Genomic DNA, 144,179 nt, shown 5'->3' with positions numbered 1-144,179 from the left:
CATTCAGCACTACAGGAGACGCATTTGAGTGATTAATTTTGTACTTAAACCATTTATTTTTCAAGATTTTTGAATTACAATGAAAGTTTTCCGTGATACATTTCATTCCATTTCTGTAATCTGTAACACCTGAGGGTATAATTACATTAATCCTCAGGGGGGTACACGCTTACTTTGTGTACCATGTGTTTGGCAAGCACAAGGAGCCCTAGCTAATTTGGTATTTGCTTATACAACTTTACACATCGGTACCATATTTCTCTAACACACAAATTACACAGCTATCCGATCATTTAACTGAGAGATAAACATTTTTTTTACTACATCAGTGACACATGTTTACGCAATTACACAGTTGGGTAACTTCACATTTATGAAATTGTATTTTGTATGTACTTTGTGAACTCTTCATATTTTTTCAGAATCATTTTGATACTATGAGAGCTTTGAATGATGTATTTGGTATGGGTCATGATATTTAAAGTACGTTTGAGGTGGATGACACTATTTAAATGAGCAGAGAATTTTTTTTAGGTTTTGAAATTATTGCAGAAAGCTACGACGTTTTTGAGATCTGACTGAGGTTTTATGATATTGTTACGACGACGATGTGTATTATGTTGTTGAGGTATGTTTATTATCAATGAGATAATGCTATATGAGGAATCTGATTGTGCTATGTATTTATTATGAATAAATATTGAAGACGTGTTGATGAATATGTATATGTGTAATAAGGTAAGGAATAATGAGTAGTGGTTAGGGACTCTGACTTGTGAAAAAGGATGTTGGAAACCAAGAATCGTACTTTAAGAGTTATGAAATGTGTGTAAATGTGTGAATGTATCACAATGCCGGCGAAAATGTTTTGGACACTGTTATATTTATAGGATTTTGTTTCTACAGATTTGGAACGCAAATATTTCGACCTGTGAAATCTTATTTCTATCAAACTGTCACTGTAGCAGAAACTGATGTCGTAAATATTTCGGTAGGGAAGGTAGGTCACTGTAAGCACCCAGCCGCGCGACAGTTGCCTGGAAAAAAAGCCATTAGTGTGTGTCTTTCAGAGGCACAGATGGAGAAAAAAGGAGGCCATTAACCTCGCTATTGACATTCCTTTGTAGAAAGCACCGCAAATACGACACGCTCATAACTTGGAAACATTCGTACATCTGCACACCTGATTAGGACAAGTGTCTATCTACGAGAATTCAGAGAATTTCTACTAACTTATGAAATGCCTCATGACTACTGAATGATTATTTTATGCTTTACTTTGTACATAGTTGCTTATTTCATTTGATATCTGGTTTCCAGCTGTCTTGCAGCATTGGTTTCATAAAATAAAATTAAATGCATTTGCTAATGTGAACACTTTCTGTCAACAGATCTATTAAATAATTACTTTATGAGCCACATTCTTCGAGAAAGGAGCTCTTGGAATGGAAAGAACAATAAGAAGGGACTAATAACAGTAACTGCATGTATAATTTTCTTTTCAAGTACTTGGTAATTTTTTGTAGAATTAGTTTTTGTGGTGCACCACTTTAATTACATAGACATTAAGATATGAACAGACATTTCCCTTAACTGCATTGTTGTCTTTAGTGTAATATTTTTCTGCTTGAGCTTTGTCATGTTTAGATATAAGTTATTGCATTTGCTGCTGCTGTTTGCCACGCATAATGTTACTGAATTTGACTTTGTATTACTCTGTTAAGCCAGTTTTACTACGGATTTATTTTTATTGTTTGCTGCACATTGCCTTATATTAGTTGTAATATTGCAATTGCTCTGCTAATTTATTTTAGTGCTGCTTGCTTTGCCTTTTGTATTTTTTATCATTGCTGTTTGTGTTAATTGTTTTGTGCTGCTGCATTGCCTCGTTCCTTAGTATATATATCTGAGCTCAGTAGATTTAAGTTAGCTTAAAATGGGGTAGGCTATATAAGAGAACGAGTTGTGATGAATTGGAAGAAATGCATTGAGAAGCTATAAGAATATGGTTTGGCCAAAAAAAGTATTTTGCAATAGGATATGAACAAAAAAGTAGGGTTTAGAGACAACAAGTTTAGGTAGGATTTTCTTGGAAATAAATGATGTAAGATAATGGAAAATAAATAATGAGTAAGAAATATGTGAACATATAAATACAGAAAGCATGCTTGGATAGGATGTTTTGGTGAAAACAAATGTTGAAATAAGACGAAAGATCTATGGAATGAAGTTTTAGGTTGGACTGCAGTACCAAATGTTACACTGAAAACGAACCCTGTCCTTTCCATTGTGTTATCCCCCTATGTGTTTGTGTACTCTTGTATATTTGCGTTTTTCCTGTCTTTATGTGTTTAGCTAATAAGAGTTTTGTTGTAGAATTTTTCTAATAATATGTTATTTTCTTTGTAAAGATGTTTAGACATTATTTATTCTGTTTTGTTTTAATGCTCCTGTGTAAAGTTGATGTTTCAAAAGTTATTCTGATCTTTTATGTATTTGCTTATGTCATAATTCCTGTAACACTGTTGTATATGTTATTTCGATTCTTTTGTAAAGCCTGTATTACTACAAATGTTATCTGTATTGTTATGTTCTTTAATGATGTATTTTGTACCTTTGTAATTGTATTCTTATGTTATAAAATTGTAATTGACACCAGTTCATCAAATTACGTGACTTGTAACTTACATTTCACTGCACACGTTTCTGTTGGTCATAGTATATGGACAATATGTGAGAAGTAGGGACTGATAGTGTTTGCACGTGTGTTAATAATTCAGCAAGGGACTGGTTAACAGTATTGCTGGTTCTAAGGACAATTAGGTAAAAAAAAAACTTTGTGAGTGCACAAGTGGTGGTTTATGGACTTGCTATATTCTCCGCAAGACTCTTCGATGGTGATTGTGCACCTGCACAGTCACAACAGATGGCTGCTGGCCATCTCTACAAGGATTACAGTGGGTCTGCTCTGTGATGACCTACCTACCAATATTCTTCAAAACGTCGAATGACTCTGCTGTGGGTTTGCTCTGTTGTGGCCCATTACCTGTCAGCATGTCAAGAGTCAGTACTATCTTTCCGTTGGAAGGACAACACTACTTCTTCAAGACTGCATGGAAATCCACTACTTCTGTGTGCATTGTCTTTTACTGCTCAGACTTTGAGAAAAGAAACTGCAGTTTTACTGTGATGAATGATCAGGACTGTCTTTATGGACTGTGAGAAAATTTTAGCTTTTGACCGACATTGTATTAATAAGTGTGTGCAGTTGATATCTTTCTTACTGTAATTATGAAAAAAATTTTAACAAATATGTATTGGCCAGTGCCCAAAACAATTTGTAAAATTTTTTGTGGGGAGCATGGGGGCTATGTAAGTAGGCTGTTTCTGTTTTCTTATTGGCAACGTTACGTAGCGCTCTGTATGAAAATCACTGGCTGTGCTGTGTGCAGTCTGTGGCTGCTTTGCATTGTTGTAATACTCGCCATTGTAGCGTTGGGCAGTTAACAGCGTGTAGCGTTGCGCAGTTGGAGGTGAGCCGCCAGCAGTGGTGGATGTGGGGAGAGAGATGGCGGAGTTTTGAAATTTGTAAGACTGGATGTCATGAACTGCTATATATATTATGACTATTAAGGTAAATACATTGTTTGTTCTCTATTAAAATCTTTCATTTGCTAACTATGCCTATCAGTAGTTAGTGCCTTCCGTAGTTTGAATCTTTTATTTAGCTGGCAGTAGTGGCGCTCGCTGTATTGCAGTAGTTCGAGTAATGAAGATTTTTGTGAGGTCAGTGATTTGTGAAAGGTATAGGTTAATGTTAGTCAGGGCCATTCTTTTGTAGGGATTATTGAAAGTCAGATTGCGTTGCGCTAAAAAATATTGTGTGTCAGTAATTTTTTCAAAGGGGACGTTTCATCTTGTAACCCTAGAGTCTGGAGATTGGTGTAGAAAACAAGCAAGCAAGTAGGTAGCGACCAGAAACAGTAACGCCTTTGTGCCAAAGGGAAAAGAACCAAATTTTGTGCAACAGTGACTTCAGTCCCCTGAGTGCTCTCTGGTCACGTGTCGGGAGTTGATCACTTGTGACTGTCAGCTGTGGCGGATGACTGCCCGACCTCGCAGGAAATATCTAGTGCAGCGAGGAGTATACCTACAGTGCATGTGCTTATGCTGTCTGTATATGTACCAGTGTCTGGTGCTCGATAGCTATTATGCATGATACAGAAGGGACAATTTTGTATGGCGAAGAATACGAATTGTATGTTTACTACATCCTCATGGTATTTGGTGAGATATTTCCGGGCTGGAAATCAGTTTCACGCTCTAATATTCATGCTTCTAATCTCAGTAGCAGAGCAGCGTAATTGAGCAAGTGTCTTTCCGTATTTAGCTATGTGTAGGCTACTTTTGATAGGGTTTAACTGTCAGTGCAATATGGCGATCTGTACAAAATAATTTTGCCACTGAAAGTCTTGCTACAGAAAGAAAGAAAAAGGCGCACAGTGCATCCACATTGGCAGCATCAGTAATTTGGCAGGTAAATTCAGTAAGAGCCTATCAGAATGCTCCATTCATTCACAAGGCATCCTTTGTTCTGGGATGTAGGAGCCTCTACATAGCGACTGGAACGTTTACGATTTCTGAGATGTTGAAAGCAGGACATCGCAATTTCCAGGAAGGGTAACACATGACAGAGGGTGTCCCTCGTTGGGACCATCAGGAAAAATGCAATCGGTGTTATTCTGGGGTATTTTCGTAAACAGTTCCTTTTAGGACAAGTAGTTTCATGCAGACAAGCTGAGACATCACAAAAGCTCATACAAAAGTGACTGTTAACTATTTCTGCAGCACTTTACTATTTCTGAGAGGTAGACTTGGCTTTTATTTACATAGATATGTGACATCAGTATAACATTGAGAACCTTTTAGCTGCGTCTGTGATGGTGAACTCTGGACCGGCAGGTACGCCTCACCCATGGTGGTTAGGCGAACACGTGCAAGTCCACAGGGTGACTTGGCTCTTATTTACATAGACATGTGACGTCAGTATAACACTTGAAGAATTCTAACTGTATAACCGAAAATGGACGCGACTTTCACCTGCTTGCTGCAGGCGGCAGCAGCGTGAGAGCGATGGCTTGCGCTCTGGTGCTGGCTTGCGTCCGGCTGGCTCTGCAAAGCGCCCACCTGTGCGATCTCGGCTCGCGGGCGCTTTTTATGTGCCATGAGTGTTTGTGCACTGCACTAATTTCTGCTGTTTAAGCGTTGTGAGCGTGTTTTCGGAGCCTTTTAGATGCATTATTTTCTGACAATATTCGGGTTGTTTGTGAATCAGTGCACTGCATTATTTCGGTAAATTACGAGTAGTTTGCAGGTCTGTATGCTGTGGACTGCGTTGTTTCGACATTTTAGAATTAGTGAGCATGTCTGCAGAGCGTTTTACATGCGCTATTTTGATAATTTACGAGTTCAAATGGTACAAATGGCTCTGAGTACTATGGGACTCAACTGCTGAGGTCATTAGACCCCTAGAACTTAGAACTACTTAAACCTAACTAACCTAAGGACATGACACACATCCATGCCCGAGGCAGGATTCGAACCTGCGACCGTAGCGGTCGCGCGGTTCCAGACTGTAGCGCCTAGAACCGCTCGGCCACTCCGGCCGGCCCTATTTACGAGTTGCTTTTGTATTTGCACATCAGTATACTGCATTATTTCTGTGATTTACGAGTAGTTTATAAGTGTGTATGGTGTGTAATGCATTATTACGGTAATTTACGAGTTGTTTTCGTATCTGCACATCAGTGTTCTGCATTATTTCGGTGATTTACGAGTTGTTTGGGTGACTGTACAGCAGGGTACAGCATTATTTCGGTTATTTACGAGTTGTTTGCAGGTCTGCAAGCTGTGTATCGTGACCCCAAACATATCAGAGCAAGTGTTTTGTATCAGGGTAATAAATCTACTATGTCAAATCTGTCCCTAAATAAATTGTTCCAAAAGAAATAAACTACATTACTTCCTCTCTCCAGCAGCCCAGCACAGGCTGAGTCCTTTTCCCGCCATTGCCCCCTCCCAGACCGCCATCTTGAATTACGTCACAGAAGGAACGACAGCGCCCTCTGGTGGTGGTGCAGTGCACTAGGTCAGTTGGACTCCAGACCTCACGCCGACCACACTGGATGGAGCTACTGCCTCAATCTGTTTAAATAAGACTGCCTGCAAAATAAAGACTTACGTCCATCCTATCCAGCAGCCCAGCATAGGCTGAGTCCTTTTCTGCTAATTCCAAGGAAAAGGTGGTGGTTGGATGACTCAGGTTAGTGGAGGTAGACCAAGTGATCTTTTTTTCCCACCATTTTCTTAATTAGTGGAGGTAGCCCAAGTGACCTTTTTTCTGCCCAAATTTGATCTTCCCGCCATTTTCTGGGGGAGTGGAAGGGGAGGCGAGGGGAGGGGGTAAGGTTAGTGGAGGTTGCCCAATTGACCTATTTTGCCGACAAAATCTGAACTGCCGCCATGATGTCATTGCAACATTGCCTTATCTATCGCCGCCATCTTCGATCCACCAACTTGAATAAATCTGGCAACAGTGCAGAGTAGGGTGACACATAGGTTGCCCTACTACTGATACCCACTACTAACAAAGTCTATCCTTGCATTACCTGTCGCAGGCAGCAAGAAAACTACTACTGCTCTTACAACCCATCCCAACAATCGCAGAGGTTTTTTTCTCTTGGCTCTTTCCTTGGCCCTCTGCCCTTTAAACCGCTACTCTTCGTCCAACTTTCGACCCAATCTATCTCCAGACATGCGAAAACGTCGCAGTACCCACATCCTGCGAGACCTCATTCTAGTGGAAACTAACTCTTTTGCAGAGACGCCAGTAGACCTTTTGTGTTGGCCATAATGCCAGTGTGGACGTGGAGGGGCTCCACGTCTATGCGAAAAAATAGTCTTCTCTTGTCATAGGCGACCCTAGTTCAGCGCCTGCTATACAATGTTTCCTAGTGCTGTCAAAGGTGTACACCAGCACACTATTACAATGGCATAAATCTTAATATGTGTTCCATTTCCCCCAAAGCTCCGTTTTGAGCTTTTTATTATATGCTCTGCCTGAGGGCACTCTCTATGTAGAAGTCCGCTATCACTGAGACATCCCTTCAGCCCTGCTACCTCCGTTCCATTATTTGTATGTCTTACTGGAACCTTTCTCCTTGTTCCTCACACACAGCATCTAGGTTTTCTGGAAAGTAGCTGACGTGGGGGTCTAGGAAGTGCAGCTTCAGCTTCTTCAAAGCACCCAGAACTTTGAATTTATCCTCAGTGTATCTTACTGGATTGTCGTAATCAGGGTCTTTGTAGGTGCCGAGAAACTTCTTAACAATTTTTTTGAAGGATATCCAAGCTCGGGTTTCAATTTCTTTCATTTTGTCTTCAAATGTGCAGTCTTTCTTGAGTTTCCGAATGGCAGAACTGATGAAAACTCCTTCTTTCAGCTTATCTTCTGACAACCATGGAACTTTATTTGCCACTTACTTGATTGTTTCGTAATGTCAAGTTTTAAGTAACGTGGGGGGAGGAGTATTTCTCGAAGGTCCACCAAAGAATCGGATAGCACGTTCTTCCCTCCAGCTTCTACTTGACCAGATTTTCTGAGATCGGTGTTTGTGTTGTGCGCGACTGTCCTATTCAAACAGGAAGGAGGGGAATTTCTATTGCCGCCCTTTTGACCAAGGTTGAATGAGATCACTTTCAAATCCCAGGAATTAGTCCATTCGTATTTTTTCTTTTTTTCTTTTTTGGATTCAAGGTAACCTGCAGGGCTCAAGTCACTGTAGTTTGCGGTAGCTGTATTACAGACTATAAAATAAAACAACGTTTTACAGCAGATTGCATCACGAAACACCACAAAACAGTATTGGCGTTATTAGGATGATTAAAGAGCTACAATTTGAATGTCTCAGAGAAATTTTCAATTTGTATCAAAACTGCATATGATTGGACATTTTAAGTACTTCACCTGAAACTCACACCCACTATACCACCTACAAACACCCTTTGCCATTAAGAAAAAAATTTCATTGAACAGTCAAAAGGAACCGTGTAGTATCCGAGTATAAGATCAGTAGTGAATGTCCTGAGCATGTGACATTCTGTAAATATTTCGGAGTAATACTAAGGACTCGCATTCGGGAGGACGACGGTTCAATCCCGCGTCCGGCCATCCTGATTTAGGTTTTCCGTGATTTCCCTAAATCTCTCCAGGCAAATGCCGGGATGGTTCCTTTGAAAGGGCACGGCCGACTTCCTTCCCCATCCTTCCCTAATCCGATGAGACCGATGACCTCGCTGTCTGGTCTCCTTCCCCAAACAACCCAACCCAATACTAAGGAGCCACACCAGTAGTAAATGTCCTGAGCATGTGACATTCAGTAAATATTTCGGAGTAATACTAAGAAGCCTCACGAAATGAGGCTATCGAGTAAATTTAGTATTTGGGGTCTGCCTTCTTCGCCCAGTGGCCAATGGCTAGCATTGCTGCCTCTGGATTACGGGGTCCCAGATTCGATTCCCGGCTGGGTTGGGGATTTTCTCTGCCCCAGGAGTAGGTATTTGTGTTGTCCTCATTATTTCATCATCATCGTTCGTGACAGTGCTTCGATTGGAATATGGAAAGAATTGGACTGTGTGAAAATTGGGACTTTATACGGACCCTGATGATTGTGCAGTTGAGCGCCCCACAAATCAAACATCATCATCATTATCGCCGAGTGGTCAGCGCGTCTTGCTGTCAATTGATGATATACTACAACCCCCTACTTATCAGTCACATGGAGATCCTGAGAACAAGTTTGGATTAATTACAGCACGCACAGAGGCATTTGAACAATCGTTCTTCCTGCACTCCATAGTGAATGGAATGGGAAAAAGCAATAATAACTGGAACAGTGGGCAGTATCCTCTGCCATTCGCTTCGCATTGGTTTCCCGAATACACACGTAATGTAGAGCATTGACATACATTTGCTAGTGAAAATATGTACGTAAGAACGCAGCAGTCAATATTTATAAGGGAATACATAGAGACTCTTTACCTTATGTGTTAGGGTATTCTCGCTACATAGCAAATGATGTCATAAACAACTGTATTTTCTCTTTCTCCTTCAAGAAAGATGATTTTCTCGCTTAATAAAAAGTTATTTAATGAAAATTATTTCATCAACATATATTGGTATTTACATACAGCATAGGTCTTAGCTCTGTTCTCTTACTGTAAAACATAAATCAGTTTTCACTTTCAGACATCCGGCGTCTCTTATTCTCCTCAGTCCCGAGCTTAGATCGTGCGAAGGAAAAGTTTATATTGGTGCTCAATGTGTTGTCCTGGAACAAAATAAGACTAATATACTAAATTTAAAAGAATTTTCGATTAGTTTTCAGAGGTTCTTTCAATGGATTTTATTCATAAACTGTCAATGGAAATACATAATTGTATGTACTGAAGTACCGTGTAATGTTATTTTACTATTACTTCTGAAAATACAATTTGAAAATATTCCATATGAGTGGGCTTCTAGAAGAAGTTAACACGTTATTATGGTAGGCCAAGTAACTTTTTCTGAATTCTGCACTACACTTCCAAGTGACATACATACATACATAGCGCTACTTTTCAAGATAATCACCAAGTCTCTGTAAACAACAGTCAGAATGTGTTACCAATCGTTCAGTCCTCGACGATAGAAATCTACTGTTTGGTCATGGAGCCACTGCAGTACATTTGTGTGAATGTCTTCATCTCAGAAAGTCTGTGATTGCTGCGACTCAGTTCCTCGATTGCCTGGACACTGTCGTATCTGGTCATTGTCCATGTCGATGGGCTTCCATCCCGATCAGTGTCATGCACATTTGTGCAGCCTTGCTGAAATGGATATTCTAGGTTTTTTTAAATAGGTATTTCATGGTCTTTTACTATTTCTGGATTAATTGTTGTGCAGATGTCACCTGAGTATGTGGTTTTCAGTACCACAAAACTGGTTGTTTTCGGATAATAAACAGAGTCTTTTTAATCGCCATGATGCTAGTAGTAGGGAGATGGGGCTACGGGTGCAATTCTGATACCAATCTGATAAGCAAATTAATTAAATTGATCAATTAATCACCCCTGCCCCTGACCACCCTCGCCCCATACCATGCCCAGCCCCTGCTCCCAACAACACCAACTCCCAGATGACCTCACGTGTTTTTCTCAGCCTGATTGTGAGCCCGAGCCCCTTCACACCCCTTCCCCCTCCACCTCCCCCAACCTACCCTATTGGCGGAAATGTCGAATTTTTGCGGTAATTTCGAATTTTGGTGGGAATTTCATTCTTCCAGGCTGTGCTGGCATCCCACCCAACCCTCCACCCAGGGATCGGCGGGAAATTAAATTTGGTAGTACGCTTTCCAGCACTCGAACCCTGGTATTCTTCGATGGAAAGCCCAAGTGCAACCTCCCTCCCCCCCCCCCCCCCCCCCCAACACATTTATACCATCAGAGGCGCTTGGAATTGACGGGAAATTAAAATTGGTGGTGCTGTTTCTGGGACTTGAGCCCCGATTCTACTGGATGGAAGGTCCAAGTGCACCCTCCAACACATGGAAACCGTCCAGATGCAGGAGAGGAAGGTTTGGTTGTAAGATGGCAAGAATTATGCCCCTTACATGAAGTCATTAAAGATCACCTAACTCACGTTGAGCGAACAGTAGGGCTGAACAAATTGACTGACAAGGCACAATGCAGCTTGTAGAGGGTATAGTATGGACGTATAGGAATAATTAATGTCGGGTGATGGTTTTAAAGTAATTCACACGACATGAAAACTTTGTGGAAACGAGTCGATTTACTGGACGCTAGTTTACCCCAGGGAAGCATTTAGAGTTGACCGTGGCTGACTGGGGAACGGCGAAGGGAAGCGACAATAGGCAGCTTAGGACGGCTCAAGCTCTGAGAAAGCGGTAATGCGGCGCAGCCTCCAGCCGATTTAAGATGAGTGACAGTGAGTGGGTGGTTGACCCCGACTCCATGCTGGTGTACCGGGAAGCAGACGGAGAACTTGTACGCTTGCTGATAAATGTCCGTCGTCCCATCTTCTGTGAAACATGCGAGAAAGCCGCGCAAAGCTACGGTAGAGCGGTCAACAGAGGTCAAAATATACGTGTTCGTGACTATAGCAACTTCACGCTGAATTCACGGTCCGCAGAGTCTGAAGCAAATCAGGTGAAGAGTGACAGAATGAAATACGCTGGCCTCCGATGGGAACGTAGGAACAAGGAATTGCCGGCCGCTGGTGGCCGAGCGGTTCTGGCGCTACAGTCTGGAACCGCGCGACCGCTACGGTCGCAGGTTCGAATCCTGCCTCGGGCATGGATGTGTGTGTTGTCCTTAGGTTAGTTAGGTTTAAGTAGTTCTAAGTTCTAGGGGACTTATGACCTCAGCAGTTGAGTCCCATAGTGCTCAGAGCCATTTTTTTTTGAACAAGGAATTTGAAGTACTCTACTGGTAGTCAGAATTCCGGAAAACTTGGTGTTTGTGCAGACGCTAACCTTGATGGGTGGCCTGGGAGGAGCTATATAGCAGAAGTTGAGAGGAAGGGAAATTTTGTGGGAATTTGTTCACTTCCCAGAGCAGGCATTGGTCGGTGCTGGGAAGCGACACATAATTAACGCGACTTGCGCTGCAATTGGTGTAAGTGATTTTGCTGGAGGGGAAACCGAGGCGAAGAGCGGACTGTGAGAAGTCTCCGTAGAGGTCCTCTGTTCCCAGCTTGCCTAGAGTGCGGACGTGGCGTTCTTGACTCAGCTTGCCTGAGAAAGAGTGAGCATCTCTGGAGTTTAGGACTTAGCAAAGGGAACGATTGAGCTTGGAGATAGGAAGTTTTGGTTCAGCTATGTACTGAGCAAGATAGCTAGGAGTGAATAGACGAGCGCAGCCTTGCAGCACCACGAGGTCGGCAGACGTCCACACAACAACGCCGCTCCTCCACGCTGAATTCGGTGATATTGCGCCCGCTCCGGCCACTGATTAATTTGTTGGATCACGTCGGCAAAATTTCCACGAGGGTTTCATGGGCCGTGTATTGTAGAATTCTTCTCGCACTTCGCATTACGCCTGGGTCAGTCGATAGGAATTACTTTTGATTTATCGCGCTTAATTCCACGCAAACGCTATTTATTACCACTGCCTGTTAGGAGAGTTATGTAATGTGATGATTGAAGGTCGTGTGTTAAAATAAATCTGTGCTAATCGACTGCATCTGTTTTCAGTCAAGTAGCTGAAATCCCAAGTCACTTTCTTAATTAATTTTATGTTCAACATTTGCATCTGGTGTTCAATAGCTGAATATAACATCAATTTCCACCCCTTTTTAATTAAAAGGGATCAATTCTGAATCAATTCATGTCAACACTGCCACCACAGTTCAACCAGGAGTCACAGGGCCTTATTACTTTCTGTGCGTTATCCGACATTGCGGCAGTTTTGCACTCTCTGTTGATTTGTTAGTCAATTACCTGGGGTGAACACACACCAAAACCAGATAAGTGATGGGTGGGGTGTTACAAGGTTAGTGTACTTTAATTATTTTGTTTGGGGAACTGACGCAAAGATTGATCCTAATTACGTAATTAATCATAAAGATCAGGCCTAATTACACAACCATATGCATAGCGCTACACAAGGACGGCATAAACTCGCAATACAACTCAAAAACTGACAATGCCATACAACTGGTATTATCCTGCTGGGAAAAAAATTCGCAATACCACTGGAAACTACACCTACAAGCTAGCGGGAAAAAGGCAATGGTGTAAAGCACTATCTTTATTCCTTTTGGCGGGAAATATGTTCACCTGACAAGATGCTGGTGTTGGACAGAGAGGAGTTTGATAAGTGTATTACCTGTAAGCATACAGTATCTGTCGTTGTTTGATGTCAGAATACGCTACAGACGCCTACTCAAAAACAACCCTACGGCCCAGCTAACCGAAGCCAATACACGATACCACAACTGATGGAAAAAATGCGCCACAGTTCTAATTACACTTCGAAATTGTCCTGAAATACCAGCACTCGTAATGAATGGATTATAATGCAGCTCATCTACTGGGGAAAATCGTCGTCCTTAAAGACTGCTAAGATAGCGGTAGTTGCACGTACACTCACAAACTGCCTAAAATCGAGGCCCTCTCTCCTCCCTCCCTCCCTCGCTCCATCCATCCACCTATGGGCAGAACACAGGTTTTATTAAACGGCCAGCTAGTCCGCTAACTGCCTCTCGCCACGTGCTCACAGCTGTCCGACTTTCCGTCATCTGGCCGCCGCCTTAAGGCGACGCTTCTATGCAAACGCAATAGCGTGTATAGTCAACTAAACAATAGAAGATAAAAGGACAGTTGTATCAAGTGCAACTTGTTCATCTAAAATATAGCGACAGAGCCCCCGCACCCCGCCCCCCTGGACAGAAAGCGGCTGTGTTCAGCGACACCAACAACAGACACGCCCCCCCCCCCCCCCCCACACCCCACGCCTGCAGTAGCCCGCCGTTCTGTGCTGGAGAACAATTGTATTTGACGTCAATGCATCTATAATCAAACGTCTATTAAAAAAGGAAAACAAATGCGACGATGATAAATGTTCTCTTTCAACGAAAAGAGACGAAGTCCATTTTCTTTTATTTTTGTGAGCAAAACCGCTATAGTTTTTACTTTTAACTGCAAGATAGAATTCGCATCTGTTTATTTTGTGACGTCCAACGAAGTGCACTGCCGCCAATCACAAATGATCAGCAGAGACATGAGACGGGAGTCGGAGAGCGCTATATCTAAGATCTTCTGCATCTAGTGGAGAAACAGAAAGAGATGAGTTAGTGCGACAGGAGCGTGTTTTGACCACTCGGTGGAAATGGGAACATTTTGTAGCACCTCCAACTGTATGCAATGTGTAAAGCAGGCGCCAAACGAAGCTTTCCCCTGCAATATGAGGTAGTAGAAGAGATAGTACGAGCAGTTATGGCGGTATTTCTTGTGGGGAAAATTAGGAAGACTCCACACCATACATGGCATGGAGGAAGGATGAGGATTTTGCTACTGCATTGCCACACATCTCCAAACTACATACAGGTACTGCAGTCTGAAGGAGATCTGTGTCTCTCAGGATGCATTCATGTCTATTACCCACACATTCTCCCCCACCTCGGTATTTATATCATTCACCCAAGAAAACCTAAGAAGTATAAAAACTCTGGTAAGGTCATCTGTTAGAAAACTCGATAAGATATTACCATGTCCCTATCTTCTGATATATCTGAAACAAATACAGTCTGCTTTCCGGCATCGGCCATATGTGGTGACCCTATTAAATATACATGTATTGGTTCATTGGATCTGTTGGTTCATGATCAAAGTCACTTTCAGAGACCGGTGTAAAGTTTCATCACTTGTACTGTAGGATGACCACCATACATTTTGTTTTTTTCTACCATGACTTAGAGATCGGTGTCAGCTGCTGCTAAACCCACATTAACATTTCGATCCTCTGGCTGTCACAGAAAGCTGAACATCGCATGGCATAAACTATACAGCTACCGAAACACAGGCTGGTAGAAATAAAACACAGAGGCGATGTTTTTCATTGACAAAAATGTGAAAGACATCGCAGCATATGGAAACTGGAAGAGTTTGCGGTATTGTAGAGTGCTTCCAACAGCTATTTGAAGGTGATGACATGTACAGTTAATCTCATCTTCCCCATCGACAGGGTATCGGATGTCTCCGTGTTCCATTTCAAAAAGCATTATTCCTCCATTTTGCAGTCTTGTAAATGATTATAGTTTCGGTGTTGACCATCGATAGAAAGAGCTGTTCACAACACTCATGGGGCAGTACAAATAAAAAGAGGTACTCTCACCTGATTGGTGAAAAAAAAAAAAACGTGTGAAGAGCATCGCAGTATATGGAAATAGGACCAGTCTGAAGCATTGAGGAACGCTACCAAACAACTTTATGGATGTGATGACCTCTGGATTTAATGCACTACTCTACAGCGACAAGTAGCAGATTTTCGGTGTTGCGCCAAGGCTCCCACTACCTCAACCGAGTGGTGTCACTCATTCCTACTGTACCATCTTAGGTATGACCGCGAAATTTCTGTGTGGTGGTGTGTGTGTGGCAGTTGTTCAGTTGGGATAGAGCAGTGAGGAAGTCTCCATGGTTCGTGGTCTGGCCGGGACCGCTGGCGGCGTGCACGCGCTGTCGGATTGTGAGGCGCTAGCTGCGACAGCTACAAGGTTCATTGTCCACCGAACCTGGACACTGAAGGTGAGTGATCAGTTAACCTTTTATGAAACCTCAGCTGCATCTGTTCGTTCATTGCCGGTTGTTGCTTCCTGGGCTGTTCCAGCTAGCAGCAACATGTGGTGTGTTGGAGTCAGCGAAAGCTTGCAGCTGTCATCCTGTATGGTCTTTAACTATTAAATTGCTTGTTACTTATCAGTGAAGTGCACCAACGGTATTTTCTGCCTTGTGGTCGTTAACGCCCCAGTTACCAGCCCTGGTCATTAGCATAGTTTTCTGACAGTGTATTTTTCCTTGCCGTGTTGATGCTGTCCGGCACGGTGTGTAGTTTGGCAGACTTGTAGTTGTTTGTTCATTTTTTTTCCTAAGAGTGGTTATTTTGCCTTGGCTGTTTTTTGGCGCCAATTTTGGAGACATAGTGCGGGTAATGTTATCCGTTCTCGTACCATTGGTTGGGCGGAAGGCAATTGATTAAGTGTTTTTTCGGTCCTTCAGCCATCCCTGGGTCGGGTTGCACCCAATTATTTAACCTTACTCTTGGCTGCCTGTCTCACCTCACCTTACGTTAGAGCTACCTCCTCAAGCCGACCCATGGAACACTTCTGAGCACTACTGTTCTGTTGGTTTCAGATTGTGATTTTCATTTTAGTCTGATGTACTGTGCGAAATCTTCAACCGTCTATTAATTTAGTTTGTTTTACTTTTAAAATAAGGCTTTCAGCAAACTTAAATTAAAATTTGAAGATTGGTTTGTTTAAAAACTAAATTTTGAAAGTTTATTCTATCTGAAATTCTTGTTATCCAGGTCTTAAGCCCTGAGTTGTTCAATTCCAGTGTGTGGCCTTCAGTTGACTATTTATGGGAAATATTTTTTTTTCAGTAAGGCCTTCAGCCGCTTGTATTCTTTAAAGTAATTTTTATAATTGGTGTTCACACCTTCAGCCATTCTTGTTTTTGGTGTGGTTTTGGGCCTTCAGCCCAGGAGGTATTGCAGGTTTTCTTAACTAGGCCTTCAGCCATATTGTTTTAATTTGATCCTTTTAAGGCAATGTGTAATTAAGTGGTTCTTAGGAAAATAAAAGTTTGTGTGTTTTGTGCAACTAACAATATCTAATTATGGCCCCCTCCACAACATATACCTGATCCACTCTATCCTGCAAAACCAGATTTCACACCATATTGAAAATTTTGCTTCACCAGAATCTCATCTGCCTCGACAAAATATGACTTAAAATTATTTGCTGTCTGCCTGGGATCAGATATTACAGATGAGTTTTCTTTCAGTTTGATATTATGGTATTTTATCTGTTTTACTCTTGTTTCTTGTTTTATAATGTGCCATGTGGCTTTAATTTTATACAGTTCATTTGCTATAAGGGAAGTATTTGCCATTCTTTTTGCTTCTTTTATGACTAAAGTTAAAATCTTTTTGTAATTCTTAAAATATGAATCAAATTCTGGAGATGTGGTGTGCTGTCCAGATGTTTCATGAAGTAAGCTCTTTTTCTTCAAAGTTATGTGAATCCCTGTTGTGATCCATTTTAGTTTCTAATCCCATTTTAGGATTGTACTTTTATGGAATGGAAAGCAAAGTTCAAAATAATAGCTAAAACTGTTTAAGGATTTGTTGAACTTATCATTTGTATTTTTACATTCCCATGTTTCTTTGCTCAGACAGTGAAGAAATGTTGCATGATCTGCTCATTAAGGCTGATTCACACTGTCTGTCACCTCATGCCGTTTCACATCAAAACATTCTGTAATGCATTTCAAATGGCGACATCCACATTGGCCGTCACATCATGTCATGGTATCATCAAAGCTTGTGAGGAAGAAAGTTTAGATGGTGGGCTTTGTCTGTCTACTTTTGATCACATGACCCTCACGTTCATTTCCTTTCTTCCCAATACATGGCCATGTGCAGACGCCATATTTCGTTTTGTGGTGGTCTTCATGGTTGAAATCAGTTGCTTGTTATTTAATAAAGTGCTTTTCTCGTTATTTATTTTTTTTAAATGTATAGTAAATGAGGAAAATTAATTGATGCAGTTACATAGCAATCTGAATTGTATGATGTGAGCTTACTAAACTACTTGCTCTGTACTACATTTATACAGTGGATTTTGATACATACTGGTGCCACATTTAATATTTTACAATGAAATGGATTGCAGTATGGGTTGAACTTGAAGTGAAAAAAGCTCTGTGGGTAGAAACATGTTGATTAGTAGGTGGAATTTATTTTGTCAGGCATTTGTAGTGTTTCATAAAGAAGTGGACTGCAACCACCAGATACTGAAAGTTGTTTGTTCAAATATATGTTCATGGCAGGCTTATTTATTGTTAAGTAGTCCTCTGGATTGTGCATAGACAGTTTGCAAGCTTCAGTGTCCCAAATTTATGTGGTTTCATGAGTGAACTACAGTATAAATAAGGCACTTGAACAATTAAAACCCAAATGTAAGAGAAAATTATAGATCTGGAAGAAAAGGGGTTGAGGGATATATTATTATTGTTCAGAAATTTGCACAGGACTAGCAACTAAACTTAACCTTAAATAAACCAATTTTTTGTGGGATGTGATGGCAGCTCGTAATACTGTGGCACAATTTGACATCACAAATTAAAAAAAACTGATGCTTTGGCTTTGTAAAATATAAAATGCAGATTCCTCTTCCTCGAGCTCCTTATGTAGTGTGTGACACTTCCCTTTTGTACCACTTAATGACATTTCTCGGACCTATACCCTTTTTTGCGTTGTTTTGCACTTCTGTCTTTCTTCTCTAATACAAAAGCTATCCCTGCAAGCTGCAGACCATTTGAGTTCAATAAATGTCATTTGCATACAAATATACACTCCAGCATCCACTGCATTGTGGATGTGCACTTCATGCGTAAAATATAGTTGAAAATCATCTTGCAAAGATCACAATTCGTTGGAAAAACAGTTGAGGACAGCTATGTGAGTTGAGATCACGTGACTTGAATTGGCTTGACGTGCTGTGATGTGACAAATGGCGTGAATACACCTTGACATGATGGTTCCATGATGTCACGGTGCTGTGACATTGCCATGATGGTGCCGTGACAGTGCCATGATGGCCAGTATGAATTGGCCTTCATACTTCCTAGAGGTGGTTGTCAGGCATTCGTCCGAACCAAGCTGTTTTCCTATTTTATATTAATTTCTTGCACTGTGTTGTCCCCAAAACCTGTATTGAAGGTTTCTTTCTGAGAAACCTTGATGTTGACGTCCGTTTTCGAGCCGTGCCTGTGTGAATACTGCCATTTGAAATGAAGTGTGAAATATTCTGACGTGATGTTCTGTTCAGTTCTGTTACATTCTGACAAGTGTGAATCGCTCTTAAATTGGCCACAAGAGAAGACCAAAGGCCAGTTGACACTGCCCATCATGACACCATCACCTCACAGAACAGTCGCTTCAAGGTGCATTCACACTGTCCATCACGTCATGCCTGTCAAGTAAATTTAAGTCATGTGATTTCAACTCACATGATTGTCCTCAACTGCTTTTTTCGCGGAAATTGCAATAGTCTCTGTACAATTTTCAGCTGTTTTTATGTGTGAAGTGCACGTACACAACCTGTTAGCTTGTATCCATGGATGGCTGGAGTCCACATTTGTACGAATATCACCTTTATTTGACTCAAATAGTTTGTACATTGCAGGGATAACTTATATATTAGAGAAGGAAGACAGAAGTGCCCAACAACACAAGAATGAGTGTGGTTCTGAAACGTCTCAGCACGTTGTACAGAAGGAGAATTTCACACACTATACAAGGAGCTTGAGGAAAAGGAATCTTCTGTAAGGATCTACGGATTGCGCGCAAATTACGGTGCGTTAACACGCGCTCGCCGGCCGAACTGTCTCGAATGCTGACAATTTGCTTGGTCAGTAGACGCGCGTCCGGCCGTACTGCGACGGGGACTGGGCGCCGTCTGCAGTGGGCAGTATTAACTAGCGCGGCCCCAGCCCCGAATAAGTCTCTTTTCTTAGCTCACCATGGAGCCTTTCGATACGACCGTAATTAGCCGGTGTTAGGAAGTCAGCCACAGTGATTATGGGTGCGCGTAGCGTGCGTGCTTTATAATCCGCCTTTGTTAATAAAACTGTTTAAACTTACTTCTCGTGTTCGCCTACTGCCGTACCTCAAGAGCCCACCGCTTACAAATCCTGACAAAATATTCGTGTGAACATGATCCGGGGCAACAACACAAATTACCCCTTTATAGAAGTGGTGTCAGAAGTGGGATAATTATGGAAAATCTACAGTCCTGAATAGGCGCAGTACAACGAGAACTTCGAGCAGCAGCACCGTGAACATCTTCCGGCTACGCGGGGACATCCAGTGCTGGAATTCAGGTTGGTCCACTCCAGTTTGGCTAGAATACGAAAGGCAGTGATGGATTTTTATTTTACATTGGTGTGACTCATTGGCGTTAAATTAGACGAAATGTCGCAATCCAGTCAGAGTAACGTTGTCGATCTACAAACTGTTATTAATGAACTGCAAGAAGAGATTCGGCAGTTAAAAGCAGAAAAAGAGAGCGTGACATTCCGAGAGACTTGTCAAATGATAGTTCATGCAGTACAAGTACAACCACAATAAATAATTTTTCATTATTGCCATCAGTACCAGTGTTTAGCGGGAAACCCGAAGATGATGTGAAAGTGTTTTTTCGTAAACTTGAAGGTGCCGCCCTGTTAGGATCATGGACAGATTCCGATAAGCTAGTGGTTGCCAAATAAATAATTCAGGGAGCAGCACAAGATTTCATTAGCGAGGAGCCTACTTGCGTGAAAACAGAAGATTACAATGAGTTTAGAACGATTGTTGTTCAGAGATTTAAACGTAAAAACGCGATCAGATTTTACAGAGAACAGCTTCACAGTTTTCGAATGCGACGAGACGAATCTATCGAACAGTTTGCCGACCGAATTCGAAACATCAACGCTCAAACGTACGAGTTAGTAGAAGATGAAAATGAAAATTGCTTTCAGTTGTTCGAAGCCGACCAGAGAGCCTTGGACACATTCATTCATAGGTTGCACGGAGAGGAAGTAAGCAAAGCTGTTAGATTGGCGCCATGTAAAACATTTCAGGAAGCAGCAGAATCAGCTGTTGGTTTCGTTGAAGCACTAAGAGGACCGAATGAGATACAGAAACAAGAACGCAGAGTTTTCAACACAACAGAACAGTGCTACAGAAGCAATAAGCTGGGTCACAAGCGTAAGGATTGTAAAGAGAATCGAATCTACTATCATTGCGGGATGCAGGGTCATGTTTCGGGAGATTGTCGCAAACAAGACAAAGGTAATGCGAATAACAGACAATCTGCCAGCTCTTTAAACAAGTACGGGGACGTACGGGCCACCACTCCGTCCGCTCTTTGCCAGAGACAGTGATTCCTGTTAGTTCCAGCGAAAATCAGACCGAAAATGACTTCGTGATAGGTGGTGTATATCGTGAGAGAAACATCAAGTTACTTATTGACACAGGAGCACAGACCTCATTAATGTGGTGTTGCATAGATAAACGGGATAAATTGAAACCGCAGCTATTAAAAGTTCGAGGGTTAAACGGAGGAAAGCTACGTAACAATGGAGAAGTTGACGTAGAATTAATTCTTGGCCAAGGCCAAGATGAAGGTAAAAATAAAGATAAATACACAGCAAGGGTGCAAGTAGTTTCAAATAACGAAACGCGTTATGACGGTGTACTTGGATCTGATTTCTTGTCTACTAACAATGCAGAGATATTTGTCGCAGAAAGAAAGATCAGACTAGGCCATAGTAACTACAACCTAGGAAATCGTTCTTCAGATCGTACTCAAAGAAGCAGCAATAATGACGTCGTGGGAATGGACCGCCAAACGACGCATCAGTTCAAACCGTCCGAGTCGATGTTCAAACTGATCAGCCTCAGAAGATTCCCAAGGGAGCAGGAAAGAAAATCTATGTTGAAGTTAAGTCACCCCGATGCAAGGAAGGAACTTTGTTATTAATTGAGCGATTCGAGAAAAGTGAGTTATTGGATACAATGCATTGTTATGATGCTAGAAGTGTAGGTGTCGCTACAATGGTGAGACAGAATGTCGCAAAAGTCTCGGTTACAATATCGAATATGAGCAATGAGGATGTTGTTTTGCCACGAGGAACGAAAGTTGCTGAAGTGTCGAGCATAAGTAAAAATGACGTAATACAAATTCCAGATGAGGTAACAAATGCTGCAGTTATAAACACCGATTTTTGTAACAGTACCGCAAAATTGCAAAGAGAAGACGAAGTTAATAATGAACTGAAGAGCAAGATTTGGGAAAAGATAGAACATTTGACAGTTGATGAACAGAAGATTTTAGCGCCTGCTTTGCTGGAGTATGCAGATTTATTCCGAGAACGTGCAAATTTACCTGTAACTCATTTAGTTCAGCATCGTTTTCATACAGGGAATGCTGCCTCAATCACACAGAAACGTTACCGAACACCATTTAGTCAAAGAGAGTTGGTAGAAGACGTGGCTAAAGAACAATTAGAAGCCGGAATTATAAAACCATGAGATCCTTCAGACCCACCATGGTGTTCGCCTGTTGTAACTGTAAAGAAGAAATCAATTTCAGGAGAACCACAGTTCCATTTTTGTGTTGACTACTGATCTTTGAATGCTGTGACCACACCCGACATTTACCACTTACCAAATTTAGTGGAAACTTTGGATTACTTGGGCAGATGTCGAATTTTTTCTGTATGTGATTTAACAAGTGGTTATCACCAGTTAACAGTGCATCCAGATGATCAAGCAAAAACTTCATTTCTAACAGGAACAGCAGTATACAAGTATCTTCGTATGCCGTTTGGACTTCGTAATGCTCCAGCTACATTTCAACACCTGATGGATTCAGTTTTACGAGGGCTCACCCCAACACAAGCACTTGTTTACCATGATGATGTAGTAATTTTTGGTGAAAACATGAAGCAGCATACTGAGAGACTACAAGCTGTTTTTGAGAAAACCTGTCTTTATCAATAGATATAGGTCATTTTGCACAAAGTAAAGTTAACTACCTTGGTCATGTTATAAGCAGGGAAGGTGTTCGACCTCATCCAAAATTAATTGAAGATGTAAAGAATTTTCCTGTACCACAGAACTTGAAAGAACTACAATCATTCTTGGAATAGTCAAATTTCTACAGATGATTCATAGCCAGTTATGCAAATATAGCATGTCCAATGACACAGCTACTGAAGAAAGGAGCCACATTTAATTGGTGAACAGAATGTAAAAAGGCAATGGAAGAGCTTAAAACTGCTCTAACCACAGCCCCAGTGTTAGCCTATCTGGATTTCAGTAAACCTTTTATTCTTTCAACCGATGCATCCAATTTTGACATACGTGCAATCTTGTCTCAAGAAGTTGATGGTCATGAACATCCAATCTCATTTGTTTCCAGATAATTAAACAAAGCAGAATGTAATTATACTACTACTGAGAAGGAGCTTTGTGCTTTGGTTTTTGGTATAACAAGTAAGAGATGTTTCTTAACAGGAAGAGAATTTACAGTTATTACAGATCGTGCCGCACTTAAATCGTTATTGAGCTTTAAGGATCCAAGTTCCAGATTAACAAGATGGGCATTAAGACCGAGTGAGTACCAATTTAAGTTTATTCACTGACCTGGTAAACAACATGTGAATGCTGATGCAATGAGTCGAAAAGTCAATGTTTGTGTTACAATAAGTCGAGAAGAAGAGTTAAAGGCAGCTCAAGAAGAAGATCCACAATGCAAATTACGGAAAAATGATTAACATTTTGTCAAAATAGATGGATTATTGTACAAAACCACTAGTAAAGGAAACTGGCTAGTTATTCCACAAAGCATGAAAGAGCAAATCATGACAGAGCATCACGATTCCTTATTATCAGGACACTGCCGCAAAAAAGCAACAAACATTAAAATAGTTCAAATATTTTGGTGGCCGAGTCGCAAAGCTGACGTTTTGGAGTTTGTTTCACAATGTGATTCCTGTAACAGATGGAACAATGTAGGAAAAAGTAGAGCGCCATTGCAAGAACTGCCAGAAGCAAGTGAACCACTTGAACGAGTAGGACTAGATGTCGTAGGACCATTGCCTAAGACTAAAGATGGAAACAAATACATATTGACAATGTTAGATCATTTCTCTAGATACCTTCTCATGATACCAGTACCTGATCAGAGCGCTGAGACTATAGCTAAAGTTTTTATAAAAGAATGGATTCCTAAGTTCGGGTCGCCATTAGGTATAATTAGTGATCAAGGAAAAAATGTTGTAAAAGAATGGATTCTTAAGTTCAGATCACCATTAAGTATAATTAGTGATCAAGGAACGAATTTTACGAGTGAATTACTTAAACAGACTTGTACGCTCATGCAAATAACTCAATTAAGGACTACATCAGCACATCCTGAAGGAAATGGAAGAGTCGAGCGAGTCCACAGGAGAATTATTAAAATGGATAGCCATTATGTAAGCAGCAAAGACAGCGATTGGGATGTCTGTTTACCATACTTGGTAAGTTGTTACAATACCAAAATGCACAGCTCAACTGGCCTAAGTCTATATGAGATCGTCTACGGAAGAAGAATGCATTCACCCTTGGACTTTGCATGACCGACTGCTGGAATCAGCAATGAACGTGTAAGGGATCTAGCACGCAAGCTAAAGGAAGCATGGAAGGGAGTGAAACAGCGGAATCATCAATCCTTTCTTCAGGAAGCAAGACAACACAACCGCCAAGCAGCAGTGCCACAGTATCGAGTTGGAGATCTTGTGTATCTGAGCAATGTGGTGTTAGAGAAGAGTCAAGTCAAAAAGTTTAAGAAGTTTTGGAAAGGACCATATCCAATTTTGGAAGTGTTGTCGCCAGTCACTCTTAAGCTTCAACTGCGCTTTCGATCAATTGTCGTTCATGTCAATCATATAAAGCAGGTGAAGTTTACATTTGATAATTATGAACAAGAGATTAACTGTTTTTTAAATCTTTTGCCACATAAAACTTTAATTAGGCATAAACGAGCCTGGTTTGATTTTGGAGGGAATATCCTTCGTACTGTATTTGTTACTTTAACTAGTCGAGATCTACTGGAAGTTAAAGGCAAAATATTAGCTCTTGAACAACAGTCCTGTACAGATTCAATTAACCTCTCTAATGATGTCGTATTAAAGAATATGCAAAGAACCATTACTAACCACACAGTTATCATTGACCAGATTGTAAAGCAATTTATCTCACATTTCCACATACTTCATACTGGAACGAACGCAAATATCCAGGAACTATACCAAGGATTAAATGCTGTGAGTGCACACTTAGATTGAAACACTGTTTTGTTAAGGATTACTGATAGTTTATCAAATGCTAGAATTGATGCCCTTAACTTAAGGACAGCCTTAGAAAGTAGTTCAAATGATTGTTTGAGCAGTGTACTACTACATCAGAATAATTTTTACAGATCCTACTATCAATTGAATGAAAGGTAGATGCAACATACACTATGATTTACCCTGTTAATTCTTACAATTTATATGCTTACTGTAAGATAACCACCACACACTCCTTAATGATTGAAGGTTAATTAACTGTTATTGTTTCTATTACCATTGCTAGATCAAAGCATAATTTTGAAATGTGTAAGATTTATACTTACCCTGTGAAGTGGAGACAGGCTGGTATTCATGTAAAGTATGTACTGAATGATAACCTACTGATAAGCAAGGATCGAAGATATTTTGTGTCCCTAAATGAAAAGATTTGCATATGTGTATACGTAGTCCTAAGTTAATTTGCCCTGAATTGACAGTATTCTTTGACAGCAGAGTGTACAGGTGTGAGAAAGAATTGTTTATGAATCATCCCCAAAGAGATGATTACCCTAGAATTTTAACGCATCTTTATCATCCATTTCTTAAATGGTGTTCTGAAGGTATAATTTTCTCATTTAACTCCACTCTTGATGTTACATTTACATGTAAAAACTATGATACACCTGAGCTACACTTTACACTAAAATTGAACAATAGTGGATTAATCTTGAATGCTACATATTGTGATTTATCATGTGAACTATTTGATATGCCTAGTGTGTTGCCAACTACATTTCATGCAGCTGGACATTTGCCATTAACTAGAATGTTATCTGTTTATTACAATGATTCATTCATATTAACATGTGGAAAACATTCCTTATCAGGTTTTTCTGAAGACAATAATTTGATTAAGGACATCCATGAAAATGTAATCTCTTCAAATAATCAGTTAAATTTCATTGAAGCAGAAAATAGAATTAAGTCCTTCGATTCCTCCAGTAATGTTAATGCTTACTTGATTGCCATTTTTGTGTTTTTATTGCTTTTATTAATTTGTCTTTTGTCAACAGCATTTGTCGTGTATGAAATTGTCATCCTGAAGGCACGCTTCTCTATACCGAACGTTACTGTGTCTGCAAATGAAATACATGTTGCAATGCCTTCTGATGCCACAAATGGCGAAATAGATTCATTACGCACAGGAAGTCGTTTTCAGCCACCTATGGTAGCTCTTTTTCTCTGGGGAGAGTGATGTGAGGGTCTACGGATTGCGCGCAGATTACGGTGCGTTAACACGCGCTCGCCAGCCGACCGGTGTGGAATGATGACAATTTGCTTGATCAGTAGACGTGTGTCCAGCCGCACTGCGATGGGGAGTAATCGACTGGCCGCCGTCCGCAGCGGGCAGTATTAGCTAGCGCGGCATGGGGCGCGAATATGTCTCTTTTCTTAGCTCACCATGGAGCCTTTCGATACTACCGTAATTAGCCGTTGTTAGATGTCAGACAAAGAGATGATGGGTTGCGTAGCGTGCGTGTTTTATAATCCGACTTTGTTAACAAAACTGTTTAAACTTACTTCTCGTGTTCGCGTAATGCCATACCTCAAGAACCCACCGCTTACAAATCCTGACAAAATATTCGTGTAATCATCATCCGGGGCAACAACACAGACTACCCTCTTATAATTCGTTTTATTTGTTATGTCAAACTGTAACCAGAATTACTAAAACGAAAACAGTGTTACGAGCTGCCATCACATCCTGTGAAAAATTGGTTTGCTTAACGTTACATTTCGTTGCTAGTCCAGTGCAATTTGTTTGGCATGTCTCCCTCAATACCCCCTTCAAGATTTATAGGTTTCCTTTGTGTCTAGTGTTTGGCTTTTAATAGTTCAAGTGCCTTATTTGTACTGGGTTATCTCGTGAAACCACATAAATATGAACCACTGATGACTGTTAAACCACAAAGACACATTTAAACAAACAACGAGTAGTGTTTGCAGATTTTGGTCAATAAAGACGAAACGCTACAAATGCCTGACAACATACAAATAAATTCTACTTACTAATCAATCTGTTTCTATCCATAGTACTTTTTTCTCTTCAAGTTGCGCCCATATTGCAATCTGTTTCGTTGTAAAATATTAAATACCTTACCGCTATGTATAAAAATCCACTTTATAAGTGTAGTAGAGGGCAAGTAATTCAGTACGCTCATGGCTCATTTTCGTATAATTCAGACTGCTGCCTCGCTGCTTCAATTAATTTTTCGCTATTTATTATGTATCAACAATAGAAAAAATGAAACGAAACAATTTATAACGAATAATGAACAAAAAACAACTAATATCGACCAAGAAAAACCACAAGAAACGAAATATGTAGATCAGCGCACGATCGAGCGCAAATGAGCTTGCAAATCACTTGATCAACAACGGACGTATGGCGTCAGCTTTCAAAACTTTCTTCCCGAGAAACATGAAGGTGCCGTGACGTGACGGCCAGTGTGGATGCCGCCATTTGAAATGCATTGCACAATGTCCTGACCTGACGTGACCTGACCTGACGTGACGTGACGTGATGTGACTGTGAGTGGTGTCATAAAAACAGAATGACAAAAATATGGGCATAGATGAAAGCCAATCGATGTGTCAAAGTACTTTGGTCATTTATAAATGGACTCGTTCACTTAAGTGAAAATAATATAATAATTCTTAAATTGGCGACAAACTTTGTTTTGCTTTAGTAATCTCTGCCACAGACGCGGATGTTTTATACTAATATCTTTCTTAAATTATCTACGAACTTTGTTTTGCTTTAGTAATCTCTGCTACAGACCCCGAAGTTTGATAATAATATCTCTGGCAACTTTCAACTGTGGAATGGTGTCCCTCCATTTGTGTTTCGTATGTGATGGAAATATTCTACTAGAAACTAAGTGAAATGGCTTCTAGTGGGCCGAGGTTGAACGCTGCTCCTGGCGGCGACGGTTTGGGAATCCACAAAGAAGTAGCTTTTAATGAATTTTATACTGAGGTACGTAGTTGTTGTGTGATATGATAACTGTTTACGTTGTTGGTTGTGAAAGAAGAGTGCATAGGGGCAAGTATCCGTAATGTGCTAGTATATGTATAAGTTTAGAAAAAAAAAAGTTATGTGGAATTTTGCTATATACACATAGTATTGAGGCAATGAGAGACAACAACAGGACTTAGTGAGGACATATTTTGTTATATGATGTGTTTCTAGGGTGTCAAATTTTAGTTTTAGTGGACCATTGTTACTGAATGACGTTCGCATTGGTTGTAAACGGATCTTGGTCACGTAGTGTATAACACACGGATTTCGGGCACAAACAGAAAAAACTAAAAACTTAGTAACTAAAATAGTTTTGTTTTAATTATCAAGTGAGTGACAAATTATGTTTGTGGAGAAAATGTGAAATTGACCAAAGTTGCTGAATCTCGGTCCAGGGACTAGTATATGTGGTATTGTCGGCAGGACAACGTATGGTGTTCTGTCTGGAAGTGTTCATGGCTTGGGAAATCTATGCATGATTTTCGGGATTGTGTTGACACATTTTTTTTGTATTGCTAAATTTGTCAGCTGGTTGGTTGGTAAGTATATTTTTGTGAGGTATTTTATAGTAATGTGTATGGTGTGTGCTTGTGTACATATTTGTGTGGTCCTTGTATATTGAAAATTGTGGGGGTGTAAATTTTTATGAACGTTTTGCTTGTGTTGTTGGTAATTGCATTGGATTGAGTATAGGTATGATGGAGGTTAATTTATTTTCATTGGTGGGGTTATGTTATTGATGCTCATTATGTGAGCAAGTTTCTTTGTTCTACTGTGGTCGGCTCATTTGATGTTGATACTGCCTTTAGTTAGTATTTGCTTGTTGATAATTTGTAGGAGTTTTAGAATTTTTTTTGGTGGAGATATTGGTCTCTTGAGTTGAGCCACATAGCACATTTGTGGTTGCTGGTACCCTGTTCTGTTACTTTGCATGATTTCCCCCCCCCCCCCCCCCCCCCCATCTAGATGCGTTGTGGAATTTCTTTTGGGATTTGTGTGTCAATTTTTCGTGATTTCTGTTGTTTCAGTTTGCCGGTCTTCCTATTCATATTGTTTGTTAGATTTTAGTTTGTTCCCGACCAGTACCTTCATTTTCGTGCAGTAGTCCTGTTAGCTTCAGTATTTTATTATAAAGAATTTGTACAATTTTTTATTTTATTTATGCACCTTGATATTTTTTAAGGTTGCGGGATACCATTATGAAATCATGTTTGTGTTGTATATTTGGGCTCAGGTTATCAGGGCTCAGAACTGAGAATCGGCATCTGTAGTGTCGGTTTATCCTTAATATGTACTTAAAGACCAGGCGAAGGACTGTTACATTGACAGCAGTAATTGTATGGATCTTGCACTACATAAGATTTCGAGAAGCTGTGATGCCCTATGGTGGGAATGGAGTATGGAGTTCATGGAAGGGACACAGCAGCATCTTCACTGCCCAGAAGTCTTCAGCAGGTGTCTGTAGTATGTGTAATGAAGAATGAAACTGTTTAATGTAAAAAGTTATCTGGAACAAATAGTTATTTAAGGAACATTGTACGGGAGGGACATACTGAATGAAGTAGTGCAGCTGTTAAGATACTGATGCTCCTCTGTCTGGCCATTCTGATTTGTGTTTTCCACAGTTTTGCTAGATCATGAGGTCAATGCCAAGATGGTTCCTTAAGCTCATGGGTGGCCAGCTGTACTATCTTCATAATGCATGTTATTTTTTGTTAGATAATCCCATGATGAATAAAGATAAACAACAGTAAATAAATGTGGTGTGGAAATATGGAAGCGACCGATCCCGCCCGTCTGCTTTGACCCATGACGTCACAAATATGGCAGAAACGACCATAAACCACAATTCCAATATGGCACATATAAAGTCGGTACGTACACATTATGAGGACGAAAATACATCGAAAAACAAAATCATACACTTTCCTCAAAAAGCCTAATGACACTAACATGACAAGCGCAGGAAATGGGGTGTTTTTGGGTGGGGGCAAAGTAAATATAAACAAATTTAGACACCCGCCCCCATACAAAACCACACAAAACGACGAAAAAAACTGACATCACAAAACTCCCCAAATACCACTAAACACAATATCATCTGGAATCTGACACTTCCCTTGACCTATATAGCTCAACAGCAGCTCCCAATCCCATAAATTAGGAACAAACATTCCTCTTGGCCTAGATAGCTCAAAAACATCTCCCGATACCAATATCAACATACACAGCCACACATTGGGATTGAACACTTCCCTTGACCTGTGCACTGTTAATTTTATCCGTCATATCCATTTCTGAACAAAAACAACAACCAATTAATTTTACTAAAATTACCACTCGGTGTACAGCGAACAACACTAAATTAACCGTCACACAAAATCGTTAACTCACTGAAACGAATTCCACTACAAACACAGGCGACACTCGAACAATTCTGGATAATGAGCAAAAGCAAACTGAGCCCATTACACCACACAAACGAAAACCCTGAACATACCACCAGAGAGCACAACAAACCACATCACGACGACATCTACAAACACGCCACACTCACAAACCAAACTCCGCGTCGTCATGTCATCACACACGACAACACCCTTGCGTTGCGGGTCAGAGCCGACGCGTGGGGTCGGACGCTTCTGTCGGCCCTGTGGTGTTTTGGTAACTTGAAAGATCTCTCATATGATTGTGGAAGCTTCAAAAAGGAAGTGTATACATATCATTTGTTATGATCTGGTGTTGATATAAACCAAATCTGACTGTTCAGTAGCGGATACCAGGGTGGCTGACTTTATGGGTTTTTAGGACAAAATCTTTGAATTTTGTGGAAAGACTTCGATTGGATTGTGACTCAAGTTTTGAATACATAGAGCTCAGAGTTGAGACAATCAGTCATTTGAGACTATATCAAGTGGCTCATTATTGAAGTGTTTGGACTATGCAAAAAATCGGCCAGATCTCTACACTGAATCCAGGTTTTAATTCAGCTGGAGTGAAACATAGGGTATCATTTTAAATGCAGGTCTTTTGAATCTTAAGACTGCAGCTGCATTTGATATCCCATTGGAGAAAGCCAGTGTGTGTTTGAAGAATTTAAATTTGAAAGGCCCAAATATCTCACAGCCAAGAAAAATACCTATGAGAATGAAACGTCATCTTTTGCTAAGAATTGTCTCATGAATGAAGATTTATGAAAGATATGTTTGAAATTCTTGTTCTTCTGAATCAGACTGATCCATGGTCTAGCAAAGAGAACCTAAGGCAACTATTCCATCTTGAATATACTAATTACATCCTCCCAGACATTTAGAATAGTTCCTTGGAGTACAAACAGCATACTTTAACCTTGACAGGCTTTGAGCACAAACCAAAATGCTCAAACCATTATGAACAGGGCACCACCATGTAGGGTAGCCTCAATCATACAACTTATTGCTGAATGTGGTAGGGTTAAAGAACATTTCTTGGAAGCTATTTGACTACCCAGTCTGTCACTTCCAGTATTGTCAGCATCTCTAAGAGATTACTTGGTGCTTTACGTCTACTTAAAACTACTTCAAATCAACAATGACAGTCAAGACTCATCCATCCACTCTCTTATGTTAAGCGAGACAAGGCTGGGAAAATCATTTTTGTGGATGTCATTAAAGAATTGTTTTCAAAATATTGGAAAGAGAGACTGTTGGTCTACCAAATGTAAATGAAATGAAGCTCACGGATCAAAAACACTCCTAGCTGCACCATGGTTCCTTGTGGTTTCACGTACTGAAGATGGTCAGACATTTGCTACAGTAAATCTGTTTGTTATCCAGAAAGGTGTTGATGCAGTTGCTGGCCCTGTGAAATCCTGCTCTAGTTCACACAATGGCACTTTTCTTTTGGACAGTACTTTTGATTCCCAAGCACAGCTGCTTGCAGCTTTGCTCCTCCACAGCTATTCTGTCCATGTCGTGGCTCAGAATGCTGAATTCTTCATATGGTGTTATTTACACTATGCTGCTCGATGGTCTGACTGAGGCAGAAATCCAAACATACCTCTCTGATCAGCTTTCATTGCAGTCCATCAGGTTGTGAAAAAGGTAGATGCAGCCTTAGTGCCACAAGCACTCTTTTTCTCATTTTTTGATAGTGATGTTTCCATCAAAGATCAGAGCAGGTTATGAAGTTATCACAATCACACCGTACATTCCAAACCTGATTCACTGCTACCAGTGTCTTCTTTTCAACGACATTGGAATGTTCTATTGACACTCTGCCAAATGTGTAACCTGTAGTAGGGACGCTCAAGAGGGAGATTGTTCGCCACCTCCTCTCCGCTGTATCAACTGCAATGCTGACCATGCTGGTGTCTCTCAAGATTGTTCCATGTATCTTGGTAAGTAGGCTTTCCAGGCGACCCAGGTGAAGGAAAAAGTGCCTTACCTAATCGCTCGTAAGCTGTTGGCTGGTGGCAACCCAGTGTTCTACCATTTGGCACTTCCTTCATCTCGCCCCATGAAGGACATGGCCACGCAGACCTGCGACCTCAAATTCATCACCACAGTGGCAAAATCATCCAGTGTCACGGTAGCATTCCCGTCTCCTCTTCCAGCTGTGCAACAGCCACCAAACTTTCGCCTCATGGAGTGACGCCACCAGCTACACAACCGACAGGTGGAAAAGACAGAAGAAATACTCCTGCGATGACTTCCTATGTCCCTCCAGCCAACAAACATGAGTCTGGTAAGGCTCCAAAAAGTCAAACAAAGGCAAATGGTCTTCCCCTTTGGCAGCTCGGAGATCCTCTTAGACTGTGACACCCTGGCCCCGACTGACCTCTGTGTCTCTGGTGCACACCACCAGCTGTTTCTCTGCACTGGACTTCGCAGACCGACAGAAGGAGAATGCCGATGCCTTTGTAGATCTTATGGAGCAGGATTCTTCAGCCTCTGTGCCCTGTAGCAGTGAATCTTCAAAAGCAGCACTCGGCAGCCGCCAAGGTGACACCCCGTCATTTTTTCCCTTCTCCCCATTGCTTGTCATGACACTCCTCCAGAGGAACACGGGTGGCTTCAACCCAACAGAGGACTTACGGCTGCTCTTACAATCGCAGCATCTGCTTGTTCTTTGGCTCTAGGAAACAAAATTGTGTTCTCACAACCGCTTTGACCTCTCGCGTTTCTTCCCCGTATGCATTGAATCCCCCACCCCTTCACACCCCTCACCCCCTCACCACCTTCCTCCCAAGGATAGCATTCCATCTCGTGGGGGAGTTATGCTGCTCATCCGGGATGACATTCATAATCAACCCATCTCCCTGACTGCTCGGCTTCAAGCTGTTGGAGTCCGAATTTTCCTTCCTCACTTTACCTTTTCCATCCCTCCGTCGTTCGATGTCATCAGGGCAGACTTCCTCCAGATTATTGGGCAGCTCCCTGACCCCTTTCTGCATCTCGGTGACTTTAATGCACACCATTCCTTATTGTGTTCTCCCAGAACCTGTCTGAGATGGGCCCTCTTGGCTGACCTCAATCACCTTAACCCCATCTGCCTTAACATGGGAGCACCCATGTTCCTTTCACACACACACACACACACACACACACACACACACACACACACACACACACACACACACACACACACACCTATACACCTATTCCCATTTGGACTTATCCTTCTGCAATGCGCAACTTGCCCATTGTCTCGAGTGATCCGTTTTCTCTGACGTGTACTCGAACGATCATTTCGCGTGTGCTATCCATTTGCTGACTCCTACCCAACCTACGTGCATGCCCAAATGGCAGCTTTGTAAGGCCAACTGATGGCTTTACTCCTCCCTGCCGAGCTTCAGCGGACAGAAACTTTCGTGTTCCTCCCACATGTCTTACCTACCCACCCGCTGTACGCAGTCCCTCATTGTCCCACGTGCCCCCCCCCCCCCCCGCCCCCTCCTGCGGGTCTGGGGGTTACAATAGGCCTGCGGTATTCCTGCTTGTCGTACGAGGTGACTAAAAGGAGTTTCACACGTTTCGGCCTTTATGTGACAGTCCCCTGTAGGGTTTGACCTCCATTCTTCAAAATTTTCACAAAGAGCAAGCCAATTGGGCAGGTGCACCTTACAAGGTGCATCGTGTCCATCGTGAATTGAGATCTTCAGCCCACTTGCTTGTTGTCGCATTGCCGTCCTGCCCATTCTCCATCTCTTGGGCGAGGGCACCTTCCTGGCTGCGTTTTCTACCAGGCACTGTGTAGTGTTGATTTCTGTGTCGACAATGACCATGGACTTCCTTGCACATGATATTCAGCACGGTAGCCAGTCCATTGTGATGGGGCCGCCGTGTACCCTGTTGGTTGTAGCCCCCTGACCACACAGGGACTGCTCTGCTGATGCCTGAACCATTAACTCCCCATGTATGCCAAGGGCTAGATGCCCATCCCCCTGGGGCATCAGGGCTCCCAGCAATGGCCATCCTGCCAGCTGGCCTTTGCTGCGGCTGGGTGGCGCCCGTGGGGAGGTCCCCTGGTCGGAGTGGGTGGCATCAGAGTGGTTGTCACGCGGAGAAGTGTAGTCCATCTCTTGCGGGGGGTGAAACACCAGCAGTCTCTTAGCGATCACGAGTTCAATTCAACACACAGACGTACGACCCCAAATCATTCCCCCTCCCTGGCCACACCATGGGAGGAACATCAGGCTAAGGATGGTAGCGGATCTTATTTGCCCCGGTACCTTGTATGATTGAGAGCTGATGGGGAATCTTTCATGACGATGAAGCCTCGGTTTTTTGTTGACAATTTAGAGGACAAGTTCGGGGAGGTGGAGGGCTTGTCCAAACTGAGATCTGGCTCAGTCTTGATCAAAACAGCATCCTCTGCCCAGTCACAGGAGTTACTCACTTGTGACAAGCTGGGGTATGTTTCTGTAACCATAACACCCCATAAGAGCTTAAACATGATCCAGGGTATCATATTTCACAGAGACCTTCTTTTGCAGTCAGACGATGCGCTGCGCGCTAATTTAGAGTGGCAAGGTGTACATTTCGTCCGGCAAGTCCACCAGGGTCCGAAGGATAATCAGGTTGCCACCGGTGACTTCATCTTGGCCTTTGAGGGTGATACATTGCCCGAGAAGGTCAAGGTGACGGTCTACCAGTGTGATGTAAAGCCCTGCATCCCTCCCCCAATGCGGTGCTTTAAATGCTGACTGCAGGATTCTCCAGAGAGAAAGGAAAATCATGGAGTACAAGGCCATGGACAGACTGACCTACACTGAGGCTAAGAGGAAATTTGAACGCCTGCAACCTGTGCGCATGTCATTGTTTTACGCCGCCGCTACAACACTTCTGGCACCATCAGCTCCACCAAACCAGGTCACCTCTCAGAGCCGGAAGACTACACCTGCACCCTTGATGATGGGCGCATTTCCCTCCTTGTTGCTCCTGCACCACCTACTTCAGCAGCAACACCCCCCAACCATGGGGACATCCGTCCCCACTTCTAAGGCGGAGAGGCAGTCTTCTTTGGCTTCTCTTGCTAGGAACGGGTCCCTTGGGTCACTCCCTTCCCAGGTTTCTTCTAGTGGGAAAGATGACAGCCGCCAGTGGCTGAAGAGCCCAAAAGCAGCTGGTCGTAGGGCTTCACGGTCCTCCTCAGTCCTGGAGACTGAATCAAAGAAACCCTCCCAGCTAGAGAAACCAAAGGAACAGCACGAGGAATCGAATAAGAAGACCCCCAAGAACAAGGAAATTGCGGTGGCATCCACACCACTGCTACCTACAAGTTCTGTGGCTGAGGATGGGGTGGAGATTTTGGCGTCCACTGAGGACCTAGATCTCGCCAGACCCTCAGACGCAATGGATAGAGACTGCTCAGGCAATAAATCAGTGGCAGCAGGTGTCTCTGAGGTGTAAACTGCCTCATTGAATGTTCCGTGCCTTCCCAGTCTCATGATGTCATCCTCCAGTGGAATTGCGGCGGTTTTTTCTACTGCCTGGCTGAGCTAAGGCAACTGTTAAACTTTACATCTGCTATCTGCATTGTTCTCCAGGAAACCTGGTTCCCAGCAATGCGGACCCCTGCCCTCCGCAGCTATAAGGGATATTACAGCAACCATAGCGACTATAATAGAGTGTCAGGTGGAGTTTGCCTTTGTCCTAAACTCGATCTGTAGTGAACATGTGCCCCTTCAAACTCTTCTTGAAGCTGTGGCTGTCAGAGTAAGGACGACGCAGGAAATATCTGTTTGCAATGTATGTCTTCCTCCAGATGGTGCAATAGCCCTGAATGTGTTAGCTGCACTGATTGATCAACTCCGTAAACCTTTCCTACTTTTGGGAGATTGTAATGCCCATAACTCCTTGTGGCGTGGCACTGTACTTGCTGGCAGGGGCAGAGATGTCGAAACTTTACTGTCGCAATTCGACCTCTGCCTCTTAAATACTGGGGCTGCCACACATTTCAATGTGGCTCATGGTACTTACTCGGCCATTGATTTATCAATTTGCAGCCCAGGACTTCTCCTATCTATCCACTGAAGAGCTCATGATGACCTGTGTGGTAGTGACCACTTCCCCATCTACCTATCACTGCCCCAGCCTCAGGTATACAGATGCCTGCCCAGATGGGCTTTGAACAAGGCGGACTGGGGAACTTTCACCTCTGCTGTCACTGCTGAATCTCCCCCACACGGTAACATTGATGTGATGGTTCAGCAGGTGACTAGCACAATTGTTTCTGTGGCAGAAAACGCTATCCCTTGCTCTTTAGGGTGCCCGAGGCGTAAGGCAGTCCCTTGGTGGTCACCGGAAGTCGCTGAAGCAATTGAGGAGTGTCGGCAAACACTACAGCGGCATAAGCGACACCCTTCCCTGTAGCACTTCATAGCCTTTAAACAGCTCCATGCCCGTGTTTGCTACCTTATCAAACAATGGAAGAAGGACTGTTGGGAGAGATATATCTCCACCTTTGGGTGCCACACGTCACCTTCCCAAGTCTGGGCAAAGATCAAATGTCTTTTCGGGTACCAGGCCCCAACAGCTGTACCCGGTGTTACCATAAATAGTAAGTTATGTACCTTCACAAACGTGATTGCTGAGCACTTTGCTCTGTTCTCTGCGTTGGAGAATTACCCCCAAGCCTTTCGCTCACTCAAACGTCCTCTCATTCACTACCCGCTGCAGTGAATCCTATAATGCCCCATTGGCAGAGTGAGCTCCTTAGAGCCCTTGCACATTGCCCCGACACAGCTCCTGGGCCTGATCGCATCCACAGCCACATGATTAAACATCTCTCATCTCATTACCAGTGACAACTTCTCGTCACCTTCAACCGGATCTGGTGTGATGGTGTCTTTCCATCGCAGTGGCGGGAGAACACCATCATTCAGGTGCTCGAACCCGGTAAAAACCCGCTTGATGTGGATAACTGTCGGCCTATCAGCCTCACCAATGTTCTTTGCAAGCTGCTGGAACGTATGGTATGTCGGTGGTTGGGTTGGGTCCTGGAGTCACGTGGCTTGCTGGATCCATGTCAGGGTAGCTTCCGCCAGGGTAGCTCTACCACTGATAATCTTGTGTCCATTGAGTCCGCTAGCGGAACAGCCTTTTCCAGACAGCAACACCTGATTGCCATCGATTTTGACTTACGTAAAGCATACCACACATCTTAGCGACATCACATCGTATCCTTGCCACATAGTATGAGTGGTGTCTCTGGGGGCCACTCCCAATTTTTATCGAAACTTCCTGTTGCTCTGTGCTTTTGTGTCCAAGTTGGTGACTCCCATAGTTCCATCCATATCCAGGAGAATTGAGTCCTGCAGGGCTCTGTGTTGAGTGCCTCTATTTTCAGTGGCCATTAACGGTCTAGCAGCAGCTGTCGGGCCCTCTGTCTCATCCTTCTCTGTATGCAGACGACTTCTGCATTTCGTACTGCTGCTCCAGTACCGTTGTTGCTGAGCTGTGCCTCCAGGGAGCCATCCACAAGGCACAGTCATGGGCTCTAGCCCACGGCTTCCAGTTTTCATCCGCAAAGTCGTGTCTCATACACTTCTGTCAGTGTCGTGCCGTTCACCTGGAACCCGCACTTTCCCTTAATGATGCTCCACTCACTGTAGTGGAGACATATCAATTCCTAGGACTGGTTTTTGATGCTCGATTGACTTGGCTCCCTCATCTTCATCAGGTTAAGCAGAAATGCTGGCAGCACTTCAATGCCCTCAGTTGCCTGAGCAACACCAATGGGGATGCAGATCGCAGTACGCTGCTACAGTTCTACAGAGCCCTTGTCCAATCCCGAATTGACTATGGGAGAGTGTGGTTTACGGTTCGGCAGCACCTTCAGCATTGCGTTTACTCAACCCTGTGCACCACTGTGGGGTTCAGTTAGCGACAGGAGCTTTTAGGACGAGTCCGATGACCAGCGTACTGATGGAGGCTGGTATCCCTCCACTGCAGATCAGACGTGCGCAACTGCTCGCCAGTTATGCAGCACACATTCATAGTTCCCTGAGCATCCTAATTACCGTCTCCTTTTCCTGCCCGCGGCAGTCCATCTCCCGCATCGGCAGCCCAGATCGGGGCTAACGATTGCAGTTCGCGTGTGGCCCCTTCTCGCTGAACTGTATGCCTTCCTTTTACCACCTCTACTTGGGGTCCATTCACGTACACCTCCATGGTGTACACCTCGGCTGCAGCTTCGTCTGGACCTTTTGCATGGCCCTAAGGACTTCGTTAACTCCACCGCACTCCGCTGTCACTTCCTCTTGATTCTTGACATGTTCTGGGGCTCTGAAGTGGTTTACATCGATGGCTCAATGACTGATGATCATGTAGGCTTCAAATATGTTCATGGAGGACGTATTCAGCAGCACTCCTTGCCAGTTGGCTGCAGTGTTTTCACTGCAGAGCTGGCGGCCATATCTCGTGCTCTTGAGTACATCTGCTCGTGCCCTGGCATTGAGCAACCTACAAGCTATCGACCAGTGCTACCCTCGCCACACTCTGGTAGCTTCCATTCAGGAGTCCATCTATGCCCTGGAACAGTCCTGCCGTTCCGTGGTGTTTGTGTGGACCCCAGGACACTTCGGAATCCCCAACAACAAACTTGCTGACTGGCTGGTCAAACAGGCAATGCGGAAACTGTTTCTGGAGATAGGCATCTCTGAAGCTGACCTGCAGTCTGTCTTACACCACAGGGTTTTCCGGCTTTAGGAGATGGAATAGCATAACAGTACGCACAACAAACTGCATGTCATTAAGGAGACTGTGAATGTGTGGAAGTCTTCCATGCGGGCCTCTCGCAGGAAATCAGTTGTTCTCTACCGGCTCCGCTTTAGCCATACGTGGTTAACGCACGGTTACCTACTCCGTCGCGAGGACCCACCTCAGTGTTGCTGTAGCTCCTCTTGCTGGACTGCCCGCTTTTAGCCGCTCTGCGACAGACTTTTAACTTTCCCAGCACCCTGCCTTCGGTGTTGAGCGACAGTGCCTCCACAGCAGCTTTAGTTTTACGTTTTATCCATGAGAGTGGGTTTTATACTTCTATGTAGGTTTTAGTGCATGTCCTTTGTCCCTCTGTGTCTTCCACCCTAGTGCTTTTAGGGTGGAGGTTTCAATGTGTTGCAGAGTGGCTGGCTTTCCCTTTTTGCTCGTGGTTGGCCAGCCACTGTAATCTGCTTTCATGTTTTACTCTCTTCTGTTTCTAGTTTCTCTCTGTTGTTTTCTTGTCCTCTTTCATTCCTTTTAGTGTTCGTTGCCTTACTTTCGTTCTTGTAGCTTTTCCTTTCTTTCCGTTTTGTGTTATATGTTTCATCCGTTTTATTCTCACACTTGTTGTGGCATTGTTTTATTAGGAACAAGTGACTGATGACCTCGTAGTTTGGTCCCTTCTCCCGCCTTTAAAACAACCAACCAATTGTACGTGTCCTCAGTGGTACTTCCTGGGAAGTGGATCGGGCAACCCTCCTCCATTTGTACCAGTCCCTTGTCTGTTTGAAACTAGACTATGGGTGTTTCATTTATGCAATTGCATGTCCATCTTATGCCGTTCAATACAATCCACACCGTGGCATCCATTTGACCACCGGCACCTTTTACACTATCTGGTTGAGCGTCTGTATGCAGAAGCTGCAGAACTACTGCTGTCATACTGCCGTGACTTCCTCCTCAGTAGATATGAACGCTTCATGTCTGCCATGCCTGGGCACCCTTCCTATGCCTCCTCCTTAGACGACTCCTTTGATCGCCAGTATGGGGCACATGCCTCTTCTCTGTTACCTCGTGGAGCTCGTTTTCGGCTCTTGCTCCTGCAGCTTAACTTCACGCTAACTGCCACTTTCCTAATGTGTTTGAACCCTTCACAACCTTGGCTTCATACAGTGGCCCATCTTCACCTCGTCCTTCATTCACTTCCTAAGGACACTACTCCAACTTCGCTCTATCGCCATAAGTTTAAAGACCTGCGCAATAGTACTTTTGCATACACCAATTGCTCTTAGACTGACCGTGGTGTCTGGTGTGGTTGTGTCATTGGCACTGCTTCCACAACACTGCTCAGTATTTACAGCAGAACTCTTCACCCTGTATCAGGCACACAGTACATCCAGAAACACGGACTTTTCAATTGCGTCATCTGCTCAGACTTTCTGTGCCCCTCAGAGCCTCTGTGTGCTGTACACTGTCCATCCCTTAACACAACGGGTCCAGGAAAGTTGTCACTTGCTCATTCTTGATGGAGTCACTGTGATGTTTAAATGGTTTCTTGGTCATATTGGTCTGACAGGAAAAGAGGCTGTTGATGCTGCTGCCAAGGCTGCAGTCCTGGTACCTCGGCCAACTAGTTCTTCCATTCCCTCTCTGCGTTTCCGTCTGTCAGCAGGTGCTGTCACTTTGGCATCACCACTGGTCTACAGTTCATAGGAACAAGCTCTGGGAAATCAAACCTCTTTCATCGGCTTGGACAACCTCCTCTCGGCCCTCTCACTGTGAGTAAATCATTTTAGGTGCGTTGCATATTGGGCACTGTCTTTTTAGCCATTGCCATTTAAGTGTTGCTCCCCCACCACTTTGTGATTGCCCTCAACCTTTGATGGTTTTGACGGAATGCCCTTTTTTAACTACTTACTTTCCGGTTTATGTTTACCGTCGGAGTTATCGGCCATTTAGCGAATGACGCGCAGGCTGTTGACCGCATTTTACTCCATATCTGTCGTAGCAATATGGCAAGAGACATTTAATCTTTAGTTCAGAACATCTGTGTCTCAGTGACATATTCTATGAACATTTTCCAAGTAACAGTTTTTTGCCGTCTTTCCTTCCATCGATTTTAGTGTGTAGCCACTTTCAACTGCTTTTTTGTCTTTGTTTTCTATGGTTCTGACATGTGCGCATATGACCCTAGTCGGTTCTATACCCTAAAAAAAAAAAAAAAAAACAACCAGACTAATAGAGAACTTTGAATGTTAATAAGTTTATTTCTCAGAGATGTAGTTGGGGAACTTTGACCTGTCTGTGATATCTTGTCAACAACAAAAGATATATGGGAATCAAACTGCATGAAAAAAGTAAAGACCTGCCGATTAATGGTGTTTATTTTTATTACAACCTTTTTTTACAAGCGATTGAAAAAAAGACGCTCAGTGGGGAAGATGCAGCTTTGGCCAATTCAGCCCATATAGCTAACAGAAACGCTTGACTCGGACATCAAAGACCATACTTCTGGGTAAAAAAGTGTTCAAGTCTCTTCCAGTTTGCTTCCAGTTGAACAAATAAGACAAGATTAAAGCATTTTGTGAGAATGTTTTTGACAATGTGAGAACTTTGGTTGAAATCGTGAAAACAAAGAAGTTCTTGGGTGAATCTGATCACTCCTGGTTAACAAAAACTGTTTCTTCACTATTTTTTCTAAAGTTGAATGGCCCACTGCTGACTCATTTTGATATTTCAAAATACATGGAATCTTGGCCGCTTTGTGGACAGCACTCTGCTGTGGACACCAAGCACAAAGTGGGAGGGGGAGAAGAAATATACAACGAGAACCTTTCAGAGCTTTGGGCAATTTTATAAACACTAAGTTACAACAGCTAAGATTTTACCTTTTTGAGTACATTATAGTTCAAATTAACACCTGTTCCTGTTACTGTAATTTCTTTTTCTAAAAAATCATAAACTCAGAAATAATATTGTTCTTAATTAAACATCTAATAAAAGATTGTTGATGTACAGAGGAGCTTCCGTAGCAGTACAAATGTAGTATACAGTTTTAAAATGCTCAGAAAAACATTAAAATGTTCATTAGGACACTAAAGATGTAGCCAAAGATTGTTTCATTAAAACCTGGCTGCATGAACAATGTCTCTAAACTTGGAGGCAATAGTGATTCTGCAATTGAAACCCAGCAAGGATCTTCCTAGATACAGATGTACAAAATGCACAGTTGCTTCTAGTGTGATAATCTGATTATACCACAGGTGGCCATATGAGAATTTTTCCTACATCGAATTCACTATGTTGGTGTACTGTTTGGCCTGGAACAGAATGTACTGTTTGTCTTCACAAATGTGGGTTGACAAGTGCATTGCCTCAATTCTTGTTCAGTCCATCCTGGGGAGCATTACTCCTACAATTCCCCCCTTTGGGTCCGGGGTAAGAATAGGCCCGAGGTATTCCTGCCTGTCGTCAGAGGCGACTAAAAGGAGTTTCAACCGTTTCGACCTTCCATGTGATGGTCCCCCATGGGGTTTGACCTCCATTTTTCAAAATTCTACAGAAGTACGAGCCTTTTGGGGAAGGACGCCTTACGTGGTGTCTCACTGGTCCTCAGTGCACTAAGACCTTGGCTCTCAGCGTTGTAACGGCGTTGTAACCACACCCACTATTCCTCAAATTGGGCCTAAACGCCTGATGGGTTGCACAAGTTACGCCCATAGTGCGTCCCCATCTGCACCTACTATCATGATGGACTTTCCATGGCACCCGAAATCCAGCAAGGTAGCCAGCCCGTTGTGGTGAAGTCGTCATGTACCCTCTAGGTTGTAGCCCCCTGACAACACAGGGATCGTACTGCCGATACCTGAGCTGCACCCTCCCCACGTTGGCCAAGGAGTAGATGCCCGTCTCCTTGGGGCATCAGTACTCCCGGCAACGGTCATCCTGCCAGGTGGCACTTGCTGAGGCTGGGTGGCGCCCGTGGGGAGAGCCCCTGGTCGGAGTGGGTGGTATTGGGGTGGACGTTTTGCAGATGAAACGTCAACATGTATCGGGTCGCTCTGCGGCCGAGTCTTTTAAAAAGAAAGGTACTGTCTCTGGTTCTGGTTCTCCTGCCCTTTCCCCCTTGGCCACTCCCTGGGAGGAAGGACAGGCCCGCCGGCTTGGGGCGAAGTGGCGAAGTACTTCCCCCGCTATTTAGTCTGTTCTCGGACCGATGGGGGGTCGTTCGCCACCTCCAAGCCCTTGTTCTTTGTCCAGCACATCGAGGACATCTTCGGGGAAATCGAGGCTCTCAGTAAAATGCGTTCGGGGTCCGTTCTTATAAAGACCACCTCCGCCACTCAGTTGGCGGCGCTCCAGGCGTGCGACCGACTAGGGGACATCCCAGTGTCCATTGTCCCGCATCTGGCACTGAATAGGACGCAGGGGGTTATTTTTCATCGGGACCTACTGCTGCAATCTGATGAGGAGCTCAGGGCCAACCTGGAGCGCCGAGGCGTGCATTTCGTCCGGCGAGTCCAGCGCGACCCCAAAGACCGTCGCATCGACACCGGGGCCTTTATCCTCACCTTCGAGGGGGACGTTCTCCCGGAGAAGGTAAAGGTGATGTGCTACCTGTGCGACGTGCGACCTTACGTCCCGCCTCCTATGCGCTGCTTTCGGTGTTTGCGCTTTGGGCACATGTCGTCACGGTGTGAGGCTGAGCCCCTTTGTGGCGATTGTGGACGTCCTCTTCGTGAGGAACATACATGCACCCCACCACCTCGGTGCGTCAATTGTCCTGGCATCCACTCGCCTAGATCTTTAGACTGCCCCGCGTATCAGATGGAGAAGAAGATTCAAGAATTAAAAATTTGGATCGCCTCTCTTATTCTGAGGCCAGGAAGAAGTATGACCGCCTCCATCCCGTGACGTTGACAACTTCGTTTGCCTCAGTCGTGTCCACTCCTTCCATAGTATCCTCATATCCTCATCCCTATCCTGTCCTCCCTCCACCTCCTCACCCCATCTGGGGTCTATGCCTCCGCCTCCCAAATCCCTCCCTTCCAAATCCTCCTCCCTCGCGGCCCCTGCCCCCTCTGCCCCAGGGGCTACCCTTCCTCCTCCTCCCCCTCCGCTGCCTGAGAAGCGATCCTCTTCTCAGGCGTCCATCAGGGAAATGTTCCGGACCCCGGCTTCCGAGGTCCGGCATTCCAAAACGGACCCCGCGCGTGAGGACCTTCTTCGGGTCCAGCCCACCATCCCCGTGCCTCATCGGACTTCCAAGAAGGCCTCCAAGAAGAAGTCTTTATCCCCCTCTCCACCCCGGCGCGTTTCGTCTGACGCTCCATCCGTGAGTCGCTGCTCCCGGCCATCCTTAGTTTCGCCGGGACGCTCTGCTGCCAGGCGCTCAGCTGGCCTCTCGTCGGCGAATGATGCTGCCCCTCCTACGCAACCCGGAACAGCGGCCGCAGCTGGTGACGACTCGATGGAACAGGATCCGCCTCCCGCCGGTTGTAGCGTTGTTCCCTCAAAACCTGGCCCTCCGCGGCCGTCGAGGCGACCAGCTCTTCACCCGTTTCGTTCCCCCTATTTTCTGACTAGCGATGGCTTTGTTACATTGGAACATAAGAGGTATTCAATCTAATCGGGAGGAATTACAACTGCTCCTCCGCCTGCACTGTCCGCTCGTCCTTGGTCTCCAGGAAACCAAGTTGCACCTAACTGACCGTATTGCTTTTACCCACTATACCTCGGAGCGGTCTGACCTCAGCCCTGTGGATGGTACTCCAGCTCATGGTGGGGTCATGTTGCTCGTTCGGGACGATGTCTATTACCATCCCATCCCATTGACCACCCCACTCCAAGCAATAGCTGTCCGTATTACTCTTTCTGCCTTTACTTTTTCCGTTTGTACCGTCTACACTCCATCGTCATCCGCAGTTAGTCGGGCTGACATGATGCACTTGATTGTTCAGCTTCCTCCGCCGTTTTTATTGTTTGGCGACTTCAATGCCCATCATCCCCTTTGGGGCTCTCCTGCATCCTGTCAGAGAGGCTCCCTCTTGGCAGATGTCTTCAACCATCTCAATCTTGTCTGCCTCAATACTGGCACCCCGACTTTCCTCTCGGACTCTACTCATACCTACTCCCACTTGGACCTCTCGATCTGTTCTACCACTCTTGTCCGTCGGTTCGAGTGGTATGTCCTTTCTGACACCTATTCGAGTGACCACTTCCCCTGTGTCATTCGTCTCCTGCACCACACCCCATCCCCACGTCCTTCGAGCTGGAATATACCGAAAGCTGACTGGGGACTTTACTCCTCCCTGGCGACCTTTCCGGACCACGATTTTCTCAGTTGTGACAGTCAGGTCGAATACCTCACGGCTGTTATCATCAATGCTGCCAAACGTTCAATTCCTCGTACTACCTCTTCTTCAGGTTGCGTTTCCGTCCCCTGGTGGAATGAGGCTTGTAGAGACGCTATCCGTGCTCGACGATGTGCTTTACGCACCTTTCGCCACCATCCTACGTTGGCGAATTGTATTGGATACAAACGACTCCGAGCGCAATGCCGTAGAGTCATCAAAGACAGCAAAAAAGCTTGTTGGGCCTCTTTCACCAGCTCCTTTAACAGTTTTACTCCCTCTTCTGTTGTCTGGGGTGGCCTGCGCCGGCTGTCGGGCATTAAGGCCCACTCCTCGGTACCTGGCCTGACTTCAGGTAATGAGGTCCTTGTTGATCCTGTGGATGTCTCCAACGCCTTCGGCCGCTTTTTCGCGGAAGTTTCAAGCTCCGCCCATTACCACCCTGCCTCCCTTCCCAGGAAAGAGGCAGAAGAGGCTTGGCGACCTTCCTTCCACTCGCTGAATCTGGAAAATTATAATGCCCCCTTTACTATGCGGGAACTCGAACGTGAACTTGCACTGTCCTGGTCCTCTGCTCCGGGGCCAGATGCCATTCACGTTCAGATGCTGGCCCACCTTTCTCCGGCAGGCAAAAGCTTCCTTCTTCGTACCTACAATCGCGTCTGGACCAAAGGTCAAGTTCCCATGCGTTGGCGTGATGCCGTCGTTGTTCCTATACCCAAACCCGGGAAGGATAGACACCTTCCTTCTAGTTACCGCCCCATTTCTCTTACAAGCTGTCTCTGTAAGGTGATGGAGCGCATGGTTAACGCTCGGTTAGTTTGGATTCTTGAATCTCGACGGCTACTTACCAATGTTCAATGCGGCTTTCGTCGCCGCCGCTCCGCTGTTGACCACCTTGTGACCTTGTCGACATTCATCATGAACAACTTTTTGCGAAGGCGCCAAACGGTCGCCGTGTTCTTCGATTTGGAGAAGGCTTATGATACCTGTTGGAGAGGAGGTATCCTCCGCACTATGCACAGGTGGGGTCTACGCGGTCGCCTGCCCCTTTTTATTGATTCCTTTTTAACAGATCGAAAGTTTAGGGTACGTGTGGGTTCCGTATTGTCCGACATCTTCCTCCAGGAGAACGGAGTGCCTCAGGGCTCCGTCTTGAGCGTAGCCCTTTTTGCCATAGCGATCAATCCAATTATGGATTGCATTCCAGCTAATGTCTCAGGCTCTCTTTTTATCGATGACTTCGCGATCTACTGCAGTGCCCAGAGAACATGCCTCCTGGAGCGCTGCCTTCAGCATTGTCTAGACAGCCTATACTCATGGAGTGTGGCAAATGGCTTCCGGTTCTCTGAAGAGAAGATGGTTTGCATCAACTTTTGGCGATATAAAGCGTTCCTTCCGCCATCCTTACATCTCGGTCCCGTTGTTCTCCCATTCGTGGAAAGAACTAAGTTTCTAGGGCTCACACTGGACAGGAAACTTTGTTGGTCTCCACACGTCTCTTATTTGGCTGCCCGTTGTACACGTTCCCTTAATGTCCTCAGAGTTCTTAGTGGTTCATCTTGGGGAGCGGATCGCACTGTCCTGCTTCGCTTGTATCGGTCCATAGTCCGATCAAAGCTGGATTATGGGAGCTTCGTCTACTAGTCTGCTCGGCCATCCCTCTTAGGCCGTCTCAACTCCATCCACCATGGGGGGTTACGTCTTGCGACCGGAGCATTCTACACTAGTCCCGTCGAGAGTCTTTATGTTGAAGCTGCCGAATTACCATCGACCTACCGGCGCGACTTACTGCTTTGTCGGTATGCCTGCCGGCTGTTGTCAATGCCCGACCACCCCTCTTATCAGTCCCTCTTCGCCGATTCTCTCGACCGTCAGTATGGGTTGTACTTGTCTGCCCTGCTGCCCCCTGGAGTCCGCTTTCGTCGCCTGCTTCGACAATTGGATTTTGCCCTCCCTACCACCTTCAGAGAGGGTGAGAGCCCGACACCACCGTGGCTCCAGGCTCCGGTTAATATTTATCTCGACCTCAGCTCGCTCCCGAAGGAGGGTACTCCGGCTGCAGTGTATTGCTCACGGTTTGTCGAACTTCGTGCGCGACTTGCCAGTCACACCTTCATTTACACTGATGGCTCCAAAACTGATGATGGTGTCGGCTGTGCCTTTGTCGACGGGGCCGGCACCTTTAAATACCGGCTCCTCGACCAGTGTTCCAGCTTTACGGCCGAGCTTTTTGCTCTCCATCAGGCCGTTCAGTATGCCCGCCGCCACCGCCATTCATCGTATGTACTCTGCTCTGATTCGCTCAGCGCTCTTCAGAGCCTTGGAGCTCCATATCCGGTCCATCCCTTGGTGCAACAGATCCAGCAGTCCCTCCATTCTTCTGCTGCTGATGGCTCTCCTGTCAGCTTTCTGTGGGTTCCCGGCCATGTAGGAGTGCCTGGGAATGAGGCTGCTGATGCTGCAGCCAAGGCTGCAGTCCTCCTGCCTCGGCTAGCCTCCCATTGTGTCCCGTCATCTGACATTAGTGGGGTTGTTTGTAAGAGGCTTGTGTCTTTGTGGTGGGATACTTGGTCATCACTTCAAGGAAACAAGCTCCGGGCAGTAAAACCATTCCCAACTGATTGTACAACCTCCTCCCGACCATCTCGGCGAGAAGAGGTCCTTCTGACCAGGTTGCGGATTGGGCATTGCCGGTTTAGCCACTGCTACCTGCTCTCCGGTGACCCAGCCCCGCAGTGCCCTTGTGGTCATGCATTAACAGTGCGCCATGTTTTATTGTCGTGTCCCCGTTTTAGTCAATCTCGTGTTGTCCTGTCTCTGCCATCTACTTTACAGGATATTTTAGCTGATGACGCTCGAGCAGCTGCTCGTGTTCTTCGTTTCATTACTTTGACTGGCTTGTCCAAAGACATCTCACTCCTTCACTTATTTTATCTGCATCTTTGTAAGAACTTTCTGATGTCCCTCCCCCCCTCCACCCCCCTTGAGTTTTACTAGATTCTACGTGCTCTAACAATTGTGACTGGGCGCTAATGACCTCAGTAGTTGAGCGCCCTTAACCCCCCCCCCCCAAAAAAAAAAAAAAAAAAAAAAAAAAAACCCTCCTACAATTAAGTCACTAATGCCCCATCAGACCTATGAGATTTTAGTGTGTTAAGAGTTAGTCAGTCCAAATACATTACCATTATGATTTTACAGTAGTTCCATTATTCGTTGCACAGAAAAACAGGGCGATGACTTGGTGTGTCATTACCCATAACATCTCTTGCCTCTTGGGAGGTAGTGTTGGCATTGGTGTGTGTTTGGAATTGTTGGCTCTCCTTTCAGATTTGGTTTTTGGGGGGAGGGGGTGGCAGTGAGCCTTCCTCACACTCGTAAGAATTGACACTGCCAGGTGGTGCAAAAAATTTGACATGTGAAAACTGTTTCATGTAATCACTCTTTTAATTGTTCATCCTTGCCGTTCATTCTTACCAGCCTTGTGAGGAAAGGTTTCCACATTCAGTTTTAATTGCGCATGCTAATATTCAGTAAGGGCACTTAGGACCATGTTGTTTAGGACCTCATTTTAACTTTATGATAATTCCAAATAAAGAATTGATATTCAAATGTAAAATCTTTTTGGAATGTAATTAATGCAGTGTTCACTTGTCAGTTCCTTCACACCTGCCACTGGCCAGCCTGCTCAAGGTTTTCTCATGTTTCACTTGTAACTTAAATGAGTTTATAATAGGTGTCAGTGTTCGTGGCTCCTATGGTAACATCTGCAGACAGAATTCGTAATTCTGAAATCGTTAATGTTCTAAAGTAGCTGTTGGACAAATTTCCTCCTTGAAACATTTTGCAATGGCAAGCACCATCCTTTCATGTCGATGAAATCACCACAGTTGCACTGCCATACATAAGCATTATGGATCTTGTCTTTGTAAACGTGCGCAATCAAGATCTCTGTGGAAAGACATGAGGATGTCTAGAAGGACGGAAATTCACAGTTGAACGGCTCACATAGATAAAAGCTGTAAAATAATGATGAGTGGTTACATCTTTCACAAGAAATAAGGAATGTGTTCTAAAATAGAAAAAGAATAGAATATTCAAGTTTCAACAGTTAATGCTTTCAGCCTGAAGGTTGGTTTGAGCAGGGCAGTGCTTTTAGACATTGTCCTATGCTGTTGGTTTCTTCTTACCTTTGAACTGACTTATTCAGCCAGTTATCTACATCTGGATACATTTTCTACAAGCTGTCTTATGGTGCTTGGGGATGGATACCTTGAACCACTACTACACATTTCCTTTCGCAGTCCACTAATGAGGGAAAAACACTATCTACACACGTCTGTATGAACCCTACTTTCTCCTATCTTTGTGGTCCTCACGTGAAATCTACGTTGGCAGCAGTAGAAATGCCCTGCAGTCAGCTTAAAATGCCAGTTCTCTAAATTTTCTCAGCAGTGTTTCACAAACAGAATGTAGTCATCACTTCAGAGATTACCTTTTGAGTTCTTGAAACATATCTGTAGTACCCAAGTGTCGGTCAAATCTAATGGTCCAGCTCTGAATAGCTTCAAAGTCTTCCTTTAATCACCTTTGGTATGGATCCCAGACACTAGCATTACTCAAAAATGGGTCACACTGGTGTTCTATATGTGGTCTCCTTTTTCTGTGCAACAAATGCCAAAGATTGCTGCTTACTCTGCTAGTCAGTTCAAGTATGTATATAGAGAATCTATATCTACATCCATACTCCCGCCGGGCTCAAGGTTCTTTCATGAGTTTGTGCGTGGCATACACGGGCCCTGAGCTCTTGCAGCCCATTCTTCCTTCCCAGGCTGCATTTCCTCCCCATGCTCCTCCCTCCCCCCCCCCCCCCCCGTCCCCGTCTCTCCTCTTACCTCCCTCCCTCCTTGTCCTTCCTCGTACCTCTCTTGGTGTTCTTACTTATGTAGACCTGGCTACCTATGTGGTTTCCTGTATTCCAATTCTAAATTTTCTCTATGTAGTGTGAGCCATTTGAGGAAGAACTCCCTCCCTAGTATCTATGGTGTGGATACCTCCCCCCTCTTCCTTTCCTCGCCATAGTCCCCCCCCACCCCCACCCTGCTAGGTTACAAGCACGTATGGCCAGTCTGTCGTGGGGCGTTATGTATCCGTTGGGCTGATTTCCCTGTCAACACGGGGATCACACTTCTGATACCTAAGCTGCTGCATGCTCACGTATGCCTAGGAGCAGTTGCTTGTCATCCTGAAGCTTCAGAGTGGGTTATATCAGTGCGGACGCATTGTATACGAAACATATCCAGCTCTAAAAAACTGGCCATTCTTCTATGGCCGTCCCTTTGGTTGGTAATAGATTATTTAATGCTGCTTCCTACGGCCATGTGGCCCTCCCTCCCACCTCCCCGCTCCTCCTCCAGCACTCCATCCCCCTCCCCCTCACCCTCCCCTGGCAAGACACTGGGAGAGGGAGGAGAGCCAGGCTCGCCAGCTTGGGTGAAACAACTTCACATCTACCTGGTCTGCACTAGGACAGATAGGCACACGTTCACCACCATAACACTGTAATTTTTGTTGGATAATTTTGATGATAAGTTTGGCAATGTGGAGTTTCTCAGTAAGACATGGTCAGGCTCATTTTCGATCAAAACTACTACTGCTGCCCGATCTGCAGCCCTTCTTGCTTGTGATTATCTTGGCTACTACCTGGTGTCTATTAATCCCCACTAGTCTTTGAGTATGGTTCAAGAAGTCATTTTTCATAGGGACCTCACTCTTCAAAACTGATGAGAAACTCAAGGCCAAACTGAAATGATGGAGCATTTGTTTCATTTGGTGTGTTCAGAAAGGTTGTAAGGACAATCAAACTGAAACCAGTGCCTTTATTCTGGCATTTGAGGAAGATAGCCTCCCAGAGAAGGTCAAGATTATGTATTATCGTTGTGAGTGAAGCTGTATGTCCCACGACCCATAAGGTGTTTGTGGTTCTTGCGTTAAAGGCAAATGTTGTCATTTATGTGGTGAATGTGGACACCCATTCCATGAGAGGAGCCCTTGTGTTCCACGTCCCGTGTGTGTTACTTCTCATGGCCGTCACTCTCGACACTCACCAGATGGCCCAGCTTTAAGAAGGAAAGGAAGATACAAGAGGATAAATCCCTTAATCATTTATCTTACACTGAGGCTCATCGGAAATATGACATTTCACCCTGTGCTGATGACTTCTACTATTGCATCTTTTACATCCTTTCTCCCTCGTCCTTACCCCACACCCGATCTCCCCCTCCCACACCTTTCCTTGCGGGGGCCGCTCACCCTCTCCAGTCCTCCTCCAGTGTCCACTAGTGATGGGGCTCCTCCTGGCACCCCTTCTCTGGCACCTCTCATGTCAGAGGCCCCCTACCACAACTTGATCACAGGACACACAGTCTGTGCATCCCAAGGTCACCGGCTCTCTTTCAGTTCTGGATCTTGCAGGAGCGTGCTCTCCCTCTGTGCCCTGTCCTCCTCAACCTACGAAAGAGGAGGGGGACAAGCAACCCCTCACCCGATGCTGCCAGAGGTGCCATCTCCTCTCCCCCTTGCAACCTGCATCTGACCCCTTATTTGTTGAAGTCATCCCATCCTCATTGGTGATGCATGGTGACCCGGCGGCATGATTGGCTCCAGCCCGTTCGTCTCCCATTTGCAGACTGACTCAGTGCTTATTCAGTGGAACTGTAATGGATACTACTGTCTCCTTACAGTTTTGCAGGCTGTTATTACCTTTGCTCAGCAGCTTGTCACTTTTCAGGAATCTCATTTTACTGGTACTCACTTAATGATCCTTCATGGTTTCTGTGCTATCTGTTGGAATGGGGTCAGCCCTCTGAGGGCTTACGAAATATATGGATCCCCTTCGTACCACATTGGAAGCAGTTGCTGTCCGGGTCCACTCGGACTCTGCGGTCAGTGGTCTCCCTCCTGACAGGCCATCTACACCTGCTGCCCTAACTGCCCTCCTTCAGCAATTCTCCCCTCCCTTCCTCCTCATTCAGGATTTTAATGCCTATCGTCTGTCATACGGCAGTGCTTTTTCATGTAGTTGGGGCTTCTCATTGACCAGTTTCTTATGGACCATGACCTGTGCCTTCTTAGTGATGTTTCCTATACTCATTTTAGTGCCACATATGGCACTTTCTCTGCCATTGATCTTTTGCTCTCTTCCCCTCCCCTTCTTCCTTCCTTACACTGGTCATCACATGATGACCTCTGTGATAGTGACCACCTCCTGTTGATTCTCTTATTACCTTCCCGCCTGCCGATGATCAGGTACACTGCTGGGCTTTCCACTGTGCAGATAGAGCCCTATGTACTTTCCGTTTTGTGTTTACACCTTCTTTGTCAGGTTGTATTGATAAAGTCATACACGATCTGTCATATAAAATAATATGCACTGAAAGCATCCAGCTCCTTGGAGAACAGCCATAGCCACTGCCATCCATTATCATCGTCATGCCTTGCAACATTTTAAATGGCACCCGTCCGGTGCTGGTCTTATTATCTTAAAACATCTTCGCGCCAAAGCCTGTTACTTAATCAAATGGAGCAAGCGGATGTGTTTGGAATGCTTTGTCTCCTCTAGGTTCTTCAGTCCCTTTGTTGCGGGTGTGGGTTACACTCCACACCCTCCAAGGTTGTCAGCAGCTGTTTTCCATTCTGGGTCTTGCAGTTCTAGGTGGCCCTTGTACAGATCCATCAGTTCTTATGGAATGCCTCATGACCCATTTTGTGATTGCATCAGCCTCCTATCTAGCCCCTTACTCCTCCGGAAACAGCAAGCTGAAGCTTCTAGCTTATGTTTTACCCGTTGTCAGGCGGAATCCTATGGCCCTCTCTTCTTCCCACCATTCAACCCTTCGCTCTTGATTCCAGCCATAACCAGTGAATGCTTGAACACCTCAGTCCTCCGTAGCACCATCTCCTCCAGGTGTTTAACCATATTTGACTCAAAGGCATTTTCCCCTCTCATGGTTCGTGCCTGTAAACTCGGCAAGTATCCATCATCCCTTGATAGTTAATGCCCAGTCAGATTGACCAATGTCCCCTGCAGGTTTATAGAATGGATGGAGGTTGTTGACTCAGTTGTGTCCTTGAATTTTGGGACGTTTTATTTCCTTACCAGTGTGGCTTTTGGGAGCCTCAGATTGATCATCTGCTTTGATTGGAAACCGCAGTTCGGCATGCCTTTTCTCTGAGCCACCATCTTGTCGTCATTTTCTTCAATCTTCGTAAGGCCTGTGACACAGCTTGGTGCCATCCGTCCTTCTTACACTCCATGAGTGGGGTCCTCAGAGCCCCCTGCCAAATTTTATTCACCAGTTCCTGTCCCACCGGTTGTTCAACTTCGGGTTGGCGCAGTTCTCAGCGCTCTGCAGATGCAGGAGAATGGTTTTCCACAGGGCTCCTTATTAAGTGTCCTTTTTCTCATCACTATTAAAGGACTTGGGGCTTCTGCAGGACTGCTGATCACCCCTGATCTGTAGGTAGATGTTTCTATATTTGGGCTAATTCCCACTTGGTTGCCTCTGCAGAACAGCAAATCTAGGATGCCATCTGGCACACTTCCAGGTGGATACACTCACATGGTTTTCAGTTCTCTCCCCTTAAGTTGAGTGTGGTGCATTTCCGTTCCAGTGTTACGATCCACTCAGATCCAGAGCTCCTTCTTGACTGTAGTCACCCAGTTCTGTTTCTTGATACTTCTTTTTGACAACAAGCTTGCTTGGCCCCCACATCCATCATCTGAAGGTTGGCTGTTTTCGTAATTTGCTTCCTTGACAACATCTCCTGGGGCTCAGATCATTTGATCCTTCTCAACCTTTATCGGGCATTAGTTCTTTCTCGTCTGTACTGTATAACCCGGTTCACTATCGTGATACCCATTCAGCCGCTGCACTAGCCCTGTCAATAGTCTTCTGGTTGATGCTGGGATCCCTCCCGTTTCGGTTCAGCAGTCCCAGCTTGTGGTTTCCTGTGGCATCATTATCTGCTCTTCGCTGTTCACCCCTCCTAGTCTATTCTTTTCGTGGCTTCGGGGCATCACTCACCCGCTGCTTGCCCCGAAGTGGGTTTACCGGTTGAGATCTGTGTCGCTTCTCTCTGCTGTTACTTCCTTCTCCTCTCCTTGTCCTCTTCCCCACGTTCTGTGCCAGCCATGCCCCCTTGGTAGTTCCTTGTCTCTGGATTTGGATGGATCTATTCTAGGGTCTGAAAGCTTCAATTGTTCCAATGGTGTCCCATTGTTTGTTGCAAACTCTCTTATCGGAGTTTCAGGATACCATCGTTTTTTCACCAATGGCTCTGCATCCGTTGATCATGTAGGATATACCTTCATGTCTACTGTTAGCACGGAGTATCATCTCTTGCCTGCCGTGTGTAGGGTGTTGATGGTGGAATTGATGGCCATTTATCAGGCCCTCTCTTTTATTAAATAGTCCTCCCTCAACCATGTTTGTTACACACAGCCTGAATGAGTGGCCTTCAGGCTATTGCTCAGTGTTTTTCCTGCCATCTCTTGGTCTCTGCCATCAATGACCTTCTCGCCAATCTCGGTGATGCTGCTTGTTAGGTTGTCCTTTGGGTTCCCGGCCATGTGGGTATTCCGGATAAAAATGATATTTTGGCTAGGGCATCAGCCACCTAACCTTCATTCTCCGTGACATCTCTGGTGGTGGATTTATGGGTTTATGTCAAATCCCTTTTTTCTCAATAGTGGGCCACATCTCAGGAGGCAACCCCCCCGCCCTGCCCCTCTTAACAAACTCCCACCATGTTCTTCCCTCCATCTGTCCTGGTGGGAACCTATCATCCACTGCCGTGTTTCTATCGGCTGTACTAGGTTGACCCATTGTATTTTAATCTGCAGTTAGCTATCCCCTGTTTGTAATTGTGCTCCCCCTTCTTGGTAGTCCATATTTTGCTGGACTGCTGCTAACTTCTGGCCCTTCACACTAAGTATTCCCTCCCACCTCCCTCTCCTGATTCTCTGTCTTCAGTTTTCTTCATGAAAGTGGTTTGTAATCCCAGGTTTAAGTCCTTGAAATTCCCTCTTGGAATTGGAGTACCTCACTTAGTGCTGGCATTAGTTATAGAGGCATTGGCCTTGCCTCCATGCAGGTCAGATTCTCCATCCTTTTCCTCTGTGTTTTCTGTGGTCTTTTGTGCAGATTAGTTCCCCCTCTCCTGGTGGTGTCCCTGCTGTCATGATCATGTTACGGTGTGGGGATTGTGATGGGTTTTCGCGATGCTGGTGCTCAAATGCGTGTAGCAGTTCTGGTGCAGCCCTGCTCACGCCCCCTCCTCTTCTTTCCTCTTCCTGCTGCCCTGACGTTTCTTATATCTTTGTTTGCCTGATTTCATTTCCTCATGACTGGACTGCTTGCTTATGTTGTTCCTCCTTTGCTTCCTGCCACCTCAGATTACGGTTTGTCGTGGTCTCACGTGCTGAAGACGGTCAGTCCTTGGCCACGCACGGTAAATCCGTTTATTTTTCAGAAAGGTGTTGATGCAGTTGCTGGCCCTGTGAAATCCTGCTCTCACTTACGGAATGGCACTTTGCTTTTGGAGACTGCTTCTGATTCTCAAGCACAACAACTGCTCGGTGCCTTGCTTCTCCACGGCTACCCTGTTCGTGTCGAGGTCCGTAGAACTTTGAATTCTTCCCACAGTGTAATTTACACTGGGCCGCTCGACGGTCTTAACTGAGGCCAAAATCCAATCTTACTTCTCTGATCAGGGTGACATTGCCGTCCATTGTGTAACGAAAATGGTAGATTCCTACTTAGTGCGTACCCGCACTCGTTTCCTCACCTTTGATAGTGGTGCTGCTGTCCAAGATCAAAGCAGGCTATGAAATTAACACAGTCCGGCCATACATTCTGAACCCAATGTGCTGCTACTAGTGTCATCATTTCAACCACACTAGAACGTCATGTCGATACCCAGCCAAATGTCACCTGTGGTAGGGTTGCACACAAGGGCGATTGTCCACCTCCTTCTCCCCACTGTATCATCTGCTACCACCATGCTGCCTCATCTCGGGATCGTCCCGTGTATCTTGATGAGCAAGTTGTCCGAGAGATCCGGGTGAAGGAAAAGTGCCTTACCCAGTAGCTCGCAAGTTACTGGATAGTCACAAACTCTGTGGTCTCCCGTCTGGCGTCTATAGTTCTTACATGCAACATCAAATTCAGCTCTGAGATTGCGAAATCGCCCATTGTCAAGGTAGCATCGTATCCCCCCATCCTGCTGTGCAACAAACCATCAAACTCTCGCCTCAAGGGGCAAAGCCACCAGCTGCGCAACCAGTAGGCAGGAAAGGGCAGAAGGAGTACTCCTGTGTATACTTCTTCCGTCCCTCCAGCCAAACAACAGCGGGTTCTTCCTCTAAAACAGAAAGGCTCGAAGAAGGCCGTCAAAGAGGAACGGTCTTCTCCTTCACTAACTCGATGATCCTGTTTGACGGTGTCGCCACGTGGTACCTTAACCCGGCCGGCCTCTGGTTCGCCAGTGCGCACCACCAACAGTTTTTCAGCGTTGGACTCCACAGACCAACCGCACCAGCAAGCTGATGCTTCTGTGGATCCCAAGGAGCAGGATCCTCGTGCTTCTGTGCCCTTTAGTAGTGACTATACTGGCTGTCTCTCAGCAGCTGCAGAGTTGACACCCCTACATCTTTTCTCATCACGACTGTCCTCCAATGGAACATTTGCGGCCGTCAGTCCCACAAAGAGGCTTTATGGCTGCTTTTAGCATTGCAGCATCCCCTTGTACTCTGCCTTCAGGAAACTAAATTGTGCCCTCACGACCGCTTTGAGCTTTCACATTAGTTACCGCTTTGTTTTGACCTTCCCCCTGAGCTCGGCTTTCCATCCCATGAGGGTGTCATGCTGCTCATATGGGATGACATTCATAGTCAACACGTCTCTCTGACTACCCATCTTCAAGCTGTTGCAGTTCACTTTTTTCTTTCCCGCCTGACTTTTTCCCTCTGTACCAACTATGTACCTCTGTCATTCAATGTTACCAGGGCAGACTTCCTTCAGCTTGTTGAGCAGCTACCTTCCCTGTTTTTGCTACTCGGTGACTTTAATGTGCATCATCCCCTTTGGGGTTCTCCCAGGACCTGTCAGAGAGGTGCTCTCTTGGCTGACCACCTTAACCATGTTAACCTCTTCTTCTTTAACACTGGAGCACCCACCTGCCTTTGCCGACTCCTTACTACTGCAGAACGTTCCATTCCTTGCACTTCCTCTTTACCACATTGTGTCCCAGTCCCTTGGTGGACCGAGGCATGCTGCGACGCAATTCGCACACGGAGACGTGCTCTCTGGGTTTTTAACTGCCACCCTATGAAGGCAAACTGCATACATTATAAACAGATACGTGCAAAGCGTTGTCACGTTCTTTGGGATAGCAAAAGAGCTAGCTGGAGTTCATTCACTTGTTCTTTTAACAGCTCCACCCTTTCCTCGGTCATGTGGGCCAACCTCCGACAGCTCTTTGGTACCAAGATCCATTCCCCAATTTCTGCCCTGACAGTAGCAGACGATGTCATTGTGGACGTTATTGCTCTCTCCAACATTCTGGGCCGCCAGTTCGCGGACGTTTCGAGCTCTTCGCACTGTCACCCTGTCGTCCTCCATTGGAAACGAGCAGAGGAGGCTCATGTGATACCCTTCTCTTCTCCGAATTGTGAGTGCTACAATGCTGCCTTTACTATGAGGGAGTTAGATCATGCTCTCAATTCATCTCAATCCTCCATTCCAGGGCCAGACGCCATCCACATTCAGCTGTTGTGGCACCTTTCTCCTGGGGGGCAAGCACTTTCTGCTTAACATGTACAACCGCATCTGGGCAGAGGGCACGTTTCCTGGATGCTGGCGTGAAGTCACTGTCATATCCATACCTAAGCCCAGTAAGGACAAAACCTTCCTTTTAGCTACTGCCCCATCTCTCTTATCAGGTGTGTTTGCAAGGTGATGGAACAAATGATCTGTGCCTGGTACGGTGGCTTTAGTCTCACAGTTTACTAACGAATGCACAGTGTGGATTTAGAGGGTGGCCTTCTGCAGTTGACCATTGTGTTACTTTGTCCACACATGTCATGAAGGGTTTTCTGCGGAAATCCCAGATTGGCCATATTTTTAGATTCGGAGAAGAACTGCAACACCCGCTGGCGAACTGGTATCATCCATACTCTTTACACGTGGGGCTTCCTTGGCCGCCTGCCCTGTTTCCTTCAGGCATTTTTACAAGAGTGTCATCCTCTTTGCTATCGCCATTAACCCTATAATGGCGTGTCTCCTGCTGGGCATCTCCGGCTCCCTTTTTGTTGACAATTTTGCCATCTTTTGTAGTTCTCTACGGACCTGTCTTACTGAGCGGCGTCTTCAGCACTGTCTTGATTGTCTTAACTCCTGGAGCATTGACAGTGGCTTTCGCTTTTCCACTGCCAAAAACATCTGTATGAATTTCTGGCAGCGCAGATGGTTTCTCTCACCATCTCTACACATTGGTCCTGTTGCCCTTCCATTCATTGAAATTACGAAATTCCTGAGACTCGTGCTCAATAGGAAACTCTTGGTCCTCCCATGTATCTTACCTGGCAGCCCGCAACGCGGTCCCTCAATGTCTTACGTGTCCTCAATGGTACTTCCTTGGGTGCCGATCGAACCACCCTCCTCCATTTGTACCTACCAATCCCTTGTCCATTTGAAATTCGACTATGGGTGCTTTGTTTATGCATCTGCATGCCCATCCCTCTTATGCCGTCTTAACACTATCCACCATCATGGCATCTGTTTGGCCATGGGTGCCTTTTACACCAGCCAGACTGAAGCTGCTGAACTACCACTGCCCTACTGCCGTGTCTTTCTCCTCAGCAGGTATGCATGCCGTTTGTCTGCATGCGTGGCGACCCATCTTACGCCACCTCCTTTGATGATTCCTTTGATAGTCAGTATGGGGCTTGTCCTTCTTCTCTGTTACCTCCTGGAGTCTGCTTTCGGCACTTGCTGCAGCGGATTAACTTCACACTACGTGCACCTTTCCCGGTGGGTGTGAACCCTTCGCCACCTTGGCTTTGTGAAGTGGCCCATGTTAACCTTGGCCTTCATTCACTTTCTAAGGACACTACTCCAGCCTCGGTCTATCACCTTCAGTTCCATGACCTTCGCATGGAACTTCGCGATAGTACCTTTGTCTTCACTGATGGCTCTCAGACTGACTGTGGGGCCGAGTGTGCCTTCGTCATCGGCACCTGTGTCTTTTGATGTCAGCTTCCGTCACACTCCTCAGTATTTACAGCTGAGCTCTTCTCTTTGTACCAGGCCATGGAGTACATCTGGCAACACAGACTTTTCAATTGTGTCCTCTGCTCAAACTCTGTGCCCTACACAGTCTATGTGCGCTGTACATCGCCCATCCCTTAGTGCAGCGGGTCCAGGAAAACTATCAACTGCTCACTCTTGGTGGAGCTAGTGTGATGTTTCTGTGGGTTCCTGGTCATGTTGGTCCGCCAGGAAACGAGGCTGCTGATGCTGCTGCCAAAGCTGTGGTCCTAGTACTGCAGTCTGTGATTACCTATATTCCCTCCAGTGATCTCTGTGTTGCCGTCTGTCAGGAGGTGGTGTCTCTTTGGCATCACCAGTGGTCCCCCCTTCATGGGATAAAGCTGCGGCTTTTAACCCTCTCCCAGCGGCTTGGATGACCACCTCTCGTCCCTCCCACTGGAAGGAAGTTATTTTAACTCAGCTGTGTATTGGGCACTGCCTTTTTAGCCATCATCATTTGCTAAGTGGCGCTACCCCCCACTTTGTACACATTGCGCCCGATTTTTAAGTGTCCGCCACGTCCTGATGGAATGTCTATTTTTTGACCTTTTATGTTCCCGTTTGGGTTTGCCGTCTTGAGTTATCGACCATTTTAGCAAATGATGCGCGGGCTGTTGACCGCATTTTACTTTTTATCCTCCAAAGCAATATGGCGAAGGCCATTTGAGTTTTATTTTTGGACCTCCATTTCTGTATGGTGTCTTATTTAGCCCTTTTTCCTCGTGCCCATCTTTAGCTATCTTCTATTATGTTAGTTGTGATTGACTTATAGTCGTTTATTAACTCCTCTCTGTCTTAATTCTATAGTTTTGACTTGGGCGCGTATGACCCCAGTTGTTTGTGCACCCTAAAAGAAAACAAAACCAAACTCATTCTGTTGCTTCTGTATGCCAGGAATGCCTATTACTGTGTCAACCACACAGGGAATCTGTGTGATGATCAAACGGAGGTATGTTTGTACGACCCTCCTATGTGAATGATTTCGTAAATGCTAGCGTTTAAAACTTCAGCTTTCCTTTTGCTGTCTTCTCTTTCTGCTTCAGGGTGGTCAGTAAGTGACTGGTTAGAAGCCTTTGACCTCTTTAGCGCTTTGACATGGGACCAGAATTTTCTTGGGTTCTCGGCAAGATCTTTTACTAAGATATGACAGTGGTAGTTGTATGCTTTGTGCGTTGATCTTTTTACACACACCAGAATTTTACTAACTTTTGCCAGTTATCATTTGCATGTTCTTTTTTGAACCAAGAAGGCAACAGTCTCTGCTTCCTCAGCATATTCTCAATTTTATTATTAAACCAAAGTGGGTCTTTTTTATCCTGAGTGCACCTCTTCAGCACATACTTCTCCAGAGTGTGGCTTAGAATCAGTTTAAACTTGGCCCGTAATTCCTCTACATCCATCATATTGAGGCTAAATGATGTCCTTTCATTGTCTTGAGTGGGATGCTAACAACTGCTGATCTGCTCTTTCTAGCATAAATATTTCCCTTGCCTGCTTGATGAGTATACTGTTGCTGTGACGACATCATAACCACTAATCCCTGCTTGTGTACTGAAACATTGATAATGTCAGGCTTGTTTGTAGCTAATGTCCAAAATATTTCCATTGCATGTTGGCTATTGAACTAGCTGCTCACTTCACAAGACTACCTGTCCATACCACCTGCAATGACTCCATAGATGTCCCAGATTGATAGGTTAGTTGCCTCCAACTAATATTGCCCGTTCAGTGTATTTTTGCTTTACTGAGTGTAGACTTTCTTTGAATGCTTCAAAAACTGTTACAGCAACATAAGGTGACTGGTAAAAATGTCCAATAATTAACTTGAATTTACCAAGATATGTTACATGCTTTCAGATAATTTCACAGCAAGGCTCAATTTCAACCTAATAGACACAATATTTTCACCTTCTGCGATGAACACTCCCCTTCCATGGTATCTAATCTCTTTTTCCAGTATATATTCCATACCTAGTTGAATATTTCATAGCGTCCTACTTTGGGTTTCAGCCAGCTCTCAGTCCCAAGGATAATTTGAACATGGCAACTTCCCTGGAGGGCAGAAAATTCAAGAACAATGTTATAAGTATTTCAACTTACAGTTAAACTTTTGTCAGTAAACATGTCTGTACTTCATACATAGTTTGAACTCATTCTCTGCGTTCGTCTGGCAAGCATTCATCAGGGACTCTCAAAGTGCAACCTAGCCTTAAAAACCCTCATGTGCACTCAACAAGTCCTCTGATACCTGAGTAGCTGCTGCTTTTGTGTTGCACACACATAGCCTACAGTTTAAGGTGGGCTCAGAGCTATGGTGCAACTCTGCATTTTTTCCTTTTAACAACTTTCGTCAGAGATGTGAGAAATAAGTGAAACATAAAAATCCTAGGATTGAGGAAGTATTTAACATCAGGCCTTTGGATTCTTAGTCTGGCACTTTACCATTAAGCCACTGAGTGCAAATTCCTGTGATTTGTATCATTGATTTAAGTTTATAAAATTACATGTTTTATTTTTATTTTATAGGTGAAGGAGATCGAAAAACGTGATGCTGTACTTACACCAAAGCAACAAATTGATCGCCTTTTGCGACCAGGGTCTACCTATTTTAACCTCAACCCATTTGAGGTTCTGCAAGTTGACTCTGAAGCCAATCTTGATGAAGTGAAGAAAAAGTACAAGCGTGTATGTATTTATATATTTTCATGTTACAAGCTTTGTCAATGGTAATGCCATATTTAGTAAAATGATCATTATTGCCCTTATGAATTTCCTGCATGTTAGGTCTATTCTGTTAATCAGAGATAAATATAAAATAAAAAAAGGTCGCCCAGCTGTAAGCAGTTAATTCTTTCCCAGCCCTTTCTCAAATGCTGCAGCTAAGCCAGTTGAACATTATGTTACTGTGTATTGTAAAGATTCTTTTAGATTTTTTGGAATAGTCCAGTAACCTTGTCATGAAATGGGAGGCCTAAGTTACAAATTTTTGGGGAGGTGTGTGAAGGGGAGGAATGTGAGTGAAATGCAAAATTCAAAGTTGCGAATTTGGCATGGCATATGTCCCTCACACCCCCCCCCCCCCCCCCCCCCCGGGTTTCTGAGTATCCCAAAAACTATTAAATGTTCACACTTGAAAATTTCAAGCTAATTTTCCTGTTTTATCATATACAGTTATCTTTATATCTCGAATAATTTGTCTGAAGTGATTCAGTGAAGTAAATATTCAGTGTAATATTTGAAAGGGGATGATACATTGGTATAGGAATGACGATACGTAATAAGGGATAGGAACCTGATGATTTCTGTGAACCTAATATTATGAGTGAGTTGATAAAAGAATTACGGAAATGTAGTGTGATACGAAGTTAGTCACAACAATGCATTGTGAATACAGGAATGAACTAAAACAGTCTCTTTATATTGTGTGTCTAGCACGCGTGAGTCAATGTCACCTGCTGTGCATGGGCAAAGCATTTCCAGCAGCACTAAACCAGCGGGCAAAGAAAGATAGGACTCCCCCCCACCATCCTCTCCCCTCTCCACTGTTTCCATTCCTTTCAAAACTACTCCTTCCCTTTCAAACTCTCTCCCCCACTCCCCACTCAGTTGATAGCAAAGGCTAGAACAGTAACATGCAGTTGATTCACTTGTCAATATCATGGCTTGAAATTAGGTATTTGTGCCATCGAGACTTGAAATTTCCACAATGTTGGAGATGGTATTGTCTGAGAGTTCTGTGTGTTTCATATGTAGTGCAAGTTTAAAGGAAGGTCATCTAGTGTTGAGGAAATAAAATGAGCTAAAACCCTAAAAATGTCCAATGCTCCATTGGGAAGTAGTGACAATGTTTCTTGAAATGTTTTGCTGAAGTTTATGTACATACAACATGCCAGAAGCTTTACAACAGTCCTAAGTTGATGAGAACAACTGTTAAATGTGGAGACACACATGTGACAAGAACTTCCAAGTGGTGGTCATAGACAGTGTACCCATATTTGCTTATCTTGAAGAGCATGCAGATTAGTGCCAGTTTTTGTTTTTACTTCCCCTACTTTTCGACCTGATAGGAGGAAAAGCTTGATAGACTATAAAGAAATAACTGACTGACAAGTAAGGGGATGACATACTCATCACAGACATTATATTAAAAAAAAGTTATATACTTTGAGAATACTGACCACAAGATCCTTACAAATGCCTGGTATGAAGAAACCAGTAAAATAAGTCCTCAGCATGAAAGGTTGTCAGTTGCGAAGGCAGCTGCTGATACCATTTAAGAAATTATATCGCAAGTTTATGACACAGCTGCCCATAAATGTCAACAGAATTCTTGAGTGATGTGAGATCTGTAATCATTGTCATGCAAACTGTTCTTGGAAACTTTCATCCTCACAAGTAAATGAATCATTGTGGATTGTTATTGTACAAAGTGTGTAGCTCTTGCACATTCGATAATATCATCGGTGTGGCCCCACTTCTTTTTCTTTTAGTACTACATGGCATTGGAATGTAATTATATCACAAGTTTAAGTCAGAACATGTTGTTGAAATGCTGGAATTCATAGGATTTTCAGGTAGTTGGCAACTCCCAATAACTCAGTACCCGGAAGGAAGAAGGAAAAACACAATGCTTGACATGTTGCTCTGCTAATCAACTTGTACACCGGAATCCTCTTGTGCAGTTGGACACATTTGACAATCATGTGAACAACAGAGATTTATCAACAACTGTTATAAAAGAATTGAACAGCATTCATTCAATACCTAGAGATATTACACCACTCAATACAGATGCTGCATGGCTATATGGCAAGAGTTTGCTACTACCTGGATGGGTGGGTTCATGGAAGAGACTACAAAAGACTTGACATTCCAGAAAATTAAAGCGGTATGCCTACCATTCATAAACCACCTCCCATCTCAATGTGACACCATACACACTCCTCTTTGAATGGTGAACCAGAAATGTCAGGCTTATGGCCAGAAAACCTGCTTTGTCACATTCAACCAACCATTTTACTTTAAAGCAAAAGAGATCCTAAGCAACAGTAGTGATTCTGATTTAAATAATGTGGGTGTGAGATTGTGGGAGTATTTCAGCCAATAGTGTCATTTGTATTATTGACAATATAATGGGGTGGGAGGGGGGGGAGTTGATTGAAAGAATTGTATGTGAATGTTTATGATTAAAACAGTATCGACAAGGTGATATCTGTCCATTCATGTATCAAAGCTGCAAGGGGTTACACTTGTGCCTGTCTAGCATTAGCACAGGAGGTGGTGAAAACAATTGCCTTGACAGCAGAAGCAATATTTGTGCTCAAAATATTCTGTCAGACTGTGACAAATCTACAATTTTAAAAGTGTGTGAAAAAGACAATTCCAGATGATAGTAACAAAATTCCACAAAAACTGGGTGGAATTGGTGACACAGTTCATCTGAGCCTAGAGGATGAGAGACTACATTTTGCATCTGACACCATCTAACAATTGCTCCTGTCTTTCATGTCTCAGGCCGCTTTTTTATGCCAAGTGTGTGCATCTATCTGCAGCACATCTTGGACATAAGCAAAAAGATGGATTCCACTGAATATTCAGTATTTACAGCTGATGGATCCTTCACCATCAGTTCACAGTAGTTCTCGTTGTGTGTGGTCACATTAGCAGTTCTGGTTGTGTGTGGTCACATTAGCAGTTCTGGTTGTGTGTGGTCACATTAGCAGTTCTGGTTGTGTGTGGTCACATTGAACAGGTGCTGATGTGTTCAGTGTAAAGTTATGGAGATTTGTCCTGAGGCCTGGCATAACTGAAGTTGTCCTTATCCAATGGATATTGGGGAAGTTGTACCTACAGAACATATGTGCAGTGGTTGAGGACTTCTGCAGCATGAACTTGCAAACAACTGAGCAGCACGTAGAAATTAGATTGTAAATTACTCATTGAAGCTGATGCAAAGAAGACATGCGACTGCTTTTTGAAGTACCCTCTATTTCGTAAAACGGATGTGATAATGTTCTTTAGCAGTGGAGTTGTAGGAGAAAAAAGGGTCAACTGTCTTAGGGCCAGCGATATTGGGAAGAAAGTAATGTTGAAGGCTGTAGGTGAAAATGTACAAAATGTCAAATTAGAGTATAAAACCAAAGTTCTCTCTCATGTGACTATTGACCACCTCACACTGTTTCACAGGATATGCATTTTGAAAAAGTCAGATGAGGATTTGATCTTCTTCACATAAGAGTTTTCACCATTCGCAATGTCTCTAGTCTTTTGCGGGAATGAAGAAGGCAATAAGTTCTTTTTGTATGCAACATTCCAATCTGTCAATCTTGAATCGTGAGGGAAAACTAAATTTGTTGTTGTAGGTGGTGGTTATCTCCTTCACAAAGTGGTGTGGCCCAAGCACTCTTCATTTGAGTTGATAGTTGCCTAATATGTACAATATCTCAAGGCATGGTACAGTCAGAAAATAGCTGTTTTGTTTGATGGTTATCCAACAGCGCCTGGCCAAAAGAGTACAAAGGACCCTGAACATAACTGCTGAGTTCAGGCTTATTCTTCTTTGGAAAGGATATTTGAGGAGACAATCACTTTAAATGTTTCCCAAGAAACTTTTTTGTCTGATGATAAAAACAAATATTTATCACAGCTGCTGAATGGGAAATTTGAAGCCAAACACATGGAGGGGTTTGAGGCTGAAGAAGATGCTAGTGTGCTGATCATCACTATAGCTATCAGAGAGGCCTCTCATTTTCAGGTTGTGGTTACTGCAGTAGAAGATGTAGACTTGTTAGTCATTCTCACTGGTCTCAGGAGTCCCACATGAGGTATCATATACCTTCAGAAGTGTTGAAAAGGCAAAATGCCAGATGTCTTCCATTCATCGACCGTGACATTCTTGGTCAATTGCTTCATCACTTTCACTCATGCCTTCAGTGGGTGTGATTTCACATCATGCTTCTTTGGACAGGAGAAACTGAAGTTGCCCCAGATACTACAGAGACATGTAGACCTTAAAGAGACAGCTGCAGTTTTTTCTAATCCAGCTGTGACACCAGATGAAATATCTGAAGCTGGGGAAAAAACAGTCATTGAGTTGTATGGTGAGGAAAGACCCAGTCAACCCTCAGTTACCTGCACTACCAGTTCTTCACAAAGGCTATAGCCAAGACCAGTTTCAACCTGGCCAGACTTCCTCCCACAAAAGGCGCAGAAAAGCTACATTTGTTTTGCATATACCACCAGGTGCTGCAGCAGGCAACAGCCAGTCATGCGAAAACCTTCCTGAAATTATGGTAGATTTTGATTTCAACACCCAAGATTTGGACGAGCTCAACAACAATGAGATGGATTGGCTGTTCAAACAAATCAAGGAACAATATCAGATATACTTCCATCAAGGTTTTGCCTTGGGACAATCAACAAATATTTATGTTCCATTTCAGTACGTTCAGGAAGAGGAAAATGGCACTGGAAGAGGTGGATTGGCAGATTTGTTGGCCCTGGTCCTTCAAATAGGAGGAAACATCTTAAATTCAAATTTTGTGTACACTATTATTCACTTTATTTACACTTTTTGTGAACACGTGATGTAAATGTTTGTTAATTAAATTTTTATATGCTTTTTTTTTTTCTTTTTTCTCCTCCAGTTTGTCGACTTGTCGTGAACAGTGATGTCCCATCAAACATCCCCTCCACCACTCTTCAAAATGTTAATTGAATAAATGTTTACTTCACTGAATCATTTTAGAGAGGTTATTGAAGATATAAAGACAACTGAATGTGATGAAACATGAAAATTAGCTTAAAATTGTCAAGTTTGGAAAATTTCCCAAACTTTGGAAAGCTGTATCTCGAAAACTATTAGGTCTTCTGCTCCTATTTTGATCTCAAAGTGTAGCAAATCCAGTCTAGTTTAAAAATCTGTAGAATGAATGTTGTTGAAAATGAGCTCCTTCATGGTCAAAATGGGAAAAAAACTAAAAAGGTCCAAAAACTGCAAAGTTTCAAAAGTGATTGGGGAGGGGGGGCGGCTTTTATGGTCAAAAACTTGGATTTTGCATCTGTCACATCCCTTACAAGGGAAAAAACAAAAGTGATTGGGGAGGGGGGGCGGCTTTTATGGTCAAAAACTTGGATTTTGCATCTGTCACATCCCTTACAAGGGAAAAAAAAGAAACCTACTACAATCACTCAATGCAACTTATGATGTGCTAGGTTACTGGATTAAAACTTAAATGCTAATTATTTTCAGCATCTTGTAAATAACAACAGTGACAATACATAAATTGTAATCTGGTTTCTTTAAATTTTAGATTTTACTCAACATGTTTGAACGCACAAATAATATACACAGAAAAAAGTGATCTTGGATGTTTTTGTAATGGATATGTATTTTAAATTTGGTTGATTCGTTGATGCTGTTCTTGAATTGAAGCAATTTATTGGCAGACTTTTACTTCTGAAGAACAAGGATATTGGAATGTAGATTTGAACAGTCTTGGGAAGCCTGTGCACTATTCCTGCTTCCACCAATATCACAAGGATGTTATAAAGTCTATCTGAAGGTTTGCCACACAGTGAAGGGGTGGATGGCTGTTGAGGCGAAAGCCATTAGCAGCCAACCTCTGGGGAACCTACAGTGCATCAGTTGTACTAGGCTTGACCAGACAAATGGGGCTCTGACTGGGTGAACTGTAGAGATCACTAGGTGTTTGTGGGAACACCATGTAACCTCACAAACACAAAAGTAAATCTGTAAATGGTGTGGGTTGGCTGTTACAGGTCACAACATTGGTTATAGATAAAAATCTTTGTGAGTTACAAATTCTGTCATCTCAAATTATTTGTCATTCATAGTTGTAAATACGAGAACCAACAATCCTTATAATTCATTTTTTAAAATTCGGGAACAAATAAATACTTTGAAATAGAAGACCATTCTCATCTGCTTGGTAACTGTCACCCATTAGCTTCAGCCTATGAATTCACTGACTCACTCAAAAAATTCTTCACAAATGTTTTTATGTTTTTAAAACAGCTGTACTTTCTTCCACATATCTCTTGGTTCAGTTAAACTCTGCACAATATTATACTGTTATAATAAAGAAGCATTTACTGCTGATACTAAAAGTAACATAAAACAAATGGTATTCCAGAAGTCACCAGCAAATGGATGCTGCTGCTAGTCATCCAGTTGAGTTGTTGATTTCAGTGTCACATCATGTCATGTGCTGCCTCTATCATATACGGTCTAAGATAACAACTTACTTGGCTGAACGAAGTCTTGCAATGAATACTCAAATGTCTTCGCTGATCTCCAGCTTGTACCTCGAATAAAATAACAACAGTGATCAACATATACTACATTTAATAGTTTCTTGTCTTCTTATCTTTAAATAAGTGCCCAACACCAATGCTTCTGTCTAATCATTCATATATTAATTACTCAAGGCCCAAAGTCAACATGTGACAAGGTCACATCATGGCTGCTTCCAGACTAACTGATCAGACTAGTCCCTCTTTTTCCTTTCATATACATCCAATGAAATTTACGTATATACGCTCATGGAATGTCTGTAGACTTGCGGGGCAGTGTGTTGTGCTCCAAAGATACACTATTGCTACATCCAAGCAGCTATTTCTACTCAACGATTCTTTTTAAATAGCTGTCATGTGTCATCCCCAAATGTTTTCCTCTCAGAGCACATAAAAATAGAAAAGCTGACAATAGCTTAGATTTAATTCATCCTATTTCCGCTCGGAGTATCACGTCAGTTAGAACTACATTAGTATGCACATCACGCCCTTAGTCGCCAATGACACTGTATTGCCCACAAAGCAGGGTCATTGTGTCCAGTGCCAGATTTCATTGTAAACAGTGTAAGGAATCACCCTGCTTGGAGCAAAAATTGTCATGTGTTTGTAAAAGAAAAGAAAATCCAAGAAATTAAAGTGACTAAGACAATTCCTTTTACTGAGAAGGAGAAAATTACACAGAAGGCCTTGCAACTCTTGCTTTCCCATCTTCCCTTGCACCCATTGTGTGAAAAGTGTGTTCAAAGACAGTACTGCCATGGAAACACAAGCAATACGTATTGCATAAGCAAATATCCATGTAAATGTACAAACAGTAATGCCCATTGTATCAAGTCTGCAGCTACTTGTAAACTAGTTCCAACAGAGAATAGAGCAGAGAACATTCAACCTCAAAGTTAGATGCACAAAGCAGTTCAACATAATCCATATAGTCTGGATCACCACAAAAAATGAAACACACACCAAAAAAAGTCAAAATCAAAAGAAACTTGGCACAGAAGCATCAGATAGGAGGAGGTTAGTATTAACTGTGAATACACATATTAACAAAATAGGTCATCGTATTTCTACTCTCATTGTCCATGATGTCACCAAAGAAGAGGCAGGTTGAAAGAAAATCTGTAACTGCTCCTGAACTATACTGAAATTTGAGTGTTTTCTTAAACATATGGAAGGAGTAAAGCTTGTAACACAGTACTGGCAGTTGTGCCTTTGCATACAAGAGATTCATTTCAAACCTTCAGACAGGCTACACAATCTGTGGGAAGGATGACAGGGTGAGAGGGACAAGGGTGGAGCAGTAGTGTTCATTATGATACATGCCATTCTGTACATGTTATCCTCACCAACCATCTCGTTGTGCAGCCATTCAGGTTTACTCACCATTAAGAGTTCCCAATGCTCCCTGTACCCTCCACCTTGTAAATATGTTATGACGAGCTGGAGGACCTTAGCTATAAAATCCATTGTGCTGTTCTCCTCTGCCATTCAGTGAACATCTACTGCAATGTTACTCCACATACAGTTGTCCCTGGGATTAAATGGTCTACAGGTTTCTCTTGTCTGTTTTCTCAATAAAAGGAATGTTGAATTTTCCAGCACTGCAAACAGATCACCCACAGCCATTGACCTGTTACTTGGCACTCCCACAGTTTAACACTCATTTAGAAAAAGCTGATATGCACTCTAGTTCCAGTTAAGGTGTATCTGGCAGATACACAAACATATGCAATCAACCCACATAAATGGGGTCTTAAACAAAGCCAACTTTATGTTTACAGTATCCTTATTGTGTCCCAATATCAATCCAGCATCCAGGAACTGTGACAGTACTGAATGATTACTGTGTTGTTACTCTTCCAAACGGCATCCCATACAAGCAAATCAGTTGTCTTTACCTGCAGTTACTCGAACCCTGGCTACTTGAGCTTTGCACTGCTCAGTTTAAAAAGAATAGCTTGATGTAGTCATTGGGTCGAGCCGCACACATCTGCTTTTGTTTCCCTCAGCTAATTCACTGCAAATAATGACCTGTAGCTGTGATCCTGCAGTCAAATAGCATATGTATGGTTAGAATTGCAAGTTAATAAAATACACAGAAATATGAAATAAAATTTAAATGAATAATTTAATAACAAGGATTCTATTCTAACATCTGTAATTGATGTAGACAACAGAGAATTATGTTGAATAATGTTTGTTCAAGAATGGACTTCTCAAGTAAATGGAAAGTGGTCCTACAATTTTTAGTTAAAATGCAAACAGAAAATACGGTAGCAAAATCCCAAAACTAACTTGTAATCCATGAAAACTAAGCCCATTTCATGACCATAATACTGTACATTAAACATGCACCAGCTCAAAATGGTTCAGAGTTAAACCTGATGGTTTACAAATTAAAACACGTGATGCAAAGAATAGTAACCCATACTCTGTTTGCAAAAGTTAAGAGTCCTACTCTGGAACACACTCAGAGCTCTCATGTTAGTCCCTTCAAAAGCTACAACTGACTTGCCCATGTTGCCATGGTCGGGTCTGCATGCTTCGAGCACTTGAAACTGTGTTGAATTGCTCCCTTGAGCTCTTCTCTCAAGAAGTCCCAGTCTCCACTTCACTCCCGCAGTGTTCCACCACTGTCTGCTTTTCCATTGGCTGAAGGCCATCTCCACCAAAATAAATAGTTCTCTCGTGCTACAGACATGATTTGACTCATCTTGATCACTTCCTAGACTAAACTATTCTGACAGTATTTAAATAAGAGAAATGTTATAAACATTCGTGTACATTTAGATAATTTACAGTAAGAATAAATAGAGGCTTGTCCATAAAAAAACTAAGTCAGTATTGTTGTGCAAGTGTGCTGACTATACATAACAGATTGTCCTTGTATATTGTTTAAATGGATATTTAGGACTGCTTGATAGAAGTGTATTTTGGTTCTCTGTCAATTGTGGTGACTACTTCTAAATTAGCAGTTTTTTAGCAGTTCTTTTCATAAGAAAATAATTCTTTTCATTAAGCATTTAATTCATATTTGGCAAGACTGCTGATAACTGTGCCAATAATTGCCCTAATCCCTATATCATCATCATCCCCCCCCCCCCCCCCACCACCACCACCACCACCTAACCTACTGTGTTAATTGTTTCTTGAGGAAAGATTACCACATATCCTAAATGATCGTGCAACATGATCAGATCACATTTTAACCTCCCTATGGGGAAAATGGGTATTACAATTTGATTTAAATCACTCATTTTTGTAGATGACTTAGGTGTCAGTTAGGAGGGGCATTTCCTGACACTTGTTTTGTTCAAAGGGAGGATGTGGACCAGCTGCACCCGAGTTAAGACATAAAGAGACATAAACTCCAAATCTTAACCCTCCGTACATTAAATGTATGTCATTTGTTTGTATCACATGTAATGTATTAAATTACTTTTCATTTTTATGATATCCACTCCTAGTGTCGATGCAGTGGGCAATGGAGTCGTATGGCACATATTTCGCACTTGCTGATGCCCTGGGAAACCTAAGCATGTGCTCTTCTCCTGCTACTCTACTTTATATGTGCATGTCCTAAATCTTCTTTCATCAATACTTTAGGTTCACTGTTCTCTGTAAGTCATTTCTTAAGGACATTATCACAGCTCTTGATTCAAATCTATCCACATTACTCGCAACCCTTCTGTTGGCTCATTAATTATAAGGATAAAGGTGCTAATAACTGCACTGTTGAGTTTCGTGGAAATCCGTTTTAACATCATTATGATGTGCAGTGTGTTAGTTGAACAAAAGACGGGATAGGCAATTTTAAAAAAATACACTATGTGATCAAAAGTATCTGGACAACCCAAAAACATAGGTTTCTCATATTAGGTGCATTGTGCTGCCACCTACTGCCAGGTACTCCATATCAACAACCTCAGTAGTCATTAGACATTGTGAGAGAACAGAATGGGCCACTCTGCAGAACTCACAGAATTCGAACATGGTCGGGTGATTGGGTGTCACTCGGGTCGTACATCTGTACGCGAGATTTCCACACTCCTAAACATCCCTAGGTCAACTGTTTCCAATGCCATAGTGAAGTGGAAACGTGAAGGGACACGTACAGCACAAAAGCGTACAGGCCAGCCTCGTCTGTTGACTGACAGAGACCGCCGACAGTTGAAGAGGGTTTTAATGTGTGATAGGCAGACATCTATCCAGACAGGAATTCCAAAATACATCAGGATCCACTGCAAGTACTATGGCAGTTAGGCGGGAGGTGAAAAAACTTCGATTTCATGTTCGAGAGGTTGCTCATAGGCCACACATCATGCTGGTAAATGCCAAACACCACCTCACTTGGTGTAAGGAGTGTAAACATTGTACGATTGAAAAATGTTTTGTGGAGTGAAGAATCATGGAACACAATGTGGCAATCCAATGGCAGAGTGTGTGTATATCAAATGCCCGGTGAATGTCATCTGCCAGTGTGTGTAATGCTAACAGTACAATTCGGAGGTGGTGGTGTTATGCTGTGGTTGCGTTTTTCATGGAGGGGTCTTGCACTCCTTGTTGTTTTGGTAGCACTATCACTGCACAGGCCTACATTGATGTTTTAAGCACCTTCTTGCTTCCCACTGTTGAAGAGCAATTCGGGGATGGCGATTCGATCTTTCAGCACGATCGAGCACCTGTTCATAATGCACGGCCTGTGGCAGAGTGATTACACAACAGTAACATCCCTGACCTGAATCCTCTAGAACACTTTTGGGATGTTTTGGAACACTGACTTCATGCCAGGCCTCACCGACCTACATAGATACCGCTCCTCAGTGCAGCACTTCATAAAGAATGGGCTGCCATTCCCTAAAAAACCTTCCAGCACCTGATAGAACATATCCCTGTGAAAATGGAAGCTGTCATCAAGGCTAAGGGTGGGCCAACACCATACTGAGTTCCAGCATTACCGATGGAGGTCGCCATGAACTTGTAACTCATTTTCAGCTAGATGTCCGGATACTTTTGATCACTTAGTGTATATGTTCACATGCTGCCCATTTTCAAGTTTGTAACTAACTACTTTTTTTGTATGACAGTGGCTGTCAAAATTTGGGCTCCGAGGCATGACATCTTTACTACAGAGCCACTGCGAAAATATTCCAGTGTCAGACATGTCTTACAACAGTGACTGATATAGAGTGTAGGAGAAAAAACGGCATTCCCCCCGGTGGGCTCACAGTTCTTTTGTGAGTTAGTGTGTGGTGCACACAGGGCCCCGAGCTATTGCAATCCATTCTTCTTTCCCTGGCTGCATTTCCTTCACCATGTCCCTCCCTCCCTCCCTATCCTCACTCCTTATCTCTCGTCGTTCTGATTTGTGTCAACCTGGCTATCCACCTGGTTCCTGTATTCCTTGAGGTTCTTTCATCCTTTTTGGTGTTTATTGTCCCCTCTTGGGATTTGACCTCCACTTCTAAATTTTCTGTCTTATGTGTGAGCCATTTGGGGAAGAACTCTCTCCCTAGTGCCTGTGGTGTGGATTCCTCTCCCCTCTTCCTGCCCTGCCACAGCCGTTCCATCCCCCCTGCTAGGTCACCAGCACATGTAGCCAGTCTGTGTGGTGGGGCTATTATATACCCAACTGGCTGAGCCCCCTGACACACAGGGATCACTGTGCTGGTACCGGAGCTGTTGCCTCCTCTTTATGCCAAGTATTGGTTGCTTTTCATCCTGGAGCATCGGAATTCCCAGCAACAGCTGCCGTGCCAGGCAGCACTTGCTGTGGCTGGGTGGCACCCATGGGAAGAGCCCCTGACCTGAGTGAGTAGGTGGTACTGGGCGGATGTTTGGTGCATGAAGTGTATCAAGCTGCAAAAATCTGGCCATTCTCAAATGACAGACTCTCTGGATGATAATTGTTACCGAATGCTGCTTCGTATGACCCTGCAGCCATCTCTTCCCTGGCCATACCCTGGAACGATGGTTAGACTCGCCATAGTGGGATGAAACACTTTCTCGGCTAACTGGTCTATAATAGGATGGAAAGGAACACGTTTCACTGCCACAAAGCTGTTGTTTTTTGTGGAGAACGTTGAGGACAAGTTTTTGTGAAGTGGAGTCTCAGTAAGATGTGGTCAGGCTCCTGTTGATCACAGCTCATCTGCTATCCAGTCTGCAGCTCTTCATGCTTGTGATCGTTTTGGGAATGTCCCGGTGTCCATTACCGCTCACCAGTCACTGAATATGGTCCAGGGAGTGATTTTTGATCAGGACTTCATCCTGCAAACTGATGAACTCTGGGCTAATCTGGAGTGACACGGCATTCACTTTGTTCAACATGAGCAGAAGGGTCATAAAGACAACTGCACCGATACCAGCACCTTTATTCTGGCTTTAAAGGGAGATACCCTCCCACCGAAGGTAAAGGTCATGTGTTACCAATGTGACGTGAACCCGTCATTGTCTGCCAGTACTGTGTTGGACCGAAATGTTGTAGTTGCTATCCAGGTCCGCCAACGGGCACCGTAACAATTCAATGACACCCTTCACAAACCAACCTTATCGCTTTTAAGCATTTCCGTGCTAAGTCTCACGACGTCACTAAGCAGAGTAAAAATGAATGCTGGGAGCGCTGTTTCCTACCTTGGGGTGCATGCCTCATCACATGTTTGGTCCAAGCTCCTAAGCCTTCTGGGCTGCCAGGGCCTTATCCTGCAGTGTGGTCCGTGCACTGATCCGTCAATCCTTGCAGAACACCTCGTAACACACTTTGTGACAACATTAGCATCTTATTCTTATCCTGCTACCTTTCTCTGGCAGAAACAATGAGTTGAGAAACCCCCCCCCCCCCTCTTTTTTCTGTTTCAACCACTGCCAGGCTGTAGCATCTAATGAACCCTTCACTGAATGAGAGTTCATGTAGGCTCTTACCTCTTCACATGACGCAGCCCCAGGCCCAGGTTCCATCCGCAACCAGATGATCCACCACTAGGATGTTACCGAGAGGCAGCATCTACTCAGGGTCTCCATCCGCATCTGGCTTATGGATGTCTTTGCCTTGCAATGGCAAGACAATGTTGTTATCCATGTCGTTAAGCCCAGGAAGAAACCAACAACTCTAAGACAGCTACCGACCAATTAGCCCCTGACCAACGTACTTTGTAAACTGCTCAAGAGGATGGTTAGCTTCAGATTATGTTGGCGATTCAAGTCTAGGGGGCCTTTAGTCCCCTGTATCGCTGTGGCTTCCAAGGAGGACGATCTACAACTAACCATTTACTCAGACTGGAAACATCAATCAATAGGATTTTACTAACCACTAACACATTTTCGCAGTCTTCTTTGACCTACATAAGGCATACGACATAGCTTGGTGCCATCACATTTTAGTTACCCTCCATGCCTGGGGCTTTCGTGGTCCCCTCCTGATTTTTATCTGCGAGCTTAGATCCCTCCGGCTTTTCCAGGTTAGAGTTTGCATCTCACTCAGCACCCCTTGGACCCAGGAGAGAGTGGTATCTCACAGGGTTCTGTGTTAAGTGTCACATTCGTCCTCATCACCATCAATGAACTTGTACCTCCTGTTGGCATCTGGTTACCCCAATGTTGTATGTGGACAGATTTTTGCATCTGGTGCCTCTCACACTCAATAGCATCTGCTGAGCGCTGGCCCTCAAGGCACCATACGGCGGGCATCTGCATGGACCCTCTCACATGGCTTCAGGTTTCCCTCTCCAAAAAGTGAGTTATGCACATTTGCCTTCAACCCCCAGTACACCCCAATCCAGAACTTTATTTAGGCAACCAATGCCTAGATGTTGTAGCACAGTCCCATTTCTTGGGCCTTATATTCAATCAAAAGCTGACATGGCTGCCCCATATTCGCCGCCAGAAGACTATCCGCATGCGGAAGCTTAATGCTGTCTGTCTCCTGGGTCACACATCTTGGGGTGTAGATCGTGCTACTCTTCTCCATCTTTACTGTGGTCTGGTTTTGTCCAGACTAGATTATGGTAATTAGGCTTATGGCTCAGTCGCCCTTTCCACTTTGAAAGTACTTGATCCCGGACTGACCTATTCCAGGGTCTCAGTCACGCCTTTGGTCATCTGGCGTCCTGTACATTCAATCCCTGTGGAGTTCCAGGGTGCTACCATCTTCTACACTTAGGCTGATAGATAAGGTGGGATATGCTTTCATGTCTCCTATTGGCTTAAAACACCATTTATTGCCAGGATTATGTTGTGTGTTCACAGCGGAGCTGCTTGGCATTAACAGGGCCCACCATTTTGTTACCTGGGCCTCCCTCCACAGTGTTTTGATATGTACCGACTAAAAGAGCAGCTTGCAGGCTACAGACGGACACTACTGTCGTCACCCTTTGGTCTCTGCTATCCTTGACCATCTCTCTGCCCTTGGCCGTGCTGCCTGCTCGGTTGTCTTTCTGGGTCCCAAATCATGTGGGCATCCCAGGGAATGGAACTGGCTGACCGTTTCACTAGAGAAACAGATATTGACACCCCCTTCTCTCACATGGTTCCAGCTGCAGATATGCAGATCTACATCAAGTCTCTCTGCCCGACAGTGGAATGACATCTGGTGTGCTGCTATTCTCAGTAATGAACTCCACACAATCGAGGAGACTACTGCAGTTTGGCACACTTCCTTCTGCTTGTCTCAGGAATAGTCCACTGTCCCATGCGGTCTACACATTGGTCATACCAGGCTCACCCATTGTTTTTTCTCACATAATGTGTCATCCACACAGTGTGGCTGTGGACCCAGGCTGACTGTATCCTGTATATTGGTGGATGTCCCCACCTCTTTTGGCCCTTTGTACTACGTATAGTCTCACAGATCCCTTATCTTTAATGTTAGCAGATGATTCACAAATGGTTGAACTAGTCTGCTATTTCCTTTGTGAAAGTGGTTTATTTTCAGATATAATGTTTGGCTGTACTCCTGGAGCAGGGGCAGGGTGGTTGTGGTTGGTTCTTCTCTTCAGTTTTCTCGGTCTGGGACCCATGACCACTTCCCCGAGCAATGACTGCTATTTTATCGCTTTGTTTTTCCAGTTTTTGTGTTTGGTCTATCCTTTTATGCCTTATACTGTGTGTGTGTTTTAACTTCCTTGTTTTATGGTTTGACACCTCTGGATGTGTCCACTTTTAGCAGACCCTCTCTCTTCTGGGAGTAACTTTGGAATCTCCGGACTGGTGAACACACAGTTTAGTCCCGTAACCCCTTCTCAGTTCATCAATCAATCAATCGCAGAAGTGGGTATTCTCCCTCTACAAATACGACGGAACCAACTCTAGGTTTCTCACGCAAATGCCATTCAACAATTCCCTGACCATCCCTTGTATCCTATCTTCTGATTCCTGCCCTTGGGTGGGTTTGCCGGTTGGCACGTGTCTCACTTTCCTCTGTTGGGATCTCCATTCCCTGGAATGTGCCCTGTGTATTCTTCCTGCACCCCACCTTGGGTGGTGCCTCGACCTCAGATCAGGACCAACCTATTGCAGGGTCTTGTACAATGGTGGTTCTAAGATGATCGTGGCATGGAACACCATTTACTGCCAGGATCATGTATTATGTTCACAGCAGAGCTGCAAGCCATTAGCAGGGCCCTCTGGTTTGTTACCGAGGCCTCCCTCCACAGAGTTTTAATATGCACTGGCTCAATGAGTAGCCTGCAGGCTACAGACCAATGCTACTCTCGTCACCCTTTAGTCTCTGCTATCCATGGCCCTTGGCCATGTCACCTGCTCAATTGTCTTTCTCTGGGTCCCACATGAGGGTATCCCAGGGAATGAATGGCTGACAGTTTGGCTAGAGAGGCAGATTTTTACTCCTCATTCCCTTGCATGATTCCAGGTGCAGATATGCTGATTCACATCATACCTCTTTTCAGATTATGCTTATCCATTACGGATATTTTAGAACTGTGACCGTATATTGAATGTAAATAAGTTATACAGAACTGCAACCAGTCACTTTTTTGAATAATTATGTTTTATTCCATGAACTGGTTTTTGAACTTTTTCAGGTTCATCTTCAGATGGTTTCAGGAAGTTACATCATTACTGCTAGCATAATGCTGGGTGCTGGCTTGGGACAGTATAGGCGGCTTTTTTCGGTTAGTGTCCATCTGTCTGCCTCCATTTTGATGTCCAGTCACATCGTGCTTTTGCTATCTTGGCTGACATACTTTGACTCGTTATTTTTATTCTGATATAATTTGGAGTCACGTTTTCTGAGAGAGACTTTTTGTTAAATCTTATTGCAAGGATGGTGCTGCCAGCCAGCACCCAGCATTATGCTAGCAGTAATGATTTAACTTCTTGAAACCATCTGAAGATGAACCTGAAAAGGTTTATCGAATAAAACATAATTATTCAAAAAGTGACTTGTTGCAGTTCTGTATAACTTGTTTACAAACTTCTTTTCGCCCAAAAGTCAAATGACATTTGGTGCACTACTGCTCTCAGTAACAAACTCTGCACAATCAAAGTGACTACATCAGTTCGGCACTCTTCCCTCTGCTCCTATCGGTAGGAGTCCTCTGTCTTATGATGTCTACGCATCGGTCATATTAGGCTCACACATTGTTTTCTCTTGCGTAATGAGACACCTCCACAATGTGGTTGTGGAGTCAGACTGATTATCTCCCATATATTGGTCAAATGTCCCCTTCTTTTGGCCCTTCATACTAAGTATAGCCTTCTAATTTCCTTGTCTTTAAAAATTAGCAGACAATTCATTGAATGTTAAACTGTTCCTCAGTTTCCTTTGTGAAAGTGGTTTTTATTTTCAGTAACAAGGTTTTATTTTCCTCCTGGAGCAACAGCAGGGTGATTGTGATTGGGGCCTCTCTTTGTGTTTTGTAGGTGTGGGACCCATTGCCACGCCCCCGTGAAAATGCTGCTCTTTTATCCGTTTGGTTTTCCATTTTTTAGAGTTGATGTACCCTTTTATGTCTTTTACTGTGTGTATTTTCAGTGTCCTCACTTTGTAGTGTAACCGCTCTAACTGAATCTGCCCACTTTTTCCAGATGCTTCTATTTTACTCGTGTAACGTTTGAATTGTGTGACTGATGACCTTGTTATTTAGTCCCATGACCCCCCTCAATCAATCAAAAAAACTCCATTTACTTATATTTGTGAGTCAGTGCAAGGTACATGCCATCCACTGCTAGTGATTGTGTGAAAGTTAACAAGGAACAAGAGATGAGTATGTACAGACTGATTCCTAGATTTGAGAAGTTCCTAGTGAACAGCAAAGCTCATCCATCCCATTAAGTAAGCTTACCAGGACAGCCACAAGAGACAATTAGTATGTTTTATTTTTACCAATTTCACTTTATAATTTTACAATAGCATCATCAGAAACAGAATTCACAGTTTCAAATATATTAGCTGGCTGATTACTTTAAACTGTAAATTACACAACTGCTGATGATGCTCTTTTAAAGTTATAGAAGAAAGCCATAAAAATTACACATACTGGTTGTGACTTGCGGGTGTCCTGATAAATTTGATTTCAACAGTCACTGCATTCCTTGCAAGCATTGTCTACTTTAGCTGCATCCTATTAATGATAAATCTGGTCAATAGATAGCTGCATTAAGTAGGCTAGTGTTTTGACTTGGTGCACTGCAGAAAAATCCTGAAGTACTGTATTAATGGAAGAGGGGACTATAAAGGTTTGGGAACCGCTGTTCTGTGTTAAGGGAGGAGCTTTTGTAATGAGAAACAACTTGAATGCACATTTTGCAATGCTTCCATTGTGTATCAGACATTTTATTTCCATGACTGGTGTGAAAGGTCAGCTCAGCTTCTTGTGAACAACTGCCCTTTCCTCCAGGTGTGCGGGGTTTTTTAGTCATGATTGTCAAATTCTTGTGTTATTTTCACCTTCTGGTTTCCTGGTATATTGCCTCAGTGTTCTGGGCAGTACATGGTGAACTACCTTCTCTTAGTGACATCATTCAGAAAGAATGCTTGATATATCATCATTAGCTTCACATTGTGTCCTGTGTGAAACTATATCAGCTTCTACAATATTCAAATTCACCATTTGATACAATATAAATCTGTATATCTGACTGCAGTCTTCCTTCATACATGCTTTATGCTTCATTTCTGTCAACAAGTGATGTGGCTGCTAGTAGTCACCAAAAGCTTTTATCGGTGAGTGAAGCTTTGCAGTCTTCCTTCATACATGCTTTATGCTTCATTTCTGTCAACAAGTGATGTGGCTGCTAGTAGTCACCAAAAGCTTTTATCGGTGAATGAAGCTTTGCAAGGAATGAAGTTCAGCCCTGTACTGCTATGTTGAACTACAATGAAAATTTATGTGGCTGTCATAATGTGTGTTATTGCATAGCTTACTGGATGCTGTGATAGTTTAGGCTCAGAACTAGTCATTAAGTGATAAAGGAAATTAATGTTGCAACTTCAACGCTTCTGTGCAATTTATTGCATAATTTGAAAGTGTGTTGACAGTTTCCAACTAGTATGTTTCGCAGCTATAGATTGTTTTCAGCCATTTTTGTCCTGTTCTGTCAAAGTAAAAGGAGACATTGGGAGGCACATCATAGTGTTCCATTGCATTTTTGTATTCGCCGGTTCTTGACTTGCAAAACCATTTAGTTGGACTGTGACCAGTGTCTGCCAAATACAAGAATGAAGGATGTGCAGTTAGTGGATGTTAGATTAAGCGAATGGGACTTGATGCATTACATCTACATACATACTCCGCAATCCACCATACGGTCCTGCAAATTGCAAGGTCTAGGGCTCAAGATTTATTCAGTTCTAGGATGTTTTGGCATGTTGCTTCTGGCATGAAGTGAAAAATGTCAGATAGCATCTTGGCTAGAGCCCCTCCCCTTATTTTGCTGAGTCAGATCAAAGGTTGGAGAAAGGCAATATCATAGCAACAACTCTAATAGGGCTGTCATTAGTGAAGCACTCTTGTGTTTTAAAGCAGCATTTGACTTGGACAGCTTTACTTTAAGAGCAATGTACAACCTGTGTTGGGGTTCTTAATTGCGTGAGGCTCATTCCATGGTTATGGACCTAACATTTGCAAAGTTTACATTGAAGTATTAACATGAAAATAAGATATAGACCTGAATATGACTCCATACTGTGAAGATTTGATGATAGCAGCTGTGTTGATTTGTCAGTAAACAAAGGAACAGGAAGTGTTACAGATATAACAAAACGTTCATTTTTCTTATACCTGTGAGTGAGCTTCTTGATTTCCTCTTTTCTGTGTGCAGTTGAATGGAGGTTGTGGTGATCTGAAGTACCGGTCCTCCAAATTTTTTCATAGTAATCAGAATCACCTACTGAATTAAGAGAGCAGTGTCATTAGTGAAAGAAAAACATTAAATGACAACACAGAGGTGAACTTCCTTCTGTATAGACACTCTGTCATTGGAATATGGCCTTTGAATCTTCTAGAATTTGGAAATTTGAATTTCAGAATCATTGGCAGTAGGGGAGAATCTAATCTGAAATATGAAGTCAGTGACTAAATCTGCTACAGGACAGTGGATGGTATATAGGTGGGAATAAAGCTTGGGTAGTGGCTCTGGATGTACACAAGATTTTTTAATCTTAGTAGTTCTGTTTGACTTGCCCTGAAATTTAATGGAAGCAGCCATTTGTAATTTTGTTGGTTAAGTTACTAATATAAAGTATTTTAAAGACATTAGATCAGAACTGATGCTAAATTTGCATTGGTTGAATATACTTTCGTATGTTCATCAGGTCATCTCTGTGTCAATTTGGTTGTCAGATTATTTCTTCGGTAAAGTATGAAATGCTAAAAGTTTAATAAAATTTAACTTTCAGCTGTCCATATTGGTTCATCCAGACAAGAACCCAGATGACCAAGAACGTGCTCAGCAGGCATTTGAAAGTGAGTATTCAAGTTAGAGAATTATTTTGTCAAAACTAGTTGGAGGAAGGTGATGTTCCGTTACTCACTTAGTGTTTTAAGGTCCTTGTACACAGACCCTTCGAGTGTGAATTTTTGAAGCCAACGTCTATAAATTCTTTTTGTACTGCAGTATAACCAATAATACGCTACTCATTGTATTATAATCAGAGGCATCATTGTTACTTAATTTGTGGCTGAAACCAAAGCTGATTAACATATTCAGTAACACTTGGTAAATGTGCTGCTATTCTGTCTCTACTGCACTGTTGTTTTTGTCTATAAATGTGAAGAGGGGGCAGGTGTATATAACAATTTCAGTTATTGTTTCTTTCCCATATTGTTGTTGAACATTTTTTTATGTATTTGTATAATTATTTTTTGTTTGGGGGTTGGAGATACCTTTTCAGTAGCAATTTTTCAGAATGACAGTTTCATTCTATTTTAATAAAAGTTGATTTTATGAAAGAAAAAGGGTCATTCTCATCTATTCAGTTAGCATAGAGTAATCTTTAGACAGGTGAGGACAAATTTGTTTCGAAAAAAGTAGCTTTCACTTTTGTCACAACATACACAGTAATATGAATAATAAATACTGAAACGGTGGGGGGGAATGTAGTCTGTGGTCTTTAAAAAAAAGTTGTTCATATGGGAGGGGGAACTGAGATGTGGCAAAATGCCTGATGAGACTGGTGGCCAGGGGGTGGGAGGTACTTGCAAAGTATCTTTTTGGGAGAATATTTTGTGTGTGAGCTAATGTGATAATACATTGCCTACAAGAAGCAGTATTAAGTTGAACTCCCAGTCTTGTCATTTGGAGAACATTTCAGTGAAACAAATGGTGCTCTCTTGGGTGGATACTTCATAATGGCAACACATTCATTAACTGTCTATCTGCTGCAGACAAGCTCTTTGCATTCTGTGCTGAGGCTGCTTTTGTCATGGCTTTACTGCTCACCAAATGCTGATGCTTTTGCTGAAAGAGGGTGTTCTGGCTTATCTGAAATACTTGTCATTTGATCTTTTGTTAGGTGAAAAAAAAATTGATTTTTACACATCTTACAATCTGATATCTTCACTCGATAAAGAACTGAATTTCCTTTCGTTATGCATCATACCTACTGTGCTGCATCAGATTAATTAAAACATGGCACAAATTTTTAAGAGTTTGCAGAGGTAAAAATGCATTGTGAAAATTTTGTGTATGGGCAGTTTTAGTTTATACTTTGTAGTGTATGAAATGTAGATAAGATATGAAAATTTTATTTAAAATTGAGAGCAGAATGATGTCTGATTTTGTTCTCTCTTTATTTGGTTTTATATCCAATGTCCATGCTGACTTGCCAGCTGCTATGAAATACTTACCATCCATTTTCAAGAAGAGACTAGTGGGAGAAAAAACTTGAATTTTATGCATCTTATGGTCTGATATCTTTGCTTGATAAAAGACTGAATTTGTTATCATTTATGCCATAGTTACTGTGCTGCAGAAAATTAAGTAAAATATTGCATGAAATTTTAAATATTTTGCAGAGTTAAAAAACGCATTCTGTAAACTTTGCATATGGTTGATTTTAGCTCATACATTGAAATGTAGACAAGGTGTCTACATTTTATTTAAAATTGGGAGCAGAACATCATCTCATTTTTCTTGAGTTATTCAGTTTTGTATATGAGGGAAGGTCACGCCCATTTATGTCCTCGATGCCAATAGTCTTGTCTCATAAACAATTAAAGATATCGAAACAAGGTTCTCCGCAAATGATAGCATACCAGTGAGGCACATATGTTGTATGATAAATACTGAAAACTTTTGTATTCAACTAAATATGGAAGTAACTGATCGGCAACAGTGAGAGGTTGGCAGCTCAGAATGCATTCAGATATCCATAGTACTGTAGGAAAACTGACTGACATCCTTATATGCACCCACAATACTTGGGGAACGGTGTAGCAGGGTGTGTGTGCATGCACACAGCAGCGAAAGGATTAAAAATTAAAATAACAATAAGGGCGTTTGATGTGCTGTAGTAATGTGCAGTCTCTTTATCCTGTTTATTTATTATTATTGTTAAATGCATACCTACATCTTCCTGATGATGTGCTGCACAATTTTTATGCTGTAATTGGTTTCATGATACATCTCTTTAAAACATAGAGATGTATATGCAGTCCCCTTTACATTTTTGGTTTCTGTGAATCTATTGTGGCATTGAAATAAATTTATTTATACTTTGTTTGCATTTTTGATTCAGGTATTGCTTGCCAAACTTTTCTTGGTTGTTGAACTCTGTTCAATTGGTGTATGCCAGAAGACCTCTGTCAGTCCAGTCACTCCCAGCCGTACATATATTTCCAATAGTGATTATGTAGAGCTTGACTCATTGTACCATTAGTTTTGAAATGATGAAATAATTCAGAGACATCTCGACAAATGTTACCTTGATTTCTTGGAGAGGAAGAGTTTCATTTGTAGTGGTGTACCCCTTCCAATTATTAAGCACAAAACACAGAGTTGTTTGAAAAATTGTGTATTACATATCTGACATAGCTTGGGTTTGGGGGAGAGGATTGGGCAAACAATATTTGCGTTTGAAGAGGCTCAAGATTTTCTGATACGGTGATGTGCTTGATACAATATCAATGTGGTTTGAACAATTGCATGACATTTCACTCGTGTGGTGCTAGTGTGAGGGATACATGTGAAACTATGAACTAGCCATCACAACAGTGTATTGCTCTGCTTAAAATTTTACAATTTTGTGAAACACATTAGGAAGTAGGACTAAATTTTATCATCATACAAACTTGTATTTGAACAGGTTTGCAATAAAAGTTCTCATCCATGTAGGAATACTGCAAACAAACATTGATGCAGCATTTTAACTAAAGGTAACATTCAAAAGTGGAAATTTTCTTCAAAATCCATTACTTGATTCTGAACTGAGAACAATATTTTATTCGGTTATGAGGGCTAATGATTTACTAAGTGAATTGCAAATGAGAGATTCAGTTGCTGTTCGTGTAGCAGAATACTGAGTAGAAACATTACCATCTTTTAATTGGCTTTAGAACCTGATAGTGACATTCAGATGAAACAAGAAGGGAAATTAATCCAGAATTAAATGTCTGACAATCATATTAAACAGACTGTAATTGGTGTTGCAAGAATAAATTATAGCAGCAAGACCCGTTGTGGAGATAGTATCAACTGATGTCAGTAGATGACGATGAGCGAAAGTTAGAGAATTGGACTGATTCATGATTTTTATCCTTTATTAATATATTAGTTACTGCTGTTACATATGACTTGCACCTTAGAAGACGTTGCAGTCTGTTTTTCACAGTTGCTCAAGCACAGCACTATGGAAGGCTTGGATGGGGAGCAGCTTGGCTGAGAACTAGAAGAGTGCGGGGAGGGGAGGGGAATAGTGTGTGGACAACAAATTACGTTGTGCTACGAACCATGGGAATCTACACGGCATACTGTTGCTTTTTAGGAATGTCTACCACATTTAAACTGCAGTTTGCATGAGTGGAGTTGTATTCGGAATTGGATTTACTTTAAAATTGGACAAATATTCAACAACAGTAGGTATTTTTGCAGAAGACAGTAAGAGTCTAGATTGGGGCCAGCGGCATACTTACACGTTCCATGCTACAGTGTTGTTGACGCTCAGTGTAATGTGTGATGGGAACAAAAGGGGGTATGTCAGCTATTGGTCCTATGTAGCCAATGAGAGTGCAGCAGGCAGATGATAAGTTTGCAAGCAAGAAACATTGTAACTTTCTTTTTTTTAGATTAGATTTACTTTCATTCCAATTGATCCATAGTGAGGAGGTCCTCCAGGATGTAGAACATGTGAGAAAAACAATACATGACAAATATTTACAACTCAAACAAATAAGCTAATGTACCATTCCACAGGTCCCAAGTGGCATGGTCGTCATTTTTTAATGAACGCTATATGAAAGAATCATTTTACAAATACTAATGCACTGAATTTAAAATAAAGTTTTTTATTTATTTATAAGGTAAGAAACGTGTAATACAACTATTAAATACTTATTTACAATGAACACATTACTGCACTGAATTGGTACAGAAGTTAGATTGTACTTACACAAACACACACACTTATTTACAATGAACACATTACTGCACTGAAATTGTGCAGAAGTTATATTTAGTTGGTTCTACTGGGAAATTCATCAATGGAGTAGGAGTTGGCCACCAATAAATCCTTTAGGCTTCTCTTAAACTGAATTTAATTGGTTGTTAAGCTTTTAATGGCTGCTGGCAAGTTATTGAAAATGTGTGTTCCTGAATAATGCACACCTTTTTGTACAAGACTAAGTGACCCTAAATCCTTGTGAAGATTATTCTTATTTCTAGTATTGATCTCATGAATTGAGCTGTTGGTTTGAAAAAGTGATATATTTTTGACAAATTTCATTAAGGAATAAATATATTGGGAAGCAGTAGTTAGTATCCCTAGTTCCCTAAACAGGCTTCTGCATAATGTTCTTGAGTTCACACCACATATAACTCATACTGCACATTTTTGTGCCCGGAAAACTTTAGCTTGGCTTAATGAATTGCCCCAAAAAATAATCCCATATGACATTATGGAATGAAAGTAAGCATAGTATGCCAGCTTTTTCATTTTTATATCCCCTATGTCTGACACAATTCGCATTGCAAATAGAGATTTGTTAAGACGCTTCAGCAGTTCTGTGGTGTGCTCCTTCCAGTTGAATTTATTATCAAGCTGTAATCCCAAGAATTTAACACTGTCCACTTCTTCTATCTGCTTGTCACCGTATGTTAGGCATATACTCGCGGGACACCCCTTACAAGTTCTGAACTGCATGTAGTGTTTTTTCAAAGTTTAGTGACAAAGAATTGGCTTGGAACCGGTGATTAATGCCCATAAATATTTTATTAGCTGACCTTTCTAAGACTACACTTGATTTGCCATTTATTGCAATGTTCGTATCATTGGCAAACAAAACGAACTTGGCTTCTGGTAATGTTACTGATGAAAGGTCATTGATATACACAAGAAAAAGTGAGGGCCCTAAAATGGAACCTTGTGGGACCCCACATGTAATTAGTTCCCAGTTGGATGATGCCTGATACCTTGATACATGTCTCTTTCCTAATAACACCCTTTGTTTCCTGCCAGAGATATAAGATTTGAACCATTTTGCAACATTTCCTGTTACACTATTCTCACATTGGTATAGAATCAAAATCCGATGTGTATTCAGATAAAAACAGCTGTGTTCTCAGGTCCCACGGGTCACAACCACAACAGAAATTAACATATTCAGAAGGACCAGTGAACAAGGATACAAATTTCACAGCTGCACTATTAGGATGGTGAATAAAAATGGTGATACCACAGGTGACAAGGCTAGAAGCGAAAATTGTAAAAAGAAAATGGTCCACAAATTAATATAAAACAGTTCTTCTCATTATTTTATTTCTCCTTGTAGTCTCAGAAATGTAGACAATCAATAAATGGCAAAAATTTACGACAGGTATAATGTTAACTTTTTAGGCAGATACTTTATTGAGAAAACAGTTTATAATTGTGATTAGTCAAGAACATGTTAAAAATAAATTTATCTCAAGAAGCCTTGTGAGAAAAAGGGGGTCGTCTTATTATGAAAGTCATCTTATACTTAGGTAAATATAGTAGTATTCATTGCTTATGCTAATCTGGTCTCTCTAATTAAAGAAGTTTGTTTTATTATCCATTATTTGACATTTACATTTTTTCCTCTTGTAGTTATTAATAAGGCGTGGAAAACACTAGAAAATGAAGAGACGAGGAGGAAATGTCTTGATGTTATTGAAGAAGCAAAAGCTCGAACTGATCATATGGTAAGATACAACAATTATCACTGCTTGACTCGTGCAGCTTGAGGTGTTTCCTTGTGTAACACATATTCTGAATTAAGTTGTCTTGCAAGCTTTTCGTTTACTTTAAGAGAGAAATTTCATAGCCAATTTATGCTGCAAGGTAAATTTGTCATTCAGACTATGGTGTCTTGTTTTATTTATTTACCTTTTTTTCCTGGTATATATTTCTCTTACACCATTTCAATGTAAAAGTTTTCATTTTAACAGATACAAACAAGAAAATAAGATATGAAAGCTTTTGGTATCAGTGATTAAATTGTTGGAAATGGAAATTATTTTAATGCACTTATGCAAAGCATTAAAAATATTTGTAGAATCTGAAGCTTGGAAGTACAAAGGAACACCAGACCAGGCACACTATACAGGTTCAAAGTCTGGTAGTAGTGTTCCAGAATAGATACCTGTTTTTAAACATTTGAGTTAGACTTAGTAAGAAAGCATTTTACAAATGGAAGAAAGCATTTGACAAATGGTAGATTAGGAGGAAGAGTTGAATATATGCGGACAGACAGAGTAGGAAAAATGATGGGAAATCAAAGATAATGTCAGGTTAGGTCTCTACTCATAAAATATCTCTCTTCCTATTTAACGACAATATTCCGAAAAGGATAGTTGCTACTGACCATATAGTGGAGATGCTGATTCACAGACACAACAAAAAGACAGTCAAACAAAGCTTTTGGCCCAGCAGGTCTTCATCAGAATTAGGCAAAATGCACATGCACATGCGCGCACACACAGCCACGTGCGTATGTTTTGCCAAATTCTGATGAAAGGCCTGTTGGGTCAAAAGCCTTGTTTGACAGTCTTTTAGTTATGCCTATCTGCAACTAAGCATCTTTGCTAAATGGTGAGTAGCAACTATCCTTTTCATAATATTATCATTATTGCTTCCTGGATTTTCCATTGTTTGATTTTGTCCTCTTATTTACTTAGCTTTATTTGCTGCCCACCTCTCTTTCAGTGTACAGTCATAATTTGATCTTCCAGTCTGTTTTGTGAGCAATTTGTTTTTCCTACCTGTTGTAGCAATTCCCATGTGCATTTCTCCATTGCTCTGAGGCATCTTCAGTTTTTTAATGGTTTCTCATTTTTAGAAGTCCAACTTTGGCTGATTGAAGTCAACACTGGCAACACACATTAAATGTAAACTTATCGTTTCATAGACATCAGAAAGTTAATTTTGAATACTATGTATAGTTTAGCAAAACCTCAGACCCCCATTATTAATTTGTAATTTTTCTTTTTGATTGTACATTATTTTTAGTCGAATTGTAACAATATTATGAAAAGGAGAGTTGCTACTCACCATATAGCAGAGGTGCTGAGTAGCAGATAGGCACAACAAAAAGACTGTCACAAAATAAGCTTCACACACACACACACACACACACACACACACACTACGACAGTCTCTGGTAGCTGAAGCCACTCTACCCAGAGACTGTGGTCGTCTCTCTCTCTCTCTCTCTCTCTCTCTCTCTCTCTCTCTGTGTGTGTGTGTGTGTGTGTGTGTGTGTGTGTGTGTGTGTGTGAGAGAGAGAGAGAGAGAGAGAGAGAGAGAGAGAGAGAGATCTATTTTTGACAAAGACCTTGTTGGCTGAAAGCTTATTTTGTGACAGTCTTTGTTGTGCCAGTCTGTGACTTTGCATCTCTGCTATATGGTGAGTAGCAATTCTCCTTTTCATAATAGTTACATTTCATCCTGGATTTTCCATTAATCAAATTATAATATCTTTCATGCTTATTTTCAGACTTGAACTATGACGTTCTTCCCCTTGCTGAAATTCATATGCACTAGAGGCTAACAGTACAGTGCCACTAAAACAAAGGCAGTGTTATATGTCCCATTAAAATATATTCCTTCTTCATTTTCCCAATTGAATGATCTAGAAATTTGTTCTAGAATAGTTAGTTTTGTTGATATGGAAGCTTTTCCCATCTCATTTTTAGTTTGTTTTCCTGCTAGTCTAATTGAATATGGCGGTGCAGGTCTCCTGCATTGTTCCCCTACGCACTGTCACCGAGTATGGGACTTCATCATTATCATAATTGAATCTATTGAAACTGTGTCTTTGATGAAATTTGTACGGATTATGTTAAAATTTAGTGAAAAGCTTTCTCATAATTTATGAATCTCAAGCAGCATTGTAAAGAATCATCACTGTCTGCTCTCCCATTCACAACTTCTAACTTGTGCATGTGGTCTCCCCCCTCTCCCACATATGGTTGGTGATAATGTTGGTAACCATCTTGTAAACTGCAGAGCGGAGGCTACTGTTCCAACAAAATACATTTGTGCTCGACAGATTGCACAGGCAAGCTACTGTGTTGCTAGGCGATATCACACCGTATGATTAAATTGTTTCAAAAGTTGAAGGAATAAACAAGTGGAAATAATCTTATCAGATCATGATTTATACCATGATTTCATATCTTATTTCCCTGCATTGATTTTTAGTGAGTAATTATTAGTGCATGTGCAGATGTTAAATGTTAATGCCCATGTAATACCTGTTTATGTCTTTGTTTTTCTCACTTTGTTAAATTTATTTTGCCGTTTCATGAGGTGGAGAAACTAACAAATAATTTGTTTTATTAGCTGCTAGCATCAAAACAAACAGTGGCAAATCGAGGTTGGAATATCAAGTTATGAAAAGAATAGATGGCTATTCGTCATAAAGATGATGCATTGAGTTGCAGACAGGAGCAACTAAAAACACTTACACACTGAGCTTTCAACCAAAGCTTTCATCAAAAAATAAAGGAACACACACACACACACACACACACACACACACACACACACACACACACACGACTGCTATCTCAAACTGCTCTGGGCAGACTCCAACTGTTGGGTTGAATGAAAGCAGCAGTCTAGAGTGGGGCAGGAAAGGGGAATGAATAACAGGATATGCGTGGAGGAAGAGAAGAGTGCTTTCTGGCAGAGCATGCAGAGACTAGAAGGTGGTGAGTCAAAACTGCCAGGTGCAGTGTTGGGAGGCTGTGGGAGAGGGATATGGGGGAGAATAGGAGAGGAGCACAGGGAGGAAAAAACTGGGGGGTGTGTTGACAGAGATTTGTGCACAGCGAGGGTGAGGGGACGTGGATTGGAGATGGTGATAGGACAGAGGGGCGGAAACTGTTCGGTGGAGGGTGTGGGGACAGGAGGTTATCGTAGGTTGAGGCATCAATAAGTTCTGGAGTGGAGAATGTGTTGTAAGGGTAACTCCCATTTGCACTATTTAGAAAAGCATCCTAGTCCATCCCAGTGCCATTCCCAATCACAGTCCCTTAACACAGGGATCGTTGCCCTGTGGAAGGCCTAATTGCAGAACATTCCTGATCCAACCGCCCAGGACTTCCTATTCTAGTCCTGTCAAAGGCTTATCCTGCCCCATCAGAGACTGAGCCACCTGTGAAAGCAGCCATGTCATACACCAGCACTGCTGCACACAGTTTTTTTTTTTTTTTGTATTGGTATGACTACACCAACCAGCTGTCCACCAGAATGAATGGCCACTGCCAGCCTGTGACCAGGAGCAAAGTGGACTGCCCTGTGGCACAAAATGCAGCTTAACATAACGTGCTTGATTTCAATAGCTGCTTCATATCCTAGGTCATCTGGATTCTCCCCACCAGCACCAGCCGCCAGCTTTCCTTAACTGTCCAGTTTGCTGTTGTAACAAATTCTCTGTTCCTGAAACTATTCCAGCCTCAACCTATGATAACTTATTGTCCCCCACACCCTCCACCCAACAGTTTTCATTTCCCCTGACGCTGCGCCTAGCAACTTTGTTCTGCCACTTTCTAGTCCCTGCACACTCCACCAGACAGCGCAGACAGTGTTCTTCCTTCCTTCCCTTCCCTCCCACCCTACGATATCCCTCGTACTTTCCTGCCCCACTCCAGGTTACTGTTTTTGTTCAGTGCAACAGTTGGTCTGCCCAGAATGCAACAGTTGGTCTGCCCAGTATAACTCTAAATAGCAGGTGTGTGTGTGTGTGTGTGTGTGTGTGTGTGTGTGTGTGTGTGTGTGTGTGTCTCTTTTGAAGAAGGCTTTGCTTCAAAGCTCAGTGTCGTTGTTCCTATCTAAAACTCCACATGTCATCTTTACGATGATTAGCAATTTATCCTTTTTGTAATTGTTGCTGATGACAAATATCAGCAGTGACATGATATCAGCACTTGTGATAGGGTATACAAATGCAGAAAGCTCCTTGTTGTACTGTAAAGATCAATGATAATCCAGTCAACAGCAAAGTACACTTGGGGACTAGCAAAAATCATTTTGTAAGCCATTTGGATCCCAAGTTTCAAAAAAGCAGAGACTGTTTTTCTCAAATAATTTGTAGAATTTTCAATAGTCACATAAACAAGACTGTAAACTGCACTAGCTTTCAGACTGATCCTTTCTTGAGCTAGAGTATGCGCGTGCCTACACACACACACACACACACTGCCTAATGCTTAGTCTTCTAAGGCTGAAAATGTTGTCAGTTCAGCTTGCTGAGCATTTTTGAGATTGTAACTGCTTTTCGATTCATTATAGCCTCTGAAGATGTCTACAGCATTGGAAGATAAAACATTGTGCAGAGAAATATGTCTTGGACTATGGCCTGATGTCCATAAAACAAAAATCACCAAGGGCATAGCTTTAACATTTTCAAAACAATTTGCTTTGAGAGAATAATTTTTATACCATGTAAATATTTAACCGTAAAGGTACCTATGGATATTTAAAATTGAAACTAATTTACATCACCTCTCAAAACATTAAGTTGAGACAGGTTAACACACAGATGTTGCATTGCTAAGAAATCTGGGAAAGGTCAACAAGGGCTGTGTGCATTCCCAAATTGTGGTGTTGGTAGAGTAAAAGGAAAATTTGTACATCCACAAATTGAAAATGAATTTAAGTAAAGGAAATGATACTAAACTCTGTTTCATTTGTTACTCCTCTTGGGACATGGAAACCTGTAAGAGGTCACAGCATGTGCTCCAGACAGGCAATTTGATAAGCTGCCTGTCAGTGTCATGAAGATTATGCTGCAATGTGTTGACCGTATAGGGTGTCTCTCCTAAGAGACATCGGGCACATTTTCTCTACTGGTTCTCAGATATTTGCTATCATTTTTCCAGTGTTGAAATGGGTTCTGCCTAAAAAATAAATACTGCTCATCACATTTTGTGTTACAACCAGTGTCAGTGGAATACTTCAGTTTGTTTTCCATTACAAGTAAAACGTTTTTAAAGCAGAATTTTGGTGCTCTTTTGATGGAGCAGTCCCAAATTTGGTTAATGCAATGCTTGTTTTATTAATATGTATTATCAAGGCAGTGAAACACAAAGAATAACAGACTCTTCGGCAGCAGCTGAGTAGCACTGTTGCATGGCAGTAGCAGACAGCATAGGGCAGGGTGTAATAAGAGATGGGGCATGGTGAACAAATATTTACCAATATGGTAACTACAATGGGACCAGCTTCAACTACAATAGGACCAGGGAGCTGGCAGTGAATGGACCTTAGTCTTCTTTCCATCATGGTACATGCAGAATGCAACATGTAAACACCTTCAGAAGTAGGAGGCACGGTTTTGATTAAGGGTGAGTGCTGGCAAGGCTCTCCTGGACGTGCATCTTGTTATTGCTGCAGCGAATCTTTCTGAAAAGATACTGTAATATAAAGCTGCCCAGTGAAATGCCAAAGAAACTGGCATGTGCAAAATGCCGTTGCATTGTATATGGTACAAAGCAGATCCATGCAGTAGTACATGGATGCTCACTAGAGAATATAACATACATCATGGTGTGTGACATGTTGAAAGCCTCAAAAACGCAGTGAAAGTTTTCAGTGAAGGTCAAGGCCAGTCAGCTACAGCATTAAACCATCCTGCTGGCTTTCTTATGAAGGCTGTATTCACACAAGTCAGCGCTTTGCAGCACAGGTAGACCAGATTGTTCTGTGGATCATTATTGAGTGTCTGTGAACCCCCACTGGCTGTGTGAGGCAGCTCATCAACATAAATTGACTGTCAATTGCTGTGTTGTTGAATGGCATAACATAATGACCTTCCTTCAGAAAGAACTGCCTGATGTCCTTGGATGTATTGATGTAAGAATAAGGCAAATAGTGTGGATGCAGGAGGATGGTGTTCACAGCCACTGTGCACCACCTGTGCCCCAAGCAGGCTGAGACTGCTTTCTCAATAAAACATCAGGCAGACATGTGGATGTTGTTTGGCCAGCAAGGTTATACAAGCCATCTATCCTCTTGCTTCTATTTCTGAGCAATGTTGAAGGATGTAGTGTATGCAGAACAGTTTAAAAACTGTGAAGAGATGAAAAATTGCATCAGGCAGGCATCCTCTGCAATTAATGTGTTGCCTGCAACAGTGAGCACCATTTGTAGGCTGTATTAAGAATAAAACTGTGGTTTGTTTGGACACCTTTATATTCTGTGGACTTTTAATGGATCACATGTTCACAACAAAGAAGTAGTAATGGAGTAGAATAATAAGCTCATTGTTTATGGCATGCAAATCAGTTCAAGAAAATTACTGTGGTGATAGGTAATTTATTGACTGTTCAGATGGTCAGAAATTGGGTTGTAAAAGTAATCTTTCCACTTACTAAGTGTAGTAACTATGTTAAATCAAAGTTTTTTTTTGTCTACTTTCTGCTTTTTCCTTAATGCTACAATGTGGTGAAATTAAGTAGCTATTATTTATCTGATTGGGATTTAGAACTGGAACACCAGACCGTTCTATGAAATCACCTTGAAAGTGATACTATCTTATTACTGTGGCTATGTGGATTGCTCTCGACCACTCTACAATGTAGTCGATAACTACAAGAGACCCTGAAAGATCCGCAAACATCAGTTTGCGATGTCGTCTTTGTCCAACTTCTCCATCTTTTGTGCTGCCCTGCTGTGCATTGTCTGCTACCACCAATCAGCAGCACTGTCTGCTGCAATCCTTAGTGTTTTACTGTCTTATTAATAAATGTTGATAAAATACCCCCCCCACACACACACACAGTTGATAATATGTGTATATTGCCAGTGTATTATAGCTGTTGTGTTTTTGCAAAGAAAGACAAGGCATTGATTTGCTATTGAATTAGGAAAAATAGTGTTTACTGATGTGAGGTTGCATTGTATCAAAGTGCTTGAGATATGCTCTGGAATCATTTTAAGGATGATTGTCTATTTAAAAAGTGATTAATTTCTGCTTTCTCATTTTGTGCAATATTGCTAGTGTTTAAGGGGATATCAGCAGTCTTGTGGTTTTTCCAGCCACATTTTGTTTGAAATAAGTTTCACTCTGATTTGGTGATAGTAAAAAGTTTGGTGAGGTGGAATACAGGGTGGTCCATCTGAAGTTTCGGATGAGATTATCTCAAAAACTATACATTGGGTAAAAATAGTGGGTAAGACAAGTTCGTAAGCGCAAAGGTGGACATCAAATGATACTACACGTGGCCGCCGCCCCCTTGTCTTGGGTGGGGGTTAAGTCTTAAATGGAAACTCCCAGCTTTTTATTGCAGCTTCGGATTCTCCATAAAAAAGTAATCACGTTTTGTCTGAAACATTTTTTAAAACCATTGACAAATGACACTAAAATGGAGAATAATTAAAATTGGGAAGAACTCCGATTTATTTAGAATGATCCGAGGAGGACGCATCAAATCGATACAAAATGTGCACCAATTCTCTCATTACGCCAAATTAAGCATTCCCCCCCCCCCCCCCCCCCCCCCGAAAAAAAAAAAATCTATCCTACCCACCACAGTTGAGGGAGGTGGAATGGTATTAAAATCTCGTTTGGGAACTCTTCGCAACTGCATTACTCACCCAACTGTGGTGCTACCATGGCCAAACTGCGAACTATAGCTCAGTATAAAGGTCGGTGCAATGCGATCAGACATCACTCCACTTTCAGACTATGAACCGTAAACATCGACTGATGAAAGTAAATTATTCTTTAGCAAAACATGGCTTACTATCCACCTACAGAGATTGTTGATATGATGTTAATTTTGATGTGAATGCCATAACAATTAAGCTGCAGCTGTGCAGTTGTATGCAAATTGTTTCCCAAACAGACGAAATCCAAATGAAAACATTACTCGAAATTGCGCGCAACGAGTTCGAAATGGATACATGCACCATCCACCTCGTCATCGCAAATACAATGAAAATGACGCTCTTATCCTTACTGTTCTCGTCTGTGTTCAACTGGATCCTGAAATGAGTAGTGCGGTTCAGAGACGAACTAGAATATCGAAATCAACTGTTTTGAGAAATTTGAAGGCACATAAATATCATGTGTATCATATCACACTGACACAGGCATTAACGCCGAAAGGTATGCAAATACAAGTGCATTTCTGCCAATGGGCCTTGGAAATAAGAGGTGACAATGAATTTTTTTTTTTTTTAGATACGTTATGTTCATCGATGAAATCACATTCAAAAACAGTGGTGAATTAAATCGTCATGATTGTCATTATTGGTCCCCTGTCAATCCACAATGGCACAGACCCGTTGTCAATCAACACAAATGGTCGTTAACGGTCCGGTGTGGAATTTTAAACGGTTACTTGATAGGACTGTGTTTTTTTGACCGAAATGTTACTGTGAAATCTTATTTACAACTTCTCTGCTATGATTTGTTGGAGCTAATGGAAGATGTTGATTTAGAAACTAGGCAACGAATGTGGTTCCAACAGGACGGAGCAGCTCCCCTTATGCTAAAAATGTGCGGAACGTTTTAAATTGATGCTACCCTGGTCGGTGGATAGGATGCAGCGGACCAATTCAGTGGCCTCCACGTTCACCAGACCTAACATCTCCTGAATTTTTCTTGTGGGGTTATTTAAAAAATATTGTTTGTGACAGACAGCCCACAACCTGAAACGATATGAAGCAACGCATTCGAAGAGCATGTGCAGCCATACCACAGGATGTGCTGCTTAAAACTGTGGACAACTTTCGCAGACGATTGACTTTATGCATTGAAGCAAATGGGGATAATTTTGAACAATTTCTTCGTGGCTAATTTCATTAATTAAGCACCCCAAATTGTGAGAGGCAAAATCACACTAATGAAGCACCCCATGGGAACACCATTCTACTGTGTCCATGTCGTTGGTCCTGGGTAACGCTAGAAGTAGGACACAGTACATTTTGTACAAAAATAGCTTAATTTGGCGTAACGAAAGAATTGGTGCACATTTTTAGCGATTTGATGCATCTTTCTCGGATAATTCTAAATAAATCAGAGTTCTTACCCAATTTTACTTTTTTCTCAATTTCAGCGTCATCTGTCAATGGTTTAAAAAAATGTTTCAGAGAAAACTTGATTATTTTTCTATGGAGAATCCGAATCTGCAATAAAAAATGGGTGTTTCCACTTAAGATTTAAAAGTTGCCACCCACCCCACCCAAGGGGGCCGGGGCTGGAGGTCATGTGTAGTATCATTTGATGTCCCCCTTTGAGCCTACAAACTAGTCTGACCCTATATTTTTACCCGATGTATAGTTTTCGAGATAATCTCATCTGAATCTCATCATTCATATGGACCACCCCGTATACTGTCCCCAGTGTACTACACCAGTGCTAAACGGGATAGAGATTAAATGAATATGGTGAGCAGTCTGTGAGGTCCTTGAACTAAGATGGCACCAGACAAGCATGATAATGAAGTTTATTGTAAAATTAAAGATACAATCACAATTTGAGAAAAGTTCCACAGTGTTGAGTACACCCAGTCCAAAATGAGATAGCCGCCCCATATGTCATTTTTCTACAGGTACTAGGGATTCACATACTTGGCATCTGAATATTCCCACTATACACAGCCACAAAACTGTGGACTACCTAGTGGCCAGTTTGAATAATGGATTGTAGCATCACACAGTTACTACTAAGTGGTACAAAAATTATGGCTCATTCTTCACACCCTCCTCAATTTGGTCATCCAGTAGGCATGAAGCAAATAAATTTCATTGATAGTCCACCCATGTGAGGCATATTTAACATGGGTATCTATTGCAGTACCACATTCAGTTGTTATTGGGGGGGGGGGGGGGCTTATGGGCTTCAGTTGTTATTGGATTCACGATTGTTGTGTTGGGGCTTATGGGCTTCAGTTGTTATTGGATTCACGATTGTTGTGTTGGGTGTTTTACGCAGTACTGCATGTTTTGGCCTGCAGTACTCAGTGCATATAGCACTCCTCACAAGTAATTATTTGTTCACTCCGTACTTCTGCTTTCTACTTTGAGATTCTAGTGGTGACATTCTTCAGCCAAGCTCCAAGCTTACTTGTGTTGACGCAGTTATTTTTAATATGCATTAAATTTACCATGTTTATATTACTTTTAATATTGGCTGACATTTGATAGAAAGGTAATGTAGTGTAAAATGCAAATTTAAATTAGCCCCACTTAAGATGGTGCACCAGCCAGAGTACAAAAATTCTGATTTCCTCTAATACAACAATATGCAAAGGATAGATTTGTACTCAGCACATACAGGTGTTGAGTGGCAAGCAGGCACATTAAAAGAAACTGCTAGATATTATTCAACTATCACACTTAGTCCTTAATCACACGTAGACACACAAACAAGGCGACTGTTGTCTCTAGCATTTAAGGCACCTTTAATACATTTCAGCTTGCCTGAGCCTTGGGAGGTGAACTGCAATTGGAATTGTCAGTCACAGGAAGTGAGAAGTTAAGATCCAGTTTCTGTGTTATTTTCTGTTGAATATTGGGTCAAAAATTCAACTGAAGTAACAATAAAATGATATGTGTAGCATTAAGGTTGCTTTACTTGGTTTTAGGGTAATACAAAAGCAAAGTGAAGAGAAGTGCTGCTCTATTGACATATAAGTTAATAATGAAATTTTGACCAAAACAGACTTAGATTTGGTCTCAGGCTTTTGGAATACAGTTTCTGTGTTGGGAAAACATAGGATCTGAAAAACATAATAGAAATACTTACAGGTTGAGTAGTACGGACTGGTGTTTGATGAGAAGGTAATGTAGTGGATCATTCAGATTTAAACTAGTCTCAGTTTCAGAAAGTAGAAATTGGCACAAGGTGTGGGTAAGGGGCTGGAGGTGACAACTTTTTCCAGGTTTAACTTATATTTCCTTCAGTGAGCAGGGGTTTCGTATTTAGCTGTTTAGTAAGTAGGCACTGTTTGTTTCTTATTTGTATTCTGATTTCTTCAGTATTTTTGTTTTTTGAATAACAAAATATCTGTGCCATAATTTCCATGTTAATGTGTGCAAATATAGGTACTTATGTGGCCGTACAATTAGTATTTTGAGAAACATTTAATTCACAACCTATAATGATTTCATACATCGTAATATGTGTAAAATTTTAGATATTTGTGAATTTTACAAAATAAGTCAATGTACTTGCTCTATCTAGCCTACATGGTAACTTATGTGTCTGAAAATAAAGTTAAATTATATTTTTAATTCAGAGATTTTTAGGAATGTAAGTGCAGTCAGTAACTGTTCTAATTCTTTTGTATTTCAGTTCATGGGGTGCAAGTGCCCCCATTCCTGGAATTTCTTTTCCCATTTTACCTGTACATGTTTTCTCGTTTGTGTACCCTATGTGCCCCCTTTCCTTAAGTCTACGGAACTTACTGAGAGCCTTTTAGCATTTTCTTGCTGTAATTTTGTGACGAGACATTCGTTATCCTGTTTCTCCAATACAGGAAAGGAAATTCCAAGAATGTTGGATCTCATCTGCACGTATATGCTGGAAGACCCTTGGTAACTTGGTTTCATGTGTATATCACATCACCTAGTTTCTTGCATTCTTCACTAGAAGATAAAAGCAGGTAATGTTACAGTGTTTCAGTGCAGTGTCAAGATAAATACTTTAATTTTTTTTTAAATTTACATAATACAAAGTAACCTCTTATTAATTTTATTGTTAAAGCAAAGAAGTTGGTCTTTGATGCTGTGATTGCATTTACAGAAGACAAACCACATGTTAATGCACTTAATCAAATAAATTTAATTGAAAAAGTAAATTTGAGCTTTGAGACTATTAAATTTTAGTGTAGTAATTGCAGCTATTTGTAACACATTGTTTGTATGTGGGACTTTGGGAGTCATCATCCCTGTATGTATGTGTGTGTGTTGCCATCCACTTTGATACTCCTGTTAAAATGCTTTGTGGAAGACCTGATATGGAAAACAGTCCAAAAACATAGTACCAGGCAGCAGCAGACTGATTTTTTGGTATCACTGTCTATTGTCTCTCATTCATGCAGGTGACTTCCATAATTACTTCTTACTGACATAAAGGAACCTAAGGACGTGAAAGAATATGTATCTATACACTTTTAGGTTCCTGTCGGATAACTGCTGTCTGGTATGTAAAAGTTTACCATCTCTTTGTTCTTGTGGACCTTAATAATTATTTTATTCTGTGTGTTACATGCTCTGAATTTAATTGTAACATGTCTCAGTGGAAGGAGTAGATGTGCTCTAAGAAAAAGTTACGGTTCAAAAGCAAAGTCACATCAAATGGCACAGTTAAGACTGTAACATATTAAAAATAAATGTTGTGTTCAGTGTGTACGTGTTATTAAAGTGTGTGCAAAAAGGTATTTTAACACAATAGAAAAAAATTATTGATGAAGTTTTATAAATAGCCTCATGCTCAGGTGGTATGACATACCAAGAAACTGTAAAAGTGGTCCAGGGCAACTTTGAAGTCTACCAGCCAAGTAGTAGTATGGTACCTTACAGATTACTCAGTTGACTATAAATTTTGCTCATTAGCAGATACAAACATTGGAAGTGTCATTTAGATTGGCACCCTACTAGAGTGAACATAGAAATTCTAGTATTGATTTTTATGTTCATTGCTGCTTTAACATTGAATATGAACTACATCTGACAAAGGACACAACCAATATTACTTTAGTAAGTAAGAGAGGAGCATTTTGTGTGGAAGAAACAATATCCTCAATCAGTAGTTTTCACAGCATTGCAATTTTTCCAGAGATTTAGTGCAAGACAGAGACCAATAGCAAACTGCCGACAAGACACACAATATCTCTCTCTCACCCCCTCTCACTCCCCCCTCATTCCCCCCTCTCCTCCCCCTTCCCCTGCTCCTTCCCTTCCCCCTCTCCCCCTCCATCCCCTTTGCTCCCTCTTTCTCCACCCCCTCCTCCCTTTTCCCACAACTGTCTCACATGGCCTGAATAAAAAGTTATATTTTTTACTCGAAACTATTAAATAATTTATCATTGTGCAAAACAAAGAAAGTCATATTTGGTGTGTTCCCATAGAAATCGTATAGAAAATATTCAGAATGATTTTAATTTTGGGGAATATTTGCCCAGAGTGCAGTATTGTAGTACAGGGTAAACTATTGGTTTGTGTGAATAAATCATTTGTCTACAATGTTTTAAAACAGAAAAGATACTGCACATGTTCATAATAACGAAACAGTAAAGTAATATAACCAAAAAGATGTATTTAACTAATATAAGCTTAGCTTTCAGGGAAGAGCAGATGTTTCGCAGTCACATTATCGTTTTGGTTCGAGAGGTCTATTCAAGGAGTGTGTGTCTTCTGTGGATTTGAAGTGCACTAAGTCCAGCCACCAGCATGATCTGGCAACACTGCAAGGTGTGGAAGAATCTAGAGGAAGTGTTGTCCCACTCAAGATGCTACAGTGCTCTGTCTCCTCGTGGTCTAGTAGTAAAGGTCGCGCAGTGTAGATGCAAAGTCACAGGGTAGACATATCGTATGGGATGAGAAGAAACCATCTCACCCTGTCCCCAGACGCAGGATTCTGGGCAACTTTTCCGAACTCTCCCTGTTGTCTAAACCTCACCAGTTTTTTCTTTTTCTTCACTCTTCCTTGCCCTTCAGTCCTTCTGGTGTGAAGGAAGTGTGTTGGCTCCTATAGCTTGCAAATTTCAGTACCTTTATATGTGTTCTCCTGTTGCCACTTGGTGAGTAGATTTTCTGTTTTTTCAATTACGTTGTACCTCGTCTTAAGTTCAAATGCCTTTTAATTTATTCCAAGCTTTTCTTAATGTGGTTGTCTTAACTAAACTCCATGCTTCTGCCACTGCTGAAGAGCAGTCTTTTAACTTCAATTTTTGACAGTGAGCTGTAATGCCTTCCTTTACTAAACTTATGCTCAAGTTTCACACAGAGCCATCCAGGGAAAGCCAGTCTCATCTGTCGTTTATAAAATTTCAGAAGCATAAGATTCTGCTCCAATTATTAATTTTTCAGTGAAATTTCATGCTGCTTTTGGGTCGGCTTAAAGTTTTTCACCACTTAAATTCAGCTCACGAATATTGTGCCTTGCTTGAAATTCCATAGCCACCCATTGCTCACTTTAAATGAAACTAAAAAGTTTTACTTTTATACAGACAATTGGCCCTGAAAGAGGGTTTCCCATTGCTTCCTGCTCTAAAAATCACTGGAATACGCCCTTCCCAAGCAATATTGCAAGAACGAGAAGTATCATCTACACAGTGATTGCAGTATACTACTGTAGAAAACACTTATATTAAAGAGCTGTTCAACTTAAAGTATGCTTAGGACAGAGAACCCAAAATTATAAGACGTTCACCTAATCATGGTGATGATTTTCTACACACCACCCTACAGTCAGTGCAGAATGTCTGTGATGGTATTGTACAAATGATGCCTCTGGACTACCACAAATTCTTTTGAGAATTATGGAAGTGTAATGTGATAGCACAAACCAGTAGACGGTTCTAGAATTTGTAGGCACTGCCCATACACTGCTGGTGCTACATTTACATGACTAATCAGCATTTCACATTTAAGTGCCTGACAGAGGGTTCATCGGACCACCTTTAGACTATTTCTGCGCCATTCCACTCTTGAACAGTGTGAGGGAGAAAAATCTTTCCTTATGAGCTCTAGTTCCTCATATTTTATTAAGATTATTTTTCCCACTCTAGGTAGGCATCAACAAAATACTTTCACACTTGCAGGAGAAAGTTGGTGATAGAAATTTTGTGAAAAGATTTTGCCACAACAGAAGTGCCTTTCTTTTAATTATTGCCATTCCAACTCTCATATTATATTCATGACTCCCTTTCTCCTATTTCATGATAGTATAAAAGGAGCTGCCCTTCTTTGAACTTTTCGATGCCCTCTGTGAATCGTACCTGGTACTATTTCCATACCAAGCAACAGTACTCCAGTAGAGGACAGAGAAGCATAGTGCAGGCAGTCTCTAATGGAAATGTGTAAATCGTTTTGCAGTTGATTTCGATCAGATGGTGACTTTCAGGTCATAAATGACAGTATCACCTGCAAACAATCTGAGGGCAGCTCAGATTGTCTCCTAAATTGTTCACATAAATTAGGAGCAGCAGAGGCCCTATAACACTTCCTTGAGGAATGCCAGCTATCACCCGATGACTGTCAATTTACTATGAACTGTGGTCTTTCTGACAGGAAATCGCAACTGAGAACAATGCTCCATAGGTACACAATTGCTTGTGAGGACCAGTGCCAAAAGCCATCTAGAAACACGGAATCAATCTGAGATCTACGATCAGTAGCACTCATTACTTTCTGCGAATTAAGAGGTAGTTATGTTTCACAAGAGCGGTTTTTTCCTAATTCGAGCTGACTTTGTGTCAATAAATAGTTTCCCCTAGAGGTTATTCATAATGTTTGAACTCGGTATGTGTTTCAAAATCCCTTTGCCAATCAATGCCAATGATAAGTGTCTATAATTCAGGGGATTCCCATATTTCTTTTCTTGAGCATTGCCGTGGCCTGAGCAACTTTCCTGTATGCAGGTACTGATCTTCTGTCGAGCAGTGGTTGTACATGATTGCTAAATAAGGAGCTATTGTGTCAGCGAACTCTGAAAGAAACTTTATTGGTATACAGTGTGGATTGGAAGACTTCTTTATTTAGTAATTAAAGTTGCTGCACTACACCGAGGATGTCTGAGACAGCAAACTCTCACTACTTTAACAGTGGTCAGTGTTGGTCAGCTTACAGTGTAGTTTATTGAACACAACAGTAAATTTAAAAGAAATTAACCATCAATATGTTGTTTAACATTGTCTAAAACACTCTGACAATACTCAGATAGTTGACCGATTGTGCACCAATGAAAATCCACTCGTTGGCAGTTAACAGATTTTGTCAACCCAAGTTTGAAGTGCATTTTCGTCAGGAAAGGAATTTGCGTGACGGTAGTACAATGAGGAATGGAATATGTGAACATTTGAAGGCACAAGATCTGATGAGTAAATGTGTGAGGGATGATTCTGTGGATATTTCTGTTTGTGAAATCAGCACAGTGCATCACCAAGGAGTAGCAATACTTGATGAAGCTTTATCGGTCATTTCTCTTACATTGTGACTTAAAAGTGTCCCAGTTGTTGGCATTAAACACCAGCTGCAATGGACACACACATGGCAAGGAGTTTGCAGTGCACAACACCCTTTTTTTTCTGCCATTGGATGCAAAATATTACATGTTCACGCTGCCTTTGTGTGAGTAATGTCTTTTGTTAGAACTTGGCCATTAATTTCTTCTTGAGAAGTTAACATAAAGGGATCATAACTTGTCACCAGTGATAATATTGCATAGGAATGCACAATGAGTGGGTTGATGACGTTCAAACAAAAATGCCCTTCGATTTTTTGTCTTGAATTACAGCATGCAGTACTTGTACTCCTGACTTCAGAACTGTGCTTATTGATTGCAGATGTGGCATAAGTTAAATGGTCCCAATTCATCACATACATCAATTGTAGAGACTTCCTAAGTCCAGGAAATGTCAGAACAGTCTGTCTCAAAATGATAAAATCATTTTCTGCCATGATTTGTCAGATAGCATTCACCCCACAGATGACACAAATGTTACAAGCTGCCCCTGCTGTCCTCACACCTCTTTTAGACGCAAAGTGAACAATATGTCGCAAGATTGGCCCTTCCTTTTTCCACTTCTGACTTTATTTTATAATGCTTTAATAACTTTCATGAGATTGAAGTATACAAAATACAGTTTCTAACTACATGATATATACTAGAACCTCAAATAACAAAAGGGCAGTTGATAAATACTCATAGTAAACTACGTATGTTGTGTAACTGCATGTTGTTCCCTCGGTTTATTGAATTTATTTTGCATGAAAAATCATACAATTATGATAAAGAATTTCATGCTTATGAACGCAGAAATGTGCTCAAGATGCACCACGTTCATTCAGTCAGATGGTGTCAGGTGGCAGATTGCCAGTGGCCGCTGTAGGATGAGGAAAGCCTCAAGCATAAACTGTTCTGATCTTGATGCAGTCTCAAGCTCTTTTGTGGAAGGATTTACCCATACCGGCGGGTTGGAGAGTGAATGGAAGTACCGTTTGAAGTGGTTTCATTAGACTGATAACTTAAGCAGACACATGAAATATGCTTAAAAAATAGTGAAATGATTGGGCTTGAACTCTGGACTTCATGACTACACTGCACGACGTTTACCTCTAGACCAGGTGCAGCTATTGTACTGCAGCAACTTGAGGGTTAGACAACATTTCCTTCAGACACTCTTGCATCCTACAGTGTAGTCAGATCATGCAGATCGCTGGACTTTGAATTCTGAGAGGTGGTAAATTTTTGTGCTCTCGGGTGAACATTTCACATTTAAACCTACACTATGCACGTAACAGAATTTTGTAGGCTTTTCAGTTATACGTAATGTTTTGAAATGTGATTATAGTAGTAGAGGGGTTTCAGTATGTGAATTGGATAGATTCATACTGGCCACTGAGGAGGTAGTGGCAGGTGGCACATTTAAAAGCATACTGCTGAAAAAAATCAGAGAGAATGAAGGAATTTGTTTGAAAGCTTAGATTTCCAGCAGTATGCCTTCAAATGTTTCTGTCTCCCACTTGAAATTTTCTGTGGTGAATACCAATCTGTCGGATTCATACAGTTATTCCATTCTGGATTTTTGATTAGTCGAGGAGCTGATCTTGCTAAATGGAATACTACCAGATACTGTACAAGAGGATGAAATTTTTAGTGTGTTTGATACTGTGAGGGGGCATTAAAGAAAAAAAAAACAGATGCCTAAAAAACTGCAGGGAGCCTGTAAGCAAAAATCTTCATGTACTTTAAGAGTATTGTTTGACACTGTTGAAGCATTTGTCCCACTGCATCGGGATGGTGAATGGCTGTCTTGTAATATTCCTTGCACTACATTGTGAACCAGTTCCAAAATGTACTCCATGTTGATCTTGTAAGAGCTGATCATTTGCCTCTGAGAGCCTTGTTTAGCTCATCAAAAATGACATAATCATCAGGAGACAGGTCCGGATTGTATGGAAGGTGAATGAGTTGCCTCCCATTTGAACGTTTACAAGAGCTCCTGGACTAAGTTGAGTGTACGGAGCCTTCCATTTTTGTAAACCAGAATGGCTCCTCAGATGAGGTGCCCTTGTCATATTTATTTGATTGCTTTGTGAAGGGTGGACAATGTTTGTGAATATCGCTGTGCATTCACCATTGTTCAATGCTGCTGGAACTCAATAAGTAGCGGTCCCTTCTGGTCAAAAAGGTGGCAAGCATAAACTTTTCTGCACTTGCATTGATGGCGTTGAATTTTTTAGGTGATAGCATCACTGCATGCTTCCACTGAAGACTATGGTTTTCACTGTAGTTCAAAGTGGTGATACCGTGTCTCATCTCCATTGACCACACATGGCAGGAACTCACTCTCTTTCATGGCATAGCGTTTCGGATGTTCAAGAGAGTCAACATGCTTCCTGTACTGGTTGTAGACTGCGAGGCACACATTGGCTGCACAGTTTGTGAAATTTCAAATTGTCTTTAATGATGATATGAACACTTTACTCCATCCGACCTCTGTGGCAGTGGCTGCTACCATAACTTGTCAGTCTTGAACACTGAGGGCATTTACCTGCTGGACAATGCCACCTTTAATGCCCTGTGATATTCCAGACCATGCATAATTGCCAGACAAGATCTATCCTTCCCTGAGCTGTATGTGTCATGCCTTGACCCTTGCAACAGACATGCAGTGCTCAGTATTCTTGTGCCACTCTAAGATGAATTTCTGTTCCCTGCACTCCTTCCACTGTCAGGAAATGTGCTACACCCTTTTACTGTTCCTTTGAAGGCTTGATTTCATTGTTTTCAGTATGACCGAGTAAAGTGGATGGTTGATGTGTGTGCTTGCTCAATATCATTGGGGGTGGGGGTGCAACATGGCCTTCTAGCAGGGCGTTTGAACATCAGATCTATTATAGGGACTGTATTTTCTGCAGAGAATGACATTAGGATCCTTTTAGTAGCTTCTATTTACAGCCTCCAGCTAAGTTGTGTTTCAATGCACCTTATTCCAGTCTTTCTTTTTTAATTCACCGTATAAGTGGAAGCATTAACTTTGTAATTAAGGTTTAAAGTCTAAACAAAGTGTTAACTACCTCACTGAATAGTTGAAGACAGTAGTGCGTAGGGGGAATATGAGAAAGTGTCATTTCAATTGGAAACTGTATATTGTGTTTCAGGTGCATAGACTTTTCTTTTCAAAAAGTCTAAAATTAAAGGATACTACAGACAGCAAAAATTGGCTTATTTTTTTCGTAATAAGTGATTACAATACTCACTGAAATTAAATGTGGTTATTGCTAAAAAATAAGTTCCATTATTCATCAATATTAAATGTGGGATTAGTAAGACTGGAAATAAAAATATCAAGAATTAATCTGGGAAAAAAAAATTAATGAAAGTATTGGAAAATGAATGACAACATTGCTAAGCTTTAAAGAACCAAATCATTGTGGGACTATAGCAAATTCAGCTGTTGTCCCAACTCTTTGTTCTCTTGAACTTCTCTAATGTTTTCGGTTGTAAGCATTCTCCTCCATCGTAAGGCATCTTTGAACCTGCTCCCTTCATTTTCCATTAAGAGCTTTTGGTCAGTATTTAATCAAGAGTAGTTGATGCTGTTTCAATAAAATGAAAAAGTGTAGAATGTGCCTCATGATTTTTTTGAGGGGCGGGGGAGAGAGAGAGAGAGAGAGAGAGAGAGAGAGACTTATTTGTACTCCTAGGTACATATCTTATGCTTCTTTTTTATCCTAGCAGGTGTTCTGAATTTTTATCTCACTTGTAATATGCTGTTTCCCATTTTTCATCGTATTACCTTTGTTTTTACTGTGAAACTGTAAGTTGTCAGCTGCATATCTTTTCTTATACTCTACTCTTTTCAGTCCTGTTTGAATAGATCAGGAGTTTCCAGCAGCATTAACTATTAGTGAGGCTGCTAGCTGATGGACTTTGACTGATTTTATGCTGTCTATATCATTCAACCTTACTGCCAGGAAAAGAGGGATAATTTATTAAAAAGTTAATGAAGTTGCAGAAAGAATTACTGTATCCCAGGGACATGGAAAAACTAGGGATTAATGTGAGCATATTGTCATCATTTACTGCGAGAGAAATGGCTTTATCACAAGCTGTTTTCAGATTCATTCTTTTTCATTTGTGTTACCCATTTGCACTGACACATGTATAATGTTTATTTCTAGTGTCAAGACATCAAAAAAATATGTGGTTTTATTTTATTTCAGATTTCAGAGAAACGGAAAAAGCTTAAGAAAGAAGGCAAAGATCAAAGAATTGATGAGGATGACCCTGCGAATTACAAACATGCTGTATATGTAATGACGATGAAATTGTTTGCGGACATGGAGCGAAAGAGACGGGACCTAGAACAGCGAGAAATGGAAGAAAGAAAACGTAAACGTGAACAGGAAATTGAAGAAGAAGAGAAGGCAAATTTGGAGAGAGAATGGCAGAAAAATTTTGAAGTTAGTTGTGCTGAAATTTTTTTACATTGTTTAAAATACGCTAAACTTCAGCAAAGAGTTTGCTACAAGTATAACCTCTAACTATTTTGAATTCACAATTTTAGTGAAACTGATTCACTTTAGTTAACTGGAATTGTATTTAACAGGAAACTGGTTTGAGTACTGATTTAGTTATCTTGATACAAGTATGTCATAAAACATTAAAATAGGTTTTGTCAGTATAAATATAAAATCAGTTGTCATAATTTGTGCATCACAGAATTGGCGGTTTTTCTTTGTGTTGCTACTATTTGACATTTTACATGTGCAGTTGCTATAGTGTATAAACTTCATAAGCAGCCTACTGAAATGAGAGACAATCTCAGTATTCTGCAGATTTATAGTAGAGAGAGATCTTCAGTTTCAAAAATTGTAAATTTTTCTTACATGATGTGCATTTGTGATTCTCATTTTGATTGTGTAATGTGTTTTCTTCATTGTTAATGTTGAATGTCTCATAATTCTCTTTCTGTTGTAGGAATCTCGACAAAATCGTGTTAACAGCTGGAAAGCTTTCCAGGCCGGGAGCTCCGGATCAGGAAAAGTTAAAAACAAGAAGTTTAAAGGGACATTCAAACCCCCAAAGCACAAAGCAGAGTCTAGATAATGGATATTGCAGATTACATCAAACAGTTAATTACTTTTATTTCATACATCGGTAAAACTTGTATATCATTCTTCGTAGCATTTTCATCCATGTGTTTTCAGGATACCTTTTATTAGTTCCCTTGGAACAGCCTGTGTATAAATACTTGTCACTGATTTCCTTAAGTTTGCTATGTTTACAAAAGTAAAATGCTAATTGACTAATTAATAGTTTGCATAAATGTGTGCTGCTTTTATTTGAAATCGTGGATTTTTCCTGATTGTGGCAGTTCTTGAAGACAACTGTTTTTGCGAAGGCGATTCAGGTGGGGAGAGTGGCTTAAGAGAATATTCTGTCTAGAAGTTGTTACGAACTGAATTGCTGAAAAATTTCCGTAACGTCTCACTGAAGATTATGCATACAATATTAAAAGAACTTTCTATCTGTCATGGTCTTGACTGACAGACTGGTGTTAAATTTTGTGTGCTCTTTGCCAAGCTAAATTTTGGGATTTTAAAAAATTTGTGTGTAAGTGTTGAAGTAATCAAAATGAAAGTCTGGTAGTCGTCTGTTATGGATTTACTTTGTCGGGATGATAATACAGTAGAGAAAAATCTAGTTTTTACTTATGAATGACATAGGTGTTTTGATGTCAGAATTTTCTTGATGTAAATTATTGTATTAGCAAACTTCCCAAATGTCTCAGATAATTTGTGCTAATATATATATTGTTGCAATAACAGCTAACCCTTTATGTTGAAAAATGTGTTTTGATAATAATAAATTTTAGTTGAACTATCCACAAAATGTTTACAAATAACTGCAGCATATTTTCAACATTAATGTGCCACAAAATTGTAATGTTGTGTTTAGTATTTCTGTAAATTTTATTGGTGCCTATCGTACGTCTAATACTTAAAACAAGAAAGAGGTTTGGTTCCTGTAGAAGTTCGCGTTTGTTCATCGTTCATAGATAAAATCTCAGTAAAAGTCATTTTCACAAACTTCCATCCAAAACTATGAAACTAAAAACTTTCAAAACTGAAATTGTCTTAAGTCAGCAAGTTCAGACTTTTGACTAGTACCGTATTTGTGTGAATGTGAATTAAGTTTTACTGACTCTACAGTGTGTCTCCAGGAGTTGCGTTTCTCAGTTCTTTTTTTAACAGGCTGTATGGAATACTTGATATTATTGGACCATTGAGCTCAGTATTTGATGGTTTGTCAGATACTTATAAAGTTTTGGCTTCTTCCCGTTTTCCAGTATTGTCAAATGGGCCTTAGCGTCATGGTAAGGTGACAAAAACTATTGTACAGACAAAAGTAGTATTTAATGTTTTTATGTAAATTACAGTTTGTTTGAAAATCTTGAATACTGAAATTCGAATGAACAGTATTAATACTGCAGAAGAAAGGAAACAATCACTGTGTACCTTGGATTACGTATCACACAAAGTGTGTCCTCTTGTTGTAAAAATGCTTTAATCTGAGAAAAATGAAAGTACACAAAACACTATATGTAATTATTATTTGATCATTCTGCTGAAGTTTGCATTGTTAGACATCATCTTGAACGTGTGCCATAGTATACAGTTGTTCATTTTATTGTATCTTTTTGAACCCTTCAGTAATTTTGCACATAGTATGTGATAACTTTATAGAATGGTGTGGCATGTTTTCTTTAAAATTCAGGAGAGGACTCGTAGGCATTGATTACTATTAATAAAACTTTGTGAATTGGTGTACATAAAGATATACTTGCTACCTGGTAATTGTTTTGCAGTTTTTGGAAGAGACTGACATTATGTCCTGAGTTTTGGTTGTGTGAGGTGTCCTGTTGACAAAGCCAAAATAAAAATGTAGTAAAGAGAGGTGTTACATGAATAAGAGAAACTTCCAAAATTCCTACTTTCTCTTTAGTCACCAGCAGATGGAACTTGTAAGGGCAGTATGTTTTTGCTTTGTTATAATCAGGTTGCCAACTGGCATGTTGTTGCCGAATATTACCTGCTTTATTTGTAGAAATACTGAAGTATCATCAGACATTTAAGTTTCCTTTTATTGTATATGACAAAGGACTAAATACATGTGTGTGATATGCCACAATCGGAACATTTGAGACGGTAGATACTTAGATGATGCCCAGTGTGTCATTTCAAATGTTTCAGTTTTAGTTTAGAAAGAAACCCCATTTGTGGCTATTTTAGCATTTACTGGGTTAACGTTAATACAAAATAAGTTTTAGGTTTCCTAGCTTAGTCATATGTGAGAACTGTACTTACTGTCAAAATTTTGTATATGCTCTCTGATGTATTCCTCCAGAGATCTGTAAAATCGGTTTTGTATTATTGTAATAAATATCGATAACAGAGAACCTCTTCATATTTACCATTCTTCCCTTCTTGACTAGTCAACAAGCTATGTTTATCAGGGAATGTGATACACTTTGGTATGGAATGACCATTACAAATTTTTTCAGTCAACAAGAAGAGAAATTACGAAGGAAGTATGTAACTCACCACATAAAGGAGGCAGTGAGATGCAAACAGGCACAATGAAAAGAACTGCTAAAATATTAAACTTTTGGACAAGTCCTTCTTCCTAAACAGAAGACATTCGTGCAAGCACAACTCTCACATGTACGTGGTCACTGTATCCAGGTGCTGGAGCCACAGTGCCCAGCGACTCTCTCTCTCTCTCTCTCTCTCTCTCTCTCTCTCTCTCTCTCTCTCTCTCTCTGTGTGTGTGTGTGTGTGTGTGTGTGTGTGTGTGTTTCAGAAGATTGAAAGTTTGAATATTTTAGCAGTCCTTTTAATTGCTCCGGTCTGCAACTCAGTGCCTGTGCTATACAGCAATTTATCCTTTCCATATTATTGTTATTCAGTCTTGGATTTTCCATTGTTTGAAAAGGAGTCTGTAAGATACAATGGGCGAAACCTATCCCCTTCACTCCATTACCCATTTCTAAATGAAATATTCTGCATTTAAGCAAGCTGCTAATTATTTATGCATGAAACCAGTCATAATGGATGATTAAAATTTTCCTTGAAGTGTTAAATCTTTCTTATTAAAATAAAATTCTTAGTAGTTGTCTTTATTATTAATACTCTTCTCAACTCATCTAAATCTTCCAATAAATAAGGTTCTCAAACACTGTCAATGAGTTTTGTTTCCACCACAATATCTCCCTTCAGAACAACTTTTCTGTGACTGAACTATTTCTTAAAGACTTGAAAGTGGTTACAAGGTATTGTATCTGGGAATTTATGGGTGACAGTGACAGTAAATGTTCTGCTTTGTCCATGGCAATTGTAGATGAGAATAGATGTATTGAAATGGTGAAAATTTCTGTTCCTTCACAAAATGAGATCAGTTGCTAAGATTTATCAAGCAAGTGGGTATAATTTATACCTGAAGTCACTTTTCTTTTCAAATTATTTGATATACTTGGATGTCCAAGGTCAGTGTGGAAGAAGGTGATGGAAAAGGTAATTTGAAGCAAAAATATTTATATCCAACAATGGAAACAGTGTTATGAGAAGGATAGTTGCTACTCACCATATAGCGGAGATGCTGTGTCAGAAACTGAGCTTTCGGCCAACAATACCTTTGTCAGAGATACACAACATTCACACCCTCGCGCAAACGCAGTTCTCACACAAGTGACCTCGGTCTGTGCCTGCTGAGGCCAAACTGCAAGCAGCAGTGCACAATGGGAGAGGCTACTGGGTGGTGGGGCTGAGGAGGATGTGGGGGACAGTAGAGTGTTGCTTGTGGGAGCCTACAGGGGCAAGGTGTAAAGGGGTAGGGCTGCTAGGTGCAGTCGTGAGGTTAGGCGGTGGGTAAGTGGGGGAGGGGGGGGGGGCAGCAGGGGAGGAGAGAAGTAAAAAGACTGGGTGGAATGGAGGGCTGTGTAGTGCTGGAATGGGAACAGGGAAAGAGCTGGATGACTAACAAAGGTTGAGGCCGGGAGGGTTATGGGAACATCAGATATATTGCAGGGAGAGTTACCACCTGTGCAATTCAGGAAAGCTGGTGTCAGTTGGGAAGCATCCAGATGGCACAGGCTGCGGAGCAGTCATTGAAATGCAGAATGTCATTTTGAGCAGTGTCCTCAGCAACGGCGAGGCCCAGCTGTTTCTTGGCCACAGTTCATCTGTGGTCATTCATGCGGACAGACAGCTTGTTGATTGTCATGCCCATGTAGATTGCAGCACAGTGGTTGCAGCTTAGCTTGTAGATCACATGACTGGTTTCACAGGTGACCCTGTCTTTGTTGGGATAGGTGATGCTTGTGACTGGTTTGGAGTAGGTGCTGGTGGTGGGAGGATGTGTGGGACAGATCTTATCTGTAGGTCTATTACAGGGACATGAGCCGTAAAGCAAGGGGACGGGAGCAGGGGTTGTGGTGGGATGGACGAGGATATTGTGTAGGTTCGGTGGGCTGCGGAATAACCCTGTGGTGGGGTGGGAAGGATATTGAGTAGGAAGTACCTCATTTCAGGGGGCAATTTTAGATAGCCGAAATCCTGGAGGAGAATGATCTTCAAGTTAAGCTGCAGCCACTGTGCTGCATTGTACATGGGCTTAACTGACAGTCTTGTCAGCACAAATGGTCACCAACAAACTGTGGCCAAGAAACAGCTGGATCACCCCATTGCTGAGCATGTCGCCCAACACTCATGTTCTTCATTTCAATGACTGCTTCACAACCTGTGCCATCTCAATACTTCCCACCAACACCATCTGTTCTGAGTTGCGCAGGTGGGAACTCCACCTGCATTGTATCCAAAGAACTCTCCCTGCAATATATCATATGTTCCCATAGACCTCTTGGCCTCAACCTTTTTTAGTCCTTACCCATGTAGCCCCTTTCCTGCTCCCCTTCCAGCACTACACAGCCCTCTACTCCACCATCACACCCACTGTCTTTTTACCTCTCTCCTTTCCCACTACCCTCCTCCCCCTGCCCATCATATAATTTCCCAACTGCACGTAGCTGCCCTACCCTCTCAACATCATCCCTGTACACTCCCACAAGCAGCACTTTACTGTACCCTGCTATCCCTCCTCCTCCCCACTCCAGCTGCCTCCTTACCCCTCACAACCTGGTTTCTTCTCCCATCGTGCACTGCTGCTCGCAGTTTGATCCCACCAGCTAGAAACTATGGTCATGGGTGTGTGAGTTATGTTTGCAGGAGTGCTGTCTGTTTTCGACAAAGTCCTTGTTGGCCAAAAGCTCATTTTCTGACTGTTTCTGTTGTGCCCATCTGCAACTCAGTATCTGCGGTATGTGATGAATACCAACCATCCTTTTCATAACATTGTAATATGCTGCTGTCCAAAATTAAGCAACAAACAGAAATTTTGCAAGGTTGTGTTTATTTTGCCACAAAACAGTATAAACAGGTGATAGTAAAGTAGAAACAATGTAAAGAATACAGAATGTAAACAACTGCACATGTATAACAGTAGACAAAAGTGCTCTTCCTTTTTTAAAACTTAATGGATTTGCACACCCATTCCGACAACTAAAATTATGCTCAGTATGGGGTGTAACCACCTCTGGGAACAATACAGACCTGGTAACAATGGGGCATGCTGTGAATGTTGTCATCAATCTCATGTTCAGGAAATAACATCCATTCTTCCTGCTGATCTGCTTACTAGTCTTGGAAAGTGGTTTTGTGGATGATGACGGTATGCAACCCATCTCTCTAGTGCACCCAGACGTGTGCTGCAGGATTCAAATTGGGGGTGTGAGCAGGCCCCATCATGCGTACAGTAACTTCGGTTTCCAAAAAAGATGAGGTCGAGCGTTATTGTCCGTCAATACGAAGTCTGGGCCCACAGCATCTTGCAACAACCGCACAGCAGATCCCAAGATCTTGTCACGATACCTTGCCAATTCACCTGTTCAATTCCATGAGGAGGTGTTCGAGTGGCCAACATAATCCCTGTCCACATAAGTAGGGATCCAGCTTGATATGTCTCTTTCTACAATATTTGGATCTCAAGCTCACGTTCCATGTCCCTCCAGATGCGAATTCGTCAAGAATCACACTCCAGTCCAAATCAAGTCACATCTGTGTAGAGAACATTGGCCCACTGTTCAACAGTCCAGGTGACATGACAACTCCACTCTCCGACATTCCCTTATGTGAAGATACTTCAGGGGTACACATACAGCAGCTCTCTGACAATAAACACCACTCAACCAAAGCTTGCTGTACACCATTTGCCTCGTTACAACATGTTCAATGGATGCTGTGAGGTCAGATGCCAGTTACCATGCAGCATGGAGGCTGTACCATTGTGCTCTTGCAGCCAAATAATATTTCTGTCTTTCTGATGTTACCCATGCTCGGCCCTGCCTGTCTTGGGATACAGTTTTACCACATCCGAGAAACAACAGTACGATTCATATTAAGCCGTCGGGCCACATCAGTTTGCGACTGTCTTGTTCCATTCTTCCTAAAGCTCTCCACAGCAGAGTGTCTGGTAGGCATCTTCTCTGCGCCATAGTGCATCGTCTGTGACTGTGTACACAACAGTTGTGGATGTGGGACTACACAGCAGACACTATCCCATTTGATAGGAGCTCTGACGTCATCATTGGTGCCATTGTTCGTTGACCGGAATGCCATCTTCCATGCAGAGAATGGTTGTACGTATGCCAGGTGACAGTTTGTATGAGTGTCGTGAATTAGATGCAGGACGGGGAAATAGTGATTTGTTGCTTTAATTTTGGACACAAGTGTATTTGCAGCCTTATACATTTATTTCCCTGTTGTTTGTGATGTTAATACTTACATTAATCATTATTTAATAATTTCTGTGTTTTTGTCAGATTTGCAAATTTACAATAGTTTACAATAATTCAAGGTAAGTTTTTCAGTGGTTCACAACAAATATACAAGAATTCAACAAAATTTCATAGCATTTTTCAACACTCAAGAGAATATGATGTTGCTTGTCTTAGTCCATCTGTACATTTCTCTAGAGGACCTTGTGGACCGAACCTTTCTGATTTTGTTCACATTTATAGGATTTGCAGGCTAGTGCCCAGATATCAGTTCCTTAACTCAGTCATGTAAAAGGACGAGTAAACTCGTCACAGCACTGTAGTCCCAACATGTGCCTCTTCTGTAGCTCACTCCTTTGTGTAGTAGTTCTGCAGCCGTACTGTTATATTGTGAAAGTGAGGCATTAATTGGAGCTTATATGCATTAAGTCTGTTTCGTAAGCTCAGTGAATGACAATGTGACGGACTCCATCAAAGCCAAAGCTGCAAGAATTTGGCATGTTTTGGAAGGAAATGATTTGAGCAGTGTTGCAGACTATGACATTGCAAGCAAAGTTTTGGAAACAATAGTGTGACAAAAAAAAATTGTAAGTACGGAACAAAGAGTGGAGACACAAGAGATGTGTGCCAATGCGACAACAGTGTGTCAAATGGACTCACTGGAGCTGGGAACAATGTAGCTAATTATCCTAACACTAATGTCTGTACTGTGACTTCTGGAATAGAAGCAATGTTTCCATGGTGTCTGGGACAATAACCTACAGAACTTTCAGTCATAAATGAATTTCTAACAAAGCAGTTTTTTGAGTCATTGCGAGAGTGTCTTGTACAACAGAAACAAACACTGGCTACTAATTCAATCAGTGACACCGCATTCGTACATAACAGTTGACAAAGTGAAGATGCATGTTGCTCTCTGCAGGGCCTCATGTGACTGACAATAAAACCTTCTATACAAGACAACTGGACGAAAAGAAAAATAATTTTAGTCGAATCAGAAGCAAACACACAGGATTCTATAATTTTAGGATTCACTTAAAATCGCTCCTAGATTCGAAAGTATGAACTGCCAGGCAGTTCGTGGATGCCTGATATTGGTGAGAGTATGCCTGGTTTCTTGTGTGTGTCGTTAGGCACTCTTCTTGGTGGCTGCTTTTGTGTACCCTAGTAAAATGACTTAGAATCCAATATTTGGTGAAACAATGCCACTGAGAAAACTTCAGGGCTATCTCCAGCAATTTGCACTTTGCTTACGATGTGGTAAACTGGGGAAGACAAGACAAGCCATTTCACACCTGTTGACAAATTTCAGAGTGTACATGTTCCCGGCAGAATTGTCAGTGAAAACCTGTTTAAATTCCAGGGTTAGATTTTCAAATATTCAGTTTAATCCATCAAAGAGCCACAATTTGCATAAAGGTATATAAAGCATGCTCGCCAGAGGATGGGTAATGTTATAACCAGAAAACAGTGGTGATGTGGCTTTCAAATTTCTAGCAAGTGCAAAGACTGTGCAGGACTCTGAGAAGTGGAGAACCAATTACATGGACAACAGGTATAGCCCTCCTAACATAGTCAGGGAATTGTTAGACAGGAGCACTTATACTGCTGGGACTGTAAGACCGACAAGGAAGAATTGTGACCTTTGTTAAGTCCAACTAATACTAGCAAGGGAGAACTAACATTGGCATCATTGAGTAATACTCTTTTAATGAAATGGGCTAATAGGAAAAGCTTGCATCAAATGTCAATACTTCATATTAGACCAGTGTATATGGAGGTATATAAACATGAAAAAACAAAGCTGAGACCTAATTATATTACAATTACTACCAAGGAATGGGTTAAGTTACCAGCGAAGAGGATGATTATGGCGGCAGCTTTCTGGTTCAGTGTGACATAGCAGCTCTGGAAGATTAGTCTCCCTGTCTGCACTTGTAGACTTCAAGCCAGAAGCTGGAGATATTTTCCAGAAAAACCAATGCCAACTCAGTATAAAACTGTTCCCTCTAGAAGAGATGTTCCTAATCTGGGGTTAATTACGCCCTGAGCAGTGAAATGAAATTGTCTGAGGGGTAAAAAGAAATGGGTTTGAATGTGTTTCTGAACTATGTTTTCAAAAGATCATTACAGTTATCACTGTTTCATAATACTGTACTATTATTACATAATGTTTATATACAGACTGAAGTGATGAATTAAAATTTGTACAAGGGCTGAGATTTGAAACCTGCTCTCCTGCTCACGAGGCAGGTATGCTAACTACTACGCCACAGTGGCTTTGCACAACTGCACAGACTACCCTAGCATGCCTCCCTCCTCAGTCCAGAGGTGCATCTGCCTAGTGAGCAGGTGGCCTGGGTTTGAATCCCGGCTTTGGAACAAATTTTAATTCGTTGCTTCAGTCTGCATATATACGTCATAGATGTTTGAGACTTGCAAAAGTCTCTGAAACCATATAGTTTCATTTTACTATTACATCAGTTACCAATAATAACATTTTTATCCCCTCGCTCTAAATACTAACATTAACACAACACTGCTGTGGAGGTTACAGCTTGTAAAAGAAAAGTGTGAACACCATCTTCATCGCATAGTACACCCACTGTATACGTTATTCGTACCAAACGTATGGCAGTGAAATTGAAATACATCATGAAATATTTCGTGTAAATGCGCTCGCGAAGTTGTTGATGGTTCCCACAATGTACCAGAAATTGCTTCATTATTCACTTCGCAATAATAAATAAAATAATTGACATCACAAGGCAAAAGTAATTATGTAATGGCTCCTACAGTGCTGTAGGACATATGCACTGTTGTTGTTATTTCTTTCCTTTCTCAGATGTTATGTCTTATTATTATTATTATTATTATTATTATTATTATTACTAGTGACAGTGATCAGATAGAAGCTGTTGTTAGTCTTAAGTCTTTCAATTTCTGCCAATTCAGAAGTGAGGAGTCTAGCAATCTGGTGACCTACAAACAATAAGAATTGCGCACAGTTTTAACTTTGTTGATTTTAAATGGGGGGTGCAGGATGTGGGTGGAGCAAGTGTAGCTATGGAGATAAGTGGTGCTGAGGAAGCAATTTTTGTGAGAGGTGTCTACCCTCAATGTGGACAGTAGATGGCACTTGCGTTATAATATCATTGTATTTCTAAAAATAAGTTTTCGGAGGAGCTTGCTCACTTAACGGGCCCTGCGGGGCTGCTACGGTCGCAGGTTCGAATCCTGCCTCGGGCATGGATGTGTGTGATGTCCTTAGGTTAGTTAGGTTTAAGTAGTTCTAAGTTCTAGGGGACTGATGACCTCGGATGTTAAGTCCCATAGTGCTCAGAGCCATTTAATGGACCCGTCTGACCTTCTGCCTAGAACGACCTGGCCACCATCCACAGACTTCGACACGGACGACGACTCTGATGAAGACGATATTATAGTGCATGATGCACCCTTCATGTCACTCCTGGCCAATGCCGGTGCAAAGGAAGATGGCCAGCGTGCTGCAGCACCTTGATCGTGAGTGGTGCAAACGGCTGACCACCGCCACACCAACCGGTGCCCAAGAAGAAGAGGCAGCTTGCTGTCTTGACCACTAATGGCAGAAGATGCACCATTGCTGGCGACAGTGTGTCAGGCCGAACCTGGACTACCATCACATCTTGGCGTGTGGCTAGACCCAGGACAATACCTTCCCTGCCACCCACATCGACTGCAAACTGCTACGGCGCGCTTGCAGATGAGGAGATGTCAGAGCAGCCGAGCAGGCACAGCCCATGACTGCTGCCCAAGCTGGCTGCTCGGAAGAAGAAGACACGGCCACCTCCCAATCGGACACTGCCACTGCTCGGTTGCAGCGACTGAAGCCCTCCACAATCTTTGGGGTGGCAAGAGACTATAAAGGTTTCCTGCAACTCGTAATGCAGTTGACAACTGCAGATTTCACAGTGAAAGCTGCAGCAGGAAACCTTGTGCAACTACTGAGCTCCACAATTTCTATGTGATGAGCTGGCCCTTCTTGACTTTAGTGTGCGCAACATAATGCACGTCAAGTCGCACATCATCCACAAGGAGTTGTCTCCTCTGTTACATATCACCACAAACACCCCAGAGAATAGGCAGCTCTACCAGCTGAAATGGTTGGCCAACACCATGGATACCGTGGAAAATTTAACAGATGATGGGCATGGTGCAGTGCTTCTGTGACGCTACAACGCAGTCCTTGCTATGAACTTTACTTAACACATGAAACGGTTTGTATACGATGTATTGTCTAGTGTAAATATGTATTGTAAATACTATGTTTAATTTATGTAATATTTAACACTGGCAAGTCAGGGTATATTTAGTTAACGTTGAAGTCAGAGAGATTGTTTTGTCGTGCCGCTGGGCGCGGGAGCGCGCCAGCGGGCAGTAGTAGCAGTGGCGCCGTGCTCGGAGTAAGACGTACAGTCCAGTGCTGCTAGTCCTAGCTGTGTTACATCTAACGGCTAGTGTGTGGATCTAAGTACGACGGGAAAGTAATGGTCGGCATATCTGGAAGCATGGCCAGGCAAGTTATTATGGATAATGGGCATAGTGCTGAAGAAACGAGGACTTAAATGTGAAGCGCACTGTGGGCTCAAGTCGCAACGGGAAAAGCCCGCTGCCACATTGTATCGCTGCCGTGGACTTCCGTCGATCCACCGACAACGAGGGAAGTAAGAGCTACATAATTTTCATAGGATAAAATTGTAGAAGGCTTGCCAGTGACTGTGCTTTTCTCTGAAGTTGAACAATTAATAACAGGCACTTTATAATCGAAGTGTTGCAGTTACATTCCACCCGACAATAACACCAAGTAGGTTCCTTCCGATCCTTACCTTATTGAACCGAGTGTGTCACGCCATTATCAAGAGAAAATATGTTAATTATCAAATTATTTGCATAGACAGTGAAGAGTAAATTTCAGACTGGTTATCAGAGTTAATTGTTGCACTTAATAAGCTTAGGCCAACCGTAGTAACTTAATAAGAAGTAATAAATTTGATTATTAAGATTTATTTCAATGCATATTCAGCTGAAGTTAGTTCAAGGATATTTCATGAAACTATAAAGCTTATTCCACCTGACAATCCCCTAATTAATGAATTATCATCATTCAAAACATAGTTAATCAATTATTGGCAATATATGTCATTATCAGTAGATTAAACTGTGCAAAGTACCTAATTTTAAAGACAGAATGACAGCCCATTATTCAAAATCTCGATAGATAATTATCTGTGTTGTCAGCATTGCACTTAGCTGACAAATTATGAACAAAATAACTATCAAAATACTTATTGAAAGTTAACCATTAATGTTTAAATGTAGTTAGATTGTTATGACACTGTTTTATATGACTACTGAGCCTGACACAGCACATACGTAGAAGTTCCCGTTCCACCTGCTGCGCTACAAACAGGTAAACTTTATTTTTGACACAATTATTCACGTACTTAACAGTACTGTCGCTCATCAGTTGAGCTGGTGACCGATTTTTTATTGCTTTTACAACTTAATCATTTCTTTCGGCAAAATTTCCACTGGCAAAATTCATTTCCAAATTATTTCCATTATTTCATTTACCGATCGTTATTGAATGAAATTACTCATTCAATAATGATCAAGTTATAATGTCTCCTGTTTCCCGCAGAATAATCATTATTTATTTCGGATTCAGATGCCTTATCCCGACGCGGGTCAAAATTCATAATTCATGGTCATTGTCAACTAGTAATTTCGCAAATCCCGGGAAGCAGAGGGGTGTTATACTTTCGCTGCCAGCGGTTGGGCAATTTGGCTCACTACTGCGTCTTCCCTGAGGCATGCGTGAAGTGTTTAAGGGCCCACCCCAGCAGAAACTGTCCGCTACCGAGGACCCAGCAGAAACTGTCCACTACCGATGATGCACACCTCCAAGTGTGCAAACTGTGGCAGCCCACATGCGGCAAGTTACTACAGCTGTGAAGTCATTAAGGCCACAATTGCTCATCAACAACACACAAAGAAGACTGGCGGCCTCTCCCTCGGCCATCCGGCCCAGGTGCACAAGTGGCGAGGAGGCCGACAAATGCGAGGGTAACACCAGCAGCTGATTCTGCCGCCGCCGCCGCCACCACCACCACCACCACCACCACCACCACAGAATGGGGCAACGGAAGACGACATGTTCGCACTAGCAAACATGCTCGAGAGGGCACACCAGAAGACTTGCACACCAATTTCCCCAAGAGGAAAATGCATAAAGAAGACGCCAATTCATCGGGAAGCGACAGGAGTGGAAACACCCCAGCCGCTGCCCACAACCCAGCTGCACCCAGCCAAAGCACAGCAACCGCTGTGCAAGAAGAACGGCTGTCTGCAACCATCTCAACACTCTCTGCAGTAATTGAAAAGGTCTCGTGCCTGGCTGAAATGCTCTGCTACACGGCAGAGGCAGCACTGACCACCTTGCTAGCGGCCACCTGGCAGCCGTCACAGTAAAGTGTTCCCTACGCCGTCCGTGACAGGAGCAGTGAGGTCGGTGTACCATGGGCCACCACAGCTGACTGCACCGCAGACAGCAAAGAAGAAATGCATCCTGAGAGGGGGAAAAGAGAAGACAGCAAGACAAAAAGAAGCAATCATCACACTGAATACCACAGAAGACATGGAGGCGAAATAGGAACAGGGTCAGAGAGCCCCTGATGAAGCCTGTCTTGTTCATTTGTTGTAAAGTTATGTTGATGGTGGAGGGATGGGTGGGGATATTAGCTAATTATCTGATTCATTCAGGAGTAATTGTGTCTAGAAGGTGCAAAGTTTGTTACAATTAAGACCATTATGGGAAACCTGTTTTAAACATAACGTGAAGTTGTCCTTCCTGTGGACAAATGTTGTACAATATCCTATACACAACTAGACTGTGTCAATATTTATAACAAATGAAAAAGATTCATGGTGTACCACAAACAATGGAACTGTGTGAATGATTTTGGTGTTATAAGTCATTGGAATAAGTATACATATTTCTACATTTTTCAAAGTAGTCATGTATGTTTGAAAAATATACAGTAAGTATAATCATATTACAATGACATCTGTTTTCAAACCACCATACATGGATTGGTTAGAGTAATACAACTTGCTCCTCAAAAACATTTGAGAAAATCATCTTTTAAGATTTCTAAAAGCTGTTAAGTTCAAAACATTTAGAGTATCTTACCAGTGCCATCTGTGGCTTAGTGTGTAGTGTTCTAGTCTTATGATCTCATAGTTCTTGGTTCAGTACTTGCTAGTAACAGGCTTTTTGTTTTTATTTAGTCTATATAGTTTATCAAACTGAAATTTTAATTAACAAATGTTAAATCCTAGTTTTTTAATAAAAATAACCAGCTTTTGTTCCTAGTTAACAATCACATGAAAATGTGAGTATTCATAGTAAATTAAATGTTGATAGAGAAATATGTAGCATATTAGTGTCCAATGGAAAAATATATGTGAATACATCAATCAAGTTGTTCGATCTACTTGTGTGTACGCCCATGTATGTAAGTGCCGCTTCCGGGACGGGTACGTGCACCGGCCCCTGCCCCGGGTCAGATCTGCCCTGCAGATTAACGATGAGGGCTGGAGTGCTGACCAGCCTGGATGTGGTTTTTGGGCACTTTCCCAAGTCCCACTATGTGAATACTGAGTTGGTACCCAAGCCTCACCTCACTTACAGATTCGCAAACACTTCATTTTCTTTCACTATGCGCATAGTGTTGGGGGTATGCCGTCCCAGGTGGCGACAGGAATGTCATCTGGTCACCTCTAATATTAAGCATGAAATAGCCATACCATTCCTTTACCAAAGCAGGATGAAGCCACAATAAAGAAAACTACGAGGGTGAGTCAAATGAAAACCTTAAATATTTTTTAAAATATTATTTATTGTGCAGAAGTGGTACAAAGCTGTATCACTTTTCAACATAATCTCCTCCACACTCAATGCAAGTCCCCCAGCACTTACAAAGTGCATGAATTCCTTTAGAAAAAAATTCTTTTGGTAGTCCGCGCAACCACTCGTGCACTGCGTGGCATACCTCTTCATAAGAACGGAACTTCTTTCCTCCCATTGTGTCTTTGAGTGGTCCAAACATATGGAAATCACATGGGGCAAGGTCTGGTGAGTATGGTGGATGACGACACTCAAAATGTAGGTATGTGATTGTTGCAACTGTTGTACGGGCAGTATGGGGCCTTGCATTGCCATGTTGCAAAAGGACACCTGCTGACAGCAATCCACGTCGCTTTGATTTGATTGCAGGCCGCAGATGATTTTTTAGGAGATCTGTGTGTGATGCACTGGTGACTGGTCCTCTAGGCATGTAATCCCCCAAAATGATGCCATTTCCGTCACAAGACAGTCAGCATTACCTTCCCTGCTGATGGTTCTGTTCGACACTTCTTTGGTTTTGGTGATGAGGAATGCCGCCATTCCTTGTTCGCTCTCTTCGTTTCCAATTGGTGGAAGTGAACCCAGGTTTCGTCCGCAGTAACTATTCTTGCAAGGAAGCTATCACCTTGTCGGTCAAAGTGCCGAAGAAGTTCTTCACAAGCATCACCACGTCATTCTCTCATTTCAGGAGTCAGCTGCTGTGGCACCCATCTTGCAGACACTTTGTGAAACTAGAGCACATCATGCACAATGTGGTGTGCTGAGCCATGACTAATCTGTAAACATGCTGCAATGTCATTCAGTGTTACTCGGCGGTTTTCCTTCACTGTGGCTTCAACTGTTGCAATGTTCTGTGGAGTCACATCTCGTTGTGCCTGACCTGGATGAGGAGCATCTTCCACTGAAGGAACACCATTTATGAGCTTCATACTCCATTTGTAGACTTGCTGCTGTGACAAACATGCCTCACCGTACTGAACCTTCATTCATCGATGAATTTCAATAGGTTTCACACCTTCACTACGCAAAAACCGAATAACAGAATGCTGATCTGCCCTGGTGCAAGTCACAAGTGGGGCGACCCATCTGCACACTGTTTGTAGCACGCTTACCAACTTATAGGATAACGGCGCGAAATTTCGATTTGTTATTACAAATTTAAGGTTTCCATTTGACTCGCCCTCCTATTTTATTTTGTGTGGGATATTTGTAATCTCCTTTTCAGTGGCTACAATGCAACCTTGAACTTCATTTTGAATTTCTCTCTTTCTTCCATGTGTTTGTGTCCTCTTCCAACAGAAGAAACAAAAGCATAATGTGTCAAGTCTTGAAATTGTGGTGGGCGGGAAATGGTACTCCTGTGACTATTTCACCACTTACGGAAACTGTGGATGAGATGATGCGTCACATGGATGGTAGAATGTGGAGGGTGCCCATCATGCTAGAAGTGCTTTGTATTTCACGTGCCCTAAAAGGCCTCAGATTTATTTTCCAAAAAAAATGAAGGTAACTGTGTCTAGTCATTTGCTCCCCCAAAACAACACCACCACACACTTGTACACATGACTACATAGTCCCAGTGCTAAAATCCATCAGAGCTGAGAGATTGTGTTGCCTTGAGTGTGTGAGGGGGACAATGGTGAGATAAGGGAAGGAAGGAAGAAAGCAGAGGCAGCTAGGAAATGGGGTAGGACTGTGCCACCAGCAGCTCACTGTGGAGCGGCAGTCAAAAGTCATGTGTGGCACATATTGAAGTGGCGAAGGGGAAAGGGGGTGAGGGGTATAGAACAGATGAAGAATGAACCTGTGAAGATAACATTGTGGTTGTAAATTAGTGGGGTAAAGAGCCATGAAGATTGGGGTAGGAGTTTATTTGGGACTTGGCCTCACCACTGCAACACTGGTCAGTTGCAGTGATGACTATTAGTTACGGGGGGTTGTAGTCCGTCCCTACTGCCAATATGTAAACGTCATAGGACATAAACTGTTAAGAGTTTGATTTTTACTTTGTCGTTTCTCACAAATTCATCAACTGACATTAAGATATTTAAATATTTTGTCTTGACAAAACTGATTTGAGCAGCTCCTGGCGGGATGCCAGTGTCACCAAAATGCCAACCACCCAGTGTGGAAACATTGTAGTCCCAAGGGGCCATGTCAAATAAATAGGGGACACAGTCGACAAATTGGAAGTACAGTGCCTTCAATTTTGCAGCCACAGCTATGGACCACTTGACAATTATAACTTTATTCTTATGTTCTTTTCTTTTTCTCCAATATAATTTCATTTTTTTACCATTTGTATTTCCTTTTTATCTTTGCCCTACTTCTTCAGCCCACTTTTTACCATTTCTCTTACAACTTATATTTTGGAGTCCTAAATTTAACGCTTTCTATTGGAAATATGTAACACCTCATTCTTTGCTTTTATGTAATCCATTTGTAAATCGTTTTTAACTTCTTGGCTCCAGCTTCTCAATTTCTTTTTCTGGGGATACTAGACCAACTTATTGTCAATTGTCTTGCATAAATGTTTGAAAAAATATGTGCCTTCTTTTTTTTCAGTTGTTATTATTGCCTTTCCTGTCTTCTGATATATTCCATCATTGATTCATAATACCCTGGCACATTTGACGAATTAGACTAAATTCTTTCTATCTTAACATGTCTTTTTTATCTAATGTATAATGCAGTGCTAGGCAGTCATGTTATTAGGGGTTTTTTGGTTTCACTATCATCTTGTAATGCATTATTTTTGAACTTCTTGATGTGCATTTTCAATCGTATTTTTTTTTTTTTTATTACTATTTCACATGTCCATTCCAGTTTGTGTATCCTTTCCTCTATGGCAACTTTTCTTAATCCATTTTTTGAATTTTCATCCTAGATATTTAAATTTTTTGTATGTTTATTTTGTTTATTTATAACATGTCCATTACATTGTGTGTGTGTGTGTGTGTGTGTGTGTGTGTGTGTGTGTGTGTGTGTGTGTGTGTGTGTGTACTGTAATGTTTGTGTTTATGATGCTCATAATGATGACGATGAGAGAAGGGAGAGGTTGAAACCCAGTGCCAGGACATAGCCTATTCCTCGCGAATAGCACTAAGGGGGTCACAAAGTTTAACATCCCCATCCGACTGATAGGTCACCACCAACAGTGACACATGCCGTCACTTCGTGAGACACTGCGGAGAGGTTTGGTGTTTAAAACAGATCACGGTTGCAGAGTCTGGTGATCAGGAACTTTACACCACCACCTATCCTCCCCTTGCCAGCCAAAAAGTGGCCATGAAAATTTTTTCATCTCTTGGATTTAAACCAGTTTCTAGAATGAGATTTTCACTCTGCAGCAGAGTGTGTGCTGATATGAAACTTCCTGGCAAATTAAAACTGTGTGCCAGACCGAGACTCGAACTTGGGATCTTTGCCTTTCCCGGGCAAGTGCTCTACCATCTGAGCTACCCAAGCATGACTCACGACCTGTCCTCACAGCTTCAATTCTGCCAGTACCTCATCTCCTACCTTCCAAACTTCACAGAAGCTCTTCTGCAAACCTTGCTGAACTAGCACTCCTGAAATAAAGAATATTGCGGAGACATGGCCTAGGTTGAGCGCCACTGCACAACCTTGCAGTAGTGACCCTGGCCACAGAGGTAGTTTTTTTGTTAGGTGTATTTGACCAAAATCACGGTAAAAAGATTTTGAGCATTATTTGTTAGTGATAAGTCTGATATCTGTGCAGAGATTGTTCTATTTTCCTTGGGTTATCATTTCCAAGGAACTGATATTTATTTCTGCACCTGCTAGATTTTCAGATGGTACAGCATTATACATGGACGATATTAATAGTAACCTCAGACTTTTTGCAGATTATTCAGTTATCTACAATGAAGTTCTGTCTGAAGGAAGCTGCATAAATTTTCAGTCAAATCTTGATAAGATTTCAAAGTGGTGCAATGATTGGCAACTTTCTTTGGATGTTCAGAAATGTAAAATTGTGCACTCCGAGGTGCAGCTGGAATCAGCCAACTCATACAAATACGTGAGTGTAACACTTTTTAGGGATATGAAATGGAATGATCACATAACCTCAGTTGTGGGTAAAGCAGGTGGTAAACTTTGGTTTATTGGTAAAATACTGGAGAACTGAAATCAGTTTACAGAGGAGATTGCTTACAAATCACTTGTGCAACTGGTTCCAGAATATTGTTCAAGTGTGTGGGACCCATACCAAATAGTACTAGCAGGGAATATTGAATGTATACAGAGAAGGGCAGCACACGGAGAGTGTCACAGAGATGCAGAAGAAACTGAACTGACTCTTGAAGTGAACATAGACTATCCCAAGAAGGTCTACTTGCAAAATTTCAAGAACCGGCTTTAAATGGCAATTCTAGGAATGTACTACAAGCCACTATGTATCACTCACACAGGGATCCTGAGGACAAGATTAGAATAATTAAGCAAACGCAGAGGCATCCAAACAATAATTCTTCCCGTGCACCATACATGAATGCAATGGGAAGAATCTCTAATAAGTGGTAGAATAGGATGTACCCTCTGTCACTCACTTCACAGTGGTTTGCAGATTACAGATGTAAATGTACTCCTCTGCCTCTCCTTGGTCACATGCTGGCTCCATTTCTGATCTGCAGACTTGACCGGCATTCGGTTAGATCTTGCCTCACCGTACTGCTTTATCAGACTCCCCCCCCCCCCCTCCATCCTCCCCTACTCTCTCTCTCTCTCTCTCTCTCTCTCTCTCTCTCTCTCATACATGCCTACACCAGTTTGTGATATCAGCAAGATGGATTAACCTTTCCTTAAAAATGCTGTACTTTCATCCTCTTTTGGATCATAATGACTCAGTTGATATTTAAAAGTATAGTATTCATAAATTATGGTTTTAAATTTCAGGTCGATTTGCTAATCCACAATCACATTTATGCCAGAATTATATAGTTTCAAAAGTATTTCCACCAACTTTTTCCATAGAACTCTCATAGGTTAACTTGAAATTTGATCATCAGGCTGTTCAATCACACTTGTCACCAAGGCAGTGTGAGATGCAACAAACTTCTGTGACATTACAGCAGGAAGTGACTGCCAGCTAAGTTTCTTCAGCATCTCTGTGATGAGTCAAACAGACCTGTGACCATTTGTGCTGCCCTTATACACTTAAGCAATATTCTGCATCTATATCTTTCTGCATCCACATCATACTCTGCAAGCCACTTACTGGTGTGTGGCGGAGGGTATTTTTGCAGCATTAACTGAGCCCTCCAAAGCTGTTCCACTCATGAATAGTGCTTGGGAAGAATGATCGTTGGTAAGCCTCTGTATTGGCTCTAATTTGTCAAATTTTCTCCTCATGGTAAATACGCGGGACATATGTGAGGGGAAGTAATATGTTGTCCAACTCTTTTTGAAAAGTGATCTCTCGAAATTTCAATGGTAAATCTCTCAGTGATGCAAGACGCCTCTCTTGTAGTGCCTGCATCTGGAGTTTGTTGAGTATCTCTGTAATGATCTCATGCCAACTAAATGATCCTGTGATGAAACACACCACTCTTTGTTGAATCTTCTCTGTCTCTCCTATCAGGCTTACCTGGCAGGGATCCCAGATAAATGAACAACACTCATGAATTGGTCGAACAAGAGCCTTATAAGCCACATCCTTCCTGAATGAGTCACATTTCCTTAAGATTCTTCGTATGAATATGAGTCTGGCATCTGCTTTACCCACTATTAGTCTTATGTAGTCATTCCACTTAAGGTTGCTCTGTATAGTTACTCCTAGATATTTTATGGCAGGTACTCTGTCAAGCAGTTAGTTGTCAATAGTGGAGCTAACAATAGTGGAGCTAACAATAGTGGAGCTAACAATAGTGGAGCTAACAATAGTGGATTTCGTTTCCTATGTATGTGCAATATGTTACATTTTTTTACATTCAGGGTCAACTGCCAGAGCCTGCACCATTCATCAATTCTGTGGAGGATATTCTGCAAATCGTTACGATATTCTGGCATTGCTACTTTCTTGTAGACATCTCTGCAAACAGACTCAGAGAGCATCCGACACTCTCTACTAAATCATTTATATATATTGTAAACAGTAACAGTCCTATCACAGTTCCCTGGGGTACTCTGGAAATTACCTTTACACCTGTCAATTTTATTCTGTTAAAAGCTACGTGTTGAGTTCTATCTGCAAGGAAGTCTTGAATCCAGTCGCAAATCTATTCCAATACTCGATAAGCTCATGTTTTCTTTCACTAAACGGCAGTGTAGGACACTGTTAAATGCCTTCCTGAAGTCAAGGAACATGGTGTCAACCTAAGTGCCATTGTCTACAACACTGTGGATCTCATGGAGGAATAGAGTGAGCTGAGTCTCACCGGATCTCTGTTTGTGGAATCCATGTTGATTTTTATAGAGGAGATTTTCCTTCTCCAAGAATATCATAACTCTTGACCATAAAACATATTCCATAATTCTACAACAGATTGGTGTCAAAAATACAGGTCTATAATTGTGTGTATCTGTCCTAAGACCCTTCTTAAAAATTTGAATGACCTGTGCTTTCTTCCAGCCACTAGGTACACTTTATTGCTCAAGTGATCTACAATAAATTACTGCTAAAAGGATAGCAAGTTCTTTCGCATAATCTATGTAGGATCTTATATGTATCTCATCTGTTCCTGATGCCTTTACACTACTGAGTTATTGTAGTTGTGTTTCTATTCCATGATCGGTTATCTCGATATCTGTATTTCGGCCCTCTCTCTGTTATCTTATGTTTCGGTGTCAGTATGAATAGATGATTTTGAGCCACTTACTGATTTTTTATATGACCAAAACCTCTTAGGATTTTTACTCAGATTGGTTGACGAAGTTTTACTTTCAAAGTCATTGAATGCTTCTCTCATTGCTCTCCTTGCACTTATTTTCACTTCGTTCAGCTTTTGTTTGTCAGGTACGTTTTGACTTCTGTTGAATTTGAGATGAAATTCTCTTTGTTTACATAGCAGTTTCCTCACACAGCTATTAAACCATGCAGCGTCTTTCCCATCCATTAAGACCTTACTTGGAACATACTTGTCCATGGTATATTGCATGATTCTTTTGAATTTTTTCCATTTGTCTTCCACATCTTCATCCTCATCACCGAATATTTGATGCTCACTGCTCAGATACTCTGAAATTGTATCCTGTCACTCTTGTGAAGAAAAATATCTTCCTACCTTTCTTAACATTCTTTGTAAGACCGGTTGTCATAGTTGCTATCACAGCCTTATGATCACCGATACCTTCCTCTATGTTACCTGATTCGATAAGTTCAAGTCTGTTTGTTGCCAGGAAGTCAAACATGTTACCCTCAAGAACTGGTTCTCTAACTTTCTGCTCAAAGTAATTATTGGACAAGACATCCAGAACAATGTCACACAAATCCCTCTCTCTTGCACCAATTCTGATAGCATGACACTCCTAATCTATACCTGGCAAGTTGAAGTCACCCCCTATGACAACGGCATGATCAGGAAAACTGTTAATGATATTCTGTCTGCAGCACTCTACCAGTAGATTTCCTGATCCAGGCAGTCTATAAAAGCTTCCAGTTGCCATTTTTCACTGGTCTTTGATACTTATCTTCATCCAGATTAATTCACAATCAGAATCCGTGATAACTTCGCTAGATGTTTTGAATTCTTTACTGCAGTAAATATGCCACCACCTCTGGCAACTAACCTATCCTTATGATAAATATTCCAATCTGTACTTAGGATTTTGTTGTCGTAAATGTCTGGTTTCAACCAACTTTCTGTTCCTTATACTATCTGTGCATTATAGACTTCAGTAAGTGACAGTAATTATGGGATCTTTCTTTGGATGCTCCTGCAGTTTACTAAAATCATATTAATGTTTTCTACCTCTGATCTGTGATAACGAACATTCTCTGAGGGCATTGTAGCTAATTTATCAGGAAAATCGTCTTTGGTCCCAAGGGAGGGTTTCTCCAACCTAAAAAGCACCTAAAAACCCATAGTAGCTGCTTCCTACGTGTAGTGGACACCTGACCTATTAAGGGGAACCCTACAATTCTGTAGGAAGCCAAGAAATTCTAGGATAGATGATGATGATGAGGTCCTATACTGCGAGGAGCGTAGGGGATGATGCAGGAGACCCACACCGCCGTACTAGGCAAGGTCCTAGCGGAGGTGGTTTTGCCATTGCCTTCCTCCGACCATAATGGGGATGAATGATGGTGATGAAGACGATACAACAACACCTAGTCATCTCGAGGCAGGTAAAATCACTGACCCCGCCGGGAATTGAACCCGGAACCCCGTGCGCGTGAAGCGAGAATGCTACCGCAAGACTACGAGCTGTGGACCTAGGATAAATTGCCTGAATATTTTGTAAACAAGTTCCTTTACAGATTGATTGCATTTCTACATCTACATCTACATTCATACTCCGCAAGCCACCCAACGGTGTGTGGCGGAGGGCACTTTACGTGCCACTGTCATTACCTCCCTTTCCTGTTCCAGTCGCGTATGGTTCGCGGGAAGAACGACTGTCTGAAAGCCTCCGTGCGCACTCTAATCTCTCTAATTTTACATTCGTGATCTCCTCGGGAGGTATAAGTAGGGGGAAGCAATATACTCGATACCTCATCCAGAAACGCACCCTCTCGAAACCTGGCGAGCAAGCTACACCGCGATGCAGAGCGCCTCTCTTGCAGAGTCTGCCACTTGAGTTTGCTAAAAATCTCCGTAACGCTATCACGGTTACCAAATAACCCTGTGACGAAACGCGCCGCTCTTCTTTGGATCTTCTCTATCTCCTCCGTCAACCCGATCTGGTACGGATCCCACACTGATGAGCAATGCTCAAGTATAGGTCGAACGAGTGTTTTGTAAGCCACCTCCTTTGTTGATGGACTACATTTTCTAAGCACTCTCCCAATGAATCTCAACCTGGCACCTGCCTTGCCAACAATTAATTTTATATGATCATTCCACTTCAAATCGTTCCGCACACATACTCCCAGATATTTTACAGAAGTAACTGCTACCAGTGTTTGTTCCGCTATCATATAATCATACAGTAAAGGATCCTTCTTTCTATGTATTCGCAATACATTACATTTGTCTATGTTAAGGGACAGTTGCCACTCCCTGCACCAAGTGCCTATCCGCTGCAGATCTTCCTGCATTTCGCTACAATTTTCTAATGCTGCAACTTCTCTGTATACTACAGCATCATCCGCGAAAAGCCGCATGGAACTTCCGACACTATCTACTAGGTCATTTATATATATTGTGAAAAGCAATGGTCCCATAACACTCCCCTGTGGCACGCCAGAGGTTACCTTAACGTCTGTAGATGTCTCTCCATTGATAACAACATGCTGTGTTCTGTTTGCTAAAAACTCTTCAATCCAGCCACACAGCTGGTCTGATATTCCGTAGGCTCTTACTTTGTTTATCAGGCGACAGTGCGGAACTGTATCGAACGCCTTCCGGAAGTCAAGAAAAATAGCATCTACCTGGGAGCCTGTATCTAATATTTTCTGGGTCTCATGAACAAATAACGCGAGTTGGGTCTCACACGATCGCTGTTTCCGGAATCCATGTTGATTCCTACATAGTAGATTCTGGGTTTCCAAAAACGACATGATACTCGAGCAAAAAACATGTTCTAAAATTCTACAACAGATCGACGTCAGAGATATAGGTCTATAGTTTTGCACATCTGCTCGACGACCCTTCTTGAAGACTGGGACTACCTGTGCTCTTTTCCAATCATTTGGAACCCTCCGTTCCTCTAGAGACTTGCGGTACACGGCTGTTAGAAGGGGGGCAAGTTCTTTCGCGTACTCTGTGTAGAATCGAATTGGTATCCCGTCAGGTCCAGTGGACTTTCCTCTGCTGAGTGATTTCAGTTGCTTTTCTATTCCTTGGACACTTATTTCGATGTCAGCCATTTTTTCGTTTGTGCGAGGATTTAGAGAAGGAACTGCAGTGCGGTCTTCCTCTGTGAAACAGCTTTGGAAAAAGGTGTTTAGTATTTCAGCTTTACGCGTGTCGTCCTCTGTTTCAATGCCATCATCATCCCGGAGTGTCTGGATATGCTGTTTCGAGCCACTTACTGATTTAACGTAAGACCAGAACTTCTTAGGATTTTCTGTCAAGTCTGTACATAGAATTTTACTTTCAAATTCACTGAACGCTTCTCGCATAGCCCTCCTTACGCTAACTTTGACATCGCTTAGCTTCTGTTTGTCTGAGAGGTTTTGGCTGCGTTTAAACTTGGAGTGAAGCTCTTTCTGCTTTCGCAGTAGTTTCCTAACTTTGTTGTTGTACCACGGTGGGTTTTTCCCGTCCCTCACAGCTTTACTCGGCACGTACCTGTCTAAAACGCATTTTACGATTGCCTTGAACTTTTTCCATAAACACTCAACATTGTCAGTGTCGGAACAGAAATTTTCGTTTTGATCTGTTAGGTAGTCTGAAATCTGCCTTCTATTACTCTTGCTAAACAGATAAACCTTCCTCCCTTTTTTTATATTCCTATTAACTTCCATATTCAGGGATGCTACTACGGCCTTATGATCACTGATTCCCGGTTCTGCACTTACGGAGTCGAAAAGTTCGGGTCTATTTGTTATCAGTAGGTCCAAGATGTTATCTCCACGAGTCGGTTCTGTGTTTAATTGCTCGAGGTAATTTTCGGATAGTGCACTCAGTATAATGTCACTCGATGCTCTGTCCCTACCACCCGTCCTAAACATCTGAGTGTCCCAGTCTATATCTGGTAAATTGAAATCTCCACCTAAGACTATAACATGCTGAGGAAATTTATGTGAAATGTATTCCAAATTTTCTCTCAGTTGTTCTGCCACTAACGCTGCTGAGTCGGGAGGTCGGTAAAAGGAGCCAATTATTAACCCAGCTCGGTTGTTGAGTGTAACCTCCACCCATAATAATTCACAGGAACTATCCACTTCTACTTCACTACAGGATAAACTACTACTAACAGCGACGAACACTCCACCACCGGTTGCATGCAATCTATCCTTCCTAAACACCGTCTGTACCTTTGTAAAAATTTCGGCAGAATTTATCTCTGGCTTAAGCCAGCTCTCTGTACCTATAACGATTTCAGCTTCAGTGCTTTCTATCAGCGATTGAAGTTCCGGTACTTTACCAACGCAGCTTCGACAGTTTACAATTACAATACCGATTGCTGCTTGGTCCCCGCATGTCCTGACTTTGCTCCGCACCCTTTGAGGCTGTTGCCCTTTCTGTACTTGCCCGAGGCCATCTAACCTAAAAAACCGCCCAGTCCACGCCACACAACCCCTGCTACCCGTGTAGCCGCTTGCTGTGTGTAGTGGACTCCTGACCTATCCAGCGGAACCCGAAACCCCACCACCCTATGGCGCAAGTCGAGGAATCTGCAGCCCACATGGTCGCAGAACCGTCTCAGCCTCTGATTCAGACCCTCCACTCGGCTCTGTACCAAAGGTCCGCAGTCAGTCCTGTCGACGATGCTGCAGATGGTGAGCTCTGCTTTCATCCCGCTAGCGAGACTGGCAGTCTTCACCAAATCAGATAGCCGCCGGAAGCCAGAGAGGATTTCCTCCGATCCATAGCGACACACATCATTGGTGCCGACATGAGCGACCACCTGCAGATGGGTGCACCCTGTACCCTTCATGGCATCCGGAAGGACCCTTTCCACATCTGGAATGACTCCCCCCGGTATGCACACGGAGTGCACATTGGTTTTCTTCCCCTCTCTTGCTGCCATTTCCCTAAGGGGCCCCATTACGCGCCTGACATTGAAGCTCCCAACTACCAGTAAGCCCACCCTCTGCGACCGCCCGGATCTTGCAGACTGAGGGGCAACCTCTGGAATAGGACAAGCAGCCATGTCAGGCCGAAGATCAGTATCAGCCTGAGACAGAGCCTGAAACCGGTTCGTCAGACAAACTGGAGAGGCCTTCCGTTCAGCCCTCCGGAATGTCTTTCGCCCCCTGCCACACCTCGAGACGACCTCCCACTCTACCACAGGTGAGGGATCGGCCTCAATGCGGGCAGTATCCCGGGCAACCACAGTCTTAGTCCGATCGGGGGATGCGAGGGACGAGCTGGCCGTCCCCGACAAACCCCCATCCGGACCCCCACAGTGATGCCCATTGGCAACAGCCTCAAGCTGTGTGACCGAAGCCAACACTGCCTGAAGCTGGGAGCGAAGGGATGCCAACTCAGCCTGCATCCGAACACAGCAGTTGCAGTCCCTATCCATGCTAAAAACTGTTTTGCAAAGAACGTCTGAACTAATCTACAGAGAGCGCAAACAAATCGACAAAATTTAAACGGTTATTAAAATACAAGATTGCCTAGTAAATGCAGTAATGCTACTACTTGCGCACTGCTGACACACTGCTCGGCAGCGGAAGGAGACTACGCGATTTTACACTATTCAGGTACTAAAACGCGATGCTACAACTCTCAAATACTATAATACGCCCGAAATTTATGTATCAAACAATGCAAGTACCAAAAACACGCAAAGAAATTAAGAATTAAACTATGTAAGAAATGAGTGAGCTAGGAGTATACGACTTGCTGCTGCAGCTGCTTATCCAACGGCGGCAGGGAGCACACTGACTGTGACCAACCGACACTGGCCGTTCAAAACAAAAACAAAAGACAAACGACTACGCGAATTTACACTATTCAGGTATCAAAACGCGATGTTACAACTCTCAAACACTACAACACGCCCGAAATTCATGTATCAAACAATGCAAGCACCAAAAACACGCAAAGAAATTAAGAATTAAACTATGCAAGAAATGAGTGAGCCAGGAGTATACGACTTGCTGCTGCAGCTGTAAACCTAAGTCTGCCACCTGCTTTACATCATTCCATTTCATATCACTTCAAACTGTTGCACCCAATACATACCCTGCCTAACTGACCTTTTCAACCTGCCTCTTCCCCCAAAAGTCCCTACCAACACTTCACTAAATCCAGAGCCGAAACAATCCTGGAACAGTGTTGTTAACCTTTCCACCAAAATTCACAGCCACATGGAACTATCAGTCTCATTCATATGACTCATCTTCAGCCCTACACTCAAATTCAACCGTGCTAGACTTATCAAGACCTACTCTCCTCCTCCAGATTGCTGCAATGGGGACATGTATTTGCAATCAGTCCCTCCAACCAAAGCCTTAATCCCAAGACTGAATCCTGCATTTCCCAGTTTGTACCACCATTATCCAGATATGGTGCCCCCCCCCTCCATCACCACCACCACCACCACCACCACCACCACCACCTAATCAACCTCTGCTCACCAACCAAAATTCCTTGCCTCAACTTGACCTCACCATCCTTTCCCAGTTCCTTTCCTAATAACACTAACCTTCAGCAGAAGAAAGGAAATCCTTAAAAAACCTCAAAACAAATCCTGACCTAATCATTCTACCTGCATGCAAAGGTCCCACCACTGTTGTTATGAAACACAGTGACTAGTGATGGACGGTCTCTGCTAATGGTCTGACTCCTCCACCTATAAAAACTGTGGGAGTGATCCCATCCCAGAAGTCCAACATAACCTCCAACCGCTGCTTAAAGACTTAAGACCTTCCTAGAGCCTCTCCTCGAATCCATTTCCCTCCTCAACCACATGAAATCCCACACACTCATCTTCTACGTGCTCACCAAAATCCACAAACCCATCAATCCTGGACAAACAATTGTAACTGTTTATTGTGCCCCCAGAAAATAATTTTGGCACTCATTGACCAATAGCCTAACCCTGGCCTCCAACATCAAAGATACCAACCACTTCTTTCACCGACTCTCCACCATCCCACCCATTTACCTCATGATCCGTACTCATCACTGTTGATGCCACTTCCCTATACACCAACATCCCTCATGCCTGTGGTCTTGCAGCTGTTGACCACTACCATTCCCAATGTTCTTCATACTCCATTCACACTACCTCATTCCTCATACACCTTACTAACTTTATCCTAATACACCACTACTTCTCCATCAAAGGGAAGATATACAAACAAATCTCGAGCACAGTCATGTACACCCACGTCACAGCCTCCTTTGCCAACCTGTCTATGGGTCATCTCGAGGAAAGCTTCCTAGCCTCCCAAACCTATGGTATGGTTCAGGTTTATTGATAATGTCTTTGTGACCTGGACTGAAGGCCAAGATATGCTATCTTCATTCCTTCACAACCTCAATGCCTTCTGTCGCATCCACCTCACCTGGTCCTCCTGCTCACCCCAGCGTGCCATTTTTCTGGATTCTGACCTCCTCCTCTCTGATGCCTCCAGCCACACCTCTGTCCACATTAAAACCACCAACACACCTACATTTCGACAGCTGCCAACCCTACCCAGACCAAAAATTCCCTCCCATAAAGCCTGACCACCCTGGAATGGGGTATCTCAGTGATGAGAACTACCTTGCCTAGTGTTTTCAAACACCATCCCCAAGAACCAGCTACAAAGAAGTACCCCACCTGTCACCCAATACCACCCCAGACCGGAACAACTGAACTCAAGAGTATCTCACCAAGGCCTTCACAGACAGGTATCATCCCCACACCTAGTCGACAACCACATTTTCTGTGCCATTTCCCCACATACCACCAATCCTCCCACCACCTCTAAGGCCCAGTTACAAGGAAGTGCCCCCTTCATCACCCTACACGACTCCAGACTGGAACAAATGAACTTCATCCTTTGTCAGGGCTTTGACTACTACCAATCATCATGCCCTGAAATGAGGGGCATCGTATCCATGATCCTTCCCACATTTCCTAAAGAGGTGTTCTGTCACCCAGACAACCTCCACAACACCCTAATCTATCCCAGTTGCACTCCTAATCTCGACTCCCTGCCACAGATATCATATCCCTTAGGAAGATCCATGTGCAAGACGTCCCCAAACCAACCAACCACCACTTTCTATTCCAGTCCTGTTATAGGATTATTGTACATGATCAGAAGCCAGACCACCTGTGAAAGCAACCAGGTCATATACCAGCTCTGCTGCAATCATTGCACAGCTTTTTGTAGCAGTATGACTACCAACCAACTGTTCACCAGGATAAATGGCCACTGCCAAACTGTGACCAAAGGTATGGTAGACCACTCTGTGGCACAATATGCAGCTGAACATAACACGCTTCATTTCAATGGCTGATTCACAACCCAGACCATCTAGATCCTTCCCTCCATCATCAGCTTTTCTGAACTACACAGATGGGAGTTTCCTTTCAACACGTTCTCCACTTCCAATTTAATCCTGGTCTCATGCTGTGGAAAAGTATTGTCCACCCAACAGTTTTCACTCCCCCTGTCTTTACACCTCCTCCCTATTCTATCCTCTATCCCTCATTGTGGGCCACCCTCTGCCAATGGACCCACCTGTCTTTCCTTTTCCCTGCTCCTTTCCTTTTCCCTGCTCCTTTCCTTTTCCCTGCTCCTTTCCTTTTATACTCCATCCATTCCACCCTCTGTGTCTCCCTGCCCCACAGCCTTTCAACACTGCAGCTGGCCATCTTCTCAAGCCTCCATGTAGCCCCTGCATGCTCTGCCAGACAGTGCTCTTCTCTCCCTCCACCAACACCATGCTATCCTGCCCCCACAACACTAGATTGCCCTTCAATGTGACAGTTGCATTCTTGCCCGAATTGCTGTTGATGTTAGTCATGTGTATTTGAGGGGTGCTCCCTTGTGTGAAAGTGTATTTGTGTGTAAGTGTATTTGTGTATAAGTGTATTTGTGTGTTTTCTGAGGAACACTTTGGCCAAAGCTAAAGTCTAACGGTCTGTTATTTGTGCCTATCTGGAAGAAAACATATCAGTTTGAGGGGGAGTAACAATCTGTACACCAGCTCTGGAGTATCATTACTGTTCCAACGTGGAGTTTCCACTGTTTGATTTTGCCTAAAGGGTTTTCGTCCATTCTGAAACCCTGTGATGTTTTCCTTTGTTACTATTCTCTAAAGCATTACTATTCTCAGTTTCGATTCATTCTCTTCTTTCCTGTGTTTTTGTATTGTTTTCCAAACTGCATACCCTCTGACTTCCAAGTGACATTGTATCAACAATCTCGTCCGTGCTTAAACACACCACAATGTGAATGGGCGGATTTTTGGTGCAGCATTTCTTGCCTGAAAGTCTTTCCACCAACAATTATAATTATTCCTATTGAACACATTTCCTCCCTCATCCTCACATATTTTCGCGTTTTATTTTCCACACCTACCCATGCCACATGAAACTGTGAACCTCGATCTAACCAATCCTCCTCCTTCTCCTCCTCCTCCTCCCCCCCCCCCCCCCGCGCCCCTCTTATTTTATCTCATCGGGAGCGTACTCCCATACCTCGTCCTTTCCTTTTCTCTCATATTTTTGTATGTTTTTTACATATTAGTGCATGTTTGTGTGTATATGTGCGTATTTTTTATGTATGTATGCCTATTCTTATGTGTCTGTACGTATTTTTATACATTTTCTTAATTATGCAGCTACCCTCACAACCACTTAAGAGCTTCATTTGCCCATTTCCGAATCATTCTCGTTTCCCCAACACTATCACTGCCACAGTGGAACCCTGCACCATATTTCTACTGCAGTACAAGAAAGTATCCCTTTTCCTGGCTAAAATGCAGTCCCACATCCTGTTCCATAAATTCTGCCTTAACTATGAAATCCCCCCCCCCCCCGCCCCCCTCTCTCTCTCCCCAGCAGCCTAACTATAAAAATTCAGTTCTCTGCAGCCGACACTTTCTTTCATGATAACCTTTATCTTTCCAGATTCTGCCAGTCCCTCGTCCTGACAAACCTGATACTGCAGAAACATATCTTCATGGCACAGGCATCCCACAAGCTCCTCCGCAAGATACTGCTACTGTGCATCCCCTACTACACACATCACATCTCTGACATTGAATTCCTAGCTCTCCAGCACCTGGACGGCATTCTAGACACCACCGCCGTAAGTTATCCAGCCTGCTGACATGCTTGCTACTGCCATGTTGGTGCACCATTATCCAGTCCTTTTCTACCCACAGTGTTCCTCCTCGTCAACCCCTCATAGCAACCAGGCCCTACCTAGCTGACCTTTCCAACCTGCCACAACCCCAAAAATTTCCTGCCAATACTCCACTAAATTCACAGTTGAAACATTCCTGGACTACTGTTGTTAACCTTTCTAGCAACATCTTGAGCCCCACAGAAGTTTGTTCTATCCAAAGGCCTCACCTTTAGCCCTACACCCAAATTTGATCATGCTGGACTTGTCAAAGACCTGCTTCCTCTTCTCAGTCCCTGCAATGTACACACTTCTTTGACACCAATCTCTCGAACCAAAGCCAACCTAATCCAACATAGAACCCTATCTCTCCCAGTTCATACCACCATTTACATTTGGTCCTCCCACCTAACAGCCCCTGGTCAACTTCCAGGAATTCTTTACTTCCAAATACTACTTCCCCAGGCCCCTTTCTAAGCAACACCAACCTTTTTCAGCAGAAGAAAGGAGAGTCATACACAACTTCAGAACAGATACTGACCTAATCGTCCTACCTGCAGATGAAGGTTCTTCCATTGTCATTACATATCATAGTGATTACCTGGCAGAAGGTCTCTGCCAGTTATTTGACTCCTCCACCTATGAACTCTGCCAGAATTATTCCATCCCAGAAGTCCAACATAACCTTCAATCCATGCTTAAAGCCTTAGTACCTTCACGGAGCGTCTCCCTGAATCCATTTCCCTCCTCATCCATATGACGCCCCACACACTCACCTTCTACATGCTCCCCAAAATCCACAAACTCAACAATCCTGGATGCTGCATTGTAGCTGGTTATTGTGCTCCCCAGTGAAAGAATTTCGGCCATCATCGACCAACACTTCCAACCAATTGCCCAAAATATGACCTCCTACCTTAGACACCAACAACTTCCTTCATTGACTCTCCACGATCTCCACCCCTTTACCTCATGGATCTTTACTCGTCACTATATGCCAGCATCCCTCAAATCTGTGGTCTTGCTGCTATTGAACAGTACCTTTCCCAACGTCCTTCAGACTCTATACCCACTATTTCATTTCTCATACACCTTACTAACTTTATTCTAATACACAATTACTTCCCTTCAAAGGGAAGGAATATAAACAAATCTGCAGCACAGCCATGGTCACCTGCATGACACACTCCTACCTATGGTCTGGTTCAGGTTCATTGATAATATCTTCATGACCTGGGCTCAGAACCAAGACACCCTATCCTCTTTCCTTCACAGCCTTGGCAAGACATTGACCTCCTCCTCTCTGTCCACATTAAACCCATCAACAGTGCCTGCATTTTGACAGCTGTGATCCTTTCCACATCAAAAAACCCATTCTGTACAGCCTGGCCACCCAGGAATGAGTGAATGTACAGTGACAAGAACTCCCTTACCTTGTGTTCTTAATGTTTCACCAAGGCCTGCACAGACAGGGACTGTCCCCAAACCTAGTCCACAAACTGAGTTCCTGTGCCATTTCCCCACATACCCCCAGTTCTCCCACCATCCCCAAGAACCAGCTACAAAGAAGCACCCTATTTGTCACCCAATACCACCCCAGACTGGAACAACTGAACCACATCCTGCACCAGGGCTTTGATTAACTATCATCATGCACTGAAATGAGGAATATGCTACCAAAGATACTTTCCACCCCTCCTAAAGTGGTGTTCCATCACCCAGACAATGTCCACAACGTCTTAGCCCATCCCTACGCCACTCCCAATCCCATCTCCTCACCACAGGGATCATATCCTTGCAGAAACCCCAAGTGCAAGATCTGCGCAATCCATTCACCCAGAACTTTCTATTTGCAGATCTGTCACAGGCTTATTCTGTCCCATCAGAGGCCGGGCTACATATGAAAGCAGCCATGTCATA

General features: G+C 42.4%; 1 protein-coding gene across 1 annotated transcript; it reads left to right on the top strand.

The window, feature by feature from the left end:
- The first annotated feature begins 27,560 nt into the window (after positions 1-27,560).
- On the top strand, positions 27,561-112,791 carry LOC126243458 (dnaJ homolog subfamily C member 8). Its single transcript, XM_049948165.1, has 6 exons — positions 27,561-27,744; positions 62,224-62,382; positions 82,868-82,934; positions 88,751-88,845; positions 109,553-109,792; positions 110,310-112,791. The coding sequence occupies exons 1-6, from the start codon at positions 27,652-27,654 to the stop codon at positions 110,436-110,438; spliced, it is 783 nt and encodes a 260-aa protein (XP_049804122.1). The 5' UTR covers positions 27,561-27,651; the 3' UTR covers positions 110,439-112,791.
- The last annotated feature ends 31,388 nt before the right edge of the window (positions 112,792-144,179 follow it).

This window comes from Schistocerca nitens, chromosome 1, assembly GCF_023898315.1.
Source record: "Schistocerca nitens isolate TAMUIC-IGC-003100 chromosome 1, iqSchNite1.1, whole genome shotgun sequence".
Classification (NCBI taxonomy): Eukaryota; Metazoa; Arthropoda; class Insecta; order Orthoptera; family Acrididae; genus Schistocerca; species Schistocerca nitens.
Note: the sequence above shows the minus strand (reverse complement) of the source record. Positions and strands in the feature narration are given on the sequence as shown.

Excerpts from the sequence above, each read along its gene's own strand:
- LOC126243458 (XM_049948165.1), top strand. The coding sequence starts at position 27,652 with ATGGCTTCTAGTGGGCCGAGGTTGAACGCTGCTCCTGGCGGCGACGGT. Across the intron at positions 82,935-88,750 it reads TGCTCAGCAGGCATTTGAAA|TTATTAATAAGGCGTGGAAA; the intron begins GTGAGTATTCAA and ends TTCCTCTTGTAG. Across the intron at positions 109,793-110,309 it reads AATGGCAGAAAAATTTTGAA|GAATCTCGACAAAATCGTGT; the intron begins GTTAGTTGTGCT and ends TTTCTGTTGTAG.